Below are 144179 nucleotides of genomic sequence, written 5' to 3'. Positions count from 1 at the left end.
GGCAAGGGGAGGTGGAGAGAGTTTAGCAGCTCTAAGATCTCTCACCCTGGTCCGTGGAATTCTGGGGTGTGGTGTATATACGCTACAGCCCGCCCATGTGAACGGGTGAGAAAACTGGAGATTTAGCCCTGACTCGGTCACAACTTTCTCCCGTTCATGCAATTTTTGGTCGTGATGCGGGCAGCCGAGAATCGCGGCGCCTGTGTGAAAGAGGCTCTTACATTTCCTGTGAGAGGTTGTGCTTCGGCTGGTCTTAATAACAATCATAGTAACATTTGCGTGATTAGATTTGGAATTACTTTGACCTTCTCTGATTATACATTTCTTTAACCCGATGTGAAAGTGGCCATAACAAAGGACATGCATAGAAAGTGCTAGCAGGGTTATCACATCATATTCTGTAGTGGCAGATCTAAAAGGTGACTTCAAACATAGTATAAATGTTGCACAAATGTTCTGTAGGTGTTATATATCTTCTTAGAGAGAGCACCACAATGGTGTAAGGAGTCATGTGTAGGCCATGCAATGCTTCCTGGGAAAAAGCCATGCAAATGAGTAATGGTCTCTCAGCCAATCAGAATCCTGCTGTACATTAATGAGGGAAAATAAGCCCGAAACAGTTGCATTTCTAGCCATATTGCAAAGTCTAGTAGGTTAGATATTGACTTATAGGGTAGCTAGCATTCTAATAGGTAGCGCTTTGGGGGATTATATAGGCATTATCATTGAGATCTGTGGGATACATCAACAAAATTAGATGACTATGGGCAGCCTTGTTCCAAAACTTACTCTTTAAAAGCTATTGACTATACTTTTTGCGTATGGTGTTTTTCGTACCAGATATCTAGGGAATGTTTACTGAGAAGTACAGCGACAGATAATATGGACTCTCAAACATGTCTCTATAGCTTTAATGAGTCTCATCATGCCCTAAAAGTCTGAAGGAGGAACTAGATTGCCAGAAGATGAAATCATCTTTAGAACATTTTTATAGCTTCTTCTGCCCATTACTATTAAATGGCGATGAGTCACAAACTTATCCCCTGCTGACATAGATCTACTTGAACATTTAGTTATAGGCATTAAATATTCTCTAGAGGCGGTCCAAATGGTAAATCTTTAATTTTGCATGGCTTTCTTAGAGAAAACAGTTTTGGCGTACTTCAAAAGACAAAAACAGATTCTTCCTTTTGAGTATGCCAGAATCCATCTAATACTGAATATTTGCTATCCTGGGACACAAGAAGTGTAAATTGGGAGATAGATGATGTAGTGTAGATATGTTACTGATCTATTAGAAGGTTTACATTGAAGCTCAGTTCACATTTACATCCGAGGCTCCGTTCAGAGTCTCTCAATGGACCGCAAGCTGTTATCTCTGCGGGAGTTGGCAGATAACATTATAACCTGCCAGGAGCGCCAAGGAGAACAATGCAGCTGCTTGCACAGCTGGGCGTGTGATTAATTACAGGCTGGGCTCTGCAAACAGCTCCTGGGGCCCTTTTACATGCAAATGAAGATGATAAAGTGTTAATAGCCATTAACACTTTATGCAAAAAGATCACAAAATCCTTCAATGTTCGAGTCCTTTGAAAGATTATCTTTGTGTGTAAATGAGCCTTCAGTTCAACAAGGCAATAAACTCACTATTCAGGTGTAGATGATAACAAGCAAAACGGAAATATCAGGAAATTATATATATTTTTTAAATTTCCAATAATGTATGCAAAAACTATTTCATCCACTGGAATAACTATAGGGGATGTGGTTGCTCCCAGGCCAAGGAGCCTTAGGGAACCCATAAGGCCTCTCTTCTCCAAATAGGGAGCCCAGTACTATAAATAAAGCATTATAGTTGGGGGCCCTGTTACAGGTTTTGCATTAGGGCCCAGAAGCTTCAAGTTACGCCTCTGGAGTAAAGCATTATAGCTGGGGGCTCTGTTACAGGTTTTGCATTGGGGCCCAAGAGCTTCAAGTTACACCATTTTAGCTTCACCATCTTAATTTCTGAACACTGAGGTGCCATTAACATGGTTAAATTTCGCCTTGGATTCCAGTGTGGATTACGGGTCCAAATTCATAGCCCTATCAGCGCATTTTAGTATTCTACTGAATGTTCCAATCTTTTCATGTGTGGATTTGAAATACAAATAGCGTAAAAAAAAAAAGAATTGACATGTCAATTTTTAACGCCCTTTCCAAGAAAGCCGTGTCAGGTGGCCACAAATGGTTTTGCCCTATTGAATGGGACTAAATCTGCACTGCAAATCCACAGCATTTACAACACACTGTGGTTCACAATCTAAATTAACCTATCAGTATGTTTTTGGTGTATGGGAGGAAATCGGAGAACCCCCCCCCAACGCTGACCCTGCGTACAGTATTCGATTACCAGTGCAGTTTAGGCACACTCTCTTATAGACACGTTGGACCAGGTATGTGGACCCGCATTCACTTCTCCAGAAACACATAACTAATTAGTTCCCCCAACAATGACCCAGACATTAACGTAAGTGTTACATCCACCCAGGTGCATATTTGCCTACACAGATACCCATCCGTAGATACCCACATATGTGTTCACTCATGCTGAAAGGGAATGTATAAATCATATTTTTATTATAAAATATTTTTGTTATAATTTTGGCGCTGTGTTTTCTTTTTATGTGTTTATTTAACAAGAAATCTTTACATTTTCACTTTCTGTTTCTGGAAGCTCACTTGTTATTTTGTTGTACTAACTGGGAAAGGATACAGAAAATCATGTCATTATCATTAGGGGGCGAGAGATTTAATAGGTACCTAAGCTTTCAGTTGAGATTTTAGAATAAGCTGCCATGTATGTACATAAGGAATAACACTTTGCTGATTATTTAACTTGCAGCATTTTTTAGCAGTTTCCCCTTTATAGGCTCTTTAATGCTCAGTTTTTCCTGAGATGATGGGTAAAGACTAGGTGATATGATGTCTCCTGCACACAAGGAAGAGGAGATCCTGTTCTCCTGTCACTGTCTCTCATATACAGAGAAGCAGCAGCATGGAAGACATTATGGAGAAGTAGGGAGCAGTGTAGATGTGATTTCAGTAGCCGTGAAACAGTAAACACTCTTAGCTGCAGCACCATTTCTTTGCGTCTCTCTGCTTCTGTCTCAATCAGCTCCTGCTCCCTCCTCTCTTTTCTATAGACTTCTATAGGCAGCATGTAATTTAATCTCCCAGTGAGGCCTCCTGCAGACGGGCGGAAATTCCGCGGCGGGATTTCAAGCTGAATTTCCGCCCACTGCCATAGGATTGCAATAGATAATGCAATCCTATGCTCACAGCCGCTATTTGTCTGCGTGAAAACACACACAGAAAACAAATCGCTGCATGACCTATTTCTGTGGGGGTCTCGCAGAGAAAGTGACAAAAGTGAGTTTAGATTTTTCTATTTTACTCCATATAAGAGGCCATTAAGGGGCATTATTACTGACTGAAGGCAAAAGAGAGCATTATTACTCACTGGAAGGTAAAGGGGGCATTATTACTCACTGCATTATTACTGAATGGGGAGGAGAGGCAAAATGAGGCATTATTACCAAATGGAAGCAAAAGGGGGCATTATTACTGGATAGGGGCAAAAGGGGGCATTACCACTGACTGCAGCAAAAAGAGAATATTAAAGCTGAGTAGGGGCATTATTAACAACTGGATGCATGTAGGGCATTATTACTGACTGGAGCAAAACAGGGCATTATTACTTAGTAGGGGCAAAAGGGCTATTATTACTGTGTGGCTGCATAAAAAGGGATTGCTTACTAAATGGGGCATTTTACCTTGTGGGGTCACTATAAGTTGCACTTACTTTGTGGAGTTTACAGGGAGCACAAAAAGGGATTTACTAATTTTGTGTGGGGCACTGTAGGTGGAATTATTTCTACCTGGTGCACTATAGATAAAGAGATTGTCTACAATTGTGGGAACGGTAGGGAGAGTTCTAGAAAAGTGAAGAACCTAAGATGTTTGTGTATGAAACTCTACAGAAACAAGTTGCGACAGGGAGAAGTCATCATGGCAGTCTGGGCCAGATTGAGAAGAAAATGGAAAGTGAACGATTCCAGATAAAGGGGATGTTACCTCTGATCACTAGATATAATGGTACTGTAATCAGTTATACGGTCTGCAGAGCGCCTATTGTATCAATCTCTATATGGTCACTGTGTGGAAGTAATATTAGTCTTTGTATAGTGTTTTTATCAGGAACAGTATGGTGGTATTATGCGGTAATGGTCTGATGGTATTATTTGGCCTTCATATGGTGTTATTATTGGCAATAATGATCTTTGTAGTGGTCTTTATTCAGTAACAGTATGTTGATATGATTCTGTCACTATGTGTTGGTAATATGCGATCATGGTGTGGCGGTATTATTTGGAACTTATATAGTGCTATTATTGGTAATGTTGGTCTTAGTATAGTGGGTTTTGTTCAGTGATAGTATGGAGATAATATGAATGTTGATACAATTTGCACCTTGTATAGTACGCAATATTATTTTGGGGTCTGGTCTGTGGTAACATATCCATGCTTAGCTGTTTCGTTACACCATTCCTACGCCGGTAAGGATTCACTTAGCGGCAGCAAAGTGTGTCCTCACTTAAATCTTTACATGGGACTTTTAAAGGTCCATGTTTGTGTGTGAAAGGGGCATACACACATTCAGAATTCTACTATGGGGTCTAGACTTTCCCAGTTAAATATACATTTTTGGGGGAGGGGGCAGGCACATTCTTTTCTCAGGGGCACTTGGCACTCTGCATCCGCTCCTTATTCACCTGTATTATTGATCTATGCAAAGTTTGTTAAAAGCTCAGTGACCATTTTAATGACAGCTCTTATTGTACTGCTGGAGTCCTGGAAAAGACAGGATGGTAACACTATACACTATAAACACAGATAGTCTCTGAATACATCGCCCCTATCTCTGTCTGGTCTCTGGGGGACGGAGCTGCACTCCATCACTTCCTGGAGACTGTAATAATCTATGACAATATTCTGTAACTGACCCCTATTCATGTCAGATATCATGAACACATCTCACTATACTGCATATATAGGCAGGACAGGAAGGAAGTGTGAACCTCCAATATGGCCGCCTCATATTAGAAAGGGAAAAGTAAAGGGCTCCAACTTTTAAAACAATAGAAGAAACATGTTATTTCTGTTCTACATCTAATTACTGAAACTAAGATGAGATATACCCTTTCAAGTCTCTGTGGTTGGATTGGTGTCTAATGGACCATTTACACGTAACAATTATCGAACAAAATTCATAGTTGCGCTTGAATGATTTTTTTTTCTCCAGCCATTCAAACTCCGCACCTTAGCGCAGGAATTTGAAAAAACAGCGGGAAGATAGGTCCTGCCCAATCTTTCCTGCATGTAGTATTAACTACGGCAGGTCCCATCTTTTCTCGCCTGTGAAAATAAAAACCACTGAAATTAATGGTTTTGCCTTTTCCCATTATGCCGCTGTGATTATCACAGGCACATAACGAGAGAAAAATACGCCCGTGTGTTTAATCCCTTAGGCTTCTTTCACATGAGCGCATATCGGCTGGCCGTTTTCACGGCCGGCCGATATACGCTGTGATCTGATGCATTGGATTCCAATGCATCGGATCATATGGGCATATTTCTGAGACATAAAAACGCCCAGTCGGCCAATATAGTGATGAGCTTTTTTACGTCGGGTCCAAAAGATAGTCCTGGAACTATCTTTTGGGCCGGGATATGTCGGCCGCTGCATGGGCTCCAATGGGAGCCCATGGCAGCGGCAGTAGGTGGGAGGGAGTTTAGCAGCGTGGCTGCTAAACTCCCTTCCTCTGTTCTCCTCCCCACCATGCAGGCTCACCTCTCGTTCCTCCCCGCTCATTCAGTGCAATAGGAAGGGGCTGAGCTAAGCAACTGTCCATCTCACCTCCTCCCATTGATAGCTATGGACAAGCGGTGGTGCGCTGTGATCTGATACATTGGATTTCAATGCATCGGATCACATGGGCATATTTCTGAGACGTAAAGACACCTGGCCAGGCCAATATAGCTGGGCGTTTTTACGTCGGGCCCAAAAGATGGTCCTGGAACTATCTTTTAGGCCGGAAGAGGTCAGCCGCTGCATAGGCTCCTATGGGAGCCCATGGCAGCGGCCGGAGGTGGAAAGGAGTTTAGCAGCATGGCTGCTAAACTCCCTCTCTGCTCTCCCCACCCCCACCCCCGTTCAGGCTCACCTCTCTTCTCCTCCCTGCTGGCTCTCTGCAATGGGAGGGGGCAGAGCTAAGTGATGGCCCATCCCGCCTCCTCCCATTGCTGGCCGTGGACGAGAGGCGGGACGTGGGCAGAGCCAAAAACATGGAACCGTGAAAATTTGAACATACCCAACCAAAATACGCACCGATGCATAAACGTTGGGCAAAAAGATTGTTCTGGAACTATCTTTTGGCCAATATACGCCGGTGGGTCCCATAAACTCCTATGGGAGCAGGGGAGAAAGAGAGGGGGAGGCATTTTTGCAGCGGCCAATGCTGCAAAAAGCTTACAGGTGCCTCTATATAGGCATTAGAGGTCAATTCAGAGGATTTAAGCCAAGCAAGGGTTCTCCCGAGTGCGACGTATTTTTTCGCTAAAAAACACTCTCACAGTCGTGAGAATGGGTGAGAAAATGCTAATTACTCTGGCGGAAAAAAGTCCTTTCACGCAATTTTACGGTGCCGGTGAGAAAACGTAAAACCGCCTACGCCCGTTTGAAAGAGCCCTTATCCTGACCAACAGCTCTGTTAAACAAGCTGATTCTTGTCTGCACGAGCGCATGAGTGATGTCATTGCTAGCTGGCTCGTTCTCATGCAGCCTGTTTAGACAGCCAAATACATCGTTGACTCATTCATTAAGAATCATTCAGTTTCATTCAGTCTTTCACATTAGCGAATGTGAAAGACTAAACGAGTGCTGTTTAAATGGAATGATTACTGAATGAGCAAACGATAATTTTTATGCCTGCATAAAATGAATGACGAGTAAAAAGCCAACAATTTTCGTTCATCGTTGGATGCGCTTAGATTGAACGATATCATTCACGTTTGCTCATTTGAACAATTTTTGAATGCTAACGCTCGTTAACTCTTCACTGCTGTCAGGAGCTTAATTATTTAGTGGTGATACTTTTACCATCAGGGATTTTACTTCTAAGGGCTCACATGTGACCGCTGCCATTGGAAAGCATTGGTTCTATATAGTGCGATCTTTTTTAACGCCCGTGTGACTGAGCCGTAATCCTTTAAACAAACACGGTTTTTAAGGCCTTTACTACCATTTAGTAAAAACTTTTCTTATAATTAAAGGAGATGTCTCGAGGAAGCAGTTAATTTTTTTTTTTGCCCAGTCCCCCCCATTAAACATACATTACTAATTACCCCTGTAAATGACATTTCTAGCTGGTTCGTACTTACCGTTCCAGCGTTTCAGCAACTTATAAAAGTTTCCTCAAGATGGCCGCCGGCTCTTTCCCAGTCGCTCGCTGCAGCCCGACGTGCGCGCTCCCGAGACGCCGCCAGCTGTGTCTCCATGGCAACCGGACGCCCCGCAGCCGCCGACCAGACGCCCCGCAGCCGCCGACCAGACGCCCACCGCCAGGCAGCAGGTAACCGGCGCTAGCCCCCGGCTCCCCAGCGCTAGACCCTCAGCCCAGGTGAAGGCCCCGGAGCCCAGCGCTAGGTTCCGGAGCCCAGCGCTAGTTCCCCCGGCCTAGCGGCAGCCCCCCCCGGCCTAGCGACAGCCCCCCCCCGGCCTAGCGACAGCCCCCCCATCGCAGCGACAGCCCCCCCGGCCTAGCGCTAGTTCCCCCATCACAGCGGCAGCCCCCCCCGGCGCAGCGACAGCCCCCCCGGCGCAGCCCGGCGCAGCGGCAGCCCCCCCCCCCCCCCCCCGACCCATCACTTACCTGGGAGGCTTCTCGGGGCTGCTGGGCTGGGCTGGGCTTCTCCGCTGGGCAGCTCCAGTTTCTGCACCTTCCTCTAACAGAGGAAGGTACAGAATGGCCGCTCCAGCGCGCTCCCGAGCAGTGACAGCTCGTCTGCGCATGCGCAGAAGAGCTGTAGCGGGGAGCACACTGAAGCGGCTCGTGCTGAATGGAGAAGACCGGACTGCGCAAGCGCGTCTAAAAAAGCAAGCTGCCAGCGAATTTAGACGGAACCATGGAGGCGAGGACGCTAGCAACGGAGCAGGTAAGTGGAATAACTTCTGTATGGCTCATATTTAATGCACAATGTACATTACAAAGTGCATTAATATGGCCATACGGAAGTGTATAACCCCACTTGGTTTCGCGAGACAACCCCTTTAACTCTGGGGGGCTTAGTCACATGGGCACATGTACCGATGCGCCCCTGTGACTGAGCTCTTACTGCAGGAAGAAGACGGCCGTCTTTCAGGACGGACGACTCCCCGCAGCGCAGAAGAAAGAACACATGACCGGCAATGAAGCCGGTCACATGTTCTTTCCTCCGGCGCTGCAGAGAGACGTCCGTCCTGAAGTGCGGCCGTCTCCCTCCTGCAGTAACACGGGTGCCGATGCGCCCATGTGGCTAAGCCCTAAAACCAACTTATATTATTATTATTATTATTATTAACAGAAAAAGTATTAATTATTTGGGAACTATACGCTTTATGTTATCCAACCTGCAGACATGATATTATAGAGCAGGACGAGCCGAGCAGAATGATATATAATTTTATGGGGAAAGATTCACTAGAACTTGTGTTATATTCATGTATATCTCTGCACATTCTGAGCTGAACAGTCCAATGGGCGGAGCTATCAGTGATTGACAGCTGCCCCTGTATGTACACAGATAGTATGACAGTATTCATCTATTATGTTGTAGGTAATATTTCCATATGTATGTTTGTTTGCATATATAAATTTGCGAATACAAGCACAACTATGTAAAAACGTCTCAAGAGGGATCCTAGTTTGCTTTTTGCCCTGGTTCTCATTTCCTCTGAAATGAGATTGTCGTCAGATCCCATTGAAATAGATGAAAAATATGTTCAACTTGAGTTATTGCCAAATTCATTTATTTTCAACTGAAGAACTTCATAAGTTAAATTTGCACTCCAGTAATGGAAAACAACATTTGTGGTAAATTCTGTGGGATATGAAAAACTCTCCGCAAATTAAATTATGTCGTCATTCAGCTCTGCCGCTATTGGAGGTGGTATTTGTCTCCCTCTACTGGCAGTTGTTTAGAGCTGCATTATTCACAACAAGGTTTATTTGAAAAGTCGGGAAGATTTAGACTGCCCCAGAGTGAAGTGTGCCAAATTTATTGAGAGGCACATGGAAATATACTCTGAGATATCGGATTCAAGTTTTCAAAATGGTCCCAACCAGCTTTATTGTGCTTCACAGCAAACAATTCACACATTACAGTGCAACAACATAGAATAATCCCTGCATAGGGTGCATCTCTTACCCTATCATGCGCCATAGCCATTGCTCTATGGCCTTTTGCAGAGCCTGTCTATCTGCCCAGTCAGTAGCTGCTCTCTCTTCCAGAATTGGAGTCATAATTGAGAGTCTCGCACCTAATTTTAAGGAGCCCTCTCAGGTGAAACATAATCAACTAGCCCCAAAGCGGAGAAAACCCCTTCTCTATCAGCCACTGTCCTGAAATCTGGCTTCCTAGTGGCCCAAACACAACACTACAGTGGCTCCTCTGCCATACTATCTATTTATCTATCTATTGCATCTCCTAATCGGGGTAAGGTACCACCTATACAATATTTTGCGGGCATTTTCAATATGATTATTGCATTTATAAGCTGAGAAATTGAGGAGCTTGCATGGGACCACTGATCATCTGCTCAAGCTGGTGCCAAAAAATAGACAAAAGATAGAGTTGAATAGGATGCCTACCCAAAGAGTAATTTTCCACCCAAATCCAAGATTTTGAAGTATCATTTAACTCCTAACTTGGTCCAAAATTGTGGTTCTATAATATTGAATAAGGCCGGTCTCACATCTGCCTTGGAACCTCTGGTCGGAGGTTCCATTGCAGATCCAGCACATAATAAGCTAAGTGGAAACTGAACAGACCCCATTACAGACACTGTTTAGTTCTGTCATAAGACGCAGCCATTCGACCCAGGAATTCCCCTTTCCGGCATCCCGAACAGAGCAGGAAACCGGAACCCCCACTCAGATGTGAAACCACCCTAAGGCCTCATGTCCACGGGGAAAATCAGGCCCGCTACGGATTCTCCATGGAGAATCTGCAGCGGGTCCCTCCTGCCCCGCGGACATGAGCGCTGAAAATAGGAATTTAAAAGAATTTACTCATCCGGAGCGGGCGGGGAAAGTCTTCTCTTCCTCACAGCCGGATCTTCTTTTTCGGCCGGCGGATGAACTCGTCACGCCGGCGGCGCGTCGCCGGCACGTCGCCGACGTGCCGCGCATGCGCCGGGCACATCCGCCGAGCCGAAGCAAGAATGATCCGGCCGTGAGGAAGAGAAGACTTTCCCCGCCCGCTCCGGATGAGTAAATTCTTTTAAATTCCTATTTTAGGTCTCCCGCGGATCCGGACGGCTTCCATAGGCTTCAATAGAAGCCCGCGGGAGCCGACCCCGCGGGAGACCCGCACGAAAATGGAGCATGGTCCAGATTTTTTCATGCTCCATTTTTAAAAAAATCACTTTTATTGACCATCCGCGGGTATTTATCTACCCCGCGGGTGGTCAATGCATCCCCATGGGGTGCGGATCCGCGGGCAGGAGAAGAGTTAAAATCTGCTGCGGATTTTAATTCTTCTTTTGCCTGTGGACATGAGCCCTAAGGGGTCTTTCACACGAGAGTATATCTGCCTGCCGTTTTCACGATCGGCCGATATACGTTATGATCTGATGCATTGGATTCCAATGCATCAGATCACATGCCCGTATTCCCGCAGCGTAAAAGTGCCCAGCCGGCCAATATAGCGCCAGGCGCTTTCACACCGGGTCGAAAAGATATTCCTGGAACTATCTTTCTGGCCGGAATACGTTGGCCGCTGCATGAGCTCCTAAGGGAGCCAATGACAGCGTCCGGAGAAGGGAGGTGGAAGGGAGTTTAGTAGCGTGACTGCTAAACTCCCTCCCTCTTCTCTCCTCCTCTCTGGCTGTTTGCAAAGAGAGGGGGCGGTGCTAAGCTCTGCACCATCCCATTGCTGGCTGTAGACAAGGGGTGGGGATGGTGCTTAGCTCCGCCTCTACCCCGCCCACTCCCATTGCAATCAGCTGGAGGGAAGGAGAGAGGAAGTGAGCCAGCAAGGGGGAGGGAAGGGGAGGCAATAGCATTGCGGCCTTGGTGTATATGCACTGGGGCCTGTACCATCTGAACGGGTGCACCAATGTTAGATTTGTGCACCCGTTGACGTGCTTTTACGGTGCCGACGGGTGCATGTAAAAACACCTACGGCCATGTGAAGGGGGCCAAAAAGAGGGTAAACTAAGGCCTCTCTTAGTGCAGCGCAAAAATAAATCAACTGGCTCTGATTGTAGGTTTTCTCTTTCCCCAAATAAGTAATTGTCCAGTTTATTGGATGTGCTTTAGATAATAAAAGGGTAAAGCAATGGGCACATTGCAAAAAAATAAATCATTTTGGGAGAGCTAACATCTCAACAATACGATTTACCCCAGCAAATATACTCTATATGTTTTAAGCTTGTTTAGATCTGTATGTAGATCTTTAATCTCATCCAAGAGAGGTTTGAAGTTGATCTTACTAAGCTTGGAAATAGGGTTTGTGATAAAGACATCTAGTTATCGGAGGGCTTCTCTCGGCAATTTAAAGCCAAGTTGTTTTTGTTTATTCTTTCAGTCGCTTCAGACTCTTCATGACCACGTGGACCAGCCCACACAGAGCTTCCTGTCGGCTGTCGCCACCCCCATCTCCACCAAGGTCCAGTCCGTCACCTGAAGGATATCATCCAACTATCTTGCCCTTGGTCGGCCCCTCTTCTTTTTGCTTTCCACTGTCCCAACATCAGCATCTTCTCCAAGGTATCCTGTCTTCTCATTATGTGGCCAAAGTACTTCAGTTTTGTCTTTAATATCACTCCCTCCAGTGATTTATACGTAGTTACTCTATAATAAAGGCCCTTTTACACGCAACGATTATCGCTTAAAATTCGTTAAAACTATGGCTTTTGAGCGATAATCGCTGTGTGTACATGCTACCATCTTGCACTTTTCGTTTGAACGATAATTTTTAGTTGAGTTTAAAAACCATCAATCAGACCGCTCGCTGTGAGCAGCCCATAAGAGAAAACAGACCACAGGCTGTTATCTACACGGGAACTAGAGATTTCTCTAAGCAGCCCGTGCCAGAACACTGGAGCTAATTGAAGAGCTCAGACCACCTGCTCAGTTCTGCAACAGCTCCCGGAGGCTCATTTGCACACAAATGAAGCTGATAAAATGCTAATGGGCATTAGTGCTCATTAGTACTTTATGCAAAATGATCGCTCAAAACAGTCATTCTCCTTATTTTTTTTTAGCGATCATCTTTGCGTGTAAATGGGGCTAAAGAGACCTCACTAACTTTTTGGATAATCGTAAAGACGGCTTTCAATAAAGGGAAGCGGTCAGATAGAGCCAGAATAATGTTGTCCATGAACAGACCATTTCGATATTCCCTAAAACGATGCTAGAGATCTGTGGAGAGAAAAGTATGTGTTCTGCAAAAGGTTCCATAACTAATGCAAAAATTATGGGTGAAAGGGGCAATACCTGTCTGTTTCCATTATTGATTGAAAAGGTTTTAGAAACCTGCTGAGCAGGCAAGGCCAAATTTATTTTGCTGTATTACTTTTAAAATATCTTTGGAAAGAAATCAAATTTTTTTTCTGCCATCTTCTGACAGCCATGACTTTTTTATTCTTTTGTTGACACAGTTGTGCGGGGCACGTTTTTTGTGGGACATCCTGTAGTTTTTATTGGTACTATTTTGGAGTACATACACCTTTTTGATTACTTTTTTTATTACAATTTTCTTAGAGACAGTTTGACAAAAAAAGCACAATCCTGGCATTTTTTTGTAACGACGTTCACCGTGCTCGGTAATTAATGCATTACTTTGATAGATTGCACTTTTATGGACGCAGCGATACCAAATATGTTTTTGTTTTTTTTATTTAGATTTTTTTATTATAAATGGAGAGTGTGTCCCGCTGATCTCTTAGGGCTCTTTCAGACGAGCGCTGTTTTCGCGTTGCTAAGCAGTGAGTAAACAGCGCTGCTATAGCCCAGAAAATATTGCGTGAACGGGCGGCTTCAAGCTCCCTGAAGTCACCCGTTCACACAATCCGAGGGGCGTGCTGCGTGCTTTCAAGGCTCCCATAGGAGCCTATGGAAAACACAAAGCAAAGATAGGACATGTCCTATCTTTGTGCACACTTCAGAGCTAACATGGGAGTTTGCACTTGGATGTCCTATCTTATTAGACGCTCTGATTTAGTGCTTCTAAAAATCGCCCATGGAAACATTTCTATATGTTCTATGGTTCCTATAGAAGCGCGTTTTGAGCATGAAAAAGGCGCTCGTCTGAATGAGCCCTTATACAAACTGTCAGCAGCCTACTGGACCACATGGTTTGTGGCACTATTTCCCTGGATGGAGTCATCTTAAATTAACCCTTTTTAATCCAATTTTGGATTCAGGGTTTCCTAGGGGGCTTTCTCTTTCTACCATTACACAATGGCGCCATCTGCTGGGTAGAGCCAGTACTGCGGTATGTGACATGCTGGAGAGGCCCCCCGACAACAGAGCGGCCAGTAATCTACAGTAAGAATACGCTACTGGACGTCTTCTGACATCAGAGCTGTACAGCCTTCAATCAGAATGTCTTTAGACGTCAGACAGTGGATTGGAAAAGGGTTAAAGCAATGTTTTTTTCCCCCTCTATGTCATGTCAGAGGTTTGCAGGAGGCTTCCTCTGAGAGAGCTGTGGAAGAGTGTGTAGATCACTGATCCCTGAAGCAAGTTATTTGTATATCTATGTGTCCTCACTCACCAGCATTCGGCCAATGCCACCCTTCAATTTTTGAATAAATGTATTTTTATATTTTTTGCAAACTTTTATTAAACTTTTTTTGGCATTTTGTTGTAGGCTCTAGTAACTGCTTCTACAATGTACTGCAATACTTTTTTTTGCAGTGTAGTGTCCCTTTTGCTGTCATTCTTTTACACCTTATTACACTCAGCATCAACTGCAGCATCTAAGGGATTAAGCAACTGCAATCAAGCCATCTCTAATCCTGGGTATCAGCTGTGTGACACAGCCGGGCCCCTTCTGTGTATGGAGTGGGCGCGCTCTCCATACTCCCTTTCCACAATTACGACTTTTGAGTTTATCTGGGAAAAACTGGAGCAAAATGGGTCTGAACACCATTGGGGAGATTTAATTTAGAAATAAGATGGCTGAGGGGCGACCTAATAACTATGTATAAATATATCGGGGTCAGAACAGAGATCTCTCCCATACACTGGACTGTAATAAGGGGGCGCCCTCTACATCTACAGGAAAGAAGGTTTCTACATAGAAGGGGGTTCTTTACTGTAAGAGTAGTGAGACTATGAAACTCTCTGTCTGAGGATGTGGTGATGGCGAACTCACTAAAAGAGTACAAGAGGGGCCTGGACGCCTTTCTGTAGTGTTACAATATTACATGATATAGTCACTGAGTACTGCAGAAGGATTATTGATCCAGGGATTATTCCAATTGCCAAAATTGGTGTCTCAAAGGAATTTATTTTCTACTAAAATGAGGAAAATTGTCTTCTACCTAATTGGGCTCTTTTTCCTTCCTCTGAATCAACATTCCCCCTACAGATCTAAATCCTTGTTTGCATTCACACAGTACATGATAAAATACATTATGGGAAATACATGTGAATTTATTGAAGTCAATGGAACCTGTACAAATCTCTGTGCACTTAGCTCCCCCTAGTGGCAGCTACTGGAAGATGATGTGGCTCTAAGTTGTAAAAGTAAGAGGTGTTCAAAGATAGACTTTCTTCTCACAACAGGCCCCATAGCAGTGGTGTGGTCTACCACTATGATCACTATGCAATGGAGCGAACGGCTCCATTAGCTCTAGATGACAAATAATGCCACTCTATTGTCCAACGACATGGACAATGATGCAATTTGCCCTATGTGGATGCACTGTGCAAAGCTTGTCTTGTCATATCCATTGAGTGTGTTGCACAGATGCGGCGCTTGAGAGGTTAACTCCAATAAAATCATTGCCTGTCCGTAAATGTATTAGTCAGTCATGTCATGTGGTATAAGTGCAGTTATAAATGTGAGAGATTAAGAGCAGGAAAGGAGTTCCATCTTGTCTGCTACCTAAGTTCCTGACCTAACACAGAGCCTCATGGAAGCACCTTCAGCTGTCATGTAGATGAAGATGGAGGAGAAGGAGAGGTATCCCGTAGCGATTGAAATCTGGATGTGAGTGGAGTGAGTCCCAAAAACCCATAAGAAAGAGAATTCATCAGTAATTCTGTATATAGAGATCCACCGTACAGGTACTAATTTAATTGCAAGTCTTTCCTGCGTGGCCGTCCAGAGTTAGGATCACCGTGCAGAAGTACGCTGCTGAGTCACACCCACGCGTCTTCAGTGCGGGGTGTTGAGATTAATCTTTTGAGTAAATCATTGCTGCAGAGTGTCTGTGGAGTGACCCCTACCCCCTTCCTCTGGAGTGCTCCTAATCCAGGAGTGGTACCGTACAGATAACGTGGACAGTAGGACCGGTTTTATCCTGTGTATCCTCCCTGAACTCTGAGCTCTGTTTTGCTTTATCTGTGAAGAACTGTACCTGCATTACTGAGAATCATTGTTTACTAAAGTTTATCATGTAAAGTTATACTGGGCCCTAACCATTCCTGGGGACCCGAGGTACTATACACAAGTGTCTGTGTTTATTCTCCACCATGTAGTGTACTGGTGTGTGAGAACGATGGTGTCATGAGTGATAAGTACTACTACCCCCATCATCCCATTTATAGGCATGCCCTCTCCTAGGGTTGTCGAAGGTGGCCTGCAACCCTGCTCTGGCCTTGGCTACGAATCATCCCTCTGGGACCAGAGCCTGGTAAGTGCCGCCGTGACAAGCCAACACTTAGCCCTCCACGTTAGTCAAGTGTCCAGGGCATCCTCCTGGGGTGTTGCACCCCTGCTGGAGAAAGTAGAAAGTAGGCCCAACAGACGACCAAGTAGTCCAAGGAGGGCCAGTAAGAGTGAATATATGCCCAAGTGAGCAGAGACACAGAGTGTGCACTGAAAGAGGTAGTCTACACCCTGCTGTGTGGTGTGTGCCCCACGTGATATTCGTATTTTGAGATAAGTAGCAGTAACGGTAACTGCAGTGGCAGGAGAACAGTCCAACGAAGAGCCCATGCGGGAAGTGAAGTCTCCCTGTAAGGTGGATGTTGTGCGATAGCTCGGCAGTGACGGAGGTAGAGGCAGTTCATTGCAGCAAAATAAACTTTTCACTAAACTGCTAAATTAATACATTTATTTCAGCACTTCACAGGAGGGTTAACTACTCAAACATTGCATAACACTTTACAATAAAGTTCAACTTCCCATAGGAAGGCACAATAGTTTAACATTACATTCCAATATCCATTTCTCAACATAAAATAAAGGACAAACCAAGAAATTGTCCCTCTTGGGATAAACTCTAACTAGCAATACTTTATAACTACCAGTACCCTTGGTATCGCAGGTTTAACATGTCAAAGTAGTCTCTGGACCTTGGCTTATAACTTAGGAGCATTTTCAAGGGGGCAGGGATCTTCCTCTCACACACATCCTAATGGAGCCAGATATTCTTTGTGGCAATGCACTAACTGTGTCACTCTCACGTCACAGAGGGGCTCCTCTTCCTTTTGTGCCTGAAGTGCCTGTCATCCTCCATCTTGCCACATCATTGGCAGGGATGGGGCTTAATCCTGAAGGCCATCAGAGCCGGAGTGGCTGTGCTGTTTTTGGTGGATGGGGCAATGAATGCTAGCTCTGCCACATTACATCTCTCCCACTAGACCAGATAAGGACAGCTAACTAGATGAACTAGGTATTAGTGTATCTTGACGCCACCAGGAAGTCCTGGAGGAGTCAAGATGGACAGTGGGGTGACGCCCCCTGTACCTAATTGGCTGAACACCAGCCTGGCACATAACTCATGAGGAAATGGATGCAGCGGGCCCTCGTTGAAACGCAGAGCCAGAGCCGCCACGGTGTTCCTGGCCATCTTGAGACAAAACCATCCTGAACGCGATGTTGCTGTGCCGCCAGCAGAGCTCCACAACAGCCTCCCCCACCTTCCACATACCGCCGGCAACAGCGTGCCTACAGGCCCGGGGGAAATGCAGTGATATCCGGCGGTCAGCAGCAGGAGCACACGCCGCCTGAATCCCCCTGGTACCCACCGAAGGTTATGTGGCTTTCCCGTTGGCGGCCGGCAACAGCAGGAGATCCCCGCAACCCACCAAAGCTGATGTGGCTTTCCCGGTGGCAGAGCTGAAGTGCAGAGAGCGGAAGCTGTACGTCGGGCAGCGGGGGCACGGATGTCACAGTCCCGGCAGTGGACAAGAAGCAGTCATGTCGCCATGTGTCAGCAGGTCAGCGCCGTCCACGGAGATGAGAGTCCCGGAGGTGGAGGCCACACCATCAGCGCGGCAGCTGTGAGCTGGGGAGCGGGTGACACGGAGCTGGAGGCCGGCAGCTGTGAGCAGGGGATCTTAGGGTGAGGGTAAGTTTTATTTTTATGCTTACATTATGTTAATGCTGCCACGTTACAGCGGAAACATTGCAGCATTTACAGCTAATAATGTTAGCGTAACAACAATTGTGCACATCACGCACACATCCATGCACAGTCTCCTAGCCCTATCGCAGCCAATCAGGTACAGGGGGGGTCACCCCACTGTCAGTCTTGACTCCACCAGGACTTCCTGGTGGCGTCAAGATACACTAATACCGATGATCAAGCCATAAATTAGAAAGTGCCATATGAGAATCAGGAGAAAAGGCAGCTGGATTGCAAGTTGAGCATAAGCAGTCCTGCTCTTGGAAGTACAGGGCAGCAGGAAGAGTGTTTGCCTTTGGTGAGTGACACAAGCTGTGGGAGACCCCAAGCTGAAGCATTTGAGGTGTATAGAGACCTGTGTGTGTATGAACACCCCTTTATGTTGGAGGTTACCTCTAAAGCCTAGAACTTGACTCAGTGACTATTAGCAGAGAGAGCAACTAAATATCATAGCAGCGATCCAACTAAAAGGCCAGCCCTTAGTCTGTTATTAATAGGGACAGATATTCTACAGAGGATATGTTGCTGTTGGATGTGAAGGTTTGTATACCAGCAGTTCTATTGGAGGTAGAAGAGAAAGAAGCTGCATCATGTTTATATGCCTATACAAAACGTGGTCTGTACATTGTGAGAGGGTATATTTCTGCTGCTGTCAATATATATAACAGCAAAGCAGACAGACAAATTTTGCTTTGGTGTGGTAAATATTGTTTGTAGCCTCAGATGTTGTTCAAAGTTGCCAGCCCTGCCACTACACAGTATTTGCAGACCTTATAAAACTAGCAGTGGGTTTTATGCAATTCAGATGGGACAGTTTCCATCCTAAACACATTAAAAAGTCCATCGTCTACAGCCAGGCCATCAGATACAACTGGATCTGCTCCAACCCAACAGACAGAGAGGAACATCTATACCATCTTAATAGGACATTTTTTAAATCAGGGCTACCATTCCACCTCAATTGATGACCAAATCACCAGAGCCACCAGGATTCCCAGAAATCAATTACTCCAATACACAAAGAAAGGAAGAAAACGGTCACGTATCTGTATTAGTGACCTACAATTCACAGCTAAAGGTACTAAGGAAAACCACAAAGAAACTCCACCATACCCTACAAAGGGATGACCGTCTGAAAACCATATTCCCGGACCCTCCCCTCCTATGTTACAGGTAACCTCTGAATTTGAGGTACTTTATAATTAGGAGTGCATTGCCCTCTGACACACAAAAAGGAACTTATCCCTGTAAGGTAAGGCGCTGCAAGACCTGCTGACATAGACTGACTGCGGACAGGTTACAAATCCCCAACACACAGCAAGAGTATAAGATTCCTGGGACATTACACGTTCCACGTCTGATGTTGTGTACCTGATCTTGTGCAGTAAATGTCCTGTTGTGGGTTTTTATGTTGGAGAAACAGGACAAAACGTAGAGCAAGAATGAAATCTCACCGCCACATGATTAAAGAGAGAAAGACAGAATTACCTGTTGCTGAGCATTTTTCTAGTCACAGACACAACATAGAACATATGAAAGTTGCTATATTAAAAGGCAATTTCAAATCCCAACGTCACAGAAGAATTTGGGAGTACAAATTTATAACAATCTTTGATACTATCAAGATTGAACCTCGGAGGGGGTTTCTTGCATTAGTGGAGAATAGGAGAAATCTGGATCAGAGATACCACGCTGGCCTGGTGACCTCCCAAAACAATTTAGAGACCATAAAACTTTCACATCCCTTATCAGTGGACTAATTTAGTATTTACTTCTCTACTCATTCTGTTCTGGTATTGTTTTAAGTGCAAATTAATCACACCATGTCTGTGCCTTTTTACATGTATTTGTGTATATATACTTGTAAATGCCTCTTCTGATCTATTCCATTTAAACCTGAGGAAGAACCCTGTGTAGGTTTGAAAGCTCGCTATAACATCATGTATTTTTGTTAGCTATTAAAAGGTATCATATCTACAAGATTACTTGGTTTCTCTTACTGAGAACAATCACATTATGGAATTCAGTTATGCTTCGCCAAACAGGGACAGCTCAGGGATTACAATTTATTTAGTTAGTAATGGTATTTTGTGTTAATATAACCAAAAAGAAAATCAAACAGGAAAACAACAAATACATACAGTGCTTGTCAGAGGTCTCAGGCATCATTCAATCATGAGTCTGGTCACTATGAATTAAATTACAGGCCTTACCTAGCTAGCAGTGGGGTTTGGGGATTTCAATTACGCTGTGCCAAACAGGGACAGCTCACAAAGATACAAGCTTTATTCTATGGCCTTCTGTTCTTACATATTGTGCTGCCCAGGAATTACAGCTTAACATATGTAAAACAAAAATAAAACCAAACAAGTAAACATAAAATACACATATTGTGTGTCATTGGCCTCAAGCATCATTCAAAGTTGTCCGACCACTAACTCAGCTAGCAGTGGTTTTCTACAAACTACAAAGTTAGCTGATAAGTTACATAAAACTACACTAAAAAATAAGAGAAAAAACAATATAAATGAATAAAAAGGCAACATGAAAAAAGCAAGATTTAGTCCACGTGTCGCTGGGGGTGGTAGTGAAGGTAGTAGAGGACAGGTGAAGTTGACACATCAAGCGGCTCCCACTGAAGAAACAGCTCCACATTTTGCAGGAGTTGAGGCAAGCCTACTAATGCTCCTTAGACGTGGTTCTCCCCATGCCTTACATCCGCAGCACACAGAACAGGTTGTACAGTGGATAAGACATCCTGCCTCAAATGCCATCAACTCCTCTTTCTCTTAGTCACAGGCACACAGCAGTCAGTCTGCCCCAGTGAGCCATGAGCATCTCCCCTCTAATTTATCCCCTGAAACCATCCACATGGATCAGTCTGAAAAGCTGTTTGATCATTCAGTGTAATGAATGCCAATTGGGCCGTCCAAACAACCATAGAGTGAATACCAAGTGTTACTGGATCCAAACCAGTGTGGTTGGCAGCTGAGCCAGATGGACAGAGGTATTGGAGAAAGGCACTGTGAAACAGACAGACCTATGAGCAGGGACTAGAGCTAAGATACACCTAGTGCAAGCTAGGACAGAAGACACCAACCTGGCAACATAAAATGGGAAAGCTCGCCCTAGGCTAAATGGGAAAATACAAAGACCCCTGCCTATAAGCAGGGTAGGCGTCCGACTCCTAACAAGAACGAATCCACGTTCTTCAGCTCGGGACTAATTCTCCCTGTCAGGACACAGGAGAGGTGTACTGAACACAGGACACACCGCAGTACACACTAAACACAGGACAGAACTGACTTACCACAGACGGGAATGATGCAAGGATTGGAAGGAAATGAACAAACACACACAGACCAAAGCACAAGGCAAAGAACATGCAGTACTAACAGAAACAAAGACCAAGTTGGGTGACTGACACAACACACACCAACACTAAGGCAATGAGGGAGGATTGTCAGCTTAGCTAAACAGGGAGGAAATTGCCCATGCCCTACAGCTGAGATGGGAGCACTGGAGAAAATAACCCTTGCATTGCTGGAGAGAAATGTACAGCAGTTCAAGCTATAAAGAAGACAGGACGACACCCGCATCTGCCAGAAAGAGCAGGAGGCAGGCAAGTCTGAGAAGCAAGCCTAATACCAAGACATTGAATGCTCTGATACCCAACCATTTTTCCTGCAAAGAGGAAGATGAGGGTGGGTCAGTGTGCATGGTCAGCCTTCCACAGGCAATGTGTACTCAGGGGTATGTGGAAATGGAGGTGCCGGTTCCCAGTTCTAACTGTGATACACAGTCACTCAGAAGGAGAAGGACGACAAAGAGGAAGAGGGGAGGAGGATATGGCAATATGGACAGATGGGAGGAGGAAGAGCCAAACATTGCGGGGCGATACCATGCTAGCACAGGGAGTTGGGTATTGCCGACAAACAAGGGCTGTACTCTCACCATCAGCTAATACTAGTTGCAGCAGTACCAACATGAGGCACACAGCTAGGTAAGCGTTTAAAACATGTCAAGAACGTAAACACCCTCAACACAATGTGTATGAACAGTCACATGAACTCCCACCACCCACTGCCTTGGAGAGCCCACCTGGGCCAGAAGGCAAACAGTCAGCCTCATCTTGCTCCCTCTTCTGCCACTGTGGTTTCCTCTTCCACCATTTCCTTCCCTGCTCATGCAGTAGCCTCTGAGCACAGAGAGACAGTTTTGGGTATGGACAGTAGCACAACTACTTCAGGCCTCTCCTCTGCAATTGACAAACGTGCTACAGGCTTTAAAGCCAGGAATGAGAAATGGTGAGCAGAAGTTGATCCACCACCATCACCACCACCTTCACCAACATTGTCATCTACCCCATATTTCAGTGAGTCCCAGGTCAACTGCTTCCAATGGAAATACCACCCCTCTCTCTAATGTTTACAGATACCTTCTGCAAGGTGATGCTTCATGCTAACCCATAATATCATATGCCCAGCACCATTTATTTGCCCGAAAATCCCTTGCCCTGCACCCCCATGTGAGTGATAATGTGTCCCTGGCATTGAAGAATGCTATCAGTGACAGGGTGCACTTGACCACAGACATGTGGGCTAGCGAGCATGTCTGGAGGCATTACATATCCTTAACAGCACACTGGGTCAATGTCCTGCAGGTTGGGCATGAAGCCATAAGTGGTGGTCCATGTTTCATGGTACCCCCAAGAGTTGTGGGACATTCATCCTTGTCTGTCCCTCCTCACCCCCTTTCTCTTTCTTCTCTTCCTCCACCACTTGATACCACTGTGGTAATGGAGCGCAAACCTTAGAGGGGAAAACAGCGGGGAATGAGATGGTAATCACGGTGGCTCTGCTGCTTCACTTGGCAAGGTGGTGAATATGGCCTGACACAGTGCTACAAAGTGATAAAATGTGGAGCTTCTTATGGAGTCAGGTAGGAGAAGATATTGATTTGTCATGACACAGTGCGTATATGGGTAGGGACCCATTCCAAACAAAAATAATAAATGCAAAAAAAGTGGAGAACTAAACAAAAAAAGTAGTCCTTGTTTCTGGAGCATGTAGTGTGGTACCTCACTGCAGATGTTATAGATGTTGTGGATGATGGGAAGATACTCAAGAAAGCAGGATTTAGCTGGTAAAATGCTTTAACACTTTATTGACAGAGAGAGAGAGTTCATGACTTGCCAGCAGTTACACAACTTGAGTTTCATTTACTTGAGTTAGATGAAGACAACTTGACATTAGAAAAACACTTTGATTAAACTTCAGAGATGAGGGTTAAATTTACCCTTTCTTGACTTCCTGACTTTACACTCCAGCTTTACTTCTATGGCTAGGATTACAAGGAGACGATTGTTTCTGGCTTTCTTGTCTCTAGCTTCTCGCTGCAGTTCTCTCCTGGCCAAACTCTTTTCCTTCTTTCTATCTCTCTCCACTGCTAACTCTTCAGAACAACTTGTCCATGGTTACTCACACTTTCGATGTTCCATTTCCTACCGCATTGGCTTTCTCCTTGTTCCTCCCTGGCCTCTCTCAAGCTTGAGTCTAGCTTAGAAGACTAACTTAACTCTACCCACTCCTCTCTTTTATACTGCCACACTAGCTCAACCTGTAATTGGGTTCCAGGCTGCCAATCCCAGGCTATCTACTCTTTGCTTAGCCTGACTAAACACTCTCCTGACTGTTGCTATGTGACCTGTACACACCATGGGCTGCAGAATATAACCAAAACATGTATTACAGGGAGGAATATGAACCATAACATCATTGTAAGGCTATAGTCGATGCAGGAAGTGCAGGAGTACCCAACTCTGGGGCACTACACCAACTTTCAACACCATTCACATCGGTATTGGCCTCTGGGGATACAGGTGCCTAACAATACCTCCCCCTTAAAGCAAGGCTTTCAGAGATACAGGTACCTAAGACACAGGGGGCTGCTGCAATGAAATACTGCGCACACGGCACACCAAGAGAGAGAGGCAAGTAACACAAGCAGATATACACAAACTTGAACGTCCACCCAGCAATGGACGAGTAGAACAAACAAACAAGAGCCGGGTGTCCAACAAGCAGTGGATGGGTGGATTTGACTTAGGACAGAAAATAGACACAAACCAGACTGACAGAATGACGTGTAGGAGTTATCCAATCCATATGGGCCTAATACAGATATACTGTACATGTATGACAGACAAGGAGAAGGAACAAAACAAAGGCACAACACACAGAGATCTGTTGTCAAACTATTTCCTTTACCTACTTTTCTTTGTATAACAGTTCATCCTTCACTATCCTTCTTCCTGTAATCTTCATTCACTAACCTTCAATATATATAACCCTTCCTTTATAACTTTCTTCTCTTAATACCTTTCATCATTCTATATCCTTCATCCTGTAATCTTCTTTCTATTTCTTTCTGTATCTACTGTTATCTAAACTGAATCCTTTCTTTTGTCTAGCCTTGTTTTAATCATTTCCTTGGGTACTATTTAAGTCTAGTGACTCCTACCTCAACACGTGTGCAATCTGTTAAGTTCAGTTCACACAAGAACTCAGGAACTCGGAGCACGGAAACTTGGAAAACTGAAGACTGGACTCAAGGACAGGCATACCACAAACACAGAGGAGGGGCCAAAGCGACACGCACAATCCCACCCAAAACTTGGACATTCTATTCATTCCTCCAAACTGACACATATATATACTGTTAAAAGACTAGCACACATGGACATGAAAAAGAGGGAAACAGGGACATGAACAGAGGGCAGACGGACATGAACAAATATCTCCTTATCCTGAACATGTATATTCTGCAACGTCTAACTAGGACATTGACACTCAGCCTTAGCGGTATGTAAACTGCAGAACTGTGAACTGGACTTGGAAACAGTGAACGTAATTGAGCAGCAGACATAAAACACTGACTGACAAATGCCCAAAACACGCACCAGCACACCCGCACAAATAAACAGATGGAACTGCTTTAATAAGTACGAGGAATTAGTTAGTGGATTGGCCAAGTCACTTTAGCTGCAAGCCCAACATCAAGGGTCCTCGTTGTCCTACAGTCCCTACTCTAACGAGACAACTAACCCAGGATACTTGCCTGCAAGCAGGGCGATTGCCCCGATAGGGACAGCTCCGCACTGGAACCTAAGGACCTAACTAGCCCTAGATGGTAAATGATCCACAGCAAGACAGTTCACACCACATGCACTGAGAGCTGCACAGACATGCAGAAGCATGTCACTGTTCACACTAAAGATAGTGAACACAGACACCTCATGTCTAGTCACATGCATAGAAGATATAGAAGACTGCACAGACATGAAGGTACACAACACAGTTCACACTGAACACACTGAAGCCTGCACAGACATGCAGGAACACAAGACTACTCACACTGCAGGAGGGAAACCAGCAGACACTGACAAAAGAGCTGGTATATGTAAGCAACAGACCTGTGAGATTGGCTGACGAGTGCAAACCTAACCCAGCCAGCTCAATCAACCACAGCTGTGGAGCTGTGCTGCTAGAAACACTGTGGTACAACAGATCCCAACCAGCACAACCCTAACAATACCTCTCCCTTAAAGAGGGGCCTCCAGGAATACAGGTGCCTAACACATGTAGCCATGGCATGTCTGGAGGCCTTTGATCACTTCATGAGCAGCCAATGGGGTGAAAGTAGGAGCCCTTTTCTTCTTCTTAACCGCACAGAAGCCGCTGTTGATATATCTAGGATTGGCATTGTCTCCAATCCTGGCCATTGCTGCAGGAGCCCAACTGTATATTACAGCTATGTCCTGCTGTAGATACCATGGGCAAAGCACCTGTGTTCATACCATCCACTGGACACAACTGTGGGCCCATTTATAAGAATGCATAGCAAAATTGTCACTACAATCATGTGCATTTATGTCAACTGTATAAGATACCAAAAGCCATTGCGTGTTAACTCTTTTTGGGAAAATTTTGTTTCCTTACTCACTATTCAGACCTGAAGAGATCAAAATTTCAGGTAAGTAAAATGGCTATTCCAAGACAGAGGGACTTAATCTCATTACACTGCATGTGCACTACACTGGGTCCTATTTAAGGACAGCAAGTGATAGATCAGTGATGTAGAACTGCTGTCCTTTAGTTATAAAACTCCCAATTCACTTTGACTTTCTCTCTTTCTTGCTGTGTGCTGAGTCCAATATGTTCTTATGAGATGCAGCTTCACACTGCTTTCCCCTGCCTCCTGCTTGTAAGAGCTGACAGGGAGAAACCTATGTCAAGCAGAAAGCTAGGGAAAGCAGTGTGAAGCTGCATTTCATAAAATATACTGGAATGTAAGCAGACAACAGAGACAGCTAGTGCAAGTCTGCACAGCTAGTCCCTTAAGGACCTTTTACATGGGGTGATAATTACAAACATTCCCAGTCACTGTCCAGCGTAGACATGCACTGTAATCACTATCACTGTGCAGAACTGCTATCTATTAAATTGTGACTGCATAATTTAGACGTATACTAAAGCTGAGCTGCTGTATCTAAGCATCTTGTGTTATAAACGTCTTATAGAATATTACTGAGTGTTACGTTGTGCTGCTGGGACCTGTGGTACTAAGGTTTCTAGCAGCACAGCTCCACAGGTGTGGAATGATTGAGCTGGATGGGTGTGGTGATCTCCTGCTAGCCAATCCCCCGGGTCTTTGCTCACATATAAACCCTGCTCCTGTCAGTATCTGTTTGGTGTCCAGAGTGAGCAGTCATGTATCCTTGTCCGTTGCAGCTTGTTGTGTGTTTGGTGTCCAGAGTGAGCAGTCATATATCTTTGTCCATTGCAGCTTGCTGTGTGTTTGGTGTCTTGTTGGTTCATGTCCGTTCTTGCGTTTATTTTCTGTCAGTCTTATGTCGGTTTGTCTCTGCTTTGTCCTGCTGAGTTTGTTCCCCCTATCTGGGCTAGGGTAGCTCCTAGGGTCCTCTAGTAAATGTGTCTTGCTATTGTAGGGACGGCAAGACACGAGGAGCCTTGTCGTGGCCTTGCAGCTTAAGTTCATTGGCCAATGTACGAACAAATACCTCATACTTTTATAGCTATTACATCTGCTTATGTGCATAGGTATGCAAGGTGAGGGTTTTGGTCACTTGTCAGTCCCTATGTTATGTCTGTCCACCAGTCCAGTCCGCAGTATGCAGTTCTCTGTCCAGTTGGTGTTTCCGTCAGCACGTCCAGTCTGAAGTCCGTCTTAGGTCCCTGTATTTGTGATATCCCCGTCCTGTTTGAGCACATTCGTGTGGGTCCTGTGCTCATTTGCCCACATGAACGCAACACTGAGGGGACGCAAAGGGCTTGTCCCTCTTCGTTGTTCAAAAGTTGCAAGGTATTCCCAACATCTCTTGAGTTTGAGGTCACAGATTGCTGCTCTTACAGTCTCTTGTTAAGTATTTTGATGGACTTAAAGGGGTTGTCCCGCGCCGAAACGGTTTTTTTTCTTTTTCAACCCCCCCCCCCGTTCGGCGCGAGACAACCCCGATGCAGGGACGTAAAGAAAGCTTACCGGAGCGCTTACCTTAATCCCCGCGCTCCGGTGACTTCAATACTTACCGGTGAAGATGGCCGCCGGAATCCTCTTCCTCCGTGGACCGCAGCTCTTCTGTGCGGTCCATTGCCGATTCCAGCCTCCTGATTGGCTGGAATCGGCACGTGACGGGGCGGAGCTACACGGAGCCAGCATTCTGCACGAGCGGCTCCATAGAAGACTGCAGAAGACCCGGACTGCGCAAGCGCGGCTAATTTGGCCATCGGAGGGCGAAAATTAGTCGGCTCCATGGGAACGAGGACGCTAGCAACGGAGCAGGTAAGTAAAAAACTTTTTATAACTTCTGTATGGCTCATAATTAATGCACAATGTATATTACAAAGTGCATTATTATGGCCATACAGAAGTGTATAGACCCACTTGCTGCCGCGGGACAACCCCTTTAAGAATTCATTATTTAATGATCACAAGATGCCCAGTCTCTGTGGAAGCCCCAAACTATGATCTTTTCCCCACCATGCTTCACAGTTGAGATGAGGTTTTGCTGTTAGTGTGCAATCGTCTTTTCCTCTAAGCATAGTGTTATACATTCGTGCTAAAAAAAAATTCACTTGTGTTTCATCTATCTACAGAACACTTTCCCAGAAGCATTTTGAAACATCCGGGTGGTCTCGGGTAAACCTGGACAGGTCACAATGTTTTTTGGGGGAGCAATAGCTTTCTTTGTGGTGTCCTTCCGTTAACAACAGAGGTTTTACAGATTGGAAAGTCTTCTACAGGTCTTGTGCAATTACCCTTGGGTTCTTTCTCGCCTCTTTCTGGATTGACTATTGCATGATCTGAACAGGACACTCACTCCTAAGGAGAGAAGCAACAGTCCTGAATTTTCTCCATTTATACTAGTTTGTCTATCCATAGCCTCTTCCAACTTCATGCGTCTCTATAATATGTCTCCTGAGGTCTTCTGAAAGCTGTTTTATGGAGGTTTGGTTCACATTCTTTTAGTAACCAGACATTGTGTGCTTTTATTTAATGTGAAAAACACTTATGAATCCCATACTTTCAAGCTCTTCTCCCTAATTAAAATACTTTTATGCCAATAAGTTCTTGGAGAAGTTATTAACACAGAGGTTCACTTACTTTTTTACCTGCACTTTGGATGTTTACTCATTGTGCTCAGCACAACACATGAAAGGTACAATAGTTGATCATTTGGGATCCATTGCTCGGGACCCCGGCTGATCAGCTGTCAACACCATAGCACACAGGAGAAGGGAGCACAAGCCGTTAGCATGGACCCCTGTGTAGTGGCTGGTGCTCATAATTGCAGATGCAGGTCTAATTGAAATCAATGAGTGGTGAACCCCAGCCGATCTAGTATTGATGACCTTTCCTGTCAGTGGTTGTGTGCACATGTGATGAATATCTACAAAAATTGCTGTTTCAAGCAATTTTGGGGGGTAATAATTGCCTCGTGTAAGACTGCCTTTACTGTTTCTTGTAGCACTGCATAAATACAGATGATTATCACAGTCTTGTTAGAAACTGCAATGACCCATATATTCCACCGGAGGGTACTCTTTACTCATTCTATATTCGCTGGTGTATGAATTCTTAAACACTTCATAGAATGTGCAATCTACATGAAAAATAAACGGTTAATGAATGTATTTGTATAGAATATCACTTATTTACCAATTCATTTAATTAGTCATCAATTATTTTAACTTCAAATGATGATACGGCTCGTATATTAACTTCTATCTCAGAGTTAGCTTTGCAGAATAGGGATTTATTCACACATTGCGATCATGGTGCATTTTATGCCGTCATTGCTATACAATAACCACATTGTATGAGGAAGCCATGAGACATAAGTATGTTCACACATCGCTGAGTAAAGCCACACCGAGTCCACATCTGCAGTAGATTTTTGTGCAGATTTCACTCTCCATATTGCAATAAATACAATTTGCAGTGAAAATCCTTTGCTTTTCCTCAACAAATAGAGCATGCTGCAATTTCCGCTGCAAATATCTTCCACCCAGTGTAAGTGCATTGGGTTTGTTAAAAATTATTTTTTTCAGCTTTCTGCTGCGGAATTAAGGAAATCATACATTGCTGTTGTGGCTTTCTAACATACAGGAGATGTAATGGAATTGAGGGGAAATTGATTACATTTGACAACACAAAGGGAGGGATAGATAACACTAGGACAGAGAGAGAGAGAGAGGATTAAAAAAGATCTGGTCAGACTTGAATAGTGGGCGGCGACTAACAGAATGGTATTTAACAAGGAGAAATGCAAAGTCCTACATCTGGGCAAGACTAGACATTTGTACAAGGAAAGACCAGAAGCAATGGGATGAAACTGAAAGAGAGGAGACACAAATTATATATCAGACAGTGAGGGGGATCAATGAGTAGAACAGGTTGCCATGGGAGGTGAGTTCTCTTTCAATGGAAGTGTTCAAACAAAGGCTGGACAGACATCTGTCTAGAATGATTTAGTAAATCCTACACTGAGCACGGGGTTGGACCCGATGACCCTGGAGGTCCCTTCCAACTCTACCATTCTATGATTTAATTCTGCTAAAAAATCTGCACTAATTGACAAAGTCCACATCTGTACTGTGAATAATTTTGTCTTGTGTGAAAGGCCCCTTATAATCCCCTGTCCTGCAGTTGAACACACATGTTACATCTATGAATAGAAGAGAGGTGGATGACAGATCGACATGAGGAATAAAAGATTGCCTTAAATATAAGTCTTGGTTTTCTATATGTTTCGGAAACAGACAGCCGTGTAGAGAATACAGAGGTTTATCTGTATTCTAAGGGCTTATTCACGCTGCCATAATGAAACTGTGCTCGGTGGCACAGAGCATAGTTGTGCCTGAACGTGGGAGATTTATTCTCTCCTGTCGGCAGTTCAAACTCCACGCCACAGCGCAGGAGTTTGGAAAAAGAGGCTGGATGATAGCGGCTGCCCGATCTTACCCGTACAGTTTAACTACGTGCCAGAAAGATAGAGCAGGTCCTATCTTTTCCCTGCCATACAAATCACGAGCAGGAAATAGGTGGTGAAAACGAAACCGCTGAAATCCCATAGAGATCAGTGGTTTTGCTTTGTCCCGTTATACGGCTGTGATTATCTGAATCTGCCCTTAGCTGGTAGACAGCTGAAGATTTGGGGTTAGGATATTCCTGACCACCTACTGCAAACAGAGCATTGGGGGAAGGTTCCTACTGTAGACAGTTGCCTTGGAGTACTTTCACACGGGCGATTTCAACACCTTCAAGGGGTTCTGTCATTAGAAAAAAAAATGTAATACTAGCCTATTTCTATTCGCTTCTTTGTTTTTGCTCACGAATCTCTGATTTCTGGTAATAGTTATTACAGAGATTAAAGGGGTTCTGTCATTAAAATAAAAAAACAATACTTACCTATTCCTTTCACATCAGTCTTCTTACTGCATCTTCTCCTCCCCGCCCTTCTCCTGACTCCTGCAGTCCCCGGGTCACCTCACTGCAAGCCAGCCAGATCCTCTTCTTCCTGTGACAAAGTGTATACTCACAGGCAGTCTCGTTCCTGCAGGGCAGTGTAGGTGACGTCACTAGTGATGTAGCATTCACAGCCTAGCAGGGAGTGCTGAGCTATTGCCGAGACTGAGCATCTGCGCTATCTCACTGCATCAGTATATTAACTCTCGCAACGAGACAGTGTGCATGCGCAGTGTCAGCAATAGCTCGGCATTCCTTGCTAGGCAGTGAATGTTACATCACTAGTGACACAATGTACACTGACCTGCCGGAAGGAGAATACTGAGAATGGATGCTACATAACAAGAAGAAGAGGAACTGGCCGGCTGGAGGTGATGTGACCTGGGGGACTGCGGAAGGTGGGAGAAGATTGTCAAGGAGAAGATCTGGTAAGAAAGCTGCCTGTGCATATATTGATTTTTTTTCTCTAATGACAAAACCCTTTTAAAGTCAATGTGTGCTTTCACAAGTGCAAGGCTGATGGTCTGTGTAAAAAAATCACAGCATGTCCTAATTTGGTGCAATTCTCAGACCAAAATCGCCCATTCATATAAATGGCTGTGTTAAAAATGGAAAAAGGTGCAAATTGTACAAGAAAACTGTCTTACATGCTTTGCTCCAAATTTACTATGTGTTTTAGACATTTTTGCATATTTTTTCCAACTTGGCTGAAAAAAATCCAAAAATGTGAAAGAAAGGTGAAAAGGAGGAGTGACCTAATTTGGCCATGCATGGCACAAAATTCCATAAAACCGCATCAATATAGTTTGGAATTTTTGTAGGCTTTTTTCCTTAGGCTTCCCTATAGCAAAAAAAGGCTGGAAAAAAACACTTTTAAAAATACATTTTAAAAAGCCACAAAAAAGTATTATGAAGGAAGACTAAAGAATGGAATAATTATCATTCCAAAAATTGTTCAAACAAACAAAAGTGAACGATAATCACTCAGTTTGAACATGAGCCAATGATAAATGAGAATTGTTCACTTTTCGTTTGCCGTTCAGTTTTAGCCGACATAAAAATCATTGTTGGCTCATTCACTCGCTGTTCAGTGTGTAACGTAGAAATGTGAAACACTGAATGAGAAGTGAGTGAGAACTGAACAATTCTCAACAATGATCTGCCTGTCTAAACAGGCTGCATGAGTGTGAACGAGCTGGTGATGACGTCATCAGCTCCTTCGCTCGGACAAACGAGAATCGCACAGTTCTCGTTATGTGTCAAAGGGCCATTAGACAGAATTGTAGAAGTGGGGGGTTTAAGGGAGTCATTGGTGGGATATTTAATGTGTTTTTTACATTTAGTGCTTTTCTAATCATAGATGGATCAACTTTGAACTTTATTCTCTGTGTGTTACTGTTTCACAAATGTTGCAACTCCAAATGTGGTTAGATTAAGCAATTTCAGCCTGCGTTCAGTATCTATTTCTCATCATTTTTGAGATGATAACATTTTACCAGTATTGAAGTAAAGATATGGAAATTTTAACAGGTGCGGAATTCTAGTCCCACAGTGATAACATTGTGATGCGCAGACAAATCCTGTTTCGGCTGAAAGGTACCTTAGAGAGCTTTGGTCTGCTTTCCTGGTTTTGTCCCATGCCTGTTCCACTCAGTTTTACTGATTTCTTCTCTCCTGATCTTGGCTAGTTATTGACCGCGATTATTCTGTCATTAAGCGGTCATTGAATGGCTGTCATTCGTCAGCCAATCAGAGGCAGCACTTCCAGGAGGCGGGGATTTTTCAATCCCTGGCCAGAAGGAATGAAGAACACGGAAGAAGACGCGCCTGAGCCAGACAGAGCTTCTACTTGATGTATTATTTATTTTAAAAAATTTCCCTGCAGCTAGGGCTTATTTTTGGAAGAAGGGCTTATATTTCAAGCCCCCCCCCTTCCAAAAATCCCTGCGGAGGTTGCCTTCATCCCATTGCTTTCAATCCCAATGCTGTCACAGTGTTCAGTGATGAGAGGACTTCCTGCGGAGATGAAGGAATCCCCTGCCACAGCTGTCACAGCAGTGGCAAAGGAGCGCAATCTTCTCCATATGTTTTTTCCTCTCCCATTACTTTCAATGGGGCTGCACTATTTATGTGCCAATTGTAGCTTCGGTCATGCGTTTTTTTCACGTGTCCGGCGTTTTTTTTACGTGCCCATACATGTGTGAAAAATACGCTTGTCTGACTGACCCCTAAAGTATTTTTCTAAGGAAGAATATACTGAAATTTACACAAATAGACAATATGTGTCCTCAGTTTACATGACCTTTTTAAAACCATTTTCTGATCATGTGATCTGTCACCATCTCATATGTAGTTCAGTGACTTCCGTTCTGATATTTCGCTGCTGTGGCTTTTAAGGGGCCAGTATAAGGAAGAGGTTTCAAATGATGAGGACTGGGTGGAGAAACTAAAATCTTGTAAGTGATGTCGCATACATAATATTCCTGCTTCGAACATCTCACTTCTTCATTTATCACAGAGAAGAATCTGTAGGAGACTGAGTGAAGAACAAGTAAGTAACAAGTGTCTGCTGCATCTACTTAGCAATACAATGCTTCATTGTAACATGCATGTGTAATGTAATATTTAGTACAATGATACATTTATTATGGATACAGAAGGTTAGTTCATGGTTTTTGAAATATGTTTTGTTCTTCCTTGTGTTCCATTTCTTATTTAGTTATTTAGTTTTGATCACTATAAATAAATATTCTGATGCCCATATCTGCAGGAATGTGTAAACCAAAGTCTAAAGTGCTAACTTGTTGAAATAACAACAATAGGAAGAATATTTATCAATAAACGTCCTCAGATGAAGAGCTGATTATTTCATATCATGAAATTCAGGCTTCTTAATTGCTTATATAAATTACTATGAACCTCGGCATATAAACTAATGCTTATTAATGAGAGACAGTTCCTGGGATCCTCACTGATGTGATCTGAAATGTTGGGAGACTTTCAATTCTCTTCTAAGGGCTCCTTCACACGGGTGTATTTGTGCATGCAAAATTTGCAGGAGTAATATACAGATAATAGAATGCATTGACTTCAATGGGGTCATTCACATTTCCTTTTATTGCACGCACATTTCTCTCATGTGCAAAAAATGGACCCCAGCAGTCATATGTTTGTCATTTAGTGAAAGCCATGGTGGCATTAGTTTTAGGGTGCCTTAACCCTTTGCAATCCAATTTTGGATTCAGGGTTTCTTAGGGGGTTTTCTCTTTCTGCCATTATACCATGGCGTCATCTGCTGGCTAGAGCCAGTACTGTGGTATCGGACATGCTGGAGAGGCCCCCCCAACAACAGAGCGGCCAGTAATATACAGTGAGAATACCCTGCCGGACATCTTCCGACATCGGGGCTGTACAGCCTTCAATCAGACTGTCTTTAGATGTCAGACAGTGGATTGGAAAGGGTTAACACGGTGCATATCAGCTGCGGGCTTCCTGCAGCAGAGGGTCTTCATCAGATATTGTGGAAAACCAGAGACAAAATCCGCACGCAAACGGTCAGATTTGACCACAGGTTTTTTTTTCAGCAGATCTGTTGCGTAATTTAACCCTTGTATTTTAAGTAAAATTTTGCTGCATAAATTCACATGTTGCAGATTTAGAATCTGCAGGGTTTTTTAAAAACTGTGCGGATTCATTGTGGAAAATTTTCACAGCATGTAAAAGAGGTTTTAGAAATCTTTTTTGTAAGGGTGATGGAACAATACTTCCACAGCGCCACCTATTGGAAGGCAGCAATCCTTAAAGTCAATGTTAGACTCTTTATACAAGCCTTGTATAATGACCAGGAATTATTACAGGGATTGAAGGGTTTGCTGCCTTCCAATAGGTGGCTCTGTGGAGGGAATTGTTCCATCTCACTTATTTGCATATTACCCAGAAGAGTGTAAATGGCCTTTTAAGTCTCTTCACTCACCGTCTAGGTGCTCTAGATAGTGTTTCTGATAGAAATCTGTTTCTCATGGCTTGTACTGTAAAAGTTGTAGACTTTCCTCAGCGAATTCCACTTTGGAGAGTCCGCAGCATTTACTTTACGAGGGAAGATGACCTAAGATGGGTTCTTGTTTATAAAAACTCCTCTAGCCACAATCTTACAAAATATTATGTAAAAACAAGTGTAGTAATATGTTAGTCATTTAGTACAAATCATCATAATATCATCATTTTCCTATAGGGCCTTCCTATTCCGACTCCCATTAAAATCAATAGGAGTAAAAATCGGGCGCTCCTACACAGCGTAGGGAATGGTGGCCCAGTTGGCTAGTACTGCTGTCGTGCTGTGGGTTCAAACCCCCTTCAAGGTCAGATTCAAACCTGAAATTTCAGCAGTGCTAAGCCCACACACCTGTCCCTTCTACTTAAAGCAGAGAGTCAATATTTTAGCAATTTTTGCTTGAAATTGGAATCAGGATGATCATGATAAGCAATCCTAGGCTTTTTCATTATTTTCCAATAATTGTGAGTTTTATTTTCCTTTCAATAAGCAGACAACTCCTTTTAATGCAGTTGAGCTGCATAAGACAGTTGCCATAAAGGCTGTTTGATTAATCTGTTTTGAGCCTCTCCTAGACTGACACCTACAGATGCTTCTTCCTCTCTAGTTTTGAAGTATTTCAGCTTTGTAAGAGATGTAGAAAATGGAAAATGCAAGCCAGATTTACACAGTGGTGCAGTTCCCGCTTCTGTTTTTTCTTATTTTATGTCCCATCCCTCATAAGCAAAAAAAACCTTTAAAACTTGTGCTAAAAGGACCAATTTACGCAACTGTATTTTCAGGCTGTGTGCTCTCTCTGTATTTCACGGACATCACACAACCCCATAATAGGCTGTTCATGCAAACATTTTTTTCACATGAACTGATAGTCCTTATAAAAAAAATTGATAAATTTTTCCTTTTCTTAGACTACCTGACAGTTTAGACTCAAGTGTCTATGTTGGGGGACTTGTGCCCCAATTTTTCTGGGCTGATACCTTGCTCTGGTCTGTCTCCCGTACCCCATCCCTTTTTAACATATCTTTTAAAATACAGTCTTACAATTATGAATGGCATTTTGAAGGGAACCATAATGCTGCTGTGGTCCTAAATAGAAATGAGTTTGGCACCCCTGTTGTAAAGACTCATCAATGTTCTGAAATCACTTGCACGCATGTATTGTATGTTATGTATATATATATATATATATATATATATATATATATATAATATAACCAATAGATGCATTGGAGTATCAGATACAGATCGGTTGCTGAAGTGTACATATCCTCTGTAGACATGTTCTAGAAGTGTGATACCACAACACAGCAGTGTGAAAAGCTATAAGGTGCTGCAACCCATCACTTGTTCGTTTTTGCTTGTGCATCTCTGATTTCTGGTAATAGTTGTTATGACAGTGATTAATGGGGTTCATGTAGAATACATGTCACTGATGGGAAATGTTAGATTTTAGTCTTGACTATGAAGTATATGCTAGAACTAGATTCCTAAAAACACTGATACTGACTGACTTGTCTTTGCATTAATTAAATCTTAATGCTGTTATGCACTGTAAGTTGGCACATATATTAATAAAAAGTCCGTTGCAGGACGGCGACTTCAATTTATATATATAATATCCACGCTCAGGAGAATTATTCAAAAGTTAGGAATAATAGTTATAATATAAAGCCGTCGGCTATTTCAAATAGACAAAATACTCAAGGTAAACCAGCGTGGAGGTCCATTTGCATGTTGCCCCACTAATCTACTTCTGTAGACAATCGTGGAATTTTTCAGAAGCCTCTGCAGACTTTTCTTATATTCTAAGGCATCTAAATAAAATATTTCCCAGTAAACAACATTCCAATGAAGTTTATTGTACAGGGTGGTCACAGAAATTAACACCACACTCTCATGAAAACTGTCTCAAAGAATCTTTGTTGTTCACAGCAACCAATCACAGCACAGCTTTCATTTACCTCCAGCAGTATAAGAAATTAAAGCTGTTCTGTGATTGGTTGGCATGGGCATCAAAGATTGTCTTTTCGACAGCTTTCATAAGAGTGGGGTACTATGGATGATTACAAATTCTACTCTTCAAGCAAGCGTGAATTACACTCTTTCCTTGCATGGAATTTTTTATTGCTAACATATCTCCATCTGACAGGGGTGGAGCCGACTCCAGGGATTTAGCCTCGCCCCCGTCCCGACTCCTCTCATTTCAAATAGTGTCGAGGGGCGGAGAGGAGGTGGAGAGAGGGCGGGAGCTCAGTGCACTGCTCCCGTCTCTTCCAGCCTCCTCCCCCTACAGAGAGGGACACCGTATATCGGGCGGCATGAATACCCGGCCGATATACGTTCGTCTGAATAAGCCCTTATACACATGTAGCAAGTGCCATCTGCACAAATGGCATGGGTCTCTACTTAAGTATTAGTGAGCTCCTAGGAATAGCTCTAAATGCTGGTTTAATAACACATAATAGTGAAAGATCAGCTCACCACACGTATATGAAACCGTATAAGAGAAGCTGTCAGAAGCTGTTATCTGCACGCTGACAAGGTGTGGTGTAATCTGCTGACATCCCCTTCTCAGATTCTCACGGTAAGCTTCTCATACACAGACACGTATTTTCCATCATTATTTCTTCAACAAAACAACTACTGAAATAACAGATCTTGTATATCTATATAGCTTCTAATTAACCCCTTAAGGACCAGGGAGTTTTGGTCCTAAAGGACCAGGCACTTTTTAGGGATTTTACCCATTTGGTGGTTTATGCACTATTTTTTTTTCAGATGACAAAATTGTTTTTTTCCCATGATATATAGGGCTATTTTTAATATCTCTTTTCACTGATTTTTTTCCCCATTGTTTAGTTTTTTTGGAGGTAAAAAGCTAAAAAAATTATTTTTTTAATTTATAGTTGTTTATTTTTAAAATTAGTATATTTAAGCTAAAATAAAGTACAGGATTGGGTTCCTCATTTTTTTTCGGATGTTTTGATTAATTTGTATAGTCCCGGATTATAGGGCACATATGGCGGCGGTTTTGGTTGGCGTCGGGGGTGGGTCATTTACCTTTATATATATATTTTTTTATTTTATTCCGTAATTTATTAACTACTTTTTGTAACTATTCTTGCGAGGTCTATGTCCTCCATGACAACATATAAGACCCCTAAACTAAATTGAAGTGTTTATCATTTTATAGTTCAGGTATAGATGGAACCTATAGATGCAAGCAAAATTAGTCAGCCACCATTGCAAGTTAGGTTTCTTTGCCAAAATTATAAAATTTCAATATTTGCAAAAACAAGCAAACGATCAAACAAGAACAATTTAAATAGCTCAATACAACTAATCTAACAAGAGGATTCTCCGAATTCAATACAAAGTGCTACTTTTAATGATTACTACAGTCTCAGAATTATTCAACCCTTTTAGGGCTCAGTCAGATGAGCGATTTTTTTTTGAGCACCTATGTGCGCCAAAAAAAAATGCGCTGCACGGATATACAAAATGCGCCTGATCGCAGCTCCATGACCATTGCTTTCAAAGATTTCGTGCCTGTAAAAAACGTACATGTGAACACTGCATGGGAAACCAATGGTTCTAATAGAGGCGCTTTTTTGGGGGGCTCATAAGTGCGCGCAACAAAAAAACGCTTGTCTGACTTCGCCCCTTTGATGTGTCTTTAGTATTTAGTACAGCACCTTTTGCAGTTATGACCTGCTGCAATGGGCTCCAATTCACTAATATTCATGGAATTCAAGTCAGGTGACTGCAACGGCCGCTCCAGATTCTTCCAGAACTACTTCTGAAACCAAGCCTTGGTGGACCAATCACTGTCCTTATGGATGATCCAATAACACCCAATCTTCAGCTTACTCACAGAAGCCATGAGTCTTTTCTTAGGATTTCCTGATACTTGATTGAATCCATCTTGCCCTCCACATGCTGGAGGTTTCCACTGCCAGGGGAAGCAAAGCCGCTCCAGAGCATCCCCGAGCCACGGCCATGCTTCACTGTAGGCAGGGTTTTGTTTCATCGCTCAACAGAACAGAATCTTAAAACTTCTGTGGCTTATTTATATGGTTTTGAGCATATTGGAGTAAATTTTTCTTGCGCTTTTTGGTCAGCAGGACTGTATGTCTTGGAGTTTGGGTATGAAGACATTCAATGTTTAGTATGCACCTTAGGCTTCTTTCACACGAGCGCATATCGGCCGGCCGTTTTCACAGCTGGCCGATATACGCTACGTTGCTAGTGAAAGATTTGGTGAACAGGCGCACCAATCAAACGTTTGTGCGCCCTGTTTGTATGGCCTGGTGAGGCCGGCGCAAATGTGCCGAGCTCACTAGGCCATTGCCCACTTCCCCTCCCTCCCTATCGCAGGCTCACCTCTCTTCCTCGTTCTGTGCAATAGGGGGGGGCAAAGCAAAGTGCCGATCCACCCCGCCTCCTCCCTTTGATGCCTATGGACAAGGGGTGGGGGCGGGCACTTAGCTCCACCCATCCCACCCCTTGTCCATAGCATCAATGGAAGGAGGCGGGGTGGCGCTTAGCCCCACCCAGGTCCCGCCCCTCCCATTGCACAGAGCGAGAGGGGAGGAAGACACGTGAGCCTGCACGGGTGGCCGGGGGGGGAAGAACAGAGGGAGGGAGTTTAGCAGCCACGCTGCTAAACTCCCCCCCACCTACTGCCGCTGCCATGGGCTCCCATAGGAGCTAGGGCAGCAGCTGGACGTATTCCAGCCGAAACATAGTTCCAGAACTGTGTTTTGACTGTGGCGTAAAAACGCCCGGTGCTATATTGGCTTGGCCAGGCATTTTTACGTCTCACAAATACGTCCATGTGATCTGATGCATTGGAATCCAATGCATCAGATCACAGCGCATATCGACCGGCCGTGAAAACGCCGGCCAATATGCGCTCATGTGAAAAAAGCCTTACTGTGCAAAAAGAAACCTCAGTGGCTGCTGCTACCAAATCTTGCTGCAGGTCTTTTGCAGTTACTCTTGATAGGTTTTGACCGTCTGTCTCTTCAGGAACCTGGTGGCAGCCAGTGGTAGCTTACCTTTTCTGAAAAGTCCATGTAATGTCGCTAATGTTTCCTTACTGTTGAACTTTGCTTTCAACTGTATTTCTTTGCTATCTTACCATATCCCTGCTTGTGCAAAACAATGACCTCTTCTCTAACTATGAACCACTCTCTTGACTTAGCCATATTTCTAACATGCCATCAAATGTCACAGTCAAGAAGGTCCTAGCTAGTCCAGGTATTTGATGTGTTTTGTCTCAAGCAAACCTGATTCAACTAATGAAGTCCTTGATTAGTTGCATCAGGTGTACTTGAGAGAACACCTGATTTGCAAAGGCATGCTGTCAATTCAGGGGGTTAAATACCTTATGTATTTGATTTAAGTTTTAGTAATAAGGGCTACGTTTGGGGAAGGTGAATATATTCTTTTGTTATTTTTTAAATCTTGTGGGTATTTTATACAGTTTTAGAGACAGACTTCCTTCCTGTATGGTCTGTATAGACGATGCCACAGGGTACATTTGCTTTGTAGCAGCTAAAATGAATGAAAATCAAATGGCAAAGAAATGTCAGGTTATTATAGCCTCCAGGAAGTGATAGAGTTCAGCTTTCCGACCTAAGAGACCAGAAAGAAACAGGAGAGCAGCATACCAAACCTTATATGTGTGTATAAAGTTTTGCTATCCTGTCTTAGGATAGGCTTACAGTAGTTCAATAAAGTTTGATATTGTCAGGTTGTGCTGCTGGGATCAGTTGTTCTACAGGGTTCCAGGAGCACACCTTCACAGGTGAGGGATAATTGAGCTGGCTGCGTGTGAAGTTCCTCCTGCCAGCCAATCCCCACGGGTCTGCTGCATATATGTACACCAGCCGCCCTGCAAGAAGAAGTTGGTTTGCCTTCACTCTAGGGTTTGTTGGTCCTGCATGCCTGTATATGTGTGTGAACAGTGACTTGTCCAGTGTCTGTGCAGGTGACCAGACATCAGATGTGGACAGTCCTGTTCCATGGTTGTTCTGTCTTGCATGCTAGCCCTAGTGTGTTGGTGTATGAATTCCGTCCTGTGCTGCTGGATCATGTATCATCTCTAGGCTAGAGTGGCTCCTAGGTTCCAGCACAGGGCTGCCTTTATCGAGGTGATCTCTCTGCTTGCAGGCAGGGTTCTGGTTCATGTTGTCTCGTTAGAGTAGGGACCGCGAGACACGAGGACACTTGAAGCTGGGCTCGCGGCTTAAGTGACTTGGCTAATTCATGAACTAATTTCTCAGATTTATTACAGCAATTCCATCTGCCTATGCATGCAGGAAAGTTTGGCGAGTGAGTTGGCTATTAGTCAGCTCTATGTTATGTCTGTCCATGAGTCCAGTTTCCCGTGTATAGTTCATTATCCCTTAGGCGTTTCAGCAAGCACGCCCTGTGGAACGTGATAACAGTTCCATATCCGTACTGCGGCGAGGTGCACCCAGTGGACGTAACAGATATCTGTATTAAATCATCCACCTTCTAGTAACATTTACACCATCCAATTTATTCTGTCCCAATATACTCTGCAAAGTTGATAAATGAGCTGCTGAAAACAGGAAGTATGAGACTATTCTGTGAGCTCTGTTGGTCAGTGTAAAGCCTTCAGGAGATCAGGATTTTTTTATGCATAGAAAGTCATCTAAAAATGTAAAATCACCACCAAAAATATGTTTTTTAGTAAAAAAAAACCTGATTTACATTATATGTTGTTTTTTTGGTGATATATTCCCTTTAGGCTAGTTTCACACATAATATGGACAAGTGATCCGAACTTAGGGCATCATAAACCCCTATGATGCATTTAGTTTGGGTCAAGATACTCATAGTCAGGGAGGGAAGCTGATCTGTATTATGGGTGCATAAATACTCCTGTAATATGCTTGCGTGAGAAACGCTATCTTTTCTCCTTAGGGAGAGCAACTATATACTATAAACTAAGTGAGGAGACTCAAATGGCCACGCACGATCCGAGAGGAGCGTGCATGGCCATTTGAGTCTCCTCAATTAGTTTATAGTATATAGTTGCTCTCCCTAAGGAGAAAAGATAGCATTTCTAACCCCTGTCACAGGCCTCTCACTAGCAAAGCCAGACTCCTACTGTACACTGATGAAGGGCAAAAACCCTGAAACAGCTGTATGTACATGGAGTCTGGTTTTGCTTTTAATTCCTGGTCATTGTAACAAGGCTTGTATAAAAAGTCTGATTTTGGCTTGAAGGAATGCTGCCTTTCAATAGGTGGCACTGTGGAGGATTTATTCCATCTCCCTTATATGCTTGCTTGAAACAGGCCTTAACATTTGGACCGCGCCGGGATATTTTCTTCCTATTTCAAAATTTAAACACCCCTTTATTCTAATTATTTTCCAGGGAAGGTAGGGTCTCTAACTTTTAATCTCTCCTGGGATAGTCCATTTTGAAAAAAAAAAATCAGTGCCATCAAATACAGTTTCCAAACAAAAACAAGAAATAATCAAAACATTACAACCACCGTGACACTTTTTTTGTAATCAGCGCAATATTTGCAAATGACCCCACTCTACATGGAGATTATATGTGCATGAACTGTAAAATGGAGGTAAACATACATTATGTCAGCATTACCTGGTAGAGAGAAATATAGATTTTTGGAAACATTTTAGCAAAGTTAAGAAGTAAGAAACTGGGTTATGGTTTGATCCGTGCTTTCTTGTTCTGTTCTTAAAAACATAAGTAGACAAATCCTTATTTGGTGCTGAAATAAACTGTGGTTTGCGAGTGGTTGAGGTGGAAGAGCAAAGTTACTTCTTTGAATATTTTTGCATGCATATCATGAAGGTGGACTATATAAACCAGCAATATCATATAAGATATATTTTAGGATTTTCTTTAAGGGCTATGGACACATTTAGGGGAGCAATTTTTCAATTAAATGCATTTATTTGGGGCTGACAATCATTTTTGCAGTGAGGCTGAATTAAAAATGTTGCATCATTGCAGCTTCTACATTTTTCTTTGTATAGACACTGCAGTCTCAGTTGCAGTACTAGATCTGGCAGTGTGCTGGAATGGCGAACTGATTATCTCTCCACTCCCAGTCATTGTTACAAGGCTTGTATAAAGAGTTTAACATTGCATTGCAGGAATGCTGCCGTCCAATAGGTGGCGCTGCAGAGGTATTGTTCCATCTCCCTTATTTGCATATTACCCAGAGGAGCATGAATGGCCTTATAAGTCTCCTCACTCACCTTCTAGGTGCTCTCCCTAAGGAGAAAAGATAGTGTTCCTCTCTCCACTCCTGCACTTTATAGTTATGAACATTCAGGAGAGAAGAGAGCAGAGGGAAACTAAGCCATCAGTGCAGCTTCACTGGCGGATCTCCTATTAAGGAGCAAGAAAAGGAACACACAGGCGAAGTGTCCCCGGAGAGGAATAGGTCAGACTGGTGCACTGGCATCCCGTTTGGCAGAAGTGCAAGAGAGAATTATTAGGAAAGGTGCTGTTGGTCTACTACGCCAAGGACCAGTGGCCAAGTGAGCGTTCTTTTCGAAGTGGTGGGGAAATAATGGTAGCTCTTTCCTGCAGTTGGCCACACGCAGAACATTGCTGATCTGGGAGCTATCTGTTCTACTATATTGGGACCGAGATGTTATCCAACGTGATTTAAATGTTCCCAAATGTCTGATGAAGAGGTCTGCGAACCTCGAAACGTGTTACATTGCTGGTTTTAATTTAAAAAAATTAAACACTTTTGGTTCCTGCACTACTGTACTTTATTGGCCAATTATACTTATAGGTCACACACGTAGCATCCAAGTTTTTTATTTCCTCACCAGATCTCATATTAAGACTGCAGCTCCTATATATAGGGATATGTAGAAGCTGCAGAAGATAAACGGTGCAATAGATATACTTAAATATTTCATATTGAGGTTTTTCAATTTTAATGGCACATTACAAAAAATAAGATGTATCTGAGCATAGACAGTTGTTAGATTAACGTTATCAAAAGACAGCTGTATAGCATCAAGGCATGCATTACATTATTGTTTTTTACAATCAAAGAAACATATTATAAGCAAAGTGTCCAAAAGAACAACAAAAATAAAAGACATCACATACCATCAAATAATAGCATTGGAGAGGACCGTGCGATGCAGGAACCAAGAATCATTTGGCCAGGCAACAAATATTCTTGCGGCCATGTTTTAACCCTTTCCAATTCACTGTCTGACGTCTTCAGAGATTCTGATTGAAGGCTGTACAGCTCTGATGTTGGAAGACATCCGGCAGGGTATTCTTACTGTATGTTACTGGCCGCTCTGTTGTTGGGGGGCCTCTCCAGCATGTCCCATACCGTAGTACTGGCTCAAGCCAGCAGATGGCGCCATTGTATAATGGCAGAAGAAGAAAACCCCCTAGAAAACCCTAAATCCTAAATTGGATTGCAAAGAGTTAGGTCCAGTAGAATGTATCTCATCTACTAAATGCTAAAATGAATTAGCCTCTGGTGTTGTTTTCCCAAGTCATAATTTCCTTAAAATCTGTGCAACTGTTTGATTTTTCCAACCATTGCTTGCAGGTAGGGGGTGTTTGATAGTGCCAATGTTTTAGTATCAAGGGCTTGGCAGAAGTTAGCAGCCAGGACATGGATGTTTTCTAGGCCTTAGTTTAAAAGTAGGGTCCCAATGTAAAGGCAACTCAAGAGTGAAACGCTTGTCACCTTATACATGATAGCGCCAAACTATCCTATTGACCGTAATGGGGTCTTTCCAGATTCCGGTATTTCAACCACAAGGTGGAAGTTTTACTTGACTCCAAAACTGTGAAAATATGGGGCATGAGTGCGGTAGGGTACCTAGGGCCAAATGACATCTACAGCAAATGTCAGAAGATGACAATTGTACTCTTTGTAAGGAAGACAAATGTCTCATACCACCCTATCAAAGTTTTAAAAAACATTTTCTTGTATTCTCACACAGATGGAAAATACTGTGCAATATTTTTACTGAAAAAATGATTATCAGCCCAAAGTTTTGCATGTAAAGGAAACAATTGCTCCCCCAAAGATGTCCATTACCTTTAAATCTGTTATGAAAATGGGAAAGAAAAGTAACCCAAAATCTAAACATTAAAGCCTGTGTCAGATGGGCGTATAGGCGCAGTTTGCACGTGCAATACAGAGAATAAAATCCATTGATTTCAATGGATTCATTCACATGCATGTATTTTACTTATGCAATTTGGTCGCACAAAAAAAAAAAAAAAATATGCAGCATGCTCTATTTTTCTGTACATTTACGTATGGAAAGAGAACATTTTGAACTCATTAAATTAATTGGCCATTTCAATGGCTAAGAGCGACAGTGCGTAGAAAATCCAGCAAAATACACAGATGTGTGCGCAGATATGCAACACTCATTCAGCAAAAACGTGAGGCAAAAACGCATACGTTTAGGCACTCTCCCCGTTAACAGGTGCCTGAGCCATTAGTCCTGTTGGTTTGCAAAAGTGTGCACTTGTTCTGATTGGCTCATGCTTGTTCTTACCCAGCTTTCCTGATGTTTCCTTTCCTGACCTTGTATTATTTGACTCTTGGCCTGCTAGAGTAAATTCTGCCTGTCTTGACCTCAGCTCTTTCCTACAACCACATCTCTGCCTGCTCCTAGGTACCACAATATAGTTATCCTGACCAATTTGCATCAGCTGCCACAATACCAAGACTACTTCTGGAGTAATGGCTGAAGAATTGGGGTTGAAGTGGGAATACTACGAGGCCCCCATGTGCGACCCTTGAAAGTCACCCTAAGTCAAATTGGTTTGCAGCACAGTGGGTCCACACCCACTGCTTGACAATGTGACAATAAATGCAATGTACTTGTATACAAAAAAAATTCCCAATGTAAATTAGTTTAACTTACTGCTATTAATGTAAGTGAACCCAAAAAGGGACGTAAAAGCTTGTATAAAAGGCTCACTCATTTGGATAGATTGCTAAAATGATTGCCAATCTCCAATATTAGCAGGTCCCATTTCTAAGCATACCTGCAGAACAAGTACCCTTATTGTGGGCAGATTTGTTGCTCACCTCTGTGAATGTGCTGACCCACGACCAGCGTATTTGTGATTTCAATGGTTTTGTTCTCACTAGAGATTCTCGCGCATTAATTCTACATGTGAGAAAGATAGGGTAAAACCTATCTTCACGCTTTTTTCCCCCAAACTTGCGCATAATAGCGCAGCGTTTAAATAGTAAAAAAAAAAAAAAATGGTTCATGCACTAATACGCTCCATAGTGGTGAGTGTATTAACGCATGCGCCCATCTGTTTAAGGCCTCAAAGGCGAATGTAGAGAATTGGATTTCCCGGCAGCTGCCCTTCTCTTCTAATGAAGATATACATGGTGAGGGCGGATTCAGACGAGGGGGGTTTTGTCCTGTGTGATAATCACAGCCATATAAGGGGCAAAACGAAACCACTGATCTCTATGGGATTTCAGTGGTTTCGCTTTCACCAGCTCTTTTCTCGGCCGTGATTTGTATGGCTGGACCTGCCATATCTTTACCGCAAGTAGTAAAAATAAATGCAGGGAAGATCGGGCAGCACCCGGGGTAATTTTCAGACTTCTGCACTCTGGCACGGAGTTTCAAAAGCCGGCGAGGGGGAAGGCATTGCCCTTGTTCAGGCCAACTATGCTCCGTGCCGACGGGTGTAGTTGCGCCTACGGCAGTCTGAATAAGCCCTGATTGCACATAAAGGAATGCCATAACATGGAACCTTAAAAACTGAGCATATAGCAGTAGCTGTAAATACAGGCAGGAAAGATGTTTTTCCACTAAAGTCAGTGGTTACGTATCAATATTTCGCAATGCTGAGAATAATACTGATGCAGACAAAGCTGAGCCGTGTGATCTGGTTATTAGATAGCGGCTCGCTGACCACATTGCTAGCATTCAGTTTGTAAGTTTTGTTTGCTGAAATGAAACCAACATTTGTATATGACGGGCGTGCCAGGAAATCATTACTCCCTATAGACAGAGAATCGCACGCTAGCTTTAGGTGGATACAGCTATATAGAATTTCACTGTATATACCGTCCCTCAGAGGAAATTCTAGATTTATAGTCACAGGTTGTAAACACATCAGCACCCCTTCTGCTAATACCAGTGACGTTTGCTATAATGCACAGATTATAAGGTTGGCTTAACACGGGCGCAATATGCATAGAAAAGAACCCATTGATTATACACTAGTCATAAGTGCGAGTTGCGCTGTAGAGACTGAGGGCGCAACTCGCATCTGATAGAACACGGATGCCAGTCTGTGAACTGTATACATATACATTATATTGACAAAAGTATTGATACACACATAGAAGGTGGTAAAATATGATTTTATTCACATTTTTTAATCTGGTGTTGGGCCGCATTGAATGGTTTCCACCAAATTCTGATAGATGTGTGGAGGGATTTGCCTCCACTTCTCAAGGAGAGCTTCAGACAGTGATGTGGGGGATGATGGGCATGTTGGGCGTGCACGGATACAACGTTCTAGTTCGTCCCAAAGATACTTGAAGGGGTTGAAATTTAGACTTTGGGCTGGCCAGTGAAGTTTGCAGATATTCTGCTTCTCAAACCAAACCTCACCACTGTGTGCTGTATGACATGATACTCGGTCATGTTAGTAGAGACACAGAGATGTACCCAAGTATTGCCACAGGGTAGGTAATGCCACATTGCCCAGGATGTCATTGGTGTTGAGGGTGGACTTCACTATAACCAATGGCATTAGTCCTCCCCAGCAGAAACACCCCACACCATAACAAAGCTTCCTCCAGATTTCAATTTCGAGATGATACAGTCATGTTGAAATCGCTCTCTAGGCAACGGTCACACCTAAGTATGGCCATCAGATCAGAAGATGGTGAACTGGGATTCAGCTGTCCACAACTCTTGCTTCCACTTGTTTACAGTCCAAAAAAAATGCTCCAAGCACCATCACAGGTGCCTATTCACTGCAGTGATGTTGGGCTTGTGTGCAGCTGCTCATCCATGGTAACCCTTTGCATGCAGTTGCCTATGGATGGTCCTGGTGCTAATGGATGTTCCAATGGTCTGTGAGATGTCCTAAGTAAGTGTTTCAGCAGACGTTGTGAGTGATGCCTTCACAGCTCGTACAAGGCTTAATTGTCCATGTTCTGATAGTGAATGAGGTCTCCCCGACCATGGCTGCACTGCACACACCAGATGTTTTCCATTTCCGAATAACATAGCCAACAGTGGACTTTGAATTGTCCAAAAATTCAGCAAAATCCCGTACTGATTGGTTGCTTAAGTGACATCCCACCACCCACCATACCCTGCAGAAAGTCTGTCAACTCTACACTTCATGACATCCTGATGGTTTCTGCACTGGGGTATACCTATGTGATACTCTCCTTAATACCTAGTGCTCACACCTCTGATTTACATATCCTCCTTGGCTGACAGCACAGGATTGGTGGATGTCCCATATTGTACATGGACATTGCACATTGATATGCATTTGTATTTCCTATTTTTTGTCAGTGGAACAAAGAGGACATGCCATGAGTATTCTCACGCAGATGGTCAGTCCATGTGAAGAAATGCCCATGTGTATTTTCATAGGCTATGATGTGGCCATGTGCTGTTCGTGGAATTACACAGACAGCACATGGCTCTAAAACACACTAGTGTGCCGGAGGCCTAAGAGTGAATAACTTCTTTAACCCTGTAAGGACGTGGCCTATTTTGGCCAAAAGGACGCAACGATTTTTGCGGTAATTTTAATCTCCACTTTTCAAAAGCCATAACTGTAGCACAATAAAAACCCTTTTTGGGATTTTTTTTTTTACATCGCTGCGTTCAAAGTCTCATAGCTTTTTTATGTTTCCATGGTCAAAGCTTTATAAGAGCTTGTTTTTTTTTGTGATGAGCTATAGTTTTTATTGATACCATTTTGGGGTACATACAGATTTTTTGGGAGGCAAAATGAACAGAACAAGCATTTTGCCTGTGTTTTTTTCTATGGTTTTTGCAGTGTAAGATAAATAGTATGTTCACTTAACTGTACAGGTCACTATGGATATGATAATATGAAGTAAGTGGGGTTTTTTTACATTTTTTTTATACACACAAGGAAGTGCACAAAAAAGGAGGGGATTTGGTTTGTTTGTTTAATTTATACTTTTTATGTCCCTGGAGGGGACTTGAACCATAAAAGTTATGATCGCTATGATAGTGCATTGTAGTTAGAGATGAGCGAGCGTACTCGCTAAGGCAAATTACTCGAGCAAGTATTGCCATTTTCGAGAACATGCCCGCTCATGCCAAAAGATTCGGGGGGGGGGGGCGTGGGGGAGAGCGGGGAGGAACGGGGGGGGGGAGATCTGTGACCCCATGCTCACTCCCGCAACTCACCGCTCGCCCCCGCCGGCCCCCGAATCTTTTGGCACGAGCGGGCATGTACTCGAAAATGGCAATACTCGCTCGAGTAATTTGCCTTAGCGATTACGCTCGCTCATCTCTAATTGCAGTACTTCTGTACTGCAATGATTTATCGCTTACAATAGCGATCACATGCCACGGGGGCCTCGATGCCAGTGTCTGACGGCCGGTTGCCATGGCAACCCATCGGCCCTGTTGCGTTAAGTACCGTGCGACCAGGAGGTAAACTTACGTCTTGTACCATTAAGGGGTTAAAGCGCATCATCTTCTAAAAATCAATATATAAATGTGAGTCCTGCAGCCACTACTAGAGGGGGCTCAGGAGCTTACTGCACACTGTGTTAATATTGAGTTCAGGGTATACGTTGTTTACGATAAGTACTTAAAGGAGATGTCTCGAGGAAGCAGTGAATTTTTTTTTTTGCCCAGTCCCCCTAATTAAGCAAACATTACTAATTACCCCTGTAAATGACTTTTCTAGCTGGTTTCTACTTACAGTTCCAGCGTTTCAGCAACTTATAAAAATTTTGCCAAGATGGCCGCCGGCTCTTTTCCCTTCGCTCGCTGCAGCCCGACGTGCGCGCTCCCGAGACGCTACCAGCTGTGTCTCCATGGCAACCAGACGCCCCGCAGCCGCCGACCGGACCCCTGGAGTGAACAAGGCCGACCAGTCACCCACCGCCAGGCAGAAGGTAACCGGCGCAGCGCCCCCCCCCATCACAGCGGCAGCCCCCCCGACCCAGCGACAGCCCCCCCCGGCCCAGCGCTAGTTCCCCCGGCCTAGCGACAGCCCCCCCCCGGCCCAGCGACAGTTCCCCCGGCCCAGCGCTAGTTCCCCCGGCCTAGCGACAGCCCCCCCCCCGGCCTAGCGACAGTTCCCCCGGCCCAGCGCTAGTTCCCCCGGCCTAGCGACAGCCCCCCCCGGCCTAGCGACAGCCCCCCCCCCCCGGCGCAGCGACAGCCCCCCCATCGCAGCGACAGCCCCCCCATCGCAGCGACAGCCCCCCCCGGCACAGCGACGACAGCCCCCCCCCCGGCGCAGCGGCACCCCCCCCCCCCCGGCCCATCACTTACCAGGACGGCAGGACAGCTGGGCGGCAGGACAGCTGGGCGGCTTCTCCGGACAGCTGGGCGGCTCTGCACCTTCCTCTAACAGAGGATGGTACAGAATGGCCGATCCAGCGCGCTCCCGAGCAGTGACAGCTCGTCTGCGCATGCGCAGAAGAGCTGTAGCGGGGAGCACACTGAAGCGGCTCGTGCTGAAAGGAGAAGACCGGACTGCGCAAGCGCGTCTAAAAAAGCAAGCTGCCAGCGAATTTAGACGGAACCATGGAGACGAGGACGCTAGCAACGGAGCAGGTAAGTGAATAACTTCTGTATGGCTCATATTTAATGCACAATGTATATTACAAAGTGCATTAATATGGCCATACAGAAGTGTATAACCCCACTTGATTTCGCGAGACAACCCCTTTAAGCTCTCTCTGGTTTTATCTCTATGTTGTGGATTTGGTGTTCTGTATCAAAAAGTCTGAATTTATTGCTATAAAGGTATTTAAAAAAATATTCATCATTGAATTTTGCATCCACTTGCATCAAGTTTTTACAATCACTTCAAGTTGTTAAAAGTTTTGTTGCTAGGAAAACTCAATTAATATAACTACTCTTACAAGCTGCCACTCTTCTAGAAAGTGAATGACGTGATGCGTCCCATTCTCCATATGTTCTATATCTGGGCAAGTTAGTAGCCTTAAAAGATGGAAGCTGCAGTGGCAGCAATGTTGAATATCAACTGAGGGAATAGATAGGAACATAGAAGAGATGAACTAAATAACTTTTCTAACTTTTTTTTTACAGTTGCGAAAACTTTTATTTTGCGATGACTTGATTGCCAGAACCACATTCACTCATTCTGAGCAGCTGTTATACTGTAGGTCTACAACTGTCACTATCGTCAGTATTGATCTTTGCCCAAGTGAAAAACCACACATATGACAGGTGTGCTGCTCATCCTGTGGTTTACAGCTTCTAAGCATCTGTTCTCATCCTCTTCTACATTGCATCAACAGTAAAAACAAAACTCAACATAGCATGTTAACACATGTAAGGATCTGATTGACTGGCCAGAGCATCTCCAAACCAGCATGGAGCGTTCCTGACATTCAGTGGTTACCAAAAGTGGTCCAAGGAGGAACAACCTGTGAACCACCAAAATGTACATGGGCAGCCAAGGCTCATTGATGAGTAGGGAGCGACGGCTAACTGGTCTGGTCCGATCCCAACGAAGAACTTCTGTTGCACAAATGGCTATAAAACTTCCTGCTGGCTATGGTGGAAAGGTGTTAGAATACACCGGGTATCACAGCTTGTTGTATGTGGAGCTGCTTAGCCACAGAAAGGTCGGAGTGCTCATGCTGTTCCTGTCTACTGCCGAAAGTGCCTGCAATGGGCAAATGAGCAGCAGAACGTGGCCATAGAACAAATGAAGAAAGTGGTCTGGTCTGATGAAGCACGTTTTAATTTCCATCATGTGAATGGCCAGGTGCATGTGTGATGCTCTGGGCAATTTTCTGTTGGGAAACCTTGTGTTCCAACATTCATATGAACGTCACTTTGACGTGTATCACCTGCCTATACATTGTATAGATCGAGTGCATCCTTCATGGCAGAAGTATTCCCTAAGGGCTCCTGCTTACGAGCGTAAGCACAAATACCCTTGCTCCCACGCAATGTATTTCCGCAGTGAACAGGGTTTTTTATGTGCGTAACGGCGTATAATTTTTTTTTTTTAGTTCACAATTGGTGATTTTCTCACTACAACATCCCCTGTCTGTATGACCTATTGGAGCATTTCAATGTGAACACAGAAGCAAATAGTGGCTCTCACTATGGAGGAACGGACTCTTCCATGTGTTAAATGGCCTGCATATTTACTGCATATTTGCTTGGCAAATACATGGGCCCTTCTGCGCATTTTTTTTTTGCATGCGCTAAAACCCGCAGGAGCGGGCAAAATGCACTTAATGAGCCCTTACTCTATTGTTTGTCGATTGCACTATTATTACCATCGCTCACCTTCGTATGCAGGGACCCAAAGGTGAAAATACAAATGAGATTGATGGAATCTGCCATTTTTTACCTAGGAAGACAAAATGACAGTCTCTTAATGAGAACGCACAGTGCTTTCACCCGATAAGCTATATCATTGTCAGGTAGCTACTGTACTTTTCTTCCTTCATCTATGGAAATGCCATGCCCTTTCAGCTGTTTAATGGGGGAGTTATTTGCTTTCTGATTATTGTGGCGGTGTGGTTGCAACACAGATTCAGGAAACAATGCAGCGGAAGGAGTTACAAAAACAAACAATATTTTTTCAAGAACACCGAAACATACGTGAATAACAGTATGGAGATAAATCAATTAAACTTTTACTGTTACTTAACATGAACTAAGCCCTTATTAAAGGATTACTACTTTTCGAGATAGAACATGAAATATCAGCAATAGCAGTAAGAACAATAGCAATACTACTGAGTAATGATCAGTCCGCGTGTACAGGGAAATAAATGTGTGATATAATATCCAAGTTCGTTTAGTAATATTAACACTCTATTAAGATCAATATGGTTTATAAGCAATTCTTTCTATGAACTCTGTAATAACATCTCTATACTATTAGCTCGGGTCCTTATATGCTTGTCTCACCCGCAAGCGATACACTTTTATTCTATACTCTAAGTTCATTAGTGTAATAACCCCAATTACTTTATATGACACTAAACTATCCAACAGGCCTGTGGATTCACTACCCTTATCCCTGGTGGCGTGCACACCTAATGTTAGGCTTAAGGCTGGCCTCACTTACAGTATTTTACTGTCTGGATGCATTCCCCAGCCAGTCTGAAGCTGCTCAGCCCGAAAGAACCAAGGCCTCCTGTAGTAGCACTTGCAGCTTCTGTGCTCTTTACAAACCATTGCATCTACACTTCACAGCACCCACCATAGACACAACACAGCTCCTGCTGCCTCTCTCTCCCGCATGTTGTGCCCCAGAACTCTTGGGGGTGCATCCTGCTGCATCTGCCAATTGCTGGCAGCAGCTGCTCTCCAAGCTATTGGACGTCTTAAATGTCTCTCCAGCGGCACTTCTTGCTGCCAGTTACACTTCCTGTGCTCTACCTGTGGCACAGCAGAAATCCCCCTTTATGGCCCAATTGTCAGCCAATAAATGCAGGGTCTTTTGGACATGCTCAGTTCTGTTATGCTGTAATTTGGCACAAATTTTAACACACGTGATAATTTGGAGCAATTTTTGGTTCATTACCATAGCAACTATTTAACCCCTTACAATTATGCAGTAACACATAAAGTGCATCACCATGATTTTCTACTATAGTACACTTCTGCTAGCAGTATCACTTCAATTCCAAGCAGCATAGCAGATTTATCAATGTATTAAAGCAAGTTTTCTAGTGTAAATGCATTGAAGTATAGGGCATTCAGGTCAGGCCCCATATTTATGAAGCACATGCTACTTTTTTTCTACATAAATATGTCGAAAACGCGTGCAGGACTTAGAGTTGCACTTAGCTAATACATTTATTTCACTTTTCTGCTATTTATATAGTTACAATGTCAGGTCTGAGCTGCAGTTGGTTTTACCAGACGAATGATTAATCCACAAGGCATGCAGCAGGGGCCTAACTATAGAGGATGCAGGGGATGCGGTTGCACCCGGGCCCAGGAGCCTTAGGGGGCCCATAAGGCCTCTCCTCTCCATATAGAGAACCCAGTACGATGAGTAAATCATTATAGTTGGGGGCTCTGTTACAGGTTTTACATTGGGGCCCGGGAGCTTCAAGTTATGCCTCGGCATGCAGTGATACTAGCGCTCACGGTTAGTGTGATCCAATATATCTTGAAATGATAGAAAATGTGTTGCTTTTAAGTTGTTTTATAGCAGCATGAATGGGAATTCTTCCTGATCTATGGATTTATATGTATATATATATTATGGTCGTGTTTCATTCAAACCATGATATTATTATATTTTACTTCTAGAAAATGTTGGCTGTGATCTTCATTTGGACTTTGGGGTTTCTTCTGTATCCTGGGTCATATGGAAGCAAGGAGACAGGACATCAGACAGGTAGTGTAATTCTTCATACTTCCTTTCTATAGCATGTTCAGGAGTTGATATGATGGGGAAGCGCTGCTCCAACCTCTGTGTAGTGGCCGGTGCTCGTAATTGCAGGTGCTGCTCTGATTGATTATTGCTTCTTCTCTGACCACGATGTATGCCGTGAGGCACTGCCTGAAAGCCCTTTTAGGCTGGGTTCACCTGGGGTGGATATGGCGTGTAATTTCCATGCAGGCCCTTCGCATAGGAAATTCCACAGCATTTACCATAGCAGGAAGCTTTGGAAATATTCCACAGAAAATGTAATTCAATTTAATGCCGCCGCATGTCAATGTTATTGCTGTTTCAGCTTCTCAATGAGGCGATGAATTCCACTCAAACATACGAAATTAAAGCCCAAGTATAAACCAGCACCAAATGGTGCGAGTTTTAAGGCAGACTTTCCACTGCTGATCAACTCTGTGTGGATCCAGCCTCAGGCTGAGCTCACAGGAGCGTACGTTTACAGCGTAATATGACTGCGACATACTTCATGTGATACGCGGTCATTTTAGGGCAATCAAATATATTGCCTTACGCTATTTTGCTCAAATTTGTGCATATGCAATGCGTAATATGCGGGCGCAAAAAAGAACACAGCATATTCTATTTTGCTGTATATTACGCGCGAGAGAGCTCATTGTTCTTTATGGGCACACGATCAATGCTACCCATACAGAATTACATTGCATATGGGCAGCATACATACACGCTATTGTGAAGCAACAGCGTGGGAAGCGTAACCAAAAGAAACAGGAAGACCGTGCATGACAGCATGCATGAGATTAACTATCATGTGCAGTACAATATGCTGCCATAAGGGGCAATAGGCCGTCTCACTGCCGGCTTCACATCGGTAGAGCCCTGCGTGACTCACACAGGGTTTTACGCGTACGGCTGTGTGATAAGCCATGGTCTAGACACGGCCATTGACTACACCCTCTTTCTGGTAGGGGTGCCCCACAGTAAAAAGTATTTTTACTGGGGTGCCCCAGGGTTGAAAAAATTGGGAATCTTTACTGTAAGGCAATAACTTCACATGCACATCACTTGTTGCTCCCATTTCTGAGTTTAATTTTTTTCACAAGTAATCTAAAAAGTTGGGAAAATGCTCAAAAGTATCATGCAATGAACAAACCAAGAATAATAACTGCTTTCTAAATATGTAGAGGGGGAACCACCTTAATTTTCTGTTGTCCTTCTCCTCTACATTTCTTTAGTGTTAAGTTTGATATGTATATGTATAACTATGTGTGTGTTACTTTAAGGGACGGAGATTGTAGTGGGTGGTCCACAGAGAGGAAGAAGTGCATTCAGGTGCTAATGTGAGGCATATAGTAGGAAAAGAGAGATACTGCATATGCAGTGACCCAGAACACCATCCTGGTCCCCTCCCTAAATGTCACACGTTTGTCCTATGTAGATGCACTGTGCAAGCCTGTCTTGTCATTTTCAGTATGTGTGTTGCACAGCTGTGGCGTTTGAGAGGTTAACTTTAATAAAATCCAAGTCTGCATGTAAATGTATCAAGTTTGTCATGTCACGTGGTATGAGAGAAGGTATAAATAGGAGTGTTTGAGAGCGGGAAAAGGAGTTCCACCTTCAGTATTGTGTCTTCCATCTTGTCTGCTACCGGAGTTCCACCTAACACAGAGCCACATTGAAGCACCTTCAGCTTCCTTGTGGTGAAGATGGAAGAGGAGGAAAGATTTCCTGTGATGTCTGAATTCTGGATGTGAGTGGAGTGAGCCCCAATTTGTGAGAGAGCAATTGTAAGTAATTCTCCAGACAAGGCCAGTGCAGAGCTACTACCTCTGTGTCTAATTTTCCTACGTGGCAGTCCAGAGCCAGGATCACCGCATCGAGGTACAGCCTTTAAGTGTCACACCCACGCATCTCTAAGTCAGGGTGGAGGTACTGCAATAGAATAATCTTTATTATGTTTGAAAGTCATTTGCCTGCACTGTAAAGTCTTAAAGTGAACTGCCTTCTATATTCTGTTCAAGTTTGCAAGCAAAAGTTTATGCCGGGCCCTAACTGTTCCTATGGACCCGTGGTACTCAAAGACTGTCTCTGCCTACATTTGTTTACCGCCAAAGGTCATTCCAGTATGTAGGAATGGTGGCATCACCCATGACAACTACAACCCCAATTTGTCCTGTGTTATTGGCATTCCCTATCATAGGGTTGTCTACGATGGTCTGCAGTAATACTCTGGCCTTGACTGCGTGTATCCCTCCAGGAAAGGAGTTTGGTAAGTGCCGCCGTAACAAGCCATCACTTTACCCTCCCAGCTCCCCACGTATGTCAGGTGTCCAGGGTCTCCCTATGAAACGCTGCACATAGCTGGCTGCCAGTATTGGGCAAATTCAGACACAAAAGTCAGGATGCAACTGCCCATCCCCGGAATCTGGGGTTAAACAAAGGGAAGGAGAGATGTGAAAGACACAAACACTCTGCGCATTTTCCAGTTCCTAAGAACTCACCCACTGAAGCGTTCAACAGGCGAACCCAGAGTGTTGGTGTTAGGGATGGGGTTGCCACTGGAGGCGCCAGGGCCCGGTTGCTGCGAGCTGCTCATCTGGGTGCTGCAGGGGCCTGGGCTGGCGTCTCTGTCCAGGGTTCCCCCACTCTGGTGGTTGGTTGTGGCGGTTGGCGGCGTGACCCGCATCATACGCAGGGGCGCTTGTCCACTCGGGTCAGTGCGAGGAGAGGTGCTTTTATGATTTCTCCCAGTTGATTTCTCCCCTCTGGGCAGGGAGTTCTGCATATAAGCCTGGCTGGCCCAGACTCTCATTGCCAGTGTTTGGTTTAGACTCGCTCTGCCTACACCCGCGTTTATTGACCTGATTTTCTTGTGTTTGACTTTAGACTTCTCTTGACTCTGCCTCCTGTTTGCCCCTTTTTTACGGCTCTTGGGCAGATTTATAACAAGCCAGTTAGAACAGGGTACACCGTAAGTAAGTTAGTGAGTCTTCGGCAGGGTAGACGTCCCGCACAAGAATTCTGCTCCCAGTTTCGGTAGTTTTGTGTGGAGTCAAAATGGAATGACTGCGCTCTGAAAGATTTTTTTCTAACTAGGTTGTCTGAGTCCATTAAAGATCTGTTGTTGTCACATCCGGAACCTGAAACGTTAGAGCAGGCTATGACTATCGCAGTAAAAGCTCACCGTCGTCTTAGGGCCCGATGCAAGACTCGGACCAAACTACCTATGACTGGGTCCGAGAGTTCGCCCACGACCTCAGCTACCGACGTAGTCGAGTCTATGGAGGTGGGCTCTATGTCCCCAAAGGAACGCAAGGAATTCAATTATGCCTTTATTGCGGAGGTCCAGGTCATTGGGTTGCCAACGGTGATTGTTGCCCTTACGTCTGACACGTCTGCTTTACTCCGGATGGATCAGCAGTCCACCCCCAAAGGCCCCCCTGAGGGGAGGTTATTTGTTCCCAGGGCCTTGCGGCTTCTCATTTTGGAGGAAGTTCATTTGTCGCTCTTAGCAGGTCATCCAGGAGTCTGAGGCACCCTGGAGTTGTGTGGCCGTCTATATTAGTGGCCACAAATGTCTCAGGACATCAGGGAATTTGTCAAGTCCTGCTCTATTTGTACCAGGGGGAAGAGTGTACGTAGACGGCCTGAGGGTCCGCTTTTTCCTCTTCCCGTTCCAGAGAGACCATGGACCCATCTGTTGATGGATTTTATTACCGACTTGCCCGAGTCCCTGGGGAGCTCAGTCATCTTGGTGGTCATCGGCAGATTTTCCAAGATGGCGCATTTAACTGCCCTTAAAAAGCTTCCATCCACTCCTGAGCTAGCCACCATATTTATCAAGGAGATTGTACACCTGCATGGGGTTCCCAAGGAAATTGTTTCTGACCGGGAAGTCCAATTTGTTGCTCGCTTTTGGAGAGCTTTTTGTAGGGGTATCGTTATCAGGTTGTCGTTTTCTTCTGCTTTCCATCTGGAGTCTAATGGGCAGACAAAACGTATGAACCAGGAACTGGTTCAGTACCTTAGAATGTATGTAAGTGATTATCAGAGTCTCTGGGTCATTATTTAGCGTTGACCGAATTTGCCATCAATAACTATACACATACGGGGTCTGGCGTTTCTCCCTTCTTCTGTAATTTTGGTTTTAATCCCAGTTTTGCGGTGTCTTTCTCCTCTTCTTTTAATAATCCTTCTGTGGACACTTGGGTCCAGAACCTTCAGGAGGTGTGGGAGAAGGTGCGTGGCAATTTGGAGCAGTCCAGGGGTGCGGTGCTAAGGAGGAGTAGAGACACCTGTACTATTTCTGAACCGTTTTCTGTGAGCCAGTTAGTATACTTGTCGTCCAAGAATTTGAAATTAAAAGTGCCTTCCTTGAAGATGGCCCCCCGATTTGTGGGCCCTTTCCCAGTCAGCAGAGTCATCAATCCTATCGCCCTGCCGGACACGTGGAGAATCGACAAGGCGCTCCTTAAGAGGTACGTCCCTCCAGTGGTTGTCGCCATGGGGCCTAGCCCAGGGGTGGCAAGTAGGTAGGGACATGGGAGAGGGCTGATGTAGGTATCCCCTGTCCATCTGTCCCTGCCAGCCGTAACAGTTGGGACTTGCTATATGTATGCATTGAACTATATCATTTTATTACTATTAACAAGCAGAGGACAGGATAATAGTCATAGCCATAACTCTTGCAGGTCAAGAACCTTTTCAGGACTCCACCCTGGCTTCCACCCCTAGTGAGGGTGCTTGTTAGCCCTGAAACTCAGGAAGTGTCCCAAAAGCCGGGGTGATCTCTGTTGAAACCCCCCTGTGGTTTAGGCCTGTGTCCTGGGAACCGTTCACTACAGCCTATCTACAAACACATTGCATAGCAGATTCTCCCTCCAAATAGGAGTATGGCCCAGTCACAGTCCATGGTGTGGGCTACTCAGATTTATGCACTAGGCTGTAATGTAGGTTGCAGCAGGGGAATGTAGGTTTTTGAGGGTGGCAATGATATTTCTATAAAATTCCATTATCGTGACCATATTTTCAGTTTACAGAAGAACAAGTGCAAATAACAGAAATGTTGTGGTCATTTGCTGCAGATTAGAGATGATAAATTACTGCATTTACTCAATACATGAAAAGAACAGAGCAGGAACTGAAACACTTGTGAGTGAATTACATCTGATCAAACAAGACAACTGTCTTTGTTCCCACGCTTTGGAAGAATTATTTAAATGTCATGTAGGGGGACCATATACATGAGATGTAGATTTAAACTAGACTGCTGGATCATCTAATATGTATGGTGGCCTCCCAACTTCCCCTCGTACTCAGCGGTTGGGGGAAACAAGGATCAGGAAGTTGGATTTCAATTGCCTAATCCTTTTGTTCTATAGCTAGAAATATCTAGCAGCTGCTTTCTCTTCTTTCTACATTCAACACAAATGCATGCTCAGCCAAGCTATTTAAACATAGTCCTTATTTGCAAGACGATTTAGAAGTGTGCCACGGATCTTGCCTTGATGTATGTTTGGTTTGAAGAGCCCCCCCGCTGACCATCACATATAGGAATATAGTAGCATTCTTTTCTAGAACAATCAATTTGAAAACTGTGCCAACACTTGCTCAAAGATACCCTACAAAATACTATAAAAAATAAGAAATATACATCCATCCAAAGTCTGTCTCCCAATAAGAGAGAAGGAAGGCTCAAAATATGAGTAGGGTGTGTTACCACAATGGAGCACTTCAGGTATATTCTTGTGTTTTCCGAATTTAGGGGTTAAGTACGAGCAGCTCATTGGCAAGTCCCACAGCACTTTCTGTAAATCACGACTGATTCTCCTTTATTTGTTAACAAGCAGAAGTATTTATTTATACAGTGTTTAGACAAAGACATTGGAAACGAGGTTAGGAGACACCTTACTTATACATAGGCATAACTTATTATTATAATTCGCCTGTTATCATTGGTTATTAAAACTCAGCAAGGGCAGTGACGTCAGTCACCCAGCAGAACTTCCCTCAGGTGCAGCTTGTTAGATTAAGGGCGCCTTCTCACACTGCGTGAGTCAGTGAAAACGCATGATTATGAAACCAAAACATTTCAATGGTTTCATTCTCATTCACGATGTTTTCACTCCTGTGATGCTGCGTGGAAAAAAAATTGCAGCATGCCCATTCTTTTTGAGATATTGCTCATTGTTTTCAATTGAAAGCAATGGCGGAAGATCGCGATCCCCTGCTGCTGCTGTGACAGTTGCAGCAGGGGATTCCTTCAGTCCTGCAGGGATGTAAGGCTGTCAGATCCAGGTGTTTAACCTTATTTAAACAAAGGGAGAATATCGCAATCTTATTCCACTGCTGTGACCGCAGTGGCAGGGGATTTCTTCATCCCTATGGGGAGTCAACTCATCACTGAACACTGTGACAGCAGTGGCAGGCGATTCCTTCATCCCTATGGGGAGTCCCCTCATCACTGAACACTGTCACAGCAACGGCAGGGGATTTCTTCATCCCTATGGGGAGTCCGCTCATCACTGAACACTGTAACAGCAGTGGCAAGGGTTTCCTTCATCCCCACAGGGAGTCCCCTCATCACTGAACACTGTGATAGTAGCGGCAGGGTGTTCAGTGATGAGGGGACTCCCCGCGGGGATGAAGGAATCCCCTGCCGCTGCTGTCATAGCTGCGGCAAGAGATCATGATGTTCTCCCTTTGCTTTCAATGGGATTAGCACTGCTGCTGCCAATTGAAAGTTAGTTAGGGCTCGCCAGTGTGCAGGAGCCCTAACTATTTCTAGGCTTCTTAATTAGTTCATATATATGTTTTCCTGAGTTAATTCTATTTCTAGTCACGTACTTACATATATGTTACCTATCGGTAAAATCTTTAGTTGGTTAATGTATAGGCATTACTGGCAATATTTAGCAATCATTAGTTAGTTAAGGTGGCCGTCACACTTGAATCGCAATATCGATGCGTTTTTGTTTTTTTTTTTTAAATGTCAATAGGACTTTCTAAGCGCTCTTACCCACTTGCTTTTTTTAACACTGCGAAATCGCTGCGTTTTTTTAGTGCAATTGTCAATAGAACTTCCTAATGCTATAAAAACGCATCACACAAAAATCGCTAAGCACAAACTTGCGATGCGTTTTTAACATTAAAAAGTCCCGGTGACAATCACGTTAAAAAACTCAGCGATATTGCAGCATTAAAAAAAAACGGAAGTGGGTAAGAGCCTTAAGGTTAAAAACGCATCGCACAAAAATCGCAAGTTTGTGCTTAGCGATTTTTGTGCGATGCGTTTTTAACATTAGAGAGTTCTATTAACAATCGCGTTTAAAAAAATGCAGCGATATCGCGATCGCAAGTGTGAAGGAACCCTAAGGCTTACAAAGTTAAATTCATATACTTATATATTCATCTTTAGGATTATATGAAGATACTAGTTTGTAATCCGCGTGGAATTTGTATTTTTTTATCTAGTCTGTGTTTTGCTGTATATTAAAAAAATGTAAAAAGTTGAAATAGTGAAAGGAATGTAACTGCAATTTGCTATGTCAGCACAGTTCTGTACGTTTTTGGTCATGTCGTCTTTTGCTAGAATACAAAGGTTTTGCGTGCTGTGTACATGTGAGCCACCACATACATTTGCCCATGAGAAAAACATGTTTTTTCTTACTATTTGTTATAATGCTGAGGTAAACTAAAAGCTGCGCTGTGATTGGTTGTTATGGGCAACACAGATTTTCTTTAAAATCCCAATCCATGTTAATGTGTCTTTGGTTCAAGTTTAAATGCCAGGTAATGCCGGGTATCCCCACAAGCTTAGTAATTGCATATGTGCGGCAACGGTGTCTGCCCTCATGTGTCTGCCCGTTTGGGGAGGCCTAGCTTATGATGTGTACCCCCTTCCCCTCTGCTCCGCTGCACTTCATAATCACATTCGTGTGGCAACGGTGTCTGCCCTCACGTGTCTGCCCGTTTGGGGAGGCCGAGCTTATGATGTGCATTCCTTTTCCCTCTGCCTCGCCGCACAGCGCGGTGCCAGCAGCGGAGCAGGATGTGTCTGTGTATCACCAAATAAATCTGTCACACTCCATTGAGAACTCTATAAGAAATTTTCGAGGAAGAGCGTAGCCTATGTCCAAGCTATCTCCCTGCCAAATGTCATCAAAATCGCTTCTGCGGATTAGCCAAAACAAACAGACAGACGGACAGGGTTACTTTCACATTTATAATATTAGTATGGATATCTATATAGAGAGAGGTTTACATATCAGACAGAAAGAACTATGTATAATCTGCTTTACTAAACAAATTAATTAGACCGGCGAATATATATATATATATATATATATATATATATATGTTTCACTTGTTCTTTTCCCGCCCCTTTTTCTTGGGGATTGCATGTAGTTTCAATCTAGTTAGGAGGTATCAGCAAAATGACCTTGCACTGAGTAAAATACTGCTCCTTCATTTAGGATAGAAACAGATCCCCCGCAACAATTAAGCACTTCCCTAATAAAGAGTCCTTGTGCAGGGTATGTGTATGTGCATAAGAGATTGATACTTTGGGAACAAACCACTGACTTCACTAAAAAGCACTACTAGGGTTTGTGATATCACCGCAGTCAGACAACTCATATCAAATGCCATAGACCTGATGTCAAGATAAGATATACGTTTTAGTATATCTTGCATGTATATAAAAGCACATGCAAACCAACCAGCTAAAGAGGGATGTTGATAAGGGCTCACACCCACTGAAATGGACCGCATGTACTGAAAACTATCACTGAGAGAACCTGCAAACTCCGGCTGCCCCTGCCAACTGAACAGGCAACGGATGGAATAATTAACAGGTGGTCCGTAAAAATGATCATCAGGAGCGATGAAAGTAGGTATATGGAAACAAAATATATGTTTACAACCTAAAATACGAGATAGGCTATATAGCAACAGTAGATGGCGAATAACAGATGAATGTTCAATCACCTTCACCCCTTATGGTGGACTGGTGGTGACAATGGGGAAATGCCAAATCTTCTAACCGAAGGCCCGTTTTCAAAGCACAGATTGGTGCCACCCACTCGGGGGCTGGTACTGCTCGGCCAATTCTGGCTAACTCCACAACGGGCACAATACTTCTGTACTGCAATGCATTATCGCTAGTGATCACAGGCCATGGCAGTGTATGCTCTCTAGTTGCCATTGCAACCCATCAGCCCTCCGGAATTACATTGGGGAGTACCGATGATGTCACAGAGGGAACAAGCTTCCTCTGTTAACCCTTTACATGCCACGCTGTATATTGATCATGCCATGTAAGGGGTTAAGAGCTGTTCTGTTGCAGTGAGAAGCCGACTATCAGTCACAGGCCCGGCTCCCGCTGCAGGGTGCTCTGAGCTCATATCTGAGCCCACACGATCCACAGGACGTAAGTTTACTTCCTGTTACATTAAAAGCTGCCTAGCCAGGACATAAACTTAAGGAGTTAAACAGAGGTGCAACTTGAAGCTGTTGGGCCTTAATGCAGAATCTGTAACAGGGTTGCCAATTGTAATGCTTCATTTATAGTACTGGTCTTCTCATATAGGAAGAGAAGTCTTATGCGCCCCCAAAAGGCTTCAGGGCGCGTTTGTAATTGCACCCTCTGCACCTATACTTACACCTCTTATAAACTGTACTTTGCAAACTTATTTTAAACTTTATGCTAAGACTGCAGAGTGTTTTTGTATAGGAGTCACTTAATAATTGGAAGAATTGAAACACGGGCAGAATTCTTATGAATTTCTCACTTATAAGGGCGCCCACCCACTGGCGATTTTTTTTCCCTGCGAAATTCGCAGCATTTTTTTCTCTGCAGGGGTCTATGGGACTTGTAATGTTAAAATCGCGATCGCGCAAAATCGCAATTTACCGCGAAATCCCGATTTTGCGCGATCGCGATTTTATCATTACAAGTCCCATAGACCCCTGCAGAAAAAAAAAATGCTGCGAATTTCGCAGTGAAAAAAAATGCTAGTGGGTGGGCGCCCTTAAGGGGTTTTCCAGGCAAAAACTATTGCTAACCTGTCCTCAGGATAAGTCAGGGGTTTGATGCTTTGGACCCCTGCTGATCAGCTGATGAGGAGCTGCTGCGGCCAGCTGGAATACTCAGAATGCTGTCCATTTGGCAGTGGCTCGGTTTGGTTTTGCATCCTTCTCCCATTGAAGTGAATTAAAGAGAGCTGCAATACCAAACAGGGACACTGCATTCAGCAGTCAATCTGAGGTCTGACACTGAGAAGTATAGGATATCAATAGGTTTTGCCTGGAAAATCCCTTTTTAAAATTTTCACATTGAAGGGTAAGTCTATTTGCATGTCGCTATGTAAAATATATGACATTTTTGTAACTCTGTGGGGGAAATATGTTACTAATCATAGCATATCAGGAGCTGGTTTTTACCAACTACAAATATGACTTGTTTCCCTGCATGAAAATGAGAACTAGCAATGTTTGAAACCACAGACAATACTAGGACTGAAGTGATAGACGTTAGCCGAGGCGTGCGTGAGAATGAAGAACTGGCAAGATCTGAAAGTGCATTGTCTTAGTTACTATCACACAAGGTTACCAACACATATACATGCTGACGCAGATTTAACCTTATAATCTGATCAAATCTTTGTCTAAGTCATCAGAAAAAAGGAAGTAAAGCAAATCACAGAAATCAAAGAAATGTATGTGAACCTGTACTGTTAAAAAATGGTGAGTCTGAGAGACCATTGCAAGGAGATTTTGGCTGCATATGGTCCAGAGCAATATTTAAGCCTCCACAAGTTCAGCATGGATGTAGGTCTAGTGAGGACTCCATTAAGAAAGGATGTGCTGTGAGTAGAGGAAGCCTCCACATTCGGCTGATCCCCGTTAAGTGTATGCTCACATGGGGTGCAGGTTTTCTGCATGGAATTTCCGCACAGAAAATCCACAGCCATTACAGTACAAGCCTCTTGGACTCCGCAGAACAGACATATGCAGAAGATTTTAAACCCGCAGAATGTCAATCGTTTGCTGCGGATTTGAGTGTAGATTTCACACTTTGCAAGTCCGCACCAAAATCCATGTCAAAATCTGCACCATTCAGATGAAAGTAATCGTACCTTTGATATTTCTGCATTGAAGAAGCTTGTAAAAAAATGGTAACATAGTATGTAAGGCTGTATTTTCACAAAATGAAATTGAGAGCATCTTAAAGAACTCACACTGAAATTCAACATCAATCAGATACAAAGGGCTGAGTTATAAAATGATCTCCAGATGGAACAAAATCCCAGTGCTCCTTTATAAAATCGATCCAAAATATCCCTCAGCTTGTTGGAGATGTCTTAAAGCAGAAGGTACACTATCACATATCTGGTTCTCTTGCCCATCTTTACGTCCGTTCTGGCGTGAAGTACAAAAGATGTTAAAGCATATCTTTAAACATGAAGTAATACACCAAAACGTCTCCTACTCAACATACCCCCCTTGACCGATATCAGAAAAAGTGCTTCTCCAATTCCTTTTAGATGCAGCTAAAATCTTAATTCCTAGACACTGGAAAGACACAAACCCCTCAAAGATTCAAGAATGGCTTATCGAGATTTGCACATTAAGTAGCTTCGAAAAAACTAGACTCCTCCAAGATGGAAAGATATAGAGCAGTACATTAAAACATGGTCTGATTGGCTCTCCTATTGGAATAATTAATTCTGATCACACTTACCTACCAGTCAGTTTGTCTTTTTAACCCAATGCAATTATTACCTAACGGATCACTAAGCAGAGCCCCAAACCCCCTGTTGTTCCCTCCCCACTTTTCCCTCATCAAACCTAATCTACTTTTTGTAATCTGTTTTATTAATATTACAAGTATTATCTATCGCATGGAAGAAATGGAAACCCTTTTATGCCGTTACACGTGTAACCCACCTCCCCTTGTTCTTCTCTGTACCCTCACCAAATTACATAAATAAAGAATTTAAACAAATATGCCTCAGTTTACTGGAAGATCATAGTATTACATCCAGGGAGAATAACTCTGTTCAAACAGCTCCCATCATAGTACTGAGCACAGAGTCCCTACAGCTCTGTTCTGCACATCCCCAAAGACCTCCTGTACCGCTGTACTTTTTGATAAGACTATCTGACTGGGGCCATGTGAACGCAGCCTGATGTTGTAGAATTTGTATTCTACATAACATTGTATATAGCAGTCTAGACATTAGAGATGTAGGTCGTTAATATACAGACAGGTGAAATAGGTGGTGAGTGATTATTGTAACCTCAGTTTCTTATGCTGTTGCAGATAGCTGTAATCACACTTTATCCTGCTCCGAGTGCATCCAGTCCCATCCCAGCTGTGTATGGTGCTCAGCTAAGGTCAGTGCTTCCAATTACTTAAGAAGTAGTAATGACAAGCCATTGTATGCATATGTGACTACTGGTCAGAGGTTCCATCGCAGATCCAACAGAAAGTACCGGAAGAAGAAGTGCTGGCTGAACGGCTCCTTCTTATGACGAAACCAAAAAGTGCTGAATGGACGCTATTGACGGAAGATAAAGTGCTGCATGCAGTGCTTTTTCTTCCATCCAAAGGCCGGGCAGTTGGGGTGGAATGTAGACTATAGTCAATGGTGTCTGTCCAGCGCTGTTCGGTTCCTTCAAACACAGGTGTAAAACCAGCCCTCAACATAGCTGTAAGAGGTCCTTGATTTGTTGCTAGAGGAGCAAAATTTTATTAGCTTCCATTCTGCCTAACATAAGAAAGCGTTTAATGTATATTAAATGTTATTATGGGTTAAATGAAGAAAAAAAGCTAATTTCGAGTTCGTTAATGACATTGACAGATCCCCTTAGACACCATGCTCACTGTATAGTACAGGTTATTACAATAATGAGAATACCAAATTTGCCTATGTTGTTTCTCGGGTTGTGATGTTATGATAACGGGTATCATATTAACATCACATATTATTAGAACACGTGTTTATTGCTATTGTTTTTAGGCTTATGTAACACTACCTAAGCAAAGCTTCTCCTCTGCCAAATATTATCGATAGTCAGTATTTCCTCTTTTTAGAACGGGCTCTGTAGAGCTTCTGAGTCAAAATAATAAACCACAGCCCAAACAGTCTGCCTGGCATCAAAGCGTCTAGTAAAAGGGATATTCGTATGTCTGCCAGTTGGCGGCTTCATTTGACTACACCATCTTGAGGTTTTAATATCGGAAGTTTACGTTTCCTTCTGCTTTATGTACCATGGGTGAGAAAACCAAGGAAAGTCAATACGCCGTGTACTTTCCAAATTTCTTTGTATGTTCACTCCGGGCCAAATTTGTATTAGTATCTAAAAACTAAAAAAGAGGTACCTCATACAGAGGAAGTTGGGAGATTGCAGAAAAGAACTCTGACCCCTATTCAGGGCTGGTTATAGGAGGCAGCAAACAGGGCAATTGTCCAGTGCCCCCATTTCCTAGGAAGATACTTTGATGGGACCCCACAGAGTGGAGACAAAAACAAAAAAACTATTTCCTTCCAGCAGTCAAGTAGACTGTGTGTATGATGGCTTCAATTAATGACGAAATAGGGGTGGCTCAAGAGGTACAAGTACTTTTTCTGTACAGTGGTCCAGCCATCTTTTACATAATTAGGGTACTATACATAAAGATGTATTAATTACTTACCAGTTGCATATGTATAGATATGAAGTGCATAAGGTTGAATGGGGCATACAGTTGTAAGGTTCTGAGAGAGGATGTAGAAGCATAGAATGGCATAGTTGGAAGGGACCTCCAGGGTTTTCGGGTCCAACCCCCTGCTCAGTGCATGAACACTAAATATTCCTATACAGATGCCTATCCAGTCTCCGTTTGAAGACTTCCATTGAAGGAGAATTCACACATGGTATATAGCCAAGAGTTAACCTGGCTGCTGCATTCAGGATGGATTAGAGAGAGGAGAGTTTAGTGGAAAAAGTTCACCTCTCTCTAACAGAGCACTCCCACTAATTGTTCTCATTAGCAATCATTAATCTGGCTTTCCCTGAATGAGAAACACTGATAACATCAAAACTGACACTTAAATAGCTGTCTTGCTAAAATATATAGTGCCACTACAGGGAAATTGAAAGCATTACACACTGCCCATTCACACCAACAGTCCGTCTGTGTAATGTAGAAGAAGACAGGTCCTGAAGAGTGAGAGAGGCTCCTTCAAACTGTGCTCCACAAGGTGAGAATCAAGAAAAGAGGATCCCCCTATATCAGCTCTGAATTCCATAGTAGAGAGTATGAAAAAAAGTTGTCCAAATAGGACAATCTGTAAAATAACATAAAATATTAGGAGAAGGCAAAATAAATAGAGATGAGCGAGCGTACTCGGTTCGGCTGTTTTTGAACTCGAGCACCGCTTTTTCCGAGTAACTCATTACTCGGACGAAAAGATTCGGGGGGCGCCGGGGGGGCGGCGTGGTGGAGCGGGGGTAGCAGTGGGGAAATGAGGGGGGCTCTCTCCCCCCCCAACTCCCCTCCGCAACCGCCCGCTCACCCCCGGCGCCCCCCGAAACTTTTCGTCCGAGTAGTGAGTTAGTCGGAAAAAGCAGTGCTTGAGTTCAAAAACACCCGAACTGAGTAGATTCACTCATCTCTAAAAATAAAGTATTTTAAAAAAGTAATGTAACTCATTGAGGGCTCATTTATTATGCAGAATTTCACACAAGGAGGGAAGTCAGAAGGTTCTCGATGTGCCACTCGTCTAGAACTCCTCCAGCGAGGATGTGATGAAGGCCACCTGATAGACCCCAAAGAACTTGTTCAGTTTCTTAAGGATGCACCCTTAAGTGACAATGCTGATGAAGACTCGGTCACACAACTGGCTCCACAGAAGGTCCACATCAAACTACGCCCTGGTGAGACACATATAGCATTTCTTCTTGGTTATGCCTCTGCTGAAGCTACTTATCTACTATGTATAGTCCTCTTTTTATGAAGAATGTCTGTATCTAGGAAATTTCTGTGTTATTTATACACTTTCTTGGGTTTTCATAGACTTCTATGGGAAATAAACCTTTTTCATATAAAAGAGTACAACAAAGTGATATATAATAGAGCACTGCCATCTACATACACTCATTGATAAAAAGATAAAGTACCAAGAAGGAGTTGTTGGAATCGAATGAAACTTTATATGTGTGAATGAAATTGAAATTCTGCCATCCTTGAGTGCGTCTTGTTTCTACGGCGTACACACTGCAACAAAAATGACCTGATAATGTTATTCCTTGGGTCAGTACGATTGCTATGACACCAAACTTAAATAGTTTTTTTTTTGCTGTATTACTTTTTTTTCAAATATATTTAATTTTTAAAAATTATTTTCTGCCTCTTTCAACATAGTAGTGCGAGGATTCATTTTGTGCCGGACATCCTTTAGTTTCTGTTAGTACTATTTTGGAATCTATACAACTTTTTGATCGCTTGAGACGGGGTGGCTTTCTTTTTTTCTGGGGTAAATAATGCGTTACTTTGATAGATCGCACTTTTACTGACGCAGCGATACAAAAAATATGTATTTTTGTTTTATTATTTAAATTATTTTATTATAAATATGGCAAAAGTTTTTTTTTTTACTTTTATTACTTTTAAAAAAATAATTAGTATAACTTTTTAAAACTTATTATTATTTGTTTTTTAGTCCCCAGAAGGAACAACAACTTGCGATGCTTTGATCGCTCCTGCTGTATGATGTAATGTCATAGCATTACATTATACGGCGATCTGACAGGCGATCTATCAAGCCACGCCACAGGCATTAGGCCTTAGGGTCTTGACAACGGCATGGCAACTCGCGATCTCATCATGTGGGGCCATACGAGAACCCCGAACATCGATCGGGGCATTTAAATGCCGCTGTCAGTATTGATGGCGGCATTTAAAGGGTTAACAGCTCCAATAAGCCATGCGGCTTATCGGAGCTGTTGCAGGCGGGTGTCGGCTATAAGAAACAGCCGGCACCCGTGTTGTATAGAGCGAAATCGCCCCACGATCCTACTCCATAAATACCCCCCTCCAAAGCCTGTTAACTGGGCAAAATCTCTTTGATTGCATCGTAGAGGCATGTCTCGTAGTCAGCGATCTCTGTACAAGAGCTACACCACACAAAAGTAGCCTGAGAGCTTTTTAGTAGGGAAGCACTTCTATGGCCTCCAGTAGCGGGACCCCATGTCTAATAAGACCACAGCTGTAATCACTTTCATATCTGCCTGACACATAACTGCAGGTCATGTTTTGCAGCAATCCAACATTTCTATCTGGGTGCATTACCAGTTTTGTCAATGAGTCTGTTAACTTTTCAAGAACTGAAGAAAGTATTAATATTAGGTTTCTTTCTTTAGTGCAGATCATTTTCTTCTTTCTTTAAAGTACCAAAATAGTCAAAACAGCAAAAAGAATGTTAAATTCACCCCTGAACCCACCTCTAACCCAACACCTGAGGGGAGGGGAGGGAAAAAAGTATTTAAGCAAGTTGTAACCGAAAAAAAAACCCTCCGTCCTCTTTGTGCTGCCTGAGCGTCAGATAAACCTGCATCTTATTCTACTCTGTGCCACTTATCCCCAAGTTACATTTTCCTAGTGTCATTGACAACCCTGCTCATCTTGACTCGGCTAACATTAGAGACCTATTTCTGCAATTCCATGCCTACTAGTGATAGTGAAGTGACAACATTAGTTTTAGGCCGGCTTCACATGGGTGTATACACATCTACGCACGCATTTGCGCAATGGGTGTTTCATTTTTGACCATGTCTGTGCGTTTAACTGTATTTTTTGTGTGGTCATGTCGTGCATGCATGCTCCCATTGATTTTAATGGGCAACTGAGTTAAATTAGTTTGGGTCCCCTGGCTTTGGGAGGACACAAAGATCTGAGTTAAATTAGTGCCATTTTTGTGCGCAAGTCGCATGGAAATGGAACATGCTGCATATTTTTTGCGCAAATGATATACACCCAAAATACCTTCATGCGAATGAAGCTATTGAAATCAATGCATTCTGTTCACTGCCTATTGTGTGCGCAATACGCTGATCAAATACGTACGAATAAGCCCTTACTGTATGCTGTAAAAGAAAGATTCTGTTATAAAAGTGTGAAAGAATGCTCTGCCATCTAGTGGCCAATGTAAAAATTACAATATTTCATCATTTATTTGGATGTAGATTGATGCAAAAATGAAAATATTGTTTTCTATGAGTTCAAAATGTCACTTTCTGATGATATCGTCCCCATGAACGTCTGACTGTTTTACGATGTCTAGCTCGTTAGCTTCTCATTAATACTGTTTACATTTCAGGGGAGAAAACAACATTTCGAGTTCGCTTTAAACGTGCAGAAGGGTATCCCATTGACCTCTATTACCTGATGGACTTGTCTTTCTCCATGCAAGATGATTTGGAGAATGTGAAGAAATTAGGAAGTGACATTCAAGAAATGCTACACAAGGTTACCAAATCCGTGCGCATTGGTACGATCCAGCTCACAGATGCAGAATGCATGAAATAGTCATTGATATGAAAAAAATATATAGATTTTTTCTCTTATAGCAAAAGACAGAAAGAAAAGGATCCAACATCCGTAAAACCCCAGCTTCATTGAGACATTAAAATCCCAACAGGAAGGACGTACAACGGCACAACCACTGACACGTTTCAAGCTGCCAGAGCAGTTCTTAGTCGTAGCATAAGAATATGGCGCACCAGCTCCATTTAAAAAGAAACAACCAATAAACAAACAAAAAAGTGATCATGTGACTACGCAGAAAATAAGGAGAGAAAAAAGAGAAAGAACCCCTGGCAATTAACCCTTTGTAGTGTCAAATCCTGCAAAGGGGTTTCTCTATTAGGGCTCCTTGACACGCAAGCAAGCCGCATCCAAAATAACCAACTGATTTCAATATGCTGCCTCACATGGAGCATTTTTGCGCCCGCATTTCGACTGGGCAAAAAAATACACGACATGCTTTATTTTTGTGCGCATTTCCGCCCCCAAATCTCAAGAGAAATCTGTAAGGGTGCGCAAATGTATACCCCATCTGCACGAAATTGCGCACCGAATGGTGCGATTTTGCGGGAAAGATGGATTACACCTGGAACTAATTAGGCTGCCCAACCTGTTAAAACATGAGGCAGGTGTGTCACTGTGAACAGCCTCGGCAGGGGCAAAAAGTACAGTAAGGAGTATGGAGTCCGCTTGCGGGAGGAGGTGATAGTGCGCCATTTAGAGTGCAATTACATTACACTTGTCTGCAGGAGCCCTTAAGTAAGTTTTGATGGTGGTCGCCTCCTCTAATGGGGCGTCTGACCCAGCCAATGCCTGCAGTGCGCATAGATGAAAAATTACCAGGACGTATGTTAAAAAAAAGGCGCAGAAACTGCAGAAACATTCCTGGATGCCCCGTTTGGTATATCGGAGATATGACGACTGATACGGGTTTTTAAACTGCAAGTCGTGCAGCCGACATACTGAAGTTACACACATTGCGTGTTCCTAATAGCACTTTTTAGCCCAGATGATCGCGCCATTCCTTCCTGCTGGGTTTTAATACGTCTCAATAAAGTCGTGATGTTATGGACGCCGGATCCTTTTCTTAATATTATTTTACAAGGTACAAAAAGAATTTTGAACTGTGACAGGCAGAACCTCGTGTATGTTGGGGTCACCATGGAGGAAAACTATAACATAACATGGCATTAGGAGCTCAGCAGGGGCGTTACTTGGGTCTTGAAAGATCAGGGGCACATGCCCTTAACCCTTTCCAATCCACTGTCTGTCATCTCAAGACATTATGATTTAAGGCTGTTGAAAGACGTCCGTCGGGGTTCTCTTACTGTATATTGCCAGCCTCCCTGCTATCGGAGCCTATCCAACGTGTCACCTCATGCAGTACTGGCTTTAGCCAGCAGATAGCGCCATTGTATAACAACAGAGAAAGAGTGAGCCCTCTAGGAAAACCAGGATACAAATTGGATTGGAAAGAGTTAAGGCATATATTGTGCTCCTACCCCTAGCCCCCCAAAAATGTACAGTTATAATATAACATTGTTGCTGCTATACCAGAATCAAATATGCAGAAATTAAATATTATCTATATACTGTTTTTGAACAAAGACCAGTGTTACCACTATACAAGGCCCAAATAATACAAGCACACTACGACCACTACTACTCCACAGTGACTGACTAAGGGCCCTTTTACCTGGAATGACCTGTTGGGCACAGATGCCCACAGGTCATCCCAGCGAATCGTTCCTGTGCTTTTATACAGGAATCGTTTCTCCTTAAGGAGAGCACCTTGAAGGTGTGAGGAGACTTATAAGGGCATCCATGCTCCTCTGGGAAATATGTAAATGCAAAGATGGAAGAATACATCTGCAGCGCCACCTATTGGAAGGCAATATTCTTGCAAGTCAATGTCAGACTTTTTAAGCAAGTCTTATAGCAATGACTGGGAATTGCAACCAGAATAACCATGCACGGACAGCTGTTTCAGGGTGATTGCCCCTCATCAGTGTGCAGTAGGTTTCTGGTTTGGCTAGTGAGAGGCGTAGGGCTCCTGCACATGGCAGAGCCGGATTCCACATACAGGGCACCAAAAAGTTAAAAGAAATATTTTGGGTTGATGCTTCCTCTCTGAGTTTGGGCACAGGCACATGGGAAACATTTGTTCCCGATCATCGCTCAGTGTAAGTGTGCCCAGCAACTGAATGACAAGAAAACGTTTGTTTGTCATTCCTCCCATTTTTCATGCAGGTATAGCCCGCATTATGTGTTCTGATGATCCATGCTAATGTAAATCATGTCATTAGAAGCCTAAGCATTGATGTAACGAGCAGCCCGTGTCTTGTGACAGTAGTGGATGTATCTCTGACATTACATGCTCCATACAGGTTTCGGCTCATTTGTGGATAAGGTGTTGTTACCGTATGTGAACACATTGAGAAGGCAACTGCAGAATCCTTGCCCGGTTGAAGCAAAAGCAGAGCGCTGCCAGCCACCATTCAGCTACCGGCACGTCCTATCCTTAACCTCAAACCTTACCTTATTCCAGCAACGAGTCAGTGCGGAGAATATCTCAGGCAACCTGGACTCACCTGAGGGAGGATTTGATGCAATACTACAAGCGGCTGTGTGCACAGTAAGGACACAAGGCATAGGCACCCCAAATGTGGGACATCGCCATGATTAAATACCAACTAGTATAAGACCGCGTGATTCTTCCCATAGCACGGACTGCCTCTCTGTGCTGCACAGACTTGTTTTAGGTCTTCTAAGATATGAGGACGCGTGACAAGACTGCACAGCACAAAAGATTTTGACTTGTATGCCAATTATTTATGCCTACAATATATATATATGCCTGGGATTCTGACCTCACGGACATTCGCACTTTTTTTTAATCCCCCGCTCTGTGCAGAGTATGGCTGTGTATTAAATGCATTTTCAAGGCCGCCTGCAGAAGGCCGGGTCGGATCGGGATGCGGACCCGTGCCCCTACAGAGACCTGCAGCTCACCCGCTCCCAGCGTCTTCAATCTCTGCTATGCGCCGGCTGTTGGCGCAGAGGGTAGCCAGCCCGTCAGTACTGACGTTTCTGCGAGGCCCACACAGAAATAGAACATGCCGCGATTAATTTTCCGCGCGTGTTTTCATGCGGACAAATCACGGCTGTGTGCATAGGATTGCATTTTCTAATGCAATCCCATGGCAGCGGGCACGGGCGGAAATTCTGCTGGAAATCCCGTCACGGAATTTCCGCCCGTGTGCAGGGGGCCATATGCAGTGTCCACTCACAGTTCCATCTTGTGAATGGAAGAAAGAATGTTTATAGACTTTTATTGCCTCCATTCACCATGTGTTACGCATGGGAAATATGTGTACGTAATTCGAGGGGACAATACGCCCGTGTGCATGAGTCCTAAGAGAGGTTAGGGTTTCTTCCATATAGCAAGCTTATAGATAACACTTGTCTATATGTGAACATCTATTTTGTGTGCTGATCCTCTACAATTTGAAGGTGCTGATTAGAGATGAGCGAGTATACTTGCTAAGGCACATTGCTGGAGCGAGTAGTGCCTTAGCCGAGTATCTCCCCGCTCGTCTCTAAAGATTCGGGGGCCGGCGCAGGTGACAGGTGAGTTGCGGCGGGGAGCGGGGGGGGGAGAGAGGGAGAGAGATATCTCCCCTCCGTTCCTCCCCGCTCTCCCCCGCCGCTCCCCGCCGGCCCCCGAATCTTTAGAGACGAGCGGGGAGATACTCGGCTAAGGCACTACTCGCTCGAGTAATGTGCCTTAGCGAGTATGCTCGCCCATCTCTAGTGCTGATTCTAAATATGAAGTCAGAAATGATGCATCAGGTCCACATTATTTACAAGTGTTCAGTTTAATACATAATATTGGTCTAGTACAGAAAGAAACATTTGTAAATGTAAGAAAAGATCTGTAAAAGGCCTCCTGCACACGGGTGGAAATCTCCAGATTTCCGGCAGAATTTCCACCCGTGCCCGCTGCCATAGGATTGCATTAGATAATGCAGACAGCAGCGATTTGACCGTGTGAAAACCCACGTGGTAAACAAATCGCGGCATGTCCTATTTCTATGCAAGCCTCGCAGAAGCCCGCTCAGAAACGTCATCGCTGATGCACCGACTCTGCTCTGCGCATGTGCGGCTGTGCGCCAGACGGCACATCGCAGAGTAGAGAGAAGACACCGGAGGAGGTGAGCCGTGGGTCAGTGCAGGGGCACAGCTCGCATTCCCGTGTGGGAATTCCCGCAGTGGGAACCGACCCGGCCGTCTGCCGGAGGCCATAATTTGCACATGTTTACTTTTTTTAAAATTTTCTGGAATAGATATGATCAGGGTTGTCATCCGCAATCACCAGCAGTGGTCTGCCGTCATGTCTCTGTTCCACATGCCTTGATATCTGTGTTCTGTGGTCTTAATGTCCTGCTGGAAGCATTCTCCTTGCTCATCATTCAGAGCTCAAGATTTTGGGGTAGGGGCAGGGGCGTAACTATAGAGGATGCAGGGGATGCAGTTGCACCCCGGCCCAGGAGCCTTAGGGGGCCCATAAGGCCTCTCTTCTCCATATAGGGAGCCCAGTACTATGAATAAAGCATTATATATAGTTGGGGCCCTGTTACAAATTTTGCATTGGGGCCCAGAAGCTTCAAGTTACGCCTCTGGGTGGGGGTGAGGTGATCTTAGCACCATAATGTTTGCTCCCAGACTATCAAAGGAAGTCATCAAAGTTTAAACTACGAGTACATAATTTTCAGCCCTGCATTCCCAAGAAAGTTTGTCACAACATCAGAAAATCCTGTCCTTGACAAAAATAAAAAGTTACTTACATCAATTGCTATAACTATCACTATCTGTTAAAGTACCTCATACCAGGTTAGCATGACAAGATGGGATGTTAGTTTTGGGATGTGTAGCAATAAGATTAAAACTATAAAACATTGTACCGTGTTTTACCGAAAATAAGACCCAGTCTTATATAATGTTTTGCCCCCCAAAAAGGCACAAGGGCTTATTTTCGGGGATTTTTTATTTTACTTACCTAACAGGCTTGATCCACATCCACTACACCGCTCTCTGGAGGTCCGCGCTGTTCTTCAGTCCTAACTGCTAGTACATCATCACTTCCTGGTGACGGGATTCATAAATCCCGCCTCCACAACACGATGGCTGTTGATTGGTTCTTTGAGCGCCTCAGCTCAGCCAATCAATGCAGCGCTGGAGGAACCAATGTGATGGCTGTGATTGGTTCATTGTGCACTGCATTGATTGGCTGAGAGCAGCGCTTGAGAACTAATCACAGCCATCGCTTCCTGGAGGCGGGATTTATGAATCCTGTCACCAGGAAGTGATGATGTATGAGCGGCTAGGACTGCGTGAACAGCGCGGACCTCCGGAGAGCGATGCGAGGTACCCGGACTGCACTTGCTAAGTAGTGTATTCCTTTTTTTTCATGTATTGTAGCTAGGGCTTATTTTTGGGGTAGGGCTTATATTTCCCCCCAATGTTGATCTAAAGGAAGGCAAAAAAAGAACCAATGCCAATTTCTCATTTAGGGAAAAAAATTCCTTCCTGACTCCAATCTTAATCAGAATAATCCCCGGATCACTGACACTTCTGAAGTTGCTAATGATTATTATATATAATATTGTATCGCTCAAGAAAGGCTTCTGATGTTTTATCTCACCTCAGTGCTGGATTCCCAGCGACACAGCTCAGTACTTCTGTATAATATCCTCCTTGCTGTTGCTTCTGTGTATGCTGGGGAGAGAGCTAGGAGAGCAGGATCTCCTCTTCTCTGTGTGCTATGTAGTAGTGGCATCATAGAAACTAGTTTATACCCACCAGGGAAAACTGACCATTAGAGATGGAGCTTGCAGAAGGGGAAGCTGGTGATAAATGCAGGATACTAGACATATAATAGCCAGAAATGGTGCTACTCCTCAGATACACGCACATATGTGGCAACTTATTCTGCTTGGTCACTTGAGTTGTTATCTCTATATAGACAATCCATTTAATGTAGTCTACTGGATTATTTCCTGAATGAATGAAATCTCTGTTGCAGGATCACATTGGCTGGAGGAATGTTACGCGGCTCTTAGTGTTTGCAACTGATGATGTCTTTCACATGGCAGGGGATGGTAAATTAGCTGGTATCTACATGCCTACTGATGGGCGCTGCCACCTAAATGAGAATGGAGAATATTACTACAGTCATATGTTTGTGAGTAAGGAGAATCATTATAGCTCTAGTGCTCAGTATGACTATTATAATCTCTAGCTTGTAAGAAACATTTAATCCTCAATGCGTCTTTTGTACAGGATTATCCATCAGTGGGGCATATCTCCCAGGTCCTTACAGCAGCCAATATCCAGCCTATATTTGCTGTCACAAGTAACGTCCTCTCCACTTATCAGGTGCGTACAACTTCTATATAGGAAGAGGAAAAGAGCTTTGGACTGTCCACTAGGGGGCGCTCTGCTATAGCATACTCTTCGTTATGGACACAAATGTAAAGGATATAATTCCACTGTGTAGTTCTCGTATCACATACCTTTCTGCTAGGTATTCAGTACATATACAGATGTAGCAGAGGCGACTTTGTCACTTAGCTTCTTTTTGCTGCTTAAAATCAAATGAAACGCACTAGGAAAATGTTGTAATGCATATTAACCCTTTCCAATCCACTGTCTGACATCTAAAGACATTATGATTTAAGGCTGTATAGCTCCGATGTTGGAAGACGTCCATCAGCATTCTCTTACTGTATATTGCCAGCCTCTCTGCTGTCAGAGCCTACTCAACGTGTCACCTCATGCAGTACTGGCTTTAGCCAGCAGATAGCGCTGTTGTATAACGGCAGAAAAAGAGTAAGCCCCCTAGGAAAAGCAGGATACAAATTGGATTGGAAAGGGTTAAAATAATGTTGCATGTTTCATGTGCATTCTATTGAAAGTTACCTTTTTTCAATTTTTTTATTATGGGGCATTTTTGATCATTTACAACAACCATGGTGTAGTGTAAGGCCAGGCTCACACGGCTATAAGACGCACTCTCCAGCATGCAGCAAGCACGCTATGACATACGTACTTCCTGCATGCTGCTAATCCCCATACACTATTTTGGCATGTATGAGAATATAATACTTGCCATATAATGCATGCTGTGGTTTTCTTTCACTCAAATAATAAGCGAGACAAAAAATGCAAGTGTAAGTGGCCCAATAGAAATCAATGGGCTTTTGACATTACATGCTGCACACTCGCTGTGCAATGACAATACACTTGTGTGAGAAAGGCCTAAGTATCTAGTTAGTTTAGTAACAAGCTAAACGTTGCACCAATTTAATAAAATGCCACATTTACACTTAAAGGGGTTGTCCCGCGCCGAAACGTTTTTGTTTTTTTTTCAACCCTCCCCCTCCCCTGTTCGGCGCGAGACAACCCCGATGCAGGGACTTAAAAAAAAAACAGCACAGCGCTTACCTGAATCCCCGCGCTCCGGTGACTTCTTACTTACCGGTTGAAGATGGCCGCCGGGATCCTCTCCCTCCGTGGACCGCAGCTCTTCTGTGCGGTCCATTGCCGATTCCAGCCTCCTGATTGGCTGGAATCGGCACGTGACGGGGCGGAGCTACACGGAGCTACACGGAGCCCCATTGAGAAGATAAGAAGACCCGGACTGCGCAAGCGCGTCTAATTTGGCCATTAGACGGCGAAAATTAGACGGCAACCATGGAGACGAGGACGCCAGCAACGGAGCAGGTAAGTGAAAAACTTTTTATAACTTCTGTATGGCTCATAATTAATGCACAATGTACATTACAAAGTGCATTAATATGGCCATACAGAAGTGTATAGACCCACTTCCTGCCGCGGGACAACCCCTTTAACCCTTTGAAATCCAATTTTGGATTCAGGGTTTCCTAGGGAGCTTTCTCTTTCTGCCATTATACAATGGCGCCATCTGCTGGGTAGAGCCAGTACTGCGGTATGTGACATGCCGGAGAGGCCCCCCGACAACAGAGCGGCCAGTAATATACAGTAAGAATACCCTGACGGACGTCTTCTGACATCGGAAGCTGTACAGCCTTCAATCAGAATGTCTTTAGACATCAGACAGTGGATTGGAAAGGGTTAATAGTCACAATGTTTCTTTGGAAGGGTACTTGCACATGGGCTTTTTTTCTATCCGAAAATCAGTTGGAAAGAGCATTCATTCATTTGATGGGCTTTTTTTACTTGGATGAACATGTCCAGTGTCCCGCACAAAGGACAGCAAACGGATAGGATATCCGTGTGCTGTCTGATCTGAGCTGCGCCCGAGAATCATGTACCCTAAAGTGTCGCTTGCATGCCATTATTAATCAACACATTTGTCAAGTAAAAGTGTAATGATGACATCACAGAGTAATCTCAAATGACAAACTGCGCTCTGCTACATATGTAGGTACTGTAATATATGCTTTTTTTCTTCCGATATCTAAACTACTGTATGGTGACATCAGATCGTCGTGCCTATGTACTGCTTGGTTTGTGTCATTTGCTCTTCATAAAAAAGATTTTTCATCATCATCATGAGAAAAATAAATGTTGGGCCTTACTAATCAGCTGCATTGGTTTTTCTTTGAAGGAACTAAGTGAGCTGATTCCTAAGTCTGCAGTTGGAGAACTAAAAAAAGACTCCAGCAATGTGGTTAATTTGATTTCTCAAGCCTACAATGTGAGTAGTCTATACGTTAGAATGGAAGACTCAAGATTAGATTTACATGTCTTACCCAATTCTGTCCTCCTTCTCAGAACTTATCATCAACGGTGAACTTGGAACACATGAATTTACCGAAAGGAATTCACATCTCCTATGATTCCCATTGTCCTAACTCTACTAAGGAGGGGACACAAGTTGGTTTTTGTTCAGGGGTCAAAATAAACGAAATGGTATGTAACCATACATCTAAAAGCAAAGTTATGGTATAATAAATATAGAAAGCTGGGTACAACATTATATTGTTAAACAGCGAGCATAATATTCCAAACAGGTGCTCCACCACAGAAAGATATAACGGACAGTAAATAGGCAGCTTAAAAGAATAAAAGAATGAAAGGCAATAGACATAATTACAATTATGAACTGTTAATTTATATACGGGTGATTCAAAGAGAATGGTGCAAAAGGGAAGCTAATTTATTCATATATGAACTTACATGGAAACATAGAAGAACTCTTCCAGTTTGTATTGCACCGTACACATGTTTGATGTGGGCGCCGTTGGTAACATTAGACAACCTTAAACAACACATCTCCAATGCAATGGAATTGATAATAGAGGATATGCAGAACTGGACTTCTGACTTAACATTAGCCGTGTCCCGACACCCACATCAAACATCTGTAAGGTGCAATACAAACTTGAAGAGTTCTTCTATCTTTCCATGTCACTCTGGTGTTGTATGTAGCTTCATGTATGAAGAAATCAGCTTCCCTTTTGCACCCTTCTTTTTGAAGCAGCCTGTATTTATTACTGTCAAGCATCACGACATGCACATCACAAGATCAGTCCTTTATTCAGTCCAGGTTTATTGTATGACATATTAAGAAAGATGAAAAGGTGGGACATTTTCCATTGACTTTGTTCTGATTTGCATTCTCACAGGTAGATTTTAATGTGACTTTATGGATGGACAAGAAGACTTGCCAGGATGGATTGCAGAACTTTAAACTCAGGGTGCTGGGATTCAATGAAGAGATAAATGTGGACATTGAGCCTGTGTGTCACTGTGACTGCAAGGATGAGGAAGCGTTCTCTAGTTATTGCTCTGGGGATAATGGAAACTACAGCTGTGGCATCTGCAGGTGATAAAAGAACTACTGAAGTAAAAACAAGATTCACGGTTCAGTTCGGCCATTCGGAGGTTCCGTTGCAGATCTGGCAGAAAATACGCTGCATGCAGCGCTTTTTTGTCCAGTAAAATGTCCAGTTGAGTGTAAACTAAACGTACCCCATAATTGTCAATGGGGGCCGCTCTGCGCTGTTCGGTTCCATCATAAGACGGATTCAATCAACCAGAGGATTCCCCTTTCCTGCTGCTATAATGGAGCAGGAAAACGGAACCCCCCGAGCGCAGATGTGAAAGCAGCCTTAGGCCAGGTAAATTCTGTTAATATAGCATCAGCCTGTGAGATGACGTTATCACACTATGGGCTTTAGTCAGTAGCTGCATCTATGTATGTACCGATGTGTGTATAATTAAGCAGAATGCACCAGTGCTGCCATGTGCCCACACTGACATACTGCCACAAGAAAGGGTTCCTATGTAAAGTAGGGTGGAAGGTTCCTAAAGGCACGATATTGGCTTGGAAAATGATTCCACCATTTTTCTCCCCAAATTCAACTCTGATTAATAAATTCATACCTTTACCCTATAACATTTCCTTGTGGTAATTTTATGCTATTTATCCTGCTAATTTGGCTGTCAGCTGTCTTTTATGTACAACCTGTTTAAAAACTCCATTTAAGGCTTGTTCTATGGTTCTCCTAAATAGTAAGATCCCTTCCTATAGTCGGCCTTAACTATGTGCTGCTCAAGGTGTTGCACAAGTTGCTAGCTGCCAGGTGATAGGGAATAGGGGTGACAGCAAGTCAGACAGTGGTGTTGGGCAGAGGATGCCTTTGATTCTGGTGCTGTATTTGTTATGACCTTGGTTCTAGTACTGTATTTATGTAATGAGCTTAGTTCTGGTACTGTATTTAGGTTATGAGCTTGGTTCTGGTGCTGTATGTACTGAGCTATGTTCTGGTAATGCATTTAGGTTATTAGCTTGGTTCTGGTAAAGTATCTATGTATTGGTCTTAGTTATTTTGTTGTATTTATGTACTGATTTTGTTTCTGGTTCTGGCACTCTATTCACAGACCTTTTGTACTGATAACATTTTTTTTATCAGTGAGCTTGGTGCTAGGACTGTATTTATTTAGTGAGCTGTTCTGGTTTGGGTATGGCACTATATTGCTGCTTACACCTACTGAGCATAATTAACCAAATGGGGTAATAATGCTATCCAGGACATGTGGAAGTGATCCATGTGAAAAAAAAGTTCAAAATGGCTGGGGGCAGCCAAATTGGGTTGAGCCAAAGAAGCTTCAATGGAAAGGGTGTCATAGGATAGATGATTTTAGAGTAGAATATTATCAGAAATTGAAAGGTGCAGTCATTTTTTCAATATCTGTAACCATTTTTGAGTTTTGGCTAATGTTGTGTAGAATTTTGCTATATGGAATACACTAATCACATGTCTTATCAGTTACTTACTACAAGATGCCATAGATGTCTCTCTAGACATCTCTGAATTGTGGTTCTTTAATTATGATCACTCAGTATATATAGTTTATGACAGGTTGGGGGCCAGCAAAAATTTTTGCACTGGGTGCTAACTAACCTAAGGTCAGCCCTGCCCCTCCCCTGAACATGTGTATTATATCCCCAGTGGAACTTCAACTTGTTCTAGGATAGTAATCTTACCATGGACCAAATCATGATTTACAAAGTTGTCTGCTAAAAAATTCGAGTAGCCTTTCTGAACTCCTTCTTCCGTCTTCTAATATACTTAATTTTCGTTTGCTTGTGCCGTAAACCTATTAAACATTGTCTGTCTAGGCTCCTAAGTGAAAAGTAGCTGTCAACCTCTACAGTCCAGCAACACTGGACTCCATATAACTAAGTGAAGTTCTTATTTTGCAGCTGCGTGGATGGATATAAAGGAAAACATTGCGAATGCCACCAAAATATATATGATTCTAATGAAGGCTGCATGAACGGCTCAAAGATGTGTAACGGACATGGAAAGTGTGAATGTGGCCGCTGCGCATGCAATGAAAACGTACATGGACAGTTTTGTGAGTGTGATGATGCCAACTGTGAAAGATATGAAGGACAGCTATGTGGAGGTAAATGAATATGTTTTCATATATATATAGTCTATGCCTGAAGACGGTGATGCCACTTCCTAAATCTCCCACGATGTACAGTCCCTTGGGTACTGACAAGAGGCATCAGTCATTGACCGCTGTGCCAGAGATCTCTTATCCCTTCTGTAAGTGGTGGCTGCAGTCGGCTAGAATCTTATCATGTAAGTCTATGACTGTGTGAAGGTAAATGGGATTTTAAGCTCTGTATCATAAAAACAAGACTCTGATTCCTTCAAAGAATTTTGGACCAATATAGAATAAATAAAATTAAAGGGTTTTTCCCACTTCTAGCTGTTTTGCTGTAGGAAGCAGAGAGCTCTGTACATTGCACAGATTGTTACTACAGGCTGAGTCCCATTCACTTCAATAGGACTCAAGCCTGCAATACCAACCCAGGCCACTGTGCAATGTACAGAGCTGTCTGTTCCCTGCAGCAAAAGAGCTAGAAGTGGGACAACCCCTTTAACCACTTTAACCCCCCCAACACACAAACAGCAGTTATTCACCACCGATCAGACTCAGTTTTTAGAATACCTATATAACGCCATTTCCCATGAAAGTTAGACATATACTGTATAGATGTACACAGCATATGCGAGTCTGCTCACTACATGGCAGGCATCATCTGTGCTTGACAGCCAAAACCTGCCTGGAAGAGCCACAATTGAAGATCACTCAATTGTGGCTATTAATCCTTTAAATGCAGCTGTCAATTCTGACAGTGAAATTTAAATATCTTGAATGGCCCCATCATGATAAGATTGCAGGGTTGCTGTCTGGGTGTGATGGCAGCTTGGGGCCTTATGAAGTAATCGTAATCAAAGAGTGGTCATAAATGGCTGCACATCCAAGTGGAAGAATGTGTCAAGTGAGGTACCACGAGGCCCTGTCCTGGGCCCAGTCTTGTTCAACATTTTTTATAAATGATCTGGAGGAGGGAATTGATGAGAAACTGATCAAATTTGCTGACAACACAAAGCTATGAGGAATAGCTAACACTAGGGAAGAAAGAGAGAGAGAGAGAGTATTCAGAAAGATCTAGAATAGCTGGGGCAGTGACTAACAGAATGGTATTTGACAAGGAGAAATGCAAAGTCCTACATCTGGGCAAGAAAAATGAAAAAAACACGTACAAAATGGGAGGAATTGAGCTAAGCAGCAGAACATGTGAAAAAGACATGGGTATACTAATAGATCATAGACTGAACATGAGTCAACAATGTGATGCAGCAGCCAAAAAGTGTGAGGTTATCTCCCTCTACTCTTCCTTAGTCAGACCTCATCTGGAATACTGTGTCCAGTTCTGGGCACCCCACTTTAAAAAAGACATAGACAAACTGGAGCAAGTTCAGAGAAGAGTTACCAAGATAGTGAGTGGTCTGCAAATCATGTCCGATGAGACGGTTAAAGGATCTGGGAATGTTTATCTTGCAAAAAAGAAGGCTGAGAGGAGATTTAATAGTGGTTTACAAATATCTGAAGTAGAGATGAGCGAACGCGTTCGTCCGAGCTTGATATTCGTGCGAATATTAGGGTGTTCGGGATGTTCGTTATTCGTAACGAACACCATGCGGTGTCCGGGTTACTTTAACTTTCTTCCCTGAGACGTTAGCGCTTTTTTTTGGCCAATATAAAGACAGGGAAGGCATTACAACTTCCCCCTGCAACGTTTAAGCCCTATACCACCCCCCTGCTGTGAGTGGCTGGGGAGATAAGGTGTCCGCCTGATATAAAAGTCTGCCCCTCCCGCGGTTCGCTATGGATGCATTCTATATGCGCTCAATGGGGCCGGCGGCAGCAGCGCTGACCCCATTGAGAACATATAGAAGACAAATCCTTCTTCTCTGGCACAGCTGTAACAGCTGTAGAAGAGAAGAACGATGTTTGCCCATTGAATTCAATGGAGCCAGCAATACAGCATGTTCCACTGAATGCAATGGGCTGCCGGCGATCGCAGGATGAATGGTCGGAAAGGGGTTAAATATATAACCCCTTTCCTGCAATTCATCCAGAAATGTGTTACACTAAAAATATATACCGGCGTATAAGGCGACCGGGCGTATAAGACGACCCCCCAACTGTCACCTTATACGCCGGTAATACAGTGGAGCAAAGAATAAAAATCATTACTTACGTTTTTAGATGATCTGCGGCGCTCCTGCAGGCTGTCACTCCCTCCTAATCCACGGCAAAGTATTCCTTTCTCCACGAAAGGCTTTAAATCCCTGCCTCCAGAAGCACACGTGCCTTCAGCCAATCACAGCCAATGACAATGATGTCATTGAATGGCTGTGATTGGCTGTGTTTCTGGAGGCGGGGATTTCAAGCCTTGAAATCCCCGCCTCCAGAAACACAGCCAATCACAGCCATTCAATGACATCATTGTCATTGGCTGTGATTGGCTGAAGGCACATGTGCTTCTGGAGGCAGGGATTTAAAGCCTTTCGTGGAGAAAGGAATACTTTGCCGTGGATTAGGAGGGAGTGACAGCCTGCAGGAGCGCCGCAGATCATCTAAAAACGTAAGTAATGATTTTTATTCTTTGCTCCACTGTATTACCGGCGTATAAGGTGACAGTTGGGGGGTCGTCTTATACGCCCGGTCGCCTTATACGCCGGTATATATTTTTAGTGTAACACATTTCTGGATGAATTGCAGGAAAGGGGTTATATATTTAACCCCTTTCCGACCATTCATCCTGCGATCGCGGGCAGCCCATTGCATTCAGTGGAACCTGCTGTATTGCTGGCTCCATTGAATTCAATGGGCAAACATCGTTCTTCTCTGCTACAGCTGTTACAGCTGTGGCAGAGGAGAACGATCTTTATGCTGACAGTGGGGGGGGGGGCACTCTTGCCGCTATTGTGGCTTAATAGTGGGACCTGTGAACTTGAGATGCAGCCCACCATGTAGCCCCTCGCCTGCCCTATCCGTCACTGTGTCATTCCCATCACTTTCTTGAATTGCCCAGATTTTCACACATGAAAACCTTAGCTAGCACCGGCGAAATACAAAAATGTTCGGGTCGCCCATTGACTTCAATGGGGTTCGTTATTCGAAACGAACACCCGGACATCGCGGGAAGTTCGTTCCGGATAACGAACACCCGAACATTTTGGTGTTCGCTCATCTCTAATCTGAAGGGCTGTCACAGTGCAGAGGGATCAGCCCTGTTCTCATTTGAACAAGGAAAGACTAGAAGCGATGGGATGAAACTGAAAGGGAGGAGACACAGATTAGATATTAGAAAAAACTTTCTGACAGTGCGTGCGATCAATGAGTGGAACAGGTTACCACAGGAGATGGAAGTGTTCAAACAAAGGCTGGACATATATCTGTCTGGAATGACTTAGTAAATCCTACACTGAGCAGGGGGTTGGACCCGATGACCCTGGAGGTCCCTTCCAACTCTACCATTCTATGATTCTATGAAAAGGCTCACAGGGCAGCCAAGATTGGTTGCCTGTATTTGTGTGCATACATAGATAGCTGTCAATCACTGATAGCTCCGCCCACTGGACTGTTCAGCTCAGAATGTGCAGAGATATAAATGAATAAAATACAAGTTCTATTGAATCTTTTGCAATAAAACTATGCTTTATAAAATGCTGCCTGCAGTTTGGCTAGTGTCTTCAACCTAATAGACTCCCTTTAACCCCCCAATAGTCAAGTTACAATTATGCAACTAAACCAAGTAGAGCAGTAATTAGATGAGTAAGTCCTCATCATTTCACTCCTTTTCTGGGAAAAACCCAATACATAACAATCAGAGAGCAAATATGCTTCCTGATTGAGGTGAAGTGGGGGGTTGATAACATGAACAAAAATTCATGCTCCACTTCTCTTGGGACAGGGAGATATACAGAGGTATCACAGATCTTCTCGGTTGAGGCTACTTCCCTCTTGTGCCCTCTCTTTCTCCTCTGCACGCACACTAAAAAATGACATCTGTGAATTCAGTATTTCTGACTTCACTTCAACTCTGGTTTCATAAGAAATAAGCTAAGACTCTTGGCTTTCAAATGACACCAAAAAACAAGTTGGTAGCCCTGATAGAACAAGAGCTTCAGACATTTAAAGTAGAGGGAGCTCTGTCCATTCTCAAATGTAATGTCCTTTTTCTGCAGAAGGAACAGAGCTCCTCCTAAATTGCTGGGAGTCAAAAGAGAAAATTGACGCAATGTATTATCCAGGTTAATGTTCATAGTGGCAGGTATTAATAGCCAGAGTATTTCCCATGCGTACTGGTAAATATATGCTCTTGCCTAATTTTTAGGTCCTACCAGAGGAGTCTGCTTTTGTGATACCTGTAAATGCACTCCCAACTACACTGGCAGTGCGTGCGGCTGCAGCCTGGACACCAGCGCTTGTATGACACCTGATGGAATATGCAGCAGACACGGGAAGTGTGAATGCAACAAATGTGTCTGTGAAAAGGGGTATTTTAACAAGCTATGCAGCGAGTGCTCCGGATGCCAGACGCCGCTGTGTCAGAAGTACAGGTAACATGAGTATATGCTGGTACTGCCCAATGCACAAAGCCTCATCGTTATCCTATGAAGCTGGCTGGTTTTTAACCCTTTCCAATCCACTGTCTTACCTCTGAAGACATTATGATTTAAGGCTGTACAGCTCCGATGTTGGAACACATCCGTCGGGGTTCTCTTACTGTATAGTGCCAGCCTCTCTGCTGTCGGAGCCTATCCAACATGTCACCTCATGCAATACTGGCTTTAACCAGCATATAGCGCCACTGTAGAATGGCAGAAAAAAGTAAGCCACCCTGGGAAAACCCGGATACAAATTGGATTGGAAAGGGTTAACAGTTATCCCATCATATCATAAATACAGAACCAGAACCAATTTCATAGCATATGTACAGTACCTGAGGCAGGCTCATACTACAAATACAGTACTAGAACCAATAAAGCACCAGAACCAAGCTCATAACATAAATATTGTTATTAACAGATATTTTAATGTGTATGTTACGAAACCAAACATCCCTATTCTGGTTTCACAAATAAATGTTATTCTTTGCATCATGAAAAGTTTTATAATTTTCCAGTATTTCTAAAAAGTTTAGAACCGAGTTAGCCAGTAGAGCAAAATGTGATTGTTCCCAGCAAGAGAAACCAAGTAATCTTGTAGATAGGATGCCTTTTAATGCCTAACAAAAAGACATGATGTTATAGCGAGCTTTCAAGCCTACTCAGGATTCTTCCTCATGGAAATTCCCTGTGTTATTTCGAGATCTCTGCTTGCAGTCATTCAATAGAAACCCTATTATTTACTTCCAGGGGATAATAATCTGTCCTGGTCATCTGATGGACACACAAGTGTATGACTTGTTACAAGACACAACTCTGATCGAAGCGTCTTGAGTAGTGGCTGCCACACAGTGGAGATTGGCCAAAAGCCCCAGGTCCATGCAGTTTGCAAATAAATTGAGTGTTTAATGGTTGATTGTTAATGGCTGCGCTGTTTGCCTAAAATCACATGACCACAGACAGATCTTTATTTGCTGTAAGCAAACAATTAAGGTTATCTTTGAATGACTTCAAAGAAAACTTTGAGGAATCGATACATAAAATATATTAAATTGTATAATTCCTCATGAATAATCTTTATTTGTTTAAGTTGTAATACCCCTTTAAATACCACTAAGTTACAGCAAAAGCCCCATTTACACTGGTAGATGATCGCTCAAAAGACGCTCAAACGATAGTTTGAGTGACAGTTTTGAGCGATCATCTTTGCATACTTTATAGTAGCTAATTAGCTACTATAGAATATGCAAGCGGAGCGGGACACTGCTGCAGCCCCTAATAGAACAATACAGCTGTTTTACATAAACAAACAGCTGTATTCCTCTCCACTCTGACTGCCAGTGTCCCCGCTGTGAATTCACAGCAGGACACAGGCATAGACAATCTTATCAGCGCAGCCGGCTGATAACAGCCTGCTCCACTGATAACAGCTGATTGCTCAATTCTAGCAAGCTAGAATTCAGCGATCAGCAACTCGTGCACAAAAACTGCACGATGTCCCTGCATTTAGACAGACGAGAATCGCTCAAAAGACGGCTTTGAGCAATTTTTGAGCAATTCTCATTGTGTCTAAAAGGGGCTTTAGACCATACGTTCAGAATTGTTAGGTATATACCATATGAGAACACATCAGGGACGTTTATTTAAGGCTTTATGCCAGAATTCTGGCATAGAAAATCTTAAATTTTGGGTCTCAGCACTTTTGCAAAAAGTAGAAACTGGCATAAATATAGCTTAAATCTATGCAAGCTCCCAACTGGAATTGATTTCTGTGTTGGCGCACGGAGTAGCTGAGATCTGCCTAATATATGAAGAGCTGTGCGCTGGCATTGAAAATGCCGTTCTTAGTAAATTTACCCTCAAGCCGTTAATGGTTGGTCGGGATGCAGAATCCAGCAAGGGGGTGTATTTGAAAGTTTTCTCCACAATCCCTGCGCTTGTAACCTTGCAATTTTCCGTGTGATTGTAATGTGTTTTGCAAGAAAAACACATTGCATTGCCGCACATGAGATTTTGCGTTTCCCTATATTCTGAGATGCACGAAAGTCACACGGAAAAGCAAGCTATTATTTGCAGTGGGTGTACTTGCATGCACGATTGTTCTCTTACATTGATGTTGCGAGATCAAAAAAAAAGATTATGCTTTGATTTTTCTGACGATATCGCTCATTCTTTTCTATGGGAGGCAAAAAAAAAAAATTGCATCGCACAAGCACAGAGATGTGATTTTCACGCAAGTGTGACACGATTTTATATTTATTTTTCCTATTGCAATAACATATGATTTTCATGCACATGAAAATCACAGGTGTGGCGATGCATTTTTTTTTTCTTTGCAAAATGCATCGCAATCGCAGGGAAAGTCGCAAGTTTACAAGTGCGGCTTGCTCATGTGAATACAGCCTAACTTTAGAAAAACATTTTTATTTCCCCCTTTTTCTTGCAGCGCGTGTGCAGAGTGTAAGGCATTTACAACGGGACTACTGAAGGAGAACTGCACCCTGCACTGCAGGCGGGTCAATGTCACCATGGTGAAAGCCTCAGAATGGAGTCAGAAGGAAAAGGCTGGTTTGTGCCAAGAGAAAAGGGAAGACTCACTGATAACATTCCATGTCACAGAAGACAGAGATTTAGTTCATATTCTTGTAAAGGAAAAACAAGGTGATGATGTTATCTATAAATAAGCCTCCATGCTTTTTCTTGCACCACACTTTGACCCCTCTGCTGTAACTTTGGTGTATGATGCTGATGTGATTAGATGACACACATGCTCACCGATGCCGTAAAATCATCAAATGTGAGTTCAATACATTCAGGGACCTGTCAGGCAGGTTGAAAGTTACAATGTTAAGTCTATGGGCATGCGCTGCTGTGCTTCAGGCATGTGCTAGAATGAGTGAAGTGTTACTAAGCAACACAGCATGCACTGCTAAGCTGCACCATACACTGCCCAACCAAGAGCGGTAGAGAGACAAAGAGAGAGAGAGAGAGAGCAATAGAGAGCATGAGAGAGCAATAGAGAACCAGAGTGAGGGAGCAATAGAGAGAGAGAAAGAGAGAGCGACAACGATAGAGCAGTAGAATGGCAGAGTGAGAGAGTGATAGAGAGACAGTGAGAGAAAGAGCAATAGAGAGACAGAGAGACAGCGATAGAGACAATGATAGAGAGACAGAGAGTGAGAGAGCAACAGAGAGAGAGAAAGAGAGAGCGACAACGATAGAGCAGTAGAGAGGCAGAGTGAGAGAGTGATAGAGAGACAGTGAGAGAAAGAGCAATAGAGAGACAAAGAGACAGCGATAGAGACAATGATAGAGACAGAGAGAGAGCAATAGAGAGACGGTGTGAGAGAGCGATAGAAAGAGACAGTGTGAGAAAGAGTGATAGAGAGACAGAGAGAGACAATGATAAAAAGACAGACAGAAAGCAAGAGCAATAGAGAGTGATAGAGACAAAGAGAGCAATAGCGAGAGAGACAGTAAGAGAAAGAATGATAGAAACCCAAGGGAAAGCATGGTGGAGCATTTTTCTAGCCATGGATACAACATAAAAACAAATAAAAGTTATGATACTAAAAGGCAACTTCAAATCTCAACGTCATAGAAAAATTTGGGGGTACAAGTTTATAACCATCTTTGACACTCTCAAGAACGGAATAAACATCCCAAGTGGCTTCTTGCATCATTGGGGAGTATAAGGAATCTATAGCAGAGATAACACGCTAGCCTGGTGACCCCCTAACACCAATTTAGGGACCATAAACATTCACATTCCTTATCAGTGAACTAATTAGGTATTGACGCCTCTGCTTATCCTGCTGCGGTATTGTTTTAAGTGTAATATAATATATATATTTTCTTCTGATCTATTCTATTAAGCCTGAGGAAGAACCCCAAGTAAATTTGAAAGCTCGCTATAACATCATGTATTTTTGTTAGCCATTAAAAGGTATCATATCTACAAGATTACTTGGTTTCTCTTACTGAGAACCGTCACAACTCCCATTGGATAATGGTTTGGCTTTTAAAACCCCCTAGATTATAAAATTAGGTTAGTACAATAAAAAAGAGGTACATCTTCCACTTTCCTATCACTGCTAAACTGGGCAAAATGACCATTAAGTCTTCTGGAAGTAAAGAACAGCTTCTCCCGTGAGAGATGTAAAGTCATGTAATGGCTATATTGATATCACTCAGATTTCACACACAGAGATATAAGAAATAGTGTAGTATAGCCCTCTAACAGCTCAACAGAAGAGAATAACTCCCAGATACCAGTGAATATATACTGTGTTTTTTTAGTTTTATCTTAAGGCCCTTTTAGACAGGACACATGTCGGGTAAACGATGTCCGACACTCATCCCCGCCCATACTAGCTTCCGTGCACCTGCACGGGAGCTAGTATCACTGGCTCACAGCGGGGAGGCTGCAGGAGATTTCTCTCCTCTCGCTCCCCTGCCCCTCTCCATTGGCATAACACAGAGGCCGTTCAATACTGAACGGCCGCTATCTACACTGAACAATGGACGATGAGCTGATTGTTCAGTGTAAGTAGCAGCCGTCCAATACTGAATGGCCGCTATGTTATGCCAATGGAGAGGGGCAGGGGAGCGAGAGGAGAGAAATCACCTGCAGCCTCCCCACCCCCTGCTGGCCACTCTGCAAGTGAGACAGTGATACTCGCTCCTGTGCAGGAGCTCGGGAGCTCGGACACACAGTCGATTGCCCAACATTCGTCCCGTGTAAAGGAAAATCTCCATTCTATTGAATTTCTTTCATCTTTCAAAAATGACATACATCTCTTCTCTTCTTGCAGACATCCAGGATCATACCCATCAGCTCATCCTGGGCTTGGTTTCGGGTATTGTGTTATTCGGGTTACTTATCATTATTTTGTATCGTGTCATTGTGGAGATGTATGACCGCCAGGAGTACCGCCGCTTCCAGAAGGCCCGATGCCAAGAGCAATGGAATGATGTCAGTATAGAGTTTTCTGAAACTTACCATCATAATTGTATACCTTTGGATCACAAAGATACCACTTAAGCCTCATGCACATGGGGGAAATTGAATGGCGGATCCCACACTTGTCAACAGGTTCGGGTGATCGGCTGCTCAATGTGCTCATGGATGTGTGTGGAGATTCCTCTCTCCATGCACACCAGTGGATTTTATACACAGGGATGGCTTCCATTGAAGTCAATGGAAGCCGTTCCTGCCGCGGAACTTCTGTGATGAGCATTGCGGAAGTGTCACGAATCTGCGTCATCGCCTAGGCGACGGCGCGGGGAAATTTTAGTGCGCGTGTCCACCGGTGGCACATCTGCATTACAGAAGAGATCGTCATCTGACAGGTACGCAGGGTTGCCCATCCGCGAGAAACCAGGAATTTGAAAAAAGAACAAACTCTACCGTGCATGTGCGCCGGACGGCTCTTCTTCACACAACCGCAGTACAGAAGAAAGACGACCCGGATTGGTAAGCAGGGTCCTTGGCCTCTGGGCAGAGTCGAATTCCGCTGTGGGCTCCTGCATGCGGAATCCAACCCGCTCATGGACATGAGCTCTTATTGTGGGGTCTGCCATGTTCTACTGAGGTGTCATATATCTCTGTCCTATTTTAGGACTGGTGCCCTCTTACCTTGATCTTCCGTGGAAACACAAAGTATCACATGCCAGTTGTTGACTGTGCTTGCTGCTGTCTGACTTTCACACTCTAGGATTGACTTTTAGGGGCAGTGTAATACACATCTCAGCTGATGCAGAACTTTATTTGAGAGAGGAAGCAATTTTTGTTTGTCAGTGATTGACCTTTCACTTCTTCGTTGAACCGAGGTTCAGGAGCAGATGAATGGGCCCTCTAGCCACAGATTGTCGTCTAGTGCTATTTCTCAAAGATTTGCGGCGGTTTAAAGATTAAAACATTATCTATTTTTTCTACAGGCCCAAAACCCACTTTATAAAAGTGCTACAACTACTGTAGTGAACCCAAATTTCATACAAGAATAAGTGACGTCTCCTTCCATGGAACGCACAGGACAATGCTTGAAGACCACACAAAGAAAGCCAACAGTTTTATGAAGTCAAAGTAGCATCTGGGAGCAAGAAGAGATTGTTTCTAGGAAAAACTGGACTGCTTCCATATGAAAGTCTCAAAAAATGAGGAAAATGACAAATGAACAGTGCTGAAATACAAGGACTGAAATTACCATGAAAAATACTGTCATTTCCAAAGTCCACTGGAGACAGAACAATCCATTCTCTTCAAATGGATGAAAAAGGGGTTGCACTATTTGATTGAAGGGTAACCCTTACAATAAACTCATCTGACTCGGTTTTAACCACTTTTGCCTTCTCCTTTCCAAGCTACAGAATGATCAACGAGTGCTGTGTAGTGAAGGGAGAAAGTGAAAGTTTTACTTCTACTATTCAACGGCAATCACATGACCACCGGGTGCCTCCTGCCACAGTAGAGCTGCAAGGTCCTAATAGACCCAGATCAGCTCTGTTAGTGATTACGGTCACCAAAAGGGGATGTCTTCACCTGTAACTGGGGATCCTATTGATGCCTGAGCTGCAGTGAATTAAATGTGAATGATCCCCAGAGGTCTTATAACACGTCACGAAAGACAGTTTGTTTAAAAATGGTTACAAAAATAAGTTTTAAAAAAAGTACAGAATAAAAAAAGTGTATACATAAAAAAGAAAATCCGTCAACGCCAACCTAAACCGTTGGCACATGCACGCTGTAATTCAAAACTAGGCAAATCATATAACTAAACGTCCGAAACAAAATGAAGAATCCATTCCCATACTTTATTTTAGTGTAGATATAACAATTAAAAAAACACAAACTATAAATTTAAAAAAAACACAAAACATTTATTTTTTTTTCTTTAAAGCTTTGTACTCCCAATAAAACTAAGGGCTTATTCAGACGACCGTATATCGGCCAGGTATTCACGCAGGCCGATATACAGCGTCTCTCTCTGCAGGGGGGGAGGCTGGAAGAGCCGGGAGTAGTGCTCTGAGCTCCTGCCCCCTCTCTGCCTCCTCTCCACTCCCTCTCCGCCCCTCTACACTATTTGCAATGAGAGGAGGTGGGACGGGGCGGGGATAAATTCCAGGAATTAGCTCCACCCCCAATATACAGTCATCTGAATAAGCCCTAAAAGTCAGAAAACAAAGTCAGTGAAAAAAAGATATAAAAAATAGCCCTATGTGTCACAGAAAAACCCTGCAGCAATAATAATTTTGGTAGCTAAAGAAAAAAAATAGGGCCTTAGTGACTAGCCCATAGTGTTTTTTCAACCTGCCCAAGTGGGCTTTATTCCCTGAGGGCGTAAAAACATGTGTCCTGCAGGGAATAAAGCCACGTGGGCTCTGGACGTGACAGCTCCATGCTGTCGGTGCCCGCAGGTAGCCGACAGCATGGAGCGGTCATCCTGCGCTGCTGGCAGTCCCCCCTTCCTGACAATGCGATTGGCGCTATCCAATGGAGGTATCTATCATTCTGACATATGAGCCATTGTAATCTTGACTTGGTGCAGGAAAATAAAATGTTCCTCAAAATGCTGAAAAGTAATGTTAAATGTGTATGTCTCCTAAATGGTTAAAAAAACCAAAAGGTTTTACAAATGTGCATCCAGAATAAAGTAAACTGATAGAAATATATATCTTAGCAAACGTTTGTACAGTATGTTTGCACATATTTGATATAACAGCTAAAAATGTGAAAAAACGATAATTTTTTCAAAATTTTCCCAAAATTGACACTTTTAATAAATATACACAAATTATATCGGACTATTTTTACCAACTAAATGAAGTACAATATGTGGCGAAAAAACTGTCAGAATCACTTGGATATGCAAATCTTTACAGAGTTATTCTATGTTAAAGTGACACGTCAGATTTCCAAAATTTGGCTTGGTCAATAAGGCGCAAACAGGCTTGGTCACTAAGGCTGGGTTCACACGGGGGCGGATTTGCCGTGAAAATTCCGTGCGGAATTTTGCCGCGGCAAATCCGCATGCGGCTGCTAATCCCGGGATTAGCCAGCCATGTGGACGAGATTTCTCAGAAATCTCGTTCACACGGGACGGCAAATCCGCTGCGGCTAAGCCGGCAGAAGCCGCCGCTGCGGCGCGGATTTGCCGATCGCAGCATGTCCATTTTTGTTTCCCGCTGCGGCCGCGCTCTCCTCTATGGGAGGTTCTCCCGGCGGAAATCTTGCGGTTTTTCGCTGCAGCCAAACCACGGGATTTCCGCTGAGAATCTGCCCCATGAGAACCCAGCCTAAGGGGTTAATAGGCTTGTGTACATACAGATGCTGGTTGCATAGAGGATGAAGGATCGTTCTCAGGACCATTTGTCCCCCATACATTTTCCTAGCTCTCGGCAGCACATCCCCTATTCTTGAAGAGATGTGCTGCCATAAAGGATTTTTACTGCAGCACGAACAAGCTGATGAACTGATGAGTATCTGCGTTCACCAGCTGATCAGGGGTACATTCTATTTTGGGTCTTAACACCATTGCACTGCACGAGCCACAACTCACTGACAATTGTATGACGGCTTGTTTGTTTTGGGACATGTTGTATATCTTAATGACCACTCTGGGGTACATAGAATGTATTGTACAACTTTTATTATATTTCTTTGGAGGGAGACAAATGTCCAGAAATTCCACCACTGTTTTAGGGTTTTGTTTTTACAGCATTTACCATCCAGCAAAAATAACATGATAACTTATCTGGATCGGCACGATCACTGAGATACTGAGTGTATATGTTTTTTTGTTACTACTTTTGCACAATAAACACGTTTTTTTATTGGGAGGCAAAGAAAAGAACAAATTCTGGCATTTCTTTTAAAACTTTTTAAATTTTACTTTTTAATTTTGATGGCGTTCACGATAAATTAGATATTTCCATTGTCTGGGTCGTTACAAACGTGGTAATACCTATTAGGTGTTGCTTTTTAAAAAATGTTTTGGTTATTTCATCCATTTAGATTGTTTTTTGGGGGGAAAGAGACTATTTTTTTTCTAACTAGAGTTTTGCAAACTTTTTTTTTTTTTTTAAATTAAACTTTGACACTATTTTTTAGACCCTCAAGGAATTTTGATGTGATCATTCGATTAAGATAGTACACTGCTTTACTCATGTAGTGTATTCTACTAAGCCTATGACAGCAGCATATTAGACTTGGCCAGAGGCGGGATTAAATAGACTGAGTTAGGCTGCCTGTCCACGGGCGGTTTTGAATTGCGTTCCCAGCGGCGATAATCCGGCCACGGGCAACACAGTGAAAGCTCTCCGTAGTGTTGCTATGGAGAGCGCTTCCCCCCCTGTCCACGAGCAAAGAATCATTGCGATTCTCCGCTTGCGGGTGGCAATTTGCAGCATGCTGCAAATTTACCGCAATTCTCCGCGGTCAGCCTGTCAGATAGGCTGACAACAGAGATCCGTCTGCCGGCTCCTGCTCCCAGGCGGCGGTATCCCGTGGCGGATCTTCGCTGCGGGATACCACAATGCCCGTGGACAGGCAGTCTAACATGGCAAATATGGAGTCCTTTGTCAGGCTTCCAGCCGCCATGAAAACCCAATGGCACCTTGTGATCGCACTGAAGGGTGCCGATGGGTGTTAGAAAGAGCTGCCTACCACTGTCATCTGCTTACATGCTGCAGTTGCTATTGATTGTGTATGTAGAGGGTTGAAGGGGTTTTGTCATTAAAAAAGAAAAAAAAATTCTATACTTTCCTATTCTTCCCCAGGCAAACTCCTTAAGGCATCTTCTCCTCACTGATGTTGCTCAGTCCCCTCTGGGTCAGCTCACCGCAAGCCAACTGGCTTGTTATAAGAGCTTGCATTCCTTGCATTCTTCTTCCTGCAGGTCAGTGAAGGTCACGTCCCTGTGACATAACGTTCGCTGGCTAGGAAGGAATGCTGATCTACTGCAGAGACAGCGGGCATGAGCAGTCTCTGCAATAGCTCGGCACTCCCTGCTGGGCTGTGAACTAGTGACAGAGTACATTGCCGAGCAGGAAGGAGACTGCCTGTGAGTCTATCCTTCGTCACAGGAAGCAGAGGAATCAGCCAGCTGGAGGTGAGGTGACCCCCTCAGACTGCAGGCGAGAAGAAGATCTGGTAAGTAGACTGCCAGTGGAGCAATAGGAGAGTATAGAATTTTTTTTTTTTTAATAACAGAACCCCTTTTAACTGCCAGAATTCCAAGTTTCTCCTCTCCTAGCAGTTAGAGCAGGAGCCAGGCTGTCAGTAGTGAGCCAAACCTCCGCCTTAAAAAGATGTATGCGCAGGTTCAAAGCCCATTAGTGAGGTCAGTAAAAAGAAGTATTAGCCATACGTATTAAACAACCAAAGAATAAAGGTGATGGTTGGGTGGTCAGTGGAGGATAAAGCAAAACCTTAGTGTCTGGCTTACCTGTAAAATAGCGATCTTACATATAAAATGTAACTTACAGAATGTACCACGAAACACCGTTATGAAAAAAATCTTTATTTAAATATTCTACATACATTGGCAGGAGGCAAAAAATAGAATACATCAGACCGAACAGTGTTATACTGTATAACAGAACTATCCCTCTATTCTAATGCTACGGAAGAAATGAAGTCCAACAGTGAATACAGTAGCAGGTTTACAGTAAATGTGGAGTAGAGCTCCTAGTTACATCTACCCGCATGGGATGCCGGCATATTTCAAAAACAACGGGCATCATGTATAAAAATTTGTGCAGAACAGACCGAAAGTAAAATGATTGCCAAGAGTAACGCTAGAAATAAAAAGCTCATCACTCGTACTATTGTCATGAGATCATAACTCTCAAAGAGTTCAAACCGCCCCTGAACCGCTAAATGCCACTTCCTTCTGTAAAAGTCCCCTCAATCAGTAACATTCCGCCAATCAGAGTAGTTGTACAGTTTCGTATAATCAATTGCACATATTAGCGTACAAAGACATGCGGACTACAGTATGTTACCAGGGCTGAAAAAACAGTCACAACCTGGCAGCTTAGAAATAGAGGAATAGTTTGGGGACTATATGCAAAATTATAACAGAGGTCATGTGATATTACAAAATTGAAATTCATCTCATAATACAAAAAAAATGCAGATTATTAAATTCCACGTGTTGGATTTAAAGCTACAGTTCATTACATACAGCAGTAGTGCCAGAGCACGTATCAACCTCAATAAAACAAAACTAGTAAAATACAAACAAAATGCAGTAAAAAAAACAATACAAAAGGATTTTCAGAATACATGACTGAATTAACGCAAGTGGGATATAAAATGTTACTAAAAGCAGAGGTTCAGTCTGGTTAAGATTTGCATCATGTCACTAAAAGGGAACCTATTATGAAAGACCCTGTAAAGCTCTTGAGTTATAGAGCAGCGGTCCTCTGTTCAAGATCCTTATCCATTACCCAAAGCAGTGGGGAGGACCAAGCATGCCCATGTATTTATATGGACAGCCTACTGATTTCAATCAGACCAATGTGATGCTGCATTTTTCCTGTGGAGGCCCTGTCGAGAAACTGAACACTTGTTGGGTTCCACTACATGTTTCAGTTAATTGATGAGGGTACCATCCTTGAGATGCCCAGTGATCAATTTATCAAACTGTAGGGTCCTTCTATCCAAATTGTACAACCTCTTGAAAATTGTGTCAGTTGCTCTATACTTACTCCTCAGTAACAGACAGTTGCTCTATATTTAGAGAGGGTAATCAATGAGTGGAACAGGTTGACACGGGAGGTGGTGAGTTCTCCTTCAATGGAAGTGTTCAAACAGAGGCTGGACAGACATCGGTCTGAGATGATTTAGTGATCCTGCATTGAGTAGGGAGTTGGACCAGATGACCCTGGAGGTCCCTTCCAACTCTACCATTCTATGAGACAACAAACTTTCTGGTTGACAGTATCAGTTTGTAATCTCTTGCTAAGGAGACACTAAGGAGTAATCGACAAAATCTGAATTGCCATATGGTAAATCCCAGCCCGAGACCGAACCTATACTTTTAGGGGAGGGGGTGGGGGTGTTAGTCTAGCAATAAAAGTTTTTGGAGGTCTTAACTTTTTGTATATCTTGGAGAATAATAAAATGAAGTCCATCTCTAAACTTCAAAGGGTTAAAAGCAACTTCTTAAAGCATTTGTTGTGACGTACATAAATTGTCAGTAAAAACTATGTCTCCTTGATATCATAAAGCAGGACCCTCCTTTAGGTCACACATTATAGCTGTAAAGCATCTTTCATCGTATACATTACACCCAATCTCTCTAACTGTACCATAAGTTTCTTCATATTTACAGATGTAAAAAATGTAAAAGGCCTTTTAATATTCCTGTACAAACTTCTCACGGGGCTTCTCCATCCAAATGTACTTTTTCTAAATCTCATCAAAATTGCAAAACAGGGGGGGGGGGGGGGGGAATAAACATATGGTGCGACATACTCTGTTCCCTAAAAAACACAGTTACTGCAGTGGTTCCTAAAAGCCCATTCACACAAAGTAACAGTGAAATGTCAGTAGTCAGATTTTGCCACAAACTTTAGGACAGAGAAAGGAAGCTTGATAAGGCTTAAAGGGGTTGTATAAGGATCACAAGTTATCCCCTACCCATAAAATAAGGAATAACGTACAGATCGGGAAGGAGACCCCGTCAATTTAAAAAATGGGGGTCCCATGTCCCTCTATGCCCGTTACTGCGTGGTTTCTTCTTCCCTTGCAGCAATGTCAGAACGAATGGCGCACCAGTCGAGCATGTGTAGTCTGTTCTCCATTCATTTCAATGGGGCTGATGGAAAAACACATTGGCCATCTTAGACAGTCCTACTGAAAGTAAATGGAGCGGCAGCATGCATGCGTGACTGTTGCTCTGTTCATTCTCCTCACTGCAGGGAGGGGTGGGGGGCAGTAAGCCCATAGTAAGGAGGAGGTGGGACATGGAACCCCCATGCTCAGAATCTGTGGTGAGACCCCCACCGATTAGGCAGTTTTCTCCAATCTTGCGATCCTGATACAACCCCTTTAAATCATGTCTTTTCCCGATCTCCGCCTGCTATATTACGTATGTTTTGTAGAACTAAATTTTGGAGGAGAACTGAAGTTATATATTATACCACTTAGGTGTTAAATTGACAATAACAAACAGTATTTTGTGCACCAATGTGGTATATAGCAGTATAATAAATCCAATAATTGAATCAGGAACATCCAACAATCTCAAAGTCAACTAAATGTCACCGAGTGTAGAATAATCCAGTGATATGGTATAAAAACCCTTACACATAAAGCTGATGGATGAGTAGAGCACCGGATGTATTCACACTTGTAGAGCCACATTGCATGGTACTTGGCTATGGGAACCAGCAGTGTCCACAATGAGATGATGGTCACCGTAGACAGTGACTATGGATGCTAACAATGCAGCTGTGTGGCCACATCTCTTCGCTGGGACTATATGATACTACCGGGTGCGGGACCATCTTCAATCGCCTTTAATTATGTCTAACTCAAACAGGTAAGATTTGGTAATGATGGAGGCTATGAAATAATCATGAAGGAATTTAAAGCAACTCTCCGGCTTTGGGACAAAATGCTGCCCAAGGACCAGAAGGGCAGGGGGGTATATTGCCTGCAGTTCTTCTTTGACGCACCTCTGATTTGTCAGTTTCGGCCCTGTTTTCAGCTATCCAGGATGTCTGCAGCATTTTCTATCTAATGCACTGCTCTATGGCTAGCCAGTGCTGATCACATGAGCAGATCTGGCCAATCAGAGAGCAGATATAGTGAAAATCTTGGAGGACATCATACGGGATTCGAAACCAATGGATTAGTAGGTTGAGATAGAAAAACAATTAAAGATAATAAACTTTCCTGCCTTTCCGGTTCAGGGACAGAATTTTGTTGCAAAACCAAAGGGGTGCTTAAATAGCAATCATTAGTATTAGCAGCTAATGGAAGTAGGATTTAGGCCGACCCGACACAAATTTTGAGAGTCGACAAAATAGACCATCGACAGTGTAGGTAGGTGGATGCTAAATCTGGCCATAGAAATGTTTCTCCGTGCACAAAAATGTTACGTAACCTTACTGAAATGACAGGACCCATGTGCTATTGTACATTCATGTTAATGGGGTCGGGCAGCAGTTTTGTAACAGCAAACTGGCTGATAGAGCTGTGTAGGGCCGGAGAAAGGAGATCATACTTTCTTAGCGGTTGTATTAACATCAAGTCTCCAAAAAAGAAGTTTGAATCCTCCGCACCCACTCTGGAAAGTGTCTTGAAGGTTGGACTTCTCTGAAGTGCCATCTGATCCATCCAGTGAGCTGCTCCACAGCCTTAGGGCTAATCTCACGCTCGCTTGTGTGAATGTAGCCTTAATTGGTCTAATTGTCAGAGTTGTTCAGTAGATCAGAAGGACAGACTGGAAGACACTTAACGAAAGAAGCTCCGCCCTCATGGCACTTCACAGAATCATGTGCAGAGGATTAAAAGTTCTTTTTCAGAGACTCGCTGCTAATACAACCACCTAGAAAGTTAAAGGGGTTGTCAGGTTAAAAATTAACTTTTTAAAATCCAAATGATTTAAAACAAACATTACTTAAGCTCCTCAGGGGCGGAGATTCAGTCTGTCTTGACAGGGGAAGTCAGGTGACCACTAATCAGAAGTAACACTCCAAACTCCTGGCATCATGGTGACCAGTATCTGAGTGCTGATGCCAGGAGAATGGGCGGTAACACTGCAGCTTCCAATTGGCAGGCAGCAGTCACCTGACTTCCGCTGTCAGCAGATTGAGACAATCACGGAGCTGGAACTGTTGACAGGCTTCCTTTAAAGGAAAACTCCAGAAAAAAACTGATGCAACGTGTTATGCCAAGCAGAGGTTCTGGGGGGGATGATGCAGGATTCAAGGGATTCAAAAAAGTCATTTATGACCCTGCACTAGACATAATATGGTGTATCAGTTTTTCCTTCTCATCAACAGGTCTGTTGTTTTGTCGCATCATCGCTGGTAATCAGTAACAGTTCATTGTATTAGTAAATAGTTCTTGACAATCCAGAACAACTTTATCAACTGCATTATGTCATTCCATTTAATACAACTTTTGACCCCTAAAAAGTACCTAAAAACAGCCAAATAAGCTGCGCGATAGTACTAGACGTTTTTATCCTCTTTATCTTTCATTTGTTGAAAGAAATCTATTTCTCATTGACAGACTACATTCTAACCAATAAAGCCAAGCTTTTTTCCCCCAAAGCTTTCTCTAGAGGGCTTGAAATGATCTAAAAAATGACAGTAAATTTTAAAAAAATGCCACTAAAAATCCTTAAAAAGAATGTTACATAAAATAAAAGCTAGAAAATAACACTGTAAGAAGGAGCCCTTATTGTCACTGCCTCTAGCTTGGGGTTGGAGTCCACTGCCCAAATATAATGACAGGTTTAGTGAATCACAGAATGTTACCCAGATACTGATTAGGCCGGGCACACATTGGCGTAGTCATTGGTTGTTGTGCGCACACACACAGCATGCAATGCCAATAGCCCATTGATTTGTGTTGGCCCACTCACACTTACTGATGCATACACGCCAAGATAGTGCATGCAGCAAATATCATGTCATGGTGTACTTGCTGCATGCTTACGCAACAGATTTGCGTGTGGCACGTCGGCGGACATGGGCATGTGAGCCCAGCCTTATAACATTAAAAGGGAGATTCTGGGAATTTTCTATTGATGACCGTTTTTCAAGATAGGTCATCAATAGTTGGGAGTCCGCTGCTTGGGATCCCCGCTGATTACAATAACAGAAGCAGGGGTATTTACACGTCTTACTGGCGGTCCAGTACTGCGGCCCCATGGTCCTTGTTTAGGAACGGTTACCTCCTGACTGCTGCAGCGAATTAGAAGCAACAGCAGCAGTCAGGTGCCGTTCCCCAAGGCACCACGGCTCATATGCTGGGGGCCATGATGCTGTAACAGTCAGGTGGTAGCCAGTCTTCAACAAAGACTGAGAGGCTGCAGTGCTGGAAATAAGGACAGGTGAGTACGCCTGTTTTGTTATTTTAACACATTTGCAACTATAGCTAAATCACCCGACAACCCCTTTTACATTGCCAGCCCTGATTGGACAGCGTCAGAGTGTATAAGGACACGGTGAATGATAAAACCCAGCCCAAGGAAGAGCAGCACAATGCAGAACTCTAAGAGACAATGTACCAGAATTGATATTTCAATGGAAATCCAAGTATTTACTAAAAGTCAGGAGAGATGACGGATCCCATTTAATAAAGGATCTCTCCGCCAGCAGATGCACACCTGCTATTCAATAAATCGGACGAGAGTTTGTTCATTCCACTAGATAGAAATGTGATTAACGAGTCTAAGATGGACTGATGAATATTGCTTGTATAAAATATATGTTTGGCCTTCTTGTCAATGACATATTACAAGTTGCAGAAGACGGCAGAGTAAACTCTCAGTGTTACCAGCCCTGCATCTTCAGGGAACTCCTTCAGTATGTCTGTGGTTCACCAGTACTGATGATGATTAGTCCTGAGTGAGGGGTGAGCAGACATTGCACTGAAATTCACAATGTAATATCTATTTCAGTAGGTTTCGTCTGGCACACCTGGCAAATCCTCTTATGTTTTAGAAGGCGGTCCGTCCGAGAGAAAGCCTAATGAAGAAAGAGAAAGAGCAATTATATAATCAGCTCGTCAGAAGAAAGGAATGGCAATCAGCGCAACAAGGTTATGTCCGCATGTACACTGGGGATTTTCCATAGAGGAATGGCCTGTGGAAAGTCTCCCTGTACAAGCAGTCTGAAGTAGATTTCACAAAATGTCACGTACAAATCAATTTTAAAGAGACTGTCACCATCTTTGCAGCAACCCTCCCTGAGAGCACCATAAAGAAGTGCCTGTCACACTGGTACAGCGATGTGTCTGCTGTGTGTATCTGTGCAGTAGTTTTGGAGAAACAGAAGTAGTCCTGCATATTGAGAAGGTGCATGATAGCCACACCCACCCCGCCCTCCAGCCAATGATTGGCAGTCCTCTCACTATGCACAGTAATAACAAGAATGCAGTTCATCATTAGTCGGAGGGCGGGGTGAGTGTACCTAGCCTGCAGCTCATGAATATCCAGTAGTCCTCTGTGCATTTGCTACCACTAATAAAGTTTCTCCCAAACTACTGCACAGATGCAAACAGCAGACATATCACTGCAATCAGTGTGACATTGCACTACCTTGTGCTACCTTTAGAGAGGGGTACAAAAAGATGGTGACTAAATCTGTAGCCTATCAATTTATTCTGCTGGTTTTCACTAGGGATTTCATCCATTCGATTGAGGGAGTTAAATGCATGGCGGATTTGTACCAAAAATTGTCATAAAGTGCATGTAATATATGCAGTTTTTTTATTCACTGCACAAACAGTCAGGGCCGGTTCACATTATGTCGAACTCTTCCTTAAAGCATACCTCCTATGGAAGGCTCGGACATGTGCAAGTATAATATGGGTAAAGAACACCCCATTATCCGTGCTATATGGGTGCTCTGCAGTGTTCTTTTCAGGATGTGTAAAAATACATAATCAACTGCGCTTCTCTATACGGTATTAAAAGGGTTATACGGGACTTTAACTTTTGATGACCTATCCACTGCTCGGGATCCCCGCCGATCAGCTGTTCACTGTGCCCGCTGTCAGCGCTGCAACCCCTTTAAGGAGAAGGGGAAAAAAAGGTATACCTGTGTATACCGGACCAACAGAGGACAATAAGACACTCTTTTTTTTATGCATTGCATTGTTGTGGGAGTGATTTGCCTTGACGTGGTGGATGGGTCCACATGTTTTGATCAAAATAACAGCAAAGAACTTTGCATTTTTATGTGATTAGTATAAACAACAGTTGTGCAGTATATTCAGATATTACAATGTTTCTGTTACTCTTTTGCATTTTGTTGGGTGGGGCTATAAAAAAATGTTGGACATATGTGCCAGAAGCTGTCCCGGCATATACACCGACAGTGCTGACAGACGCAGTGTGAACAGCGCATAAGCAAACGTGACTAAGAATCTTTCTAGATGATTTGGGCATATAAAACGTTAACCCTATCGAACCCTAAAATAAAATCATTAGTATATAAGGGCTTGTTTGCACAGCCGAAATGCGCTTACGCGGGTGTGTACAAGCCCTAATGCTGTAAACCAAAAAATGCTCACATACAACAAACTGAGGCTTGCATTGACCAAGGAGGACACAGAACGTTTCGTTACACCCTAGAAGAGAAGAATAATGAAGTGATCCGTTTGGGGCATTACTCACCTGCTGACATCGCTCACACTGATATGGTTTCTCTCCACTGTGAACTCTTTTATGTCTGTCCAAATGATATTTCTGAACAAACTTCATGTCGCACATGTCACATTCAAATGGACGCTCCCCTAAGACATAACAGGTTGGCACATTGAGGGTCTTTACACCTAATACAATCATTAATGGTCTTGGCAGAAGTAACATAGTATGTAAGGCCAAAAAAAAAAAAGACATAGGTCCATCCAGTTCAGCCTATTACCCCCCAATGTTGATCCAGAGGAAGGCGAAAAAACCCCAATGAGGTAGAAGCCAATTTTCCCCATTTAAGGGGGAAAAAAATTCCTGACTCCAATCTGGCAATCGGAATAATCCCTGGATCACCGACCCTTCTGAAGTAATCAGTGACTATAACATGTAACATTGTAATGCTCAAGAAAGGCATCCAGGCCCCTCTTGAACGCTTATCGAATTGTGTGGGACCTTCTCTTACCTGTGTTAATGTACACGTCTCTGTGAGTACGAAAACTCGGGGTATAGGAGGATAAACTTGCTCCAGACCTAAAACATATATATTTTACTGTAAGTTTGCAGTTGCTATGAGGTATGTTCAGCAGATTGCCTCTGATAAATACAGCAGTGATAAAAGTAAAAACAAATGTATTACTAAAGGCCCATTTAAATTGGACAAGTGTCGGGCAAACTATGCCCGACACTCGTCCCTGTATCCCCGTGCTTCGGCACAGGAGCTAGCACAGCTGTCTCGCACACTGGGCGGCCAGCAGATGGGCAGGGCAGTGCAGGAGATTTCTCTCCTCTCCCGTCCCTCTCCATTGAGATACACAGCGGCCGTTTCTCTCCTGCACTGCCCTGCACCCCTGCTGGTTGCTCCATGTGCGAGCCAGCTGTGCTAGCTGCCATGCAGGAGTGCAGAGACACAGGGACAAGTGTCGGGCATCGTTTGCCCAACACTCGTCCAGTGTAAATGGGCCTTAAGGTGATGTAGCCCCAAATAACTTGGAAGTTATCCATGCAAAGGTCCAAGTCCCACCAGACTGACATTCATCCACTGAAAGTTGTTCTTCAGGATTACCAAAACCATGGGAAGTATTATGTTGGATGGATCGAAAGAATCTTTCGGTGTCAATGTGGAGGAAATTGGTTAACTCCATTATACAACAATTTTATAGTCTGTAAGGGGCGTAGGTGTCCAGCAAAATTTGACAAGGTGTCTGTGGTACGGTCCCCCACTCATGTCCTACCCTCCACGCTTATTCTCATCCTCCATCTGGATGATTCAGAGATGCCCCCACTAGCGAGTATGCCCCGGGGCCTGACAATATGTCTAAACTCCTTTCTTAATGTATAAAATGTTTTAAATTCGCTTCTCCCGCTCATAGGTTCTTGAACATGGCGCCGCTTGTACAATGCACTGCAGTACTCCTGTATGTAAGGTGCCTGTTAAGTCATCCTATTAAGTCCTGCCTCTACTACAATGTAACATAAGTACTATGATAGTAGGCCAGCAGGTCTTCACTAGGTGCTCAGCTGCCATGACAAATGCTTGGCACCATGCTACTGGGTCACAAGGGGCCCATTTAGTGACAGAGGGATCTCCTTCCCGCTGTATAACTGCTCAGATGCTGCGGTCTTTAATCATCCCAGCATCTGAGTTGTTAAATTGCCGAGATCAGAGTAATTTTCAGGTGGGTGTCCGTTGTAGAACACAGCCAACACACACTGCATATGGAGTGGGCTCAGCTCCGTAGATCACTCCATTCATTCCCTTCTGATTTCCGTCATATATATAAGGCTGGTCTGCCTCAATAGCAGATTTCCCCATAGTTTTATGGGGAAAGATTCAGTATAACTTGTATTTTATTCATTTATATCTCTGCACATTTTGAGCTGAACAGTCCAATGGGCGGAGCTACCAGTGACAGCTATGCCTGTATGTAGTCATTCACAGCTGCCAATCACGGATAGGACCACCCATTGGACTGTGCAGAGATATAAATGAATATAATACAAGTTCTACTGAATCTCTTCCCATAAACCTATATATCAATCTGCTCGGCTCCTCCTGCTCTATAACATGGTGCCTGCAGTTTAGACAGCATGTTCGAGCGGACAGACTCCCTTTAAAAAAAATTTTTTTTGTATCTCCACTTTTTAATAGCCATAAATGTATTTTTCTGTCAACATGGCCATATGGGAGCTTGTTCTTTGTGTGAAGAGCTCTAGTTTTATTGGCATCATTTTGAGGCACATATAATGTATTGTACATTTTTATTTTAACCCTTTCCAATCCCGTCTGACGTCTAAAGACATTCTGATTGAAGGCTGTACAGATCTGATGTCGGAAGACATCCGGCAGGGTATTCTTACTGTATATTACTGGTTGGGGGCCTCTCCAGCATGTCCGATACCACAGTACTGGCTCAAGCCAGAAGATGGCGCCATTGTATAATGGCAGAAAGAGAAAACCCCCGAGGAAAGCCAGAATCCAAAATTGGAGTGCAAAGGGGTAAGGTGGACATGGTGATATCAATTTTGCCATTTTTTCTTTTTAACAGTGTTCACCATGTGGTATAAATAACATGTTAAATTTTTTTTGCAGATCAGTACAATCACAATGATACCAAAATGAAAAACATTTTTGGAAATGTATTTTGGCAATACTGCATTCAAAATGTCACACCTTCTTGATTCTTCCATCGATGGAGTTGTGTGATGGCTTGTTTTTTTTTTTTGCGTCACTTTTACTGCATTTTTGGCAGGCAGTATGAACACACACATTTTTTTTATACAGCGTTTAATTTGAATTAAAAATTGGATGAATTTTTATTCTACAAAAAGTATTGTATGAGTTGTATATACTTCTGTACGGGCGCCATGAGCAGGCCCCGACGCCACTGTTAGGCCTTGGGTTGCTATTAAAACCCATTCGACCTCCACGACTGCATTAAGGCAGGCCGATGACATGACAGAGGAAGCCAACTTCCTCCCTGTGATAACCAGTTAAACATGATGCCTAGCATCAAGGTCTCTGATCCTGGCTGTTCAAGTGGAACCTCAGCAGTCAGTCACCCCCACGGCCCCACGCCCATTGTGTGGGTACACCGAGATGCCCACATGATGTACTACTGTGTCAGACTACAGGAACTGCTTGATTTCCATGACGTAACATTATGCCATAGGGCACAAGGGAGTTAAAGTAGACCTGTCATGATGAATATTGTGTGAGCTCCATGTTATAGAGCAGAAGGAGCCGAATGGATTGATATAGAAGGAAAAAATGAGCTATAAAACGTATTAAATGTAAATCCCTGCTCTATCCTAGCTTATGAGTTGAGGGCGCGGAGGGGATTAACAGCCCGCCCTGTATGTCTGTGCACACCAATAGCTGTCAATCACTGGGTAGAACCGCCCACTGGACTCAGAAGATCGCTAAACTAACTGTCAATCTGCTCCATTACTCTAGAACATGCATCGTTAGCAAATGTAAATCCTTTCAAGCATATACCTCAGTTTATAGTTCTGTCAGGCTGTATTCACATGGGCGAGGGCGATATCAGTCCGAGAAATTTGGACTCACAGCACACTTGCAAACACGCAATTGTTTGATGGAGTGCGATGTTTTTTTGTTTTTTTTTAAAGGCATCACATCTATGTAACTGCGTGTTTTACACACGTGAAAAAAAATAAGTGATTTCAAGAATTTCAATTGGAGGAAAAAAATAAATAAATCACATGGCACTCGCATGGTATGAGTGCAATGCGTTTTTTTCCCTTAGATCCCATAGGAGCTAATGGGTGATTCCTTGCAAGGAACTGCCCCCCAAAAAAGTATATACATCAATTCTTCAATCTCGCAGCTTCACTGTGAGAGAAAAATAGTTCATGTGAAAAAAACACAATGAAAATAATTGTTATCTTCACGTGCAAATTCCGTCCAGATCGCAATTGGATGGAATTCAAGCGTGAAAAACCGCCCGTGTGAATCCAGCCTCACTGTGTTTTAAATGTTATGCATCTGGATAAAAAACACAGCTGAAACAGAAAATGTATAAAAAAATCACAAGTTTATTTAAATATTCTACACACACTGGTAATAAGAAGGGAAAAGGATACAACAGGCTGTACATCGTTATAAAACTACACTTATTTAGAAAGATGCTCACTATTCTAATGTTAAAAACAGAAAAAAACAAACAAAAAAAAAATCTTCAAAATTTTACCTAAATTTGCTAGTCATGGAACTGATTACATTATCTATGTAAAGAGCACAGGCGAGTGGCAGCGACTTTACATTAAAGCTAATTATGTGGCCGGACAGTGCCACGCGGGTACAGCATGAAATACCTCAAACTTTACAACTGGTACAAAATAAATGGGCGTTTTATGCTATAAGTGATTAAAAGGGATTAATGGGGAATGCAGCTGATTAACAGCTTATTAGGTCGGGTTCACACAGCATATTGGTTGCGAAATGGCAGTTGCATAGGTCGCACTGAGCAAAGTACAGCACAATAGCGCCACCTGCTGTTTCTATTGTGTCCACCTCAGTAAATGTTCCAGGGTGGTCACACATACTCTGTCTTCTCTCCTACTGCTTGCTGAGTATCTCATATGACATCAGAAGATGCAGCAACTTCAGGAACAGCCGCTCACCACATCAGGGATCCCTCCACATACCCAGCGGAGCGGAGAGGGAAGCAATACTGAGCATGTGTGACCACCCAAGAACATTCACTGAGGTGGACAGAAGGAAACAGCAGGTGGCGCTATTCTAACATTAGTCCTAACCAGTGTAAATACCAAAATCATTGACTAAAGTCAGAGAGTGATTGGCTGTGGCAGTCACATGTTCCTGTGCAGGAAGTAGACAGTAGCAGGGGACCTTGCACCATCAAAACATGAACGGCGGGGAACTGGGCAAAGTAAGACTTATTTCCATGTTTTGCCACCACTCTGCACTATTTTAAAATTTTTCTGCCTAGTTAACCCCTTTAAAGCCAGCTTCACATGAGCGCAAGCGTAATTGAACACCTCTTAGTGCAGCTTTTTTGCACTATGAATGAGGCTTTATTGCACACGTGTCGGCATGTTTTATTGTAGTTTTTCCACCCACGGTGCATTTTTTTTTTGTGCGCAAGACAACAACATCGATTGAAATGGCTAATTCGTCTAATGAGTTCCAGATGTGTTATCCTTCCAGTAGAATTAACCAGTATTTCACGCATGTTGCACACACATTTGCGCACTCCCATTGACTTCTATGGGAAGCTTTGAACAGAAGTGTGAGCAAATGGCATAGACATCAGCGGGTTCTATTCTCTGCATATTGCACGCACAAATACGTCCGTGTGAAGCGGCCGAAGACTGATTCTGAGAGCATTTTATAGTGTTCGTAAAACCTTTGTCAGAACCACCTAAAAATCGACTGACAATCTAGAAAACTGTGGCAAAGCACACAAATCTGGAGTAAAACAAAACTTGACAGTGTTGGGTTTTTTTCAGCCGTTCAACCTGTTCATCTTCTGTTATAGAATATCTCTAGGGGATAACATTACTACAAGTAAAATACATATTCTCTCTAGCACTGTAAATCCTACAGCAGCTCCTCAAGAACTAGCCTAGAAACACTACAGGACCAGGCGGACCTCCTAACATAACAGATGTGGAGGGGACATTTAGATTTTATTGTATACCGGGGCGCTAATCTGTAACTGTAGGAAAAGTTACTTTAAAGTAGAAACAAGTTTTCATAGCATGTTCTGCAGTGACATTCTAGAAACCATGACAGACAGCTGGAGCAATGTACCTGTAGGTGACTAAGGCCATATCCACACTTGTAGAACTCTGCATGGGTATTCATAAGCCAAAGTCAGAGGGAGCGTCCTAAAGCGCGGAAGAGATGCAGATCCTTCCGTTATATTTTCTCTCTCAGTAGGCTCCACTCCTGGTTTTGGCTTTCACATACTGACCAACGTAAGTGTGAAGGTGATCTAAAGTAAATATTACCTGAACGCAAACACGATAAGGATGTCCGATTTTAGCTATTCTTATAGAAGTTTTTAATTTTCGGTGCATGACTCTAGTCATCATTTTAGATTTTGCCAGGGTATTTTTTTTACCCCAGGAATTGCATGGTCCATCTTGCTGTTAAAAATACTGAAACTGCATTGGATAGCTGACAGATCCTGTAGTAGAAGGCCTCATGACGACGGGGACAGATCCGCGCCCCATAGGGATGCATTGGACACTTGCAGGTAATTAAATACCTGCGGATGTCATTTTCCCTTGAGGCACAGATTGCGTGTGCAGGAAAACACCCGCAGCATGCTCCATTTTAGTGCGGGTCTCCCGCGGGGACGGCTCCCTCAGGCTTCTATTGAAGCCTATGGAAGCCGTCCGTATCCGCGGCACACCTGCAGCTGAACTCCTACTCTCCGGCGCGGGAAAGCAGGAGTTCAAAAAAAAAAAAAAAGAAGAAAGAGTGCACGGTGCATGCGCGCGGCACGCTGCCGGCGTGCCGAGCACATCCACCGGGCCGAAGAAAGAAGATCCAGCCACGACGGAGGGCAGATCCGCAGAGTCTGGACAGGTAATTAACGCGTATTTTTAGGCCTCATGTCCGTGGGAAAGGAGGGACCGGCTGAGAGATTCTGCATGAAGAATCCGCGGCGGGCCCGATTTTCCCCGTGGACATGAGGCCTAAAGAGATGAATTGTCCCCCCAGCTGCCCAGTATCAATCAGCTGACGTTCAGGACATTCGGAAAGTGGAGTCACATCCTTCCCCCCTTGAATTTCCCCTTACTAGCTAGATATTAGACCAGTAGATAGATACCAGAGTGATAAATATATGAGATTAATAGATATGTATTGTGATGTGGAGGTTGTAGTCTGTCAGTCATTTTGTATAGTTTGTAGAGAGAAGGGTTAGATGCCTTTCCGTGTATAGGAAAGCTGAGTGCTGTAGGAAGCTTTGAGCAGCAGGCTTCAAAGAGCCTGTCACATCCCCCCAGGAGGTCTCTGATGTCCTACAGTCCTGCTAAAGCCAGAGCTAGAAAATGTTTACACTAGGAGATAAGGAGAGGAAACAGGTTTCACGCCCCAGTAGCTCCCTTCCCCCCACTGGTCCAAATGGCCAAAAAGCAGACCTGATAACTTTTGGAGGCAAACTTGACAAAGGACGTTCCCTCAAGACAACGAAAAAACGTAATTTAGAAATTATGAAAGATCTGTTCGTCGCAGCTCGCTGACAAGGATATTTTGTGAAATGTCGCATCACCGCAAATAAGATGCAGGGACTTCTATATTTGCACGATGCTCAGGAACCGAGAATTGCGTATCTCAGACGAGATACGTCTGAAACTACTCATGTGTGGGCTAAAAACGCATGAAAAATCATGGGAGGAAACAGTCATATTTTCATGGTGGGTCACACCTACACAGAGTTATGAAGAAAATATGTATTCCAGGGATTATGTGTTCCAAAGTAAGCCAGTCCCTACAGGGGCTGGAATGGACTAAATGGGAGTTACACCAGTGAGTTTAAAAATCGGAGACGGACGTGTGCTCGGGGTCAGCCACTTGGAGGTCACTATTGTGATGACTGCCCCATAGTAACCCGTGGGCCTCCACGCATAAAAATGGTAACACTCTTACTTTAATCCCTGTTATTTTACTGTCTGTGATATCATATGTCTTGCCATTTATCTTGTAACATCATTTTTGTATTTTTTCTGTGAATAAGCACTGCTCTTTTCTTTGAGAATTAATTAAATTAATTAGCGAGCCTTGTCTGTGTTAAGACAAAACCATAGTCATAAATTGGGTTGCAATTTACCGTTACGAAATTGGTGGTGGCAGCTGTATGCATATTGTAGAGCTCTGGAGTGCGTTAGAACAGATCAGGTGGGCAATTTGAGCTTTCGCTTCGCATGTGTGCAGAAGCCTGAGAAAGCTGGGTAAGAATCAGCCTGTATTCTAACGACTGCCAGCATGCAATACTGCAGAGTGTTTGAGGACCGAGGCGGGATCGATAGGTATTATCGTCCCTTCCCCTCTCTCCTCTTGTCCAGTGAAGGATAAGTTGATTTACAGTGCAGGGCCAGGCGGATTGCTGGAGAGTTGTGGCTGTAGGTGATGGTCGCTTGTCCGCTTGACATGTAGAGTCTCGAAAAGTTGAGCACCAGTCACTCCACAGTCTAAAAGCCTTCCTCCTTTCTTTCCCCTCGCCTTGCTATGTGAAAGATCCCATTATAAGTGAATAGGTGATTTTATCGCCGCTGTGAAGGCGGCCTCATACAGCAAATGTGAAAGGCTGACCGATTTCTCGTTTGAACGATCCACCGATATATCTGTCTGTCTAAACAGGCTGCACAAGCGATGATCAACAGTTCGTTTAGACGAGCAGATTTGTCTTCTCCTACCTGGTAAATGATACAAAACTACTAAAAGGGGGATGTCCAATAATTGTTGAGTAGACTAGCACTTTCCGACAACCTCTGCAATAGTTACTTGACTTTACAAACTAATGTCTCATTGTGGATCTTACATCTAAACCATGTCAGAGTCTATATTGCATACAGCAACCAGAAATCAGCATTGAGGAGAAGAGAGGGGACACAGGACTGCTGTTCTCCGGATCGTTGGCGGTCTTAGCCTGAAACCCCCAGCAATCAGCAAGTTTCCCTTATCCTGTAATTGTAGTACAAGCCCTTTAACTCTGCGGTATATCCTTCTGAAGGTATGTGGCCATGTTCTCTTGCAATAGTATTGCGTGGTGCCTAGACCGTGGAATAGTGAACTACTGAAATGATCACTGTTCTAGAAATCTATGACCATGTTCATATATTGGATGTGACTCAGAATTCTAGGAAGTGAATCGCCATGCGGTGTAGTGCACAAAGTGTTTGTAGCTATACTTCCCCCCATGGCATTGCTGTATGTGAGGCTATACTAGACTCCCCTATAGGTTATGTGCAATCAGTGTGGCATTACTGAAGACACCTGGTCAGTAGGTGAATACCAATCTGAGGATCATAATATCCACTAGCATCTACGCAGTGATGCCATCAAGGCATATTCGATACTGCCCCCCAATTACTGCGAGGATATGAAGAGAAATGAATAAGTCACCAAACAATTGTAAAAGTACTGCAAATTGAGTGAAATTCAAGGCGGAAGTTTATAGTGACACTAACACGTGTACTGAAATAATGGACCTCTTAGCAGAACCCAACCAGCCCCAGACTGTGCGACACTCAGCAGCCTAGACCCAGGGAAAGTTTCCAGCTCCGCTCACAGAGACGTTGTGCTGCGAATACTTGCAAATTACACTGCGAATATACACACCATTGCGAAGAAACAGCAGGAAGACTGCTCAGGGGTGTGTGAGAGATCCGCTGTCATGCACAGTACAATTTGGTTGCCATCCACTCCATCTGCGCCAACCACTCCACAGCGGTTTTACACACACGGCCTAAGTCAGATAGAAGTAGTGCGAGTTCTGTGACCTGAATGGGATTACCCTCTTTTAACAATTTATAGGTCATATTTCCGCCAAGATTCGCCCCTAATGCTACAAAAAACACGCACAGACCTTACTTTGAAATGTTCAGACTATAAAAACAGAAATCTAACGAGCCAAACGATTCATCTGAACAGTTTCTATAAAACAATTCTGCTACGTTTATACTAAGTGTACACAATAAAACCGCCGTGGTCCAACGCCCGGGTTAAGAGTGACCGAAATGATAGTAAAGACATAAAATGTTATATAGCATCTGTTAATTAAAATAGGTGTGCTCTCATCGCTACTAGATCAATTCCACAAACTATTCATACAAACATTTTCATTGTCTTTTTTTTTTTTTACACCTGTACAATGATAGAAAAGTTGGAAAGTCAGGAAACCAGTGTTTAAAGGGCTAGTGTAGAATTAAAAAAATACATGGTAAAAACAGCACCTCTCTTGTCCACAGGCCGTGTGTGGTATTGCAAATCAGTTCCATTCACTTCAATGGAACCAGGTTGCAAGATGAAACAATAAAAGGACAGGCGTGGCCCAGATTCTGGCAGGCCTAGCTAAAGTCTATGCGATAAACATATTACCCTCCGCACGGAAGTTCCGCTTTACAGCACCCTTGAGGACGAAACTTCAGCCATTTAACATTATCCCTAAAAGCGTGTACGCGGGCCGGTGTGCTCTGAAAGGGGCTCTACATAGATATATATTTATATACACAAAGACATTTTATGAATCTTATTATTTGAACCCAGGAGACCTTTTGTTTTTTTCTAGATGCTGAAATATAAAAACAGGACTGAGAATATTTCTGTCCCGAGTAAAAAGCACAATCTGAATGCAGAGATTACAGGACGTCCCAAACACAGTCATAAGCTACAACACATACTCTGTTTCGGCAATTTTGGTGTGGCAGCCCTGGCACATCCGCTTATGTTTCAGAAGTCTGTCTGTTCGTGAAAAAGCCTAGAAAAAGACAAAAAAAAAAAAAATAGCGATGGATCAGTAAAAAGGACTTCCAATAACTACATAACATCACTATAAACTCTGTAATAGACTGCGTTCGGGCGGCTTCATATAGGTGCTTGTGTCCGCAATTCACGCGGTGTTTTCAGTACCATGCACCCAGGACCTAAACCAATAACCAGCCTGAGTCCTTCAAAAGCAATGTCCCGCTGTCATAATCCAGTAGTGAAACATACTGGGCCGGCTTCTAAAAGAATCTTCATGTATAAAATATATCTGCATATAACTATTCCCAAACGTGTCTCAAAGTGCCAAGGCTTCTTGATCACAGCAGGGTGGGCAAAATTTTGCCAGTTCCATTAAAAACCCCATTATCTTAGTAAGTGCTCCTGAAACTCCTGTTTGCTGGATACCTTGTCTAGATCCCTTATTAATGAAGCCAGCCCGGTACTGCTCATCTCTGCAATAGAACGTAGCCTCATAAAACCTATATCACCAAATGCACACGATACCTGCTGACATCGCTCACACTGGTAGGGCTTCTCTCCGCTGTGAACTCGTTTGTGTCTATCCAGATGGTATTTTTGAATGAACTTCATGTCGCATCGGTCACATTCATATGGTCGCTCTCCTGGGAAGCAAACATGAACAAATGCTACACATACTTGGGCAAAAACTAAAAACAAAAAAGCTCCCATTCATACATTGTGTGTGAAACATAACCTTTAACCCTTTGCAATCCAATTTTGGATTCAGGGTTTCCTAGGGCGTTTTCTCTTTCTGCCATTATACAATAGCACCATCTGCTGGCTAGAGCCAGTATTGCGGTATGAGACATGCTGAAGAGGCCCCCCGAGAACAGAGCGTCCGGTAATATACAGTAAGAATATCCTGCCGGATGTCTTCCGACACCGGAGCTGTGGGCCTTCAATCAGAATGTCTGAAGATGTCGGACAGTGGATTGCAAAGGGTCATTATAAACTAAACACACAAGACGCATGACGTTGGTACAACCAAGGCTTCACACCCATGTGTGTCACATTTGGCTAGGCAAAACCACTTGAGATCTATACGGTGATCTACCCATGTGACGCCTCTATGATCTAAATGAATGTGAAAAAGTGTCCTTTAACCCCTTAAGGACATGGTTTATTTTGGCCATAAGGACACAACAATTTATGGGGGATTTTTATCTTCACTTTTGAAAAGAAGCAACTTTTCCCCCCCATTAATGGGCTTGTTTTTTGCGTGGCGAAGGTGGTTTTTATTGGTACCATTTTTGGGTACGTAAAATGTATTGTAAAACATGTATTAATTTCTTTTAGAGCAGGGAGAGAAAACCAATTCTGCCTTTGTTTTTTTTACAGCGTTAATCATGCAGCATAAATTACATGATACATTTTTTCTGTTGGTCAGTACAATTATGACAATTCCAAATATATTTTTTTTAGTGTTTTCCACTTCTGCACAATAAAAACCTTTTGGGGGGGGTGGGGGATTTTTTTTTTCCTTCCCCATTGCATTCAAAGTCCCATAACTTTTATTTTTCCAAGTACGGAGCTCTGTGGGTGCTTGTTTTTTGCGTGACAATCTGTAGGTTTTATTGGTGCCATTTTGTGGTACATAAAGCTTTTTTGATTACTTTTATTGTGCTTTTTGGGAGGCGGGGGGTTGTTTACCTGTTTTTTTTAACACTGATTTTATTTTATTGGTTTACATTTTTTATATCCCTGTGGGTTATATAATGCATTGCAGGACTTCCGTACTGCAATGCCTTATCGCTTAAAATGGCGATCATAGGCAATGCCAAGCCGGGATGCCAGTATCTGGCATCCTAATGCTATGGCAATCCATCGGCCATGCGCGATTACATTGCGGAGGTGTGATGATGTCATAGAGGGAGCACACTCACTTTGTAATCCATTTACATGTCACAATCTACATAGATTGTGGCATGTAGGGGTTAACAGTTGAGATCGATGTTCTCATCGATCTCAGGTATTGCAGTGGGAGGCTGGCTATCACTAACAGCCCGCTCCTGCTGCAGGATGGCGCAGGCCGACTTCTGATCGTGCACCATCCACATGACGCAAGTTTACATCCTGGTGTGTTAAGTACCAACCAGCCATGACGTAAACTTACATCATATACCGCTTAGGGGGTAACACAGAGTTAATTCTTTTCTGTATAAAGTAAAGGACAGTCTGGTACTCAAAGCCACAAAAGAATGGAACTTTTTACCTGGGGTGGAACAATGCTAAAATAGTAAGGAGTGAAAAAATGATTGCAGATCTTTGTCTTACCTGTGTGGATGTACAAATGTCTCTTCAGATGGTAGCTACTTCTGAAGGCTCCATAACAATGCTCACAAATAAAATTTTTGGGTATGTTCAGTGAATACGGATTGTGCTCGGTTAAATCCACCTGCAACACAGGTAAATGATCTAAACAGCAGTAATGGGAAGCATATATCATAAAGAGCATTCAAAGCTGTAAATGTAGATTACAGAGCAGTCTTAAGGTCCCTTTGACATAGGTGTGTGTGTGTGTGTGTGTGGGGGGGGGGGTGTTTGAATGACAGTAGTCACGTGTAAATGCATGCGGAGACTGAGCAAGACTTGTCCAGTTCCAGCGTGCCTGAAAACCGAACAAGCTGTTCAGTGTAAACAGCCATTCAATACTGGACAGCCGCTGCTTACAGTGAATGGAGAGGGGCGGGGGGACAGCGCGGAAGAGAATTCTCTTCCACCCACCTCGCCTCCCTGCTGGCCGCGCTGCAAGCGATACTCACTCCTGTGTAACAGCATGGGAGTGAGTATACAAGGGGATGAGTGTTGGGCATAGTTTGGTCTTTAGGTAAACAGACATAATTAAAAGGGGTTGTCCAGTTTTTTTAAACTCTAGCTGCAAGTGTGTTAAAACCATAAAAGCAGTGGTACTTACCCATTTTCTCCCTTGGCGATGCAGTGCTGTAGCCCGGCAGTGGTCCTGGTCTTCATTTAGGAACAGCTACCGTCTGACTGCTGCAGCAGTCAAGTGTCGTTCTCCTGACATCATGGCTCCCAGCATCTGAGTGGTGGTGCTAGGAGACTGCTGCGGCCCTCCGAATGGCTGAAGTGGACTGGTGTATGTACCACTGCTTTTATGGTTTTAAACACATTTCCAACCAGAGTTAGGGTGAACACACGGGCGGATTTCAATTGCGGAATCCGGAGCAGGCGACCGCCTTCGGATTCCGCAGCATATACCGCCCATAGTATGCTATGCAAAAGTGATTCTTCATGTACACGAGCGGAAACCAATCGCGGTTTCCACTCGCGGATGAAAATCACAGCATGCTCTATTTTCATGTGGGACCCGCATGGATGGCTTCCACTGAAGTCAATAGAAGCCGTCTGACCCACAGCCATTCTGGAATAGCTGCAGGACCCGCGTCATCACCTAGCGATGGCGCAGGGAATTCTGTGCTGCACACTTGCGCCGGTTGGACCATCCGCAGTATAGATTTCAGAAGACGACAGGCACGCGGGGTCACCGGCTACGGTCAGGGCAGCATTCCGCTGCCAGAATCCGGATCTGCCGTGTGCAAGCGGCCTTAAAAAGTTATTTTTAGGTGAAAGTTGGGTGACAGGATTGGGTTGTGATCGTTTTTCCATGAGTACAAAATGATAAAATCATTGCACAGAAATGTGTGCAATTCAGGAATATGGATAAGAAGGGCTACATGACTTGTTAAAACTGCTCTTCAGGGATTCTATTTACTGGTGATATTTATTCTTCTTTTAGGTGGAACAGTTCCTTATGCCCACAGCGTACACAGATACATACCTTCGGGTGGCTCTTATTTTCTTGAGGAATTAATGAGGCTTGATCTCTAGCAAGAATTTGTTTTGCCGTCTCCTTATGTGGATCCTGAAAAGGAAAAACTAAGCGGTAGGAAAACTCCAGATTAAAGTAGTAAAAATACAGTATCCTCTATACAAAGCAACAACACATAATATGAACAGAGATTGATTTAAAGGTATTGCCCCTTCAGAACCCTCTTGACACAAGCAACTCAACAATGATCCCCAGTGATCTTACTGCTGGAACCCAGGAGATATTTACCCTACACTAAAATGAAGAATTACATGGCGCCCATTGAAATCACTGCTGTCAGCAGCAGGCTGGTTAATAAAGGGAATCCCTGTTCTATGTTCTGGTTAATTCAAGCAGGAGACCCCCGTTCTATCACATTCATGAGTTGTCTCAGACAAACGTTTGCTTTGGTGAAAATGATTCACGATTCCAGAGGCTGGAAATTTATCCATGAAGTCTTGTCCAACTGGCCAAGGTGCACGGCTCATCACATGACCGCACAACTAGCAACCAACCAGACTCCATCTTTCTTCTATCAATGCGGGGTTGAAAGTGGCAATAACTTTTCTTAAAATAGTACATAAAGAAGAGTGAGATTATATATCTACCTCTCTGCAGCACATACTGAATTGTCAACGTCATGGAAGACATAATACAGCAGTACTACACAGTTTAGATATAAATCCAGCACTGGGTTGAGATAGTAAGACACTTTCTAGAGCCTTCAGCAGCAATGTGTCTGTGCCTCTCTCTCCAGCTGCTCCATCCTTATAGTTTTCTATCGTCAAAAGTAACTTTGTCCTTCAGTGAACAGATCGACCTCAAGATGGATTTACAGGGTGAATAATCAACTGAACACATAGGGGAGGAGAATTGGCTCAAAAGTGGAGAATGAGGCCATTGTTGTCTAATAAGTTACACAAAGTTTCTTAAGTTCACCTAGGCTATGCATATATATATATATATATATATATATATATATTTCTTCAAAACGGTATTTTAGAACTTTTCTAATTCTATCCCTTCAAACTTAACAAGGCTCACAAACTCCTCAATAAAGCTTACTGCAACTATTTTGTGCCAATCTGCTACTCCTAGAGTCCGTCACCTGACCTGGCTACCAGCTCTTCGGCCTCTTACGCCAATCTCGTATCCACGCTGTGATCTTCCGATCCTGTCCCCAGTTTGTCATTTGCAGGTTGAATATTTTCAGGAGGACTGTCGGACGGAAGCGGAAACTGACAGCATTCCGGAGCATGCGCAGTCCCACCATCTGAAGTAGGAACTGCACATGCTCACCAAGCATAGTCTGTGTGGCTAGCTTCAGCTGCGCTAAAAATGCTAGAGAATGTAGTAGGAGAGGGATGGCTGTGATTGGAGCAATCCATGAATGGCTGTGACGTCAGCAGCGAGGTCACGTGGGCCAGCGGCGAAACTAGAAGCAAACGACGAAAGAAGAGGCAAGATTCTGCACTGAAGAATTGTCGAAACTGGAAACCAGCGAAAGATGAAGCTGACGAAAGTAGAGGTATGACTCTAGTATTAACCAAAAAAAACATTTAAAAAATTATTATTGTGGAGGAAAGGAAGAGCCCATAAGAATAGGCAGAGGTTGCAGACAGCAGGTTAGATGGTGTATTGCTCCCCAGACTGTCCTGCATCGTCTGCCCACAAATTCCTGCTTTCTTTATACCATTTGTTATCTGGTCTCCAAGCAGTGTGTGTACGAATCTGCGTCCATATGGATTGGTCTATTCTACTGGGGATTCCGCACGTATGAGCCCCATTAAGATCTAAACGTTAAGATGAAACGCTGTGCATACGCAATGTTAATTGCATATGCACTAGGTTTCAAATGCGTCCATAGAGATCAATGGGGTTCATATGCGCGGAATCCGCAGTAAAATAGGGCATGCTGTGATTTTTCTTACACTCGCAGAATTCGCAATTCCTACCCGCAAGTGTGAGCGAAAGTCAATGCATTTGCTTGGCCGTGTATCATATGTGCGCATAGCGATTGCGGAATCCACAATTCAAATCCATTCGTGTGAGACCGGCCTATAGGTAGGAAAGTACAACACATTCTTAACAGTTGTGCAGGAGAAGTTTGGAGGATTTGTTGATCCGTGAGACTGCAACTCATTTCCAAGACACCTTCCATATAATGGAAGCATACGGTCTGCTTTGGTCAGCTACTCCAACTATACTCTGAATGAGATTTTTTTAAAATCTTCACCAATGTCAGTATGTATGGTACAAGACCAGAAGGTGACTGGGGAAGAGCACCGACACCGTGATAAATGTATTTGTAAGATATATGGCTACATTGCCAGGATAGGGTAGGAAGGTAGCCCAAAAAACATGGGAAAGCTAATTCATTAATACATACTAAATAAGATGATACATGTTTATGCAGACTGATTAAGCACTGTGGTTCTATTAAGTTCGTTAAAGGCTGATCTTCTTTTTGATTGATTGCAATAATAAAATCATACCGGTGTATCCTCCGTGTCCGATATTTCTGTTATCTCCTCTACATCGTCGTCATCTTCTCCTTCATCGCTTCCTACTGTACGGGACAGGCTGGCACTCAGCAGTCCCAACTTCTTGCCTGCCGCTGAATGGAGGAGACTCAATCCAGATATTCCTTCACAACCAAGCAGACGATGCTGAATGGAAAAATAAAACACCATGACTGCAGGACTGAACACGCCGGGTGCTATTCCTTACATCGCTCTATAGAAAAAATACGTTAAATCATTTTACAATTTTTAAAAGTAGTAAAACTAAACAAATTTGGGGTCCATTTGTGGAAATTTGTTATCACCATAATCATACTGACCCGTAGAATAAAGTTAAAGGGGCACCAACTTTACAGGTAACTCATGCTCAACTACTCGGTGGTGTTATTCTCATAGTTTCTGTAATATGCGTGCATTAAAAATGTTGTTGCTTTACCACTGTAAGTCATGTTTGAACTAGCTGCCACTAGGGGTCTCCCTGCCAGCTTCTCTGTAACCCACTCTGTTAGGTACAGATAGAGATGAGCGAGCGTACTCGGATAAGCACTACTCGCTCGAGTAATTGGCTTTATCCGAGTATCGCTGTGCTCGGGGCTAAAGATTCGGGTGCCGGCACGGAGCGGGGAGCTGCAGGGGAGAGCGGGGAGGAACGGAGGTAAGATCTTTCTCTCCTTCTCTCCCGCCCGCTCTCCCCTGCGACTCACCTGTCAGCCGCAACAGCACCCGAATCTTTAGCCCCGAGCACAGCGATACTCGGATAAAGCCAATTACTCGAGCGAGTAGTGCTTATCCGAGTACGCTCGCTCATCTCTAGGTACAGAGCTTATATAGTAACAAGGATGTTTTCATAGTAACAGGGGAAGGGCTGTCTTTACAGGCAGCAGGCTGACAGATCTGCATACACTGTGATGGCGATTTCCACAGTCTCTGCCACCCCTGCCATTGCAGTGTGTGGGTATGTTCACACATTATAGTGAGTTTATTAACTATAGGACCAGAATGTCTATAAAGGCCAAATCATACTGGGAAAACAGAGCAATGCTGCATGAAAAGTGAGGGAAAGGAAGTCAGGACAGTGAAGTACTGGCAGAATGCTAGCAAGCCCCCTCCCTGAAAGTAAATTGAAAACAGCAAAAAACACCTGAAAAATAAGAACTTGACATCAAACAGGGTAAGAAGAACCTGGTGTATTTAAGAAAACGTGCTAAAAACTCAAGACATGCTTTAACATGCAATTTTTTGCGCTTGGTGCAAAAACAAAACTAACCAAAAGGCAGATTGTACTACTTTTCTCCAGCAACATATTTAGAAGTTTAACACATTATGCCTACATTACATGACACCATCCATTAAAGAATTACTAAACAGACCATAATGTAGTTGCAAATCAATCACAGACATCTGGTTGTTGTAGGGGGTTGACTTCTGGGGAGGTGGTACTCATTTCATCAGGGGTCACTTGCAGCCATTGAGTTAGAGCATGCCCATAATGCTTTCAGTGCAAACTGGCAAACCCACCGTTGTTTAGTAACGGCACTCGTATACCGCGTCATCCACTGGACTACATAAGGACAAAGTGGGCACTAACCGGGTTTCTGTGTAAATGAGCCATCTTGAGTCACTCAGCAATGTTCTGTGCAGGATGCAGTGTCTCTCCTGGAGTCTCTCACCACGACCCGTTCATAACACTTCTGAAATAAAGTATAAAAGGTACATCTGAGAAAGACGGCAAAACATACTTTTTTTTAGGTCAATGGCAGCTCAGTGCACAAACAGGTAAAAGAAGCGAGTAGTGATCAAAAGTAACCCTGCTGGTCAGTGTGCAAAAGCCTGTTCTAATGATGCCGCACTCGCATAAAACCAAAAGGGTTTTGATCGGGATATTGATTTTTTTGCTTTTAATAAGTAATTTTTAATTATAGGGTATTTTTATATATACAATAAGGTCCATTTACATGGAGCGATGATCGCTCAAAAATCTCTAAAATGCGATAATCGTTGCGTCTAAATGCGCGGCCATCGTGCACTGCTAGCTGATTATTAAATTCAGGCCAAACTAAAAATCGTTATTCAGCCTTATCAATACTTCTCCACAGGGAGTGCTGATAGCATTGTTTCACATTGGAGAACAAAGGAACTGAAAGCAGATAAGAGCCCTTGGCTATTAACTGTATTCAGCCAAAGGCTTCATTTGCACGCTAAATAGCTATTAAGTAGCCGAGTAGCTCAAAGCTGTCACTCAAGCTGTCGTTTGAGCGATCATCGCTCCGTGTAAATGGGCCTTTATCTAGATTCTTTTTGGATTATAATGTGTCTCCTAATTTACTAGAGATTTATAAATTTGTATGTATTTTCCTCTCTCCCAATTTTTTCCGCTCTTATTTATTCTTTTTTGGTATAGAGGGTTGCAATGGATGGACTTCAGGTGCAAGGGTTAATCGCACTAAATGGTTAACCTGCCCAGTAACAGTATTAGGCATTATCTGCCCAGCAACCAGCCTATTTTTCTTCGCTGCCAGCAGTCCTGAGGGCTCATGCCCACAGGCATATGCATAAAACCCGCAGCGTTTTACGCATTTTAGGCTATGAAAACTGCAGGAACCATTTTTTATTTATTTCTTTTTAGCCAATTAAATGGTAACGGACTCATTAAATTATGTTGGTGAATTAAGAAGTGTGGATTTTACTCACAAACAAAAAATGCATCATGCCCAAATTTACGTCAAAATAACTGTATGGGAGTGTAAAAACCGCGGTGAAAACGGATGTTACATGCATATCCGCTGCGTTTGGGGTTTTTTAAGCATGTTGCCAGGAGGCAGTGGAAGAAAAAGTGACATCAATTGGGTCTTGCAGGTTTTTGTGTGTATTAAAAACCCCGATCTCTCCCGCCGGCCCCCGAATCTTCAGACACGAGCGGGCAGATACTCGGCTAAGGCACCACTCGCTCGAGTAGTTAGCCTTAGCGAGTATACTCGCTCATCTCTAATACATACATCTTTAGATCTGTTTCATTATGCCTGAGGAAGAACCCGGAGTCGGTTTGCTATATCATCATGTATTTTTGTTAGCCATTAAAAGGTATATCTACAAGATTACTTGGTTTCTCTGAGAACAAACACTTTACGCATCCAAGTCGCATGCACCCCTATGAATGAGCCCTAAGACAGTATAAGTATTAGACAGCGCCTTCAAAAGACTTCTATTGGTATTGCTTGTCGATCGTTAGAAGCAATAGGAAACCTCCAAAGTGATGGTGGTGATCAGGGATGCTTTATCAGTAATAAAGCAGAATGTGTTTCGACCCTGAATAAGGGCCTTCATCAGGTATAGAGGATGGCATTTAAGGGCCTTTTGCACAGGCTGATGATCACGAACGTACGTTAGTCTACCTGATCACATGAAGGGGCCAGTGATGAGCTGCAAAAGGACTGAACACTTGTTTGTGGATGATTGCATGCTTTATGTGGCACAAAACAAAAAAAGCTGTTGGCGGTACATCTCATGTAAAGGGGACACACTGCCGACAGTGAGGAGTATTAACGCTTGCTCGCCCTTCACAGTGTGTGCATTAGCCCGTGTGAAGGCCATATAAACAAGCACCAATATCACTGATCAGTGTTAGTCACCTGGCTCAAAAGGACCTTTAGCAAAGAGCGGGTGGAAGGACCTTTTTCTCCTGGTTTTCTAAGGGACAACGGTTCTGGTACTCCGTGAAGCTCTTGGATCCCTTTGCTATACCTAAATCGTGTTAGTGTCACTTAGGGTCTGTTCACATGGCGCTACTTTTGGCCGTGCATCCATGGACAGCCCAGGATCCCATAATGACCTATGCAGATATTCACACGTCCATGTGAAGAACGCCGTTACGCCCCTTTTTTTTGCCTGATTTCCTGACCGAGAAGAGGACATTAAGCGGTCAGAGCACAGGTGTCTAGTGCTGTCCACTACATGTTGGGCTCAAAATTCATACATGGCCTTGTGAATTTGGCCTTAAGTAGCAGTATCTCCAAAAAAGTACCACGGATGGTTCTGGAAGCTGTTGGGAGTTCCCCCGGATACCGTATGACGTGACGTCTACAGAGGGGGCTTTAGGTTACAGTTCTAGATGGTATCTAACAAGAAAAGAATTTCCTTTTTTGATGACCGGCTGTGGCAGGGTCATGTCCGTCCCCCCCCCCCCCCCCTCTCCCCATTATCTATATGTACTTTTTGATAAGATATGAGCTTTTTAAATGAAAAAGGAAGCTCCTCTGAGAAATCAATCAACCTCGCTACCAAACAAGAGCTGCGACTGTGAAGCAACACGTAATCTGATCCACTACACTTCGTCCGACCGCAGCTAAACACACAGTTACCTGAGAAACGGAGAAAGTTATTTACCAGGTGAGAAAAATAAATAAAAAATAAAACACTTTTCCCCAAAATCACAAACAGCCAACCCCTTTAAGGCCGTTCAGAGGTTCCGTCGTAGATCTGGCCCAAAACATCAGAAGTAGCGCAGCACGCAGTGCTGTTCCTTATGAGAATATGTCGGGCAAGTGGGTGGAAACGGAACAGCCCCTTTATAGTCAATGATCTCCATCCGGCGCTGTCCGGCTCCATAACAGGTCACATGCGTTCGGCAAGGAGATTCCCCTTTTCTGCTCCCTGAAGGGAGCAGGCAGACGGCCCCCGCCGCAGATGTGAGAGCAGCCATACGCGGGTATGACCGCATGCGGCGAAAGACCGACCAGCCATAAATCGCCAATCAGATCTTTGGTGCAGAGCATAAAATCATCGCCGGCCCGCCGCCGCAACGTTCAGTTTACACAGGCAGTCGGTAATTCATTAATGACTCCCTGTTTGCCGGAGGCGGCGCAACCTCCAGCCGCTGGGCTACATGCGTTTTTATGGCCATTACTCGCAGGGTCACCTGACAGTAATGGCCGTGAGAACGCATGCAGCATATGAAGTGAGCGCAAGAGTCCGTCATCCGAGGATAGAAAATTAATATGTCTGTCCAAAACCGTTGGCGGTGGGGGAAGCGTGCCCGGCGCGTCTTTACGGGGAAAGTCCGATTCTTATAATATATATATATATATTTATATTACACACACACACAATCTACTTTAGACATTGTTGCGCTGAACGTTCCGCGTTCTTTTCCATGTGACTCTGCACGAAGTAACAATTGCGCACGGTTTTGCGATCGCGGCCAGCACACAAGGAGGTGGAATGGAGGGCTGTGATGTGGGAGACCTCTACAGTCCCCACATCCCCCCATGTACACACAGGGCTGCCGGTATATGCTATAACCACACGAGTGCTCCCTGCAGCCTATTGTATATGGATGCACTCAGCAATGGCGTCCCGCCCCCTCCATACAGGCGGCGCGGTTACCGCTCTCTCCTCCTCAGCGCCTGTGAGGAGGCAGCGGATACCGGGCCGCACTCCCCCCAGGCCCAGCGCATTACAAGACGGGGACTACTATTATTGTACCTGTCCGGCCGCGGCTTCCAGCCTCTTTTCCCACTTCTCCCGCTACTCCGGAAGCTTTCTCCTATTACTTCCGGTGCAGGGACGCATGCGCACTGGCAACCCGGCTGCTCGGAGACACCATCTTACTAGAGGCAGTGCTATTGGTTTTCCTGTGCAGCAGCTGGTTGTATTGTACACCTGCCCTGCATATCATCTGCAGTCGTCTTACAGTATCATGTATAGTCTAGGTGCTGCGGGGAAGGTGCATTACAGCTTGTGCAAAAGGGGAATTGGAACTGTTGTCCATAGCAACCAATTGGATCTGATTGGCTAACTGCGCCAGGTTTTATTTTTGCGCCAGTTAGGGTATGATCATACAGTAGATCTGCAAGGAAATCCATACATATACGGATTTTGGTGCAGATTTTCACCTCAGAGTTCAATCATTGCAATGAGGTGAGTTTCTCCCATTGCTTTCAACGGAGCCGACTCGGCCCCATTGAAAATAATGGCCGCTGCGAAGAGAGAGCACGCAGCAAGATAGAACATTTATCTCCCGTGTCGCATTGCATCGCAGTGCCATGCGGGGTAACATCGCTCAAAAGAATTGGGTTCATATTTGTATGTCTTGCAACGCACAAATCTGGCGCGACGTTATCGCCTGTGTGAAGCCGGCCTTAGGCCGAATTCACACGAACGTATTTGTGCAGCATATTGCACACAAGAAATTTGCGCACACAATACACTGAATAAAACCCATTTATCTCATTGGGATCGGTCACATTAGCGTATTTTGCGCATGTATTTTGTTAGCACATTTTTTGCATGTACAAAAAGTTTAGTGAAACACGTAGAAATACGCAACACCTGTTGCAGAAATACATGGCGCAAAAACGTTGACGCCCGTGTGACGCCGACCTAGGAGTGTGTATTTAAATGGGTGATATTCCTATGCTGGTTCTGTCTAGTTCAGATATGGACGGGAGTCACACGGGAAAAGAACCCATTCACTCCCGACCGCCGTCCTATCGCTCCTGAGCATTCACACTGAAGCAATAATTGCTCACTGAATGGCGGTGGGGCGTGCCGGAGATCTTTATGGTCACCCGCCTCCGATCAGAGTAAAGAGACCAGGCTTATTCACACGGGGGAAAATCATGCTCTAATTTTATGAGTTGTGACACACACAAAACTCGCTCGAATATGAACTCCATAATTTTGCATGGGCTTATTCACATAGCAATTCACAGCATGTCCCGTCTCTTGGCACTCCCTCGGAGCGCCTCACCCATTGTTTCGAGTGGGCCCTCAAAAGGCATTGCATGGCAATCGCATACCGTGCGCTGTGATGTTTCCTATTGAAATCACACGCCTGAAGATCGCAATTTCACAGAAGTGATGCGAGGAGTTTTTGAATGAAAAACACCTGGCATCTGCGTGTAAAACGCTGGATCGTTCGTGCTTGGGTGATAATCGTTCAGTGTAAACGCACCCAACAATTACACGAGGACCAATAATTGGTTCGCTTATCGTTCATATAATGCAAATATCATCATTGGCTCATTCGCCATTAGAGATGATCGAGTATACTCGCTAAGGCACATTACTCGAGCGAGTAGTGCCTTAGCCGAGTATCTCCCCGCTCGTCTCTAAAGATTCGGGGGATCCCTTACCAGAGATTCTTCTCTGTTCCTCCTTTTCTCACAATTAATCTCCTCCTCCTCTGACTAATAACCATCTTCTGTATAGAAAACGCTCAGGCCTTTAAGTCTAAGTTTACAATCCTTTTGGGATTCCTTTACTATCCGTGGGGATCGGTGGGGGCACCTACCCTGCCGCTTCCTTCTTCGCTTCCATTTAGGCGGGACGACACTCAGTGTGGTCCGTTACCTGGTGCTCGACCAGTGTCAGCCTAGAACAACTCTGGAATAGCTCAGGACACTTTGTTATGTCTTTCTCTGCTATTCCTTTTCTTATCTTATTCTTCTTCTCTTCCGTTCTTCACTCCCTATTCTTCTTACCTTCATTGTACGTGTTCTTTCTATCTCTCTCCACTCCTCCCTCCCTCCACATCCTTCTCCCATCCACATGGCCCCCGGCAATTGCTACCTCAAACAGACAAATATGGACAATCTGACTTTTTGCTCCTACAATGCCAGGGGCCTAAATATGCCAGCCAAGAGAGGCCAGATTCTCCATCACTTCCATAAACAAAAGGATATGATCGGTATGTTTCCGGAGACCCACTTCCTCATGGGCAGTATTCCTAACTGCACTTCAAAATTTTATAACGTATGGTACCATAGTCCACATCCCGAGAAAAGATCGTGCGGGACCTCAATTGCTTTCCATAAACAATTCCCACATCAAATTATATCGACTGAAACTGACACGGAAGGGCGATACATTTTTCTTAAGATATCATTCAATAACAAAATCCTAACAATTGCCAATGTTTACTTCCCTAACCATCTCCAGGTGTCGTTTGGTGTCCGGCTCATTGAAAAACTCTCAAGGTTCGCCGCTGGCTCCCGAATAATCCTCGGAGGGGACTTCAATCTTTGCCTCGACCCTGAGCTGGACTCGTCAGCGGGTAGGTCTGGGGTCTCCACACTCCTTTTAACCCCTTAGTGACCAAGCCTGTTTGCGCCTTAATGACCAGGCCAAATTTTGCAAATCTGACACGTGTCACTTTAGCATGGAAAAAGACCAGAAAGGTTTTGCATATCCAAGCGATTCTGACATTGTTTTTTCGCCACATGTTGTACTTCATTTAGGTGGAAAAAAAAGACCGATAGAATTTGTGTTTATTTATTAAAAGCGCCAAAATTGGGAAAATTTTGAAAAAATCGTCATTTTTTCACATTTCCAACTGCAATATCTCAAATATGTGCAAACATAATATAGAAATTTTTGCTAAGATTTATATTTCCATCCGTTTACTTTATTTTGGGCGTGCATTGGAAAAACTTTCATTTTTTTTTTAACCATTTAGGAGACATACAAATGTAACATTACTTTTCAGCATTTTGAGGAACACTTTGTTTTCCTACACCAATCCAAGATTGGAAAGGCTCATAGGAGTCAAAATGATAGATACCCCCACAAGTGACCCCATTTTAAAAACTACACCCTTTAACGTATTCACTGAGGGGTGTCATGAGTATTTTAACCCGACAGTTTTTTTCAGGAGTCAATGCAATTTAGAAGAGAAAAACAAAAATTTCATATTTTTGCAAATATGTCATTTTAAAGACAGGACTTTTTTCTATAGTACACATGAAAATTAGGATTTGCACCCCAGAATGGATACCCCTGTTTGTCCCGTGCTCAGAAACATACCAATTGTGGCCCTAATCTTACGTTTGGATGCACAATGGGGCTCAAAATGAAAGGAGCAACCGGTGGCTTTCGGAACAGAAATTTTGCTTGAAGGAGATTTAGGCCCCACTGCCCACTTGTAGAGCCATTGAGTGACCAAAACTATGGAGAACGCCCACAAGTGACCCCATTTTGAAAAGTAGACCCCTTAACGAATTTATCTAGGGGTACGATGACTTTTTTGACTTCACAGTTTTTGAATGAATCTAAGCCAAGCCAAAGGAAAAAAATTACGATTTTCATTTTTTTGGTAATTCTGTCATTTTAAAAGCAGTTTTTTTGTACAGCACATATATGAATGAAGACTTGCACCCCAAAATGGGTACCCCTGTTTCTCCCATGCTCAGAAACATACCCATTGTGGCTCTAATCATATGTCTGGATGCACAATGGGGCTTAAAATGAAAGGAGCAACCGGTGGCTTTCGGAACAGAAATTTTGCTTGAAGGAGATTTAGTCCCCATTGCCCATTTGTAGAGCCCTTGAGTGACCAAAACGATGGAGAACGCCCACAAGTTACCCCATTTTGAAAAGTAGACCCCTTAACGAATTTATCTAGGGGTACGATGACTTTTTTGACTTCACAGTTTTTGAATAAATCTAAGCCAAGCCGAAGGAAAAAAAATACGATTTTCAATTTTTGGTAATTCTGTCATTTCAAAAGCAGTTTTTTTTGTACCGCACATATATGAATGAAGACTTGCACCCCAAAATGGATACCCCTGTTTGTCCTGTGCTCAGAAACATACCCATTGTGGACCTAGTATTACGTCTATATGCACAATGGGGCCCAAAATGAAAGGAGCAACTGGTGGCTTTCGGAACAGAAATTTTGCTTGAAGGAGATTTAGTCCCCATTGCCCACTTGTAGAGCCATTGAGTGACCAAAACGATGGAGAACCCCCACAAGTGACCCTATTTTGAAAAGTAGACCCCCTAACGAATTTATCTAGGGGTATGATGACTTTTTTGACTTCACAGTTTTTGAATGAATCTAAGCAAAGCAGAAGGAAAAAATTATGATTTTCATTTTTTTGGCAATTGTATCAATTTAAAAACTGTTTTTTTTGTACAGTGTACATAGGAATGAAGACGTTCACCCCAAAATGGGTATCCCTGTTTGTCCCGAGTTCAGAAACATACCCATTGTGGCCCTAATCTACTTACAGGACACATGGCTAGGCCCATAATGGAGGGAATGCCCGCTGGATTTCAGGGCAGAACTGTATAAATTCCAGGCCCCATTGCCCACTTATACGGAAAAAAATTTGACTTCCTAAAAATAATCCCCCCCACCCCCCATTTTTTGGCATTCCCTAGATATTAGATAAAGGTAATAATATAAACTGCGTTTTATGTCCGAAGACAGGGGTAATTACGGAGGCTGGTTGGGTTGGGCACATGGGGCAAGAAAACCGGGTATCCCCCCCCCTCCTCTCATGTATTTTGGGGGGTATTTCGTAACCACAGCGGCGGGGATGGGGTGTAGAAAGTGGCGCTGTGAGGCTTTGTAATCTTGCTGCGGTGCAGCGGTCTCATAGAGAAGGCGCTCAACAAGCTGCTCCTGGAACTGCAGGAAGACGAACGTTCCCGGGGCTTCTTGTAAATTACGGATTACAGGTAGCGGTCTGAATAACGCCAGGCTCACGTAGCCGTAGGCGGAATCCGCTTGCGGAGGCCAGCAGCGGATTCCAGCTGTGAGCCCGGCTGTGACCCTGCGTACGGCCGCGTAATGTACTGCGCATAACTGCCTACTCACACAGGCGGTTTTTTGTTTATATTTCCCGTGCCGTCACTTAGAGATGACCCGGGTACCCGCAGCCCGTACACAATGTGTTTGCATATGGGCTGCGGGTATATCCGCGGTCATAGAGCACAATGGGCTCTAGGTCGCAGATATTCGTGGTAAAATATAGCATGCTGTGTTCTGTTTCTATGAGTGGATTACGTAATTCCGACCCGCTAATTGGGGGAAATTGTGTAATCCAATGCATGCGATTGATCCGTGGATTACCGCTGATCAAGCGCATGCAGAACCCGTAATTCCTCTCCGGTCATGTGTGACCGGCCTAATGTTAGATCGCTACTTTATCACGTGACCGGGGACCGCTCAGCGAGGCCACCAGTCACTGCTCCAAGCTCTCGGTAACCGTTGGTCGCTGGGAGCAAGGAGATTTAAAATTTCCTGGGCTTCCCGGCTCCTGCGAATGTGTCCGGCATTTTGCCGGCGGGCGCATGCGCAGCAGCCGGAAAGGTCCATGGAGGATAATCGCATCTGGATTCAAATGCGGAAGCCTCCGAGAAGATGTTTCATCTCCCCCAACCGATCGCATCGGTGAGGGAAAATGAAACTGCCACTTTTTAAAGAACTTTTACGTGATCGCCATTATGCATTGGATAACGGCGATCACGTGACCAGTAACCGCCCCATGACATCTCCAGGCTGTAGCCAGCAGCAGGGAGATTTTATATTTCTTGGGCAATATTTCACTTTTGCGCATGCGTCCGCCATCATGCTGACGGGCGCATGCGCCGAAGCTGGGGTAAGATCTGCGGATCAACATCCCACCAGGGAACAAATCCGGGACCTTGGGTACGTAATTTCATCCCCCCTTACGGATACGATCCATAAGGGGAGATGAAACTTTAACTTTTTAAACTTTGTTTTACTTTTAACTTTTTTTTTTTTTTTTTTACTTTTTAACTTTATATGATCACCGTTTTCCGATGGATAACGGTGATCATATGACTGGAAACCGCATACAGCGGTCCCCAGTCATATCTCCCTGCACTCGGCTATCTGTGACAGCCGGGTGCAGGGAGATTTTGAATTTGCCAGGCTCGCCGGCTTCTGCGCATGCGCGCCGCATCGGCACATCGCAGAAGCCAGCGGGGGGTCCCGACACCGGCCGGAGGACATCGGCGGACCTGAGGTGAGTATTTTCACCTCCCCTCATGGATCGGATCCATGAGGGGAGGTGAAACTTTTCTTTTTTTACACTTTTTTTCACTTTTCCACGATCGTCGTTATCCATTGTATAACGGCGATCGCGGTACCGGGGACCGCTCAACGTGGTCCCCGCTGACATCTCCTGCCTCCCGGCTACCTACAGGATCCGATCCGATCCATCAGAACAGCTGAATCTTTAACTTTTATTGCACTTTTATTTACTTTTTTGCGATCGGCGCTATCCATTGCATAGCGCCGATCGCAATGCCGGGGGGGGGGCTCCGAACAGCCCGGGATGACAGCTCCATGCTGTCAGCTACCTGCGGACACCGACAGCATGGAGCTGTCACGTCCACAGCCCGAGGGGCATTATTCTCTGCAGGACACATGTTTTTACGTCCTCAGAGAATAAAGCCCACTTCGGGAGGATGTAAAAACACTATGGGCTGGTCGTTAAGGGGTTAAGAAAATTTAAAATGGCCCTAGTCTCCCTGAAACTAGTAGACATGTGGCGAATCCTACACCCAAACACCAAAGATTACAGCTACCACTCAGTCACACATAATAGCTATAACAGATTAGACTACATATTTATCTCGCAGGATCTACTTGACCTGTCCCCCACTAGTTCAATAGGGATATTTCTGTGGTCCGACCACGCCCCAGTGTATGGTTCCCTGAGAGGTGATGTTGGAAAAAAGGGAGAGCCACACATGGCGCCTTAACGACAACGTTCTTAACGACCCATCATGTGCAGAAGCAATCGGGCAGGCGATACGGGACTTTTCCAGTGTTCATGAGGCCGACCCCGCACCCTCCCCCACCCAGTGGGAAGCTCTCAAATGTGTAATTAGAGGAATCTTCATCTCCCATGGGGCCAGATTAAAAAGAGAAAGGGTCCAGAATTTAAGACTTCTACTAGTGAAGCTTGACACCCTTGAAACCTCGAATAAAAAAGCCCCATCAACCGAACTCAGAGCAAATATATCAGACATCCGGAAGAAAATTCTCTCTATTTTAGACCAATACACCCTTTGCTCCAGAGACAGAAGGAGGGGAGGTTTCTATGAGTTTGGTAATAAGAGCGGGAGGTGGTTGGCCAGAGCCCTCCATCCCAGGACATCCACTCCCTACATAGCCACCATAAATTCTCCCCGTAAAGGACAGATACACTCTACAGGGGACATCCTGGAGTGTTTCAGAGCATATTACCATGACATTTACAATCTATCAGAGAATCAGGGTACAGAGTCCCAGAGGGATCCTTCAACTATAGAGGACTATCTTGACAGGTTTGCACCGAGAACCATTTCAGAAGAGGACTCTGATAGTCTTGAAGGAAATTTCACCAAACGCGAGATCCAAGAAGTGATCAGAGACATTAAAGGGGTTGTCTCGCGCCGAAACAGTTTTTTTTTTTTCCATAGGCCCTCCGTTCGGCGCAGGACAACCCCAAGGGATGTGTTAAAAAGTATATATATTACTTACCCGAATCCCCGCTCTGCGACGTCTTCCTTCTTCCTACTTCTTCCTTCACCAAGATGGCCACCGGGATCTTCACCCACGATGCACCGCAGGTCTTCTCCCATGGTGCACCGTGGGCTGTGTGCGGTCCATTGCCGATTCCAGCCTCCTGATTGGCTGGAATCGGCACACGTGACGGGGCGGAGCTACGATGACCAGCTCTCCGGCACGAGCGGCCCCATTCACCAGGCAGAAGACCGCACAGCGCAAGCTTGTGTAAAAACGCCAGAAGAAAGCGAAATTAGATGGATCCATGGCGACGGGGACGCCAGCAACAGAGCAGGTAAGTGAATAACTTCTGTATGGCTCATATTTAATGCACGATGTACATTACAAAGTGCATTAATATGGCCATACAGAAGTGTATAACCCCACTTGCTGCCGCGAGACAACCCCTTTAAGATAGGCAAAAGTCCAGGACCAGATGGGTTTACTCCCAGATTTTATAAAACATATGGAGACCTACTGGCCCCTCTGCTACTGAAATCCTTCAATTCCATTTCAGGGACCTGCGCGTTCCCACACCAGGCCTTGCAAGCCACAGTTATCCCCAAGCCAGGGAAAGACCCTTCCTCCTGTAACAATTACCGCCCCATTTCCCTACTAAACATAGACACTAAAATATTCGCCAAAATAATAGCATCCCGTCTGAAACCACTTATTCCAGCCTTAATTAACAAGGAACAAACTGGGTTTGTCCCAGGATGGGAAGCGAAAGACAACACAATAAGATCGATCTCTTTGATTTCGCGAGCCCGTCTTGTGGGGGACCCCTGTGCCTCCTGTCAATAGATGCTGAAAAAGCGTTTGATAGGGTGCACTGGGGCTTCCTGGAAGCAACCCTCCGGAAAATAGGAATAGGGCCTAGACTCTTAAACTGCATTATGGCTGTCTACCACAACCCCACAGCGTACATCAGAATAAATGGCTCTCTCTCTACCCCCCTAAAGATTAACAATGGAACAAGACAGGGCTGCCCGCTGTCCCCCTTCCTATCTGTCCTGTGATGGAGTCTCTGGCCAACGCCCTCAGGAACAACCCTGATATCATAGGATATAAAATTGGCGCATCAGAGCATAAACTTGCTCTGTTTGCGGACAACCTTCTGATATACCTTACCAATCCAAGGGTCGCACTCCCAGTAGCTTTGTCAGAGCTTAGGCGCTTTGGCCGGGTTAGCAACTTTAAAATTAATACACATAAATCGGAGATCTTAAACATAACTATTCCACCAGACGATGTTTCAAATCTTGAAGCCTCTTTTGCCCTAAAGTGAAAAGACAATTGCATAAAAATACCTAGGGATTAACCTGGCCAGCGACCCCAATAACCTCTTCGATTTAAACTACAAACCGATCCTGACTAATCTCAGGAAAGATCTTTAAAAATGGCGCCCCCTCACTATTTCTTGGTTTGGGAGGATTAATGCCCTAAAAATGGACTCACTTCCCAAATTCTAATATCTCTTCACAACCCTCCAACTAAAATTACCCAAAACCTACTTTGACAGGATTCGCCAGATATCCCGAGACTTTGTATGGGGGGGGTTCCAGACCTCGAGTGAAATTCAAGACCCTTATACGTCAAAAGAAATCTGGAGGAGCAGATCTCCCCAGTTTTGCTCTATACCACAAGGCCTCCATTTGCAACTGCATCCTAGATATCCTACACAACAGATCAACCAAGCTTTGGGTCGAACTCGAACATGAGACCACCCCCTTGCAACTACCGGGCTCATTTTGGCTTCCACCAACAGCGCTCCGCAAAATACCACTAACGTCACCCTTTATAAGTCAGCTTCTGGACATCTGGAATGGTTTTGCGACTCGCCTTGGCCTGATATCTAGACCGGGCCCTCTCACCCCGCTAACCGGAAACCCAGATTTCCCCCTGATGTTCGAGGGGTCCCACCTGCAACCCGGGGAGACCAGCTCTGTACTGCGGGTCAGAGACGTCATCTCTTCCTCAGGAGTTCGCCCTATGAACGAGATTCTCGGCAGTGGGGCTACCAGACCTGGGGCTTGGCTACAATACCTGCAGATTAGGCACTTCATTAAATCCCAGGGAAGTCTGGATGCTCTCCAGTCTCCTCTCTCCCAGTTCGAACAACTCTGTGTGTCCCCCACGCCGATTAAATCAGGGGTCTCAGTGATCTACAACCTCCTGGTGCGGGCAGAGACTCACAACGACACAATTAGATATGTGGGGAACTGGGAGAGGGAACTGGGGAAATCCTTCTCAGAGGAGGAATGGCTTAGATCCTATACATTAACACACACTCTTACAACTGCATCCAAATTCCAAGAAACTAACTACAAGCTACTATCCCAGTGGTATAGAACCCCCATAAGTGTGGCCAAAATATACCCCCAGACCCCAGACACCTGCTGGCGCTGTTCCCAGGGAAAAGGTAGCTTCCTTCATATCTGGTGGGAATACCCCCTGATATCTCCTCTCTGGTACGATATAATAAGCCTCTATAACGCGATCTCTAGAGACTCGGTGGTCCTCACACCGGAAGCGGCCCTGTTATCCATACTACTTGGTTCCATAGCCAAAAAAAAAACACTTAAATTCTTCCTAATAGCCATGAGACAAATCATCCCAAGGCTCTGGAAATCCTCCTCACCCCCCACGAGAATCTTATGGCTGGAAACCATGGACCATATAGCTCAAATGGAAGAAATAATCGCAAACGACGAGAATAAAAGAGGAAAATACTATGCAACCTGTTCAGCCTGGATACTTTTCCGCAATTCAAAGGATCTGAAGATATGGCTCCAATCAGGCGTTGTCCCAAATTAATATCCACAACACCCATTGTCCATACTGCGTTAATTGAGAGCTGTTCTTGCGATGCTGGGGACACTCCCCAACTCCCCCCTCCCCGCCACCCCACCTACTGACCCTCTTGTCTCCCCTTCACTTAAAGGGGTTGTCCCGCGAAACAAAGTGGGGGTATACACTTCTGTATGGCCATATTAATGCACTTTGTAATGTACATTCTGCCTTAATTATGAGCCATACAGAAGTTATTCACTTACCTGCTCCGTTGCTGGCGTCCTCGTCTCCATGGTGCCGTCTAATTTTCAGCGTCTAATCGCCCAATTAGACGCGCTTGCGCAGTCCGGTCTTCTTCTTTTCTGAATGGGGCCGCTCGTGCCGGAGAGCGGCTCCCCGTAGCTCCGCCCCGTCACGTGCCGATTCCAGCCAATCAGGAGGCTGGAATCGGCAATGGACCGCAGAGAAGACCTGCGGTCCACCGAGGGTGAAGATCCCAGCGGCCATCTTCACAAGGTAAGTAAGAAGTCACCGGAGCGCGGGGATTCAGGTAAGCACTATCCGGTTTGTTTTTTTAACCCCTGCATCGGGTTTGTCTCGCGCCGAACGGGGGGGCTATTGAAAAAAAAAAAACCCGTTTCGGCGCGGGACAACCCCTTTAACTTTACTTTCTCTCTATCTTTCACCTCTAAGTTCTGATATTAAGACTTATCTAAGTTTATCCTATCTTTTCGCACAAAACGTTACCTTGTTTACATTTAATGGAAATTGAGCCAGTGAGAAGCAGACGATTTACTGTTAAAGGGGTTGTCTCGCGCCGAAACGTTTTTTTTTTTTTCCATAGGCCCCCATTCGGCGCAGGACAACCCCAAAGGATGTGTTAAAAAAAAAAAATTTATTACTTACCCGAATCCCCGCTCTGCGACGTCTTCCTTCTTCCTTCTTCTTCCTTCACCAAGATGGCTGCCGGGATCTTCACCCACGATGCACTGCGGGTCTTCTCCCATGGTGCACCGTGGGCTCTGTGCGGTCCATTGCCGATTCTAGCCTCCTGATTGGCTGGAATCGGCACACGTGATGGGGCGGAGCTACGAGGACCAGCTCTCCAGCACGAGCGGCCCCATTCACCAGGAAGAAGACCGCACAGCGCAAGCGCGTCTAAAAAAGCAAGAAGACATCAGAATTAGACGGATCCATGGCGACGGGGACGCTAGCAACGGAGCAGGTAAGTGAATAACTTCTGTATGGCTCATATTTAATGCACAATGTACATTACAAAGTGCATTAATATGGCCATACAGAAGTGTATAACCCCACTTGCTGCCGCGAGACAACCCCTTTAATGTTATTGCAATTTGAAAACCCAATAAAAACATTTTGAACAATAAAGATTCAGGGGCCGGCAGGCGGCGGGGGAGAGCGGGGAGGAACGGAGGGGAGATCTCTCTCTCCCTCTCTCCCTGCCGCAACTCACCTGTCACCCGCGCCAGCCCCCGAATCTTTAGAGACGAGCGGGGAGATACTCGGCTAAGGCACTACTCGCTCGAGTAATGTACTTTAGCGAGTATACTCATCTCTATTCGCCATTGTTCAGTCGTTCTCATTCACTGGTGATCTGAACGACTAGACGATCCTGTTAAAAAAATGACAAAAATTGTTTATCTTTCTTTTTAAACTGACCGCCTATGTGACATTGCTCAGTGACTTGGGCGAACAATTATCACTACGTGTAAAAGTACCCTCATTTGTCAGATCCTATGTTTACATGGCACAACAGCCAACCGTAATCGCTCTTTTGAGTGCCTATTTGGGTGACTATCAGCCCAAGTAAAAGTACCCTTATATTCATGTATTACAGTATATGCAAATTCTAGCTGTGGACTCGCATACCTCCCAACCATCAGACCCCACCGATCAGATATCCCCTATTCATGGTATAGAGACTAACTTCAACAACTCCGTTAACCAATCAGCACAGGGTAAGGTTCATTGAATGGCTTTAATTGGTTCATCGAGCGTCGGCTCTGATTGGCTGAGGTAGCGCTTGCAAACCAATCACAGCAATCTCTTGCTGGAGGCGAGGTATTCAAGCCCTGTTACCAGCAAGAGATACTCTGGTGGCGCTGAGGACTGCACAGAAGCCTGCCGTAGACCAGCGGGAGGGACCCGAATGGCGCCTGCTAGGTGAGTATAATACACCTCCTGAAAATAAGACCCTGTGCTATTTTCAGGGAAACATGGTGTAAGGAACTAGGGTTGACAAGAGGTATAAAAACTTGTTCTTCACAATCTAAACCAAAAAATCTAGGGAGCTATACATATATCCAAAAAGCTGTATGAGCCGGTCACCAGCCATATTTGTGAATATGCAGGTAAGAAGTGCAATAGGGTGATACAGTGGGGGCAAAGTGGGTCCAAGGGGTAATGTAGAAGCCAGGTAAATGGAGAAGAGTTACATTAGGGAATATGGTAGGCCTCCCCTAAATAGATGTGTTTTAAGGGTATGCTTACAGCTATTTATTTTATATAGTTTTGGGTCCAGTGCCATGGCAATTGACAGGTGACGTTACCCTTCCAGAAGGCCTGATGATATCCCATAAACCTGTCACAAGGGTGTTACATTGTGTTCCTGTCTAAGCCTAAATTATTGCAGATTTTACTTTCTTTTGTGATCCAAATTATCTGAAATAATTTTCCCTCTGTGTTGTAATAATGATACAAATTACAATCACGTACAAACTACGACATCTCGCCGGGTTTTATCAAGTGACCCCATGAAAGTATCACGAGCCCATTAGCAGTTAGGTTGGCTGTGATTATAGAAGACTTTAGCGCTATGATGTAACCATAGCAATTTATTACTGACTATTTGAAATAAACAAAAATGTGTCGCAGGCGCATGTGGCTTTATCCAGGCATTCGTAATGGCAACTAAAAAACCACATGGCGCTGCCGCCTGCGAGACATTTTTGCTCACAACTTCGAGGGCTACTTATACATATCTGTACTCCAGTTATAGTACTAGGTACTCCCTGGTTTTATTAATTTTAAAGAAAGTTAAAGGGGTTGTCTCGCGGCAAACATCAAAATTTAACATTACCCCATTCCCCCTGTCACCCCCCTGGCATAAAATAGCAATTTAAAGCGGTTTTTAAGCCGCTTGCTACTCACCGATCCGACGAAATATGAAGTTTAAAAAAATCTTCTGCCTAAGATGGCCGCCGGTCCTTTCCCAGGGATGCACTGCTGTTTTCTCCCATGGTGCACCGCGGGTCTTCCCCCATGGTGCACCATGGGCTCTGTGCGTTCCATTGCCGATTCCAGCCTCCTGATTGGCTGGAATCGGCAACGTGACGGGGCGGAGCTACGCGATGATGCGTAGAAGGGGGCGGAGCCAGAACGCCGCTCATGCCGGACCGAACAGAAGCCAGAAGACCCTTCTGCGCAAGCGCGTCTAAAAACACCAGAAGACATCAGAATTAGACGGATCCATGGAGACGGGGACGCTAGCAACGGAGCAGGTAAGTGAATAACTTCTGTATGGCTCATATTTAACCCCTTGAGTGGCGGGTTTCCTACCACCCTGTCGTGCCCACCAGGGCAGGTTTTTTAAAATGGTCTAATCATTGAATTTCAACTAATTTTGCAGTTGCGTCTCAAGAGCCATCACTTTTTCATTTTTCCATTGACATGGCCATATAAGGGCTTGTTTTTTACGGGACAAGTTGTGATTTTTTAAACAGGAGGGAGGAAAAACAGAAATGGGGAAAAAAGAAAAAAAGAGGCCATGTCATTAAGGGGTTAAATAATGCATTAACTTCCTTTTCTGGGTCATTACGACGCATGGATACCACATCTGTGATTGTATTTTTGATTTTTTTTACAAAGTAAAGGGAGACAAGTGTTTTTATTATTTTGTTTTTATAATTTTTTAACTTTTTTTTTTTTTAAATTTTTTTTTGTCCCTTTAGGGGACTTTCACAGGGACCCATCAGGACCCCTGATCACATTCCGGGGGTCCGATGGTGACAGCCCTTTACATGCTGCAGTGACAGCCCTTTACATGCTGCAGTCACATAGACTGCAGCATGTAAGG

At 43.8% G+C, this 144179-nt stretch overlaps 2 protein-coding genes across 3 annotated transcripts; one reads left to right on the top strand and one right to left on the bottom strand.

The window, feature by feature from the left end:
• Window positions 1-54545: 54545 nt before the first annotated feature.
• Window positions 54546-95588, top strand: ITGB7 (integrin subunit beta 7). The gene is made up of 15 exons (XM_066584225.1): window positions 54546-54627; window positions 66968-67041; window positions 69366-69567; window positions 72009-72179; window positions 74602-74849; window positions 78300-78458; window positions 78557-78652; window positions 80868-80957; window positions 81035-81172; window positions 81889-82088; window positions 83973-84178; window positions 88476-88701; window positions 91196-91410; window positions 93564-93724; window positions 94690-95588. The coding sequence occupies exons 4-15, from the start codon at window positions 72077-72079 to the stop codon at window positions 94753-94755; spliced, it is 1908 nt and encodes a 635-aa protein (XP_066440322.1). The 5' UTR covers window positions 54546-54627; window positions 66968-67041; window positions 69366-69567; window positions 72009-72076; the 3' UTR covers window positions 94756-95588.
• A 5619-nt stretch (window positions 95589-101207) lies between these two features.
• Window positions 101208-129530, bottom strand: ZNF740 (zinc finger protein 740). Of its 2 annotated transcripts, XM_066584223.1 has the most exons (10): window positions 129469-129530; window positions 125576-125678; window positions 123961-124134; window positions 121436-121519; window positions 119911-120031; window positions 118120-118238; window positions 117531-117607; window positions 107596-107663; window positions 107115-107233; window positions 101208-105462 (listed from the first exon to the last, which is right to left on the bottom strand). In XM_066584223.1, the coding sequence occupies exons 2-10, from the start codon at window positions 125597-125599 to the stop codon at window positions 105373-105375; spliced, it is 876 nt and encodes a 291-aa protein (XP_066440320.1). In that variant the 5' UTR covers window positions 125600-125678; window positions 129469-129530; the 3' UTR covers window positions 101208-105372. The 2 variants fall into 2 exon arrangements, with proteins under 2 accessions (XP_066440320.1, XP_066440321.1); XM_066584224.1 differs by lacking the exon at window positions 107115-107233.
• Between the last annotated feature and the right edge of the window lie 14649 nt (window positions 129531-144179).

The sequence above is a fragment of the Eleutherodactylus coqui genome, chromosome 1 (assembly GCF_035609145.1).
Source record: "Eleutherodactylus coqui strain aEleCoq1 chromosome 1, aEleCoq1.hap1, whole genome shotgun sequence".
Lineage (NCBI taxonomy): Eukaryota > Metazoa > Chordata > Amphibia > Anura > Eleutherodactylidae > Eleutherodactylus > Eleutherodactylus coqui.
This window is presented reverse-complemented; position numbering and strand designations above follow the sequence as displayed.

Bases quoted from the DNA above. Each gene is read 5' to 3' on its own strand.
- ITGB7 (XM_066584225.1), top strand. From the start codon at position 72,077: ATGGACTTGTCTTTCTCCATGCAAGATGATTTGGAGAATGTGAAGAAA. The intron at 88,702-91,195 runs GTAACATGAGTA...TTTTTCTTGCAG, and splicing joins CCGCTGTGTCAGAAGTACAG to CGCGTGTGCAGAGTGTAAGG. The intron at 93,725-94,689 runs GTCAGTATAGAG...TTTTTTCTACAG, and splicing joins GCCAAGAGCAATGGAATGAT to GCCCAAAACCCACTTTATAA.
- ZNF740 (XM_066584223.1), bottom strand. From the start codon at position 125,599: ATGGCTCATTTACACAGAAACCCG. The intron at 120,032-121,435 runs GTATGTATCTGT...CCTGTGTTGCAG, and splicing joins AAAATAAGAGCCACCCGAAG to GTGGATTTAACCGAGCACAA. The intron at 118,239-119,910 runs GTAAGACAAAGA...TTTGCTTCCCAG, and splicing joins ACATTTGTACATCCACACAG to GAGAGCGACCATATGAATGT.